General features: G+C 34.9%; 6 protein-coding genes across 6 annotated transcripts; 4 read left to right on the forward strand and 2 right to left on the reverse strand.

Annotated features, from left to right (window-relative positions):
- The first annotated feature begins 3593 nt into the window (after positions 1–3593).
- On the forward strand, positions 3594–31047 carry LOC132547732 (uncharacterized). The gene is made up of 20 exons (XM_060211534.1): positions 3594–3614; positions 7919–7974; positions 9053–9482; positions 12441–12544; positions 12996–13150; positions 13677–13845; positions 14173–14406; positions 14601–14815; positions 15015–15123; positions 15342–15554; positions 15947–15975; positions 23184–23581; positions 23814–23917; positions 24035–24189; positions 25298–25466; positions 25819–26052; positions 26746–26960; positions 27180–27288; positions 27564–27776; positions 28059–31047. Exons 3-20 carry the CDS (start codon positions 9084–9086, stop codon positions 28120–28122), a joined length of 3288 nt encoding a protein of 1095 aa, XP_060067517.1. The 5' UTR covers positions 3594–3614; positions 7919–7974; positions 9053–9083; the 3' UTR covers positions 28123–31047.
- Positions 31048–33517: 2470 nt separating this feature from the next.
- LOC132547734 (uncharacterized) lies at positions 33518–66236 on the forward strand. The gene is given in 26 exon segments (XM_060211535.1): positions 33518–33895; positions 37045–37148; positions 37419–37573; positions 37970–38138; positions 38535–38768; positions 39212–39426; positions 39684–39792; positions 39917–40129; positions 42644–42707; positions 42809–43348; positions 43552–43724; positions 45206–45311; positions 45692–46425; positions 47816–48009; positions 48459–48649; positions 53293–53399; positions 53605–53672; positions 58544–58822; positions 59382–59604; positions 59953–60146; positions 60599–60800; positions 61569–61722; positions 61957–62123; positions 62384–62465; positions 63254–63466; positions 63730–66236. Coding segments are annotated over 26 exon segments (5403 nt in total). The 3' UTR covers positions 63865–66236.
- LOC132547708 (protein LTO1 homolog) lies at positions 65505–73161 on the reverse strand. The gene is made up of 6 exons (XM_060211512.1): positions 73103–73161; positions 70950–71055; positions 70233–70303; positions 67722–67836; positions 67316–67464; positions 65505–65841 (listed from the first exon to the last, which is right to left on the reverse strand). Exons 1-5 carry the CDS (start codon positions 73159–73161, stop codon positions 67393–67395), a joined length of 423 nt encoding a protein of 140 aa, XP_060067495.1. The 3' UTR covers positions 65505–65841; positions 67316–67392.
- A 250-nt stretch (positions 73162–73411) lies between these two features.
- Positions 73412–77777, forward strand: LOC132547689 (small acidic protein-like). The gene is made up of 4 exons (XM_060211487.1): positions 73412–73511; positions 74599–74685; positions 76320–76377; positions 76993–77777. The coding sequence occupies exons 1-4, from the start codon at positions 73431–73433 to the stop codon at positions 77295–77297; spliced, it is 531 nt and encodes a 176-aa protein (XP_060067470.1). The 5' UTR covers positions 73412–73430; the 3' UTR covers positions 77298–77777.
- Positions 77778–80245: 2468 nt separating this feature from the next.
- LOC132547670 (pre-mRNA-splicing factor SYF2-like) lies at positions 80246–86592 on the reverse strand. Its single transcript, XM_060211458.1, has 7 exons — positions 86574–86592; positions 85407–85493; positions 83481–83606; positions 82726–82843; positions 82305–82395; positions 82019–82117; positions 80246–81602 (listed from the first exon to the last, which is right to left on the reverse strand). The coding sequence occupies exons 1-7, from the start codon at positions 86577–86579 to the stop codon at positions 81437–81439; spliced, it is 693 nt and encodes a 230-aa protein (XP_060067441.1). The 5' UTR covers positions 86580–86592; the 3' UTR covers positions 80246–81436.
- A 4546-nt stretch (positions 86593–91138) lies between these two features.
- On the forward strand, positions 91139–113663 carry LOC132547685 (coiled-coil domain-containing protein 81-like). The gene is made up of 14 exons (XM_060211484.1): positions 91139–91260; positions 91396–91457; positions 92216–92372; positions 95316–95572; positions 96499–96578; positions 96930–97288; positions 105761–105941; positions 108778–109063; positions 109245–109352; positions 109555–109638; positions 109848–109933; positions 110295–110373; positions 112293–112513; positions 112884–113663. Exons 1-14 carry the CDS (start codon positions 91179–91181, stop codon positions 113146–113148), a joined length of 2307 nt encoding a protein of 768 aa, XP_060067467.1. The 5' UTR covers positions 91139–91178; the 3' UTR covers positions 113149–113663.
- Positions 113664–129266: the final 15603 nt, after the last annotated feature.

The raw sequence follows: 129266 nt of genomic DNA on the forward strand, positions 1-129266 counted from the left end.
CACAGATTCCCCCGCTGGAGTTTTACATATCCCTGATAGGCGGCCTTTGTCCATTCAGGTTCTGTCTAGTGGACTAAGACTGACTGAGTTAATCAATAGATCAGAACGAATGCATACTGACAGGTACTTTATTTTCTTACAACTTAAAGGGTTAGAACTATGGTAACGACCCAGATGTCATACATTGGGTTTAGAGGTGCAAATGTCATGAGCTATATATTAATTTGTGTGAAGTACGGACATGGAAAGTTCCAACAGGAATGTGTGATTATAAATTCCCCTGTTTCAACTTGTTATTAAGTCAAGGTGATGCTGACAGTCATATGAGGCAGAATATAAAAAAATACCTTAACATTGAAATGATGAATCTGATCTGGCTTACCTCGTAAATGCAATAAGTCTGCTATCGTGTGATGTTCGTTTCCTGTGAAATTTGGGGGGGATGGACTCTCGTGTAAAATCGATACACATTACAACCCACATAAAGCAAATCTATAATTTAATTCTGAAGTAAAATTAGCGATCTGCCTGCACATTCCATGACATAAAAACCTATGTTAGAGGATCTGAAATTAAATCGGTGATGTCTGCAGAATCCACGGCAAAGATAACGAAGATGAACAAGGTTTACTGCTGCCGTTTGTTGACTGGGCTTCTCGTCCCTTAGACAGCCAGGTCATTTTGAGGCGTGGTCGCCTTACAGTAAATAGTTGCTACTTCAGTGAACGCCTGTTGCATGCCGTCCTAAGTAATTTTGGGTAAGGTGGCGTGGGTAAGGTGGCGTGCTTAAGGACGCTGCCACGTCATCATATACTTGCCCTATTGTAGCTTCTTCCTGCGGAATCTATGGTTATTAGTATGTTGTTGTTGTGGTGTAGTAGACCTAATAATGACCAAGAGGTAATCATGACAGCAGATATGGGGATATGAGAACTGTTATCTTATTGAAAAGATACATTTACAATTTTGTAAGAGAATTTTGGGGTTGAAGAAAAGTACAACCAATTTTATGGTCTACGGAGAAATCGGAAGATACCCTATTACTTTAGATATTAAATTAAGAATGGTTAAATATTGGTACTCACTAATCCTGAATGAGAATAAATTATCAAGTAGCATGTATAAATTGATGTATTCACTCAACGAAACAGGCCAAATAGAATTCAAATGGATAAACTGCATCAAAAATATTTTAAACAGTGTTGGATTAGGTCATGTATGGATGTTTCAGAAAACTTGTTTACCACATATCAATTTTTTAAAATCTGAAGTTGCTCAGAGACTGAAGGACCAGTTTGTCCAATCTTGGTTTGACGAAATGGAAAAATTGTCCAGAGGACAAGTAGATAGTATTTTCAAAAATGAATTTGGTATTGAAGACTATTTATTACGGTTGAATAAAAAAATGCAGAATTTATCTGTAAATTCAGAACAGCAAATGTTAAATTACCGGTAGAATTAGGTAGATGGAGAGGGATACAACATCTTGATCGAGTATGTCCCATGTGTAATAATGGTATAGGAGATGAGTTTCATTTTTTATTTTTGTGTAATAATGATGAAGTAAAACAGCTAAGACTGAAGTATATCCCGGGATACTACTGTAAATATCCTAACCGATACAAAATGAAAGGGATGTTCACAGTCTTTAATAAAAAGTTATTGATGAATGTAAGCATGTTTATCCAACGATTGTCATACATTTTATAATGCGACTGCGTTAATTGTTAGCATTGATTGTCCTAGATATTGAAATGTTTGAGCTGCTTACAATGTATGTTTTCGGAAAATCAACAAATATATAACATGTTTATAACTATGGCTGCCTGTCATGTACTAAAAATGTTTCAATATGTATGACCTCTTGTCACACATTGTTGTTGTCTGAGAGAAATAAAATCTTGAAAATCTTGAATCTTGAGACTTAAGTACTGAATATTGCTATGGTGTGTTGATGGGGTGATGATTTGAGTTGCTCTTGAGATATATTCAAATTTTCCATTAACTTTATCGTTTTAGACAATTTGTTTCAATATTCTGGACGATTACAAGTCTACAGAGTTTTAAACGACATTAGAGGGTGATCAACCAGTATTACTGAGGCAAAACAGATTACACTTTTTCAAAATAAAAAAAATGATACAAGCTACATAATTTGATTTTAACAATTAATTTCGTCAAAGATTTAGAAATCATTCTTTAAAAATGCTCGGATATCTGTTTGAAAGAATAATGTCCATAGTGAACCATACTGCCGTCTTCTGCTTCACTCCGAACTGACGGCAGTCATCTTTAAATATTGTCACGGAGTGCATTATGACAATTCTTATGTATACATGGCATCAACATCTAAGTTCAGAAGCAGTTCTGTATCATAATCGCAGAGTGGATGCTTTTGAATTTTCATTTTTAGTTTGTGGAAGGTAAATATTTTCTTAATTGCATATTGCATCAGACGGCAGCATATGCAGGACGGTTTCATGCAGATAACGGAATGTAAAAAACTTACCTTTTCTACTTAATATCTCCTCAATGCTACATGTCCTTTATCAAAATCTATGTTTATTTATCTTTTATTTGTTAACTATTATTTCGCTTTTCAATTTATATTCTGTAAATCTGACGCGCGTGTGATTTATTTTAAGGTTTGGAATCGAACATTTGTAGGGGTTCTCTCCCCTCTGTCAATGTAAATCTTGTTATAATAGACATATGAAACAGGCTAAATTCTGTGGTTTCATTGATTGAGTCCAACTTGAGAAAAATTGAAATATAATGTAAATTGACAATAATATAGAGAGAACACCAACATAACTTACCAACCATGGTGAAGAAGAACACACAAGTGGCACAAAACAGGACTGGAACGTTTAACGAGAGGTTATTAGCAAAAGCAAATGAGTAGAAACCAAACAATGGCGGAAAGATTGTACCAAGGAATGACCGCAACGGACAACACTATATATGCCGGTCATCTCATCGGAAGGGACTAAAATTTTGGTTCGGATGTTGTTGTTTCTCCCCAAGATGTTGGCGGTTTGAAGGCAATTCAAAGTACATGTGTGACAAGTGTCATGCTTTTATCGAAACGTTCATGCTTTTTCTGTTATCCGCTTGAAATACTTGAAGAATAGATGCATTTTCGCGCTAATTCTTCTCAGCCTCCGCATCAATCAAAGGAGTTAAACGTTGAAACGTTACAGAAACGGTTCTTTGTTCTATCTATTTAAAGTGTTACAAAATCGTCCGTTTTCCTCAGAGGTCGCTTACCACTAGCCATACAGGTGGTCGGTTTTAACATTGATCTCTAATTGCATTAATCCGCTGTAAGATCAATTTTTCGTTAAATTTGGATAACGATATTGCAATGTCAACATTGCCGTGTCAATGCCCCCTTTGTTGTTTATACACTCGACTATGCCTGACAGGTCAGATTTTTAAAGAGGACGTACCTGAATGGAATCGTTGTATAGTACGAACTAATCCTTAGCAACCGCGTGTCTTACGAGAGAGTATGTTAATTGTTAACTGACAACGATATAAATAGTCCATAGACTGCGCATGTGCACACTTGACAGACTCATACCTCCGAATACACGTGGGGACCGGCTCGAGTAAGTAAGAATATAAACTACAAAGAGTATTTATATAGAAATATATTATGACAATATGTGTGTGTGTGTGTGTGTGTATGAATAACGATTTCCTTGACCAGATTTTATGCTACAATATCCCACTTTTTGTTAGAGATATTTCGTAAGTAGATTCTTCTCTGATTGTAAACCGACATACATGCTACACAGCGTGCGATACGTGTAGTTACCACACATACATATATATATATATATATATGTATATATATATATGTTATACATTATTGTCCTATAGCTACATCTGTTCAGCACAACCTCACTGCTTCTATAACTCAGTGTTTACAGGACGTTTATAGTACATGTATGTTCTCGTAATCAAGTGTATACAAACTATGTTTTAAGATTTAAATTAATCCCACTATAACTTCTTTTGAAATCTCTATAGCTGTCAGATCCTGGATACCCAGTTAGCTGGCGGACTAGTTACAATGTTCACAAGATTGTTGCTATATCTGATCAAATCTCAGTCAGTCTTGCTCGTGCACAGAAAACCTATGTTAAGTTATGAGCTCTAAAAATTGACAAATTGTGGTCAGCTCGTTTTTTTCAAAATGGAGAGTTTATACTGACTGTATGTAATTTTACAAAAATTGGAATAGGAATAACAGACATACAAACACCGTGAATATTTACCCGTAGTACTTTCCATCAGACAAGAAGGAAATTTGAATCAGTATTTTTACATCCATGATTTACGATGTCGGGATATTTTTTTTATGTCAATATATGGTAAGAAGGAGCGAACTTGTTCCATGTACATAACCTTGGTTACGGATTAATCTGTCTCGTTATCATAAACCAGTCATTGTAATGTAGTAGTTATCAAGATGTAGTAGTTATCATGATGTAATAGTTATCAAGATGTAGTAGTTATCAAGATGTAGTAGTTATCATGATGTAATAGTTATCAAGATGTAATAGTTTTCACGATGTAATAGTTATCTATCACGATGTAGAAGTTATCACGATGTTTCAGTGATAGTTAACACGATGTAATAGTTAACACGATGTAATAGTTATCTATCACGATGTAGAAGTTATCACGATGTTTCAGTTATCACGATATATTAGTTATCTATCACGATGTAGAAGTTATCACGATGTTTCAGTTATAACAATGTAATAGTTATAACGATGTAATAGTTAACACGATGTAATAGTTATCTATCACGATGTTTCAGTTATCACGATGTTTCAGTTATGACGATGTAATAGTTGTCACAATGTAATAGTTATCATGATGTAGAAGTTCTAAAGATGTTTCAGTTATAACGATGTAATAGTTATAACGATGTAATAGCTATCATGATGTAATAGTTATCACGATGTAATAGTTATCACGATGTAATAGTTAACACGATGTAATAGTTATCACGATGTATTAGTTAACACGATGTAATAGTTTTCACAATAGAGTTACAGTGACGTAGCATAAATCATGACGTTATAGTTACCGTGCTAGCGGGATGTTCCACTTGTTTGTACATAGTGTATGACACTATAGAATATTACATAAATATTTGATTAATTATCACTGTGGCCATAATAATAACTCAAAATGCACCAAAAACTTCGTGCGCACATCGTGCATACACCGTGCGCACATAGTTCGCACATATACACATTATACAGTATCGTGCGCAATATCACTTTTGTTCTCTGCACCCCTGGAACATGTCATGGCAAAATTGAAGGTTCTATGCCAGACACTTCGTGGAAAGACGAAAAGACTAGTTCTATATCTAGATCCTTTGATGTACATAAAACGAATCTCGGGATCCATACCAGTATATTGTAATGGCTTTGAAGTTGGGTGTCGCTCCTCGCTAATTTTCAGAAGGAACGTGATTGGTCAGTTTTTTTCTCTCGGAACCAATCAAATTACTTCGCTTGTGACTTCAATTTTGACATGAAATTTTCCAGGGGTGAAGAGAGCGAAAGTGATGGTAACCCCTGGGGTATCAAAGAGGACTAGAAGTTAGAAAACCCAGAAGGTAAAACGTCAAGGTGAAATATTGTTTTTAGATACTTGAAAAATTAATCTCGCCTTACCAAGTTGCATGGTTTTTCTTTCAGCTGTGATAAAAACGAATACCTTTCCGTTTTAAATGAAACCACATGTGTGAGAAAGTAGATGTAAGCTATTTAATACCATATATTTGATTACCTTTTCCCATGACTCCGCGGTGACGGAAAATAAAAGATAAACATTGGGTATGGGACATATATCAAATGCGGATAAAAAAATTGTCGGTGTGGAATTAATCACTCCCAGATATGATAAAAATATTTCAGAAATGAATGACTGCAGTTCCATACCCAACTGCATTTCGTAACCATGGGGTATCAGAAGAAAGTATAAAGGTATAGAATGTGACAATTTACAATTTTATGTAATGATTTATTTCGTTTTTGAAACCCTAATTGACCGTTTTACAAATGCAAGTAAACTGGTAATACTTGTCGATGTCATGTATGTAAAAACCAATGTACATCGTGTTTGTATCATAGAGCAAAAACAAAAGAGTTAAGTTGTATCATAACGTCGGATTTCGTTTAGCAGAAACTTCCATTCAGAGGACAAACAGGACAAACCTGTTAACAAACCTTCTCATTTTACACGTATTGATGAGCACAGGCCGACATTATAAAAAAAGTCTTTAATCATGGTCCCTTGTGACGATGCCTGGACTTAAATAATTTTCGCCGCCACAATACGGACGTTTGAAGTCTACAGAAACACATAGCGTAAAGAGAGAACTGTGATTTGAAGGCAACATAACACAAATGTATTCTCCTTATTATTGCTTAGAAGTAACTCAAGCGTTTGTAACACGTTTCTGTAAATTGTTGAGAGTTTGCTCACGAAAATTTACTGAGTAGTACCACATCAACAATAACACATTTTCCCGATCCTTCTCTTTTCCCTTCCTAGGTCTTCTCTAACCCATTCCTTCCCTTGCCTCGCTCCTCGTCCCTCATAAACTCGCCCATCTCTGCCTCCACATATGAAAAAGCAACGACATTGTACATGTAGGAGTAAGGGATTGAATTGTCAGCACACCTACACACCTAATGAGTGGGTATTCCCGTAGATTGACCCATTTACCCGTGAATGGTGTGTATGGGAACCATTATTTACAATTGAATATAACTGAAAATTATAAGAAGTCAAATGCGGTCTTTGACCTTTCAACCTTAAAGCATAAAGTTTGGTAGTACCTATACTTTGCTGTCATGTAAACTCTCTCCGTTTGATATTCAATTATAGCATGTTGATAAGGCAAACCGTGAATTAGGATCAAGTCTTAGTTAGATATTATGTGATAAAATTATGGACTGACCGATATCAAAACAATTGACTAATCGATATCAACATGATATAAATAAAAAAGATGATTGGAAGCAAAACTTTCTGTTTGATTTACCTTAACCTTAACGATATACTTATGTTTTTTATTTCTTGAAAAATACCATAGCTAAGTTAATGAAGTCTGAAAAGGTAGGAGACAATCATTTCCCAGGGGAAGTGGCTTGTGAACTCGAGGTAGAAATTTGATAGCTCCCTATCTAAATCCGATCTCGGGGAAATCTTCAAAATTTGTACATTCTTGCCTGGAAAAAAAATCCAAAATCCTCTGTCTAACTGCTGTCATGGCAGTTTGTTTTGTATGTGCAGGTTCAACATCGTCCGTCAATTTCTTAATTTCATTCAGTCATGGTTAAAGGTTTTCAAACACTCCAAATCTTTGACAACACAGACACATTTTTATTTTTCGAACTCTATAAGGAGTTATCGTGATTGGGGAGGAGTTATTTCCCTTCCTTGAATATCATTTACAAGAGCTGAATCGTCAAATGGGCCGGTACCGCGAGATTCCGCGTTCAAATTACTTAATGCAGCAGTGGAATATGTGGCTGAAAGAAGAATAATAAACCGTTTTGACTTCTACAAATATGAAGTTTGACGGTACACTTTGAATATCGGATCATATACAGAGTTGCCCCAATAACATGTCTAAAATTGCCTTCATTTCAAAAGAGTTCACAATCGCGATAGCCTCTCAGTCCTTACCAGTAGATTACATACTTCAGTTAAACATTGTTTATAATCTCCAAGCAACACCATCATTCCTTAGTTTTACCGACGGACGCGTTGACAGAGGTGAGCTTTTACAAACACTTACCTAATTTATTCACAAAAAAAACCTTCACTATGACTCCGTGAATTGAATACGTCATCACTTTTCTCATTTTCATTTCAGCAAAATCCTACAAGAGCCCCAGAGAAGCAGTTGGCCGACCAAACACCTGATACAACGTGAGTGAATTTTAAACAAGTTTACCCTAGCTGTTCAAAGTCTGGAATATTTGTAAATCATTTTAAAGGAATTAATTCAACTGAAAATGATACAATTTGACAAATACTTTTTTCGATAATGTTATGGTTGTTTAAAGTCGTCACGTTTTAGGATCTAATGTATTTTTATTCTAATTAGTACTCAAATTTCGCAACGAATGTAAAACGAGGAGACTTGGCCTACCGCTGACGACATAATATGAGCGTCTGGAATGTCCTTACAATATATGATACGCTTCACTGACATCAACAATGGTATCAAATTAATATTTGTAGAAGTATTTCAACGTTTAATAGATTAGACTCGCTTCACTTTGTCAAGGAGGATAACTTCAGTTGTTGTTTAGTGAATAACAAAGAGCGATACACTTGCCATATTTCTATTTATCATCATTTACAACGTGATTTCAAATTCATAGCAACTGATGATTTGCTACTTAAAGAACGTTTGGTATGGATCTGACGAATGAGTGTAAGGAACGACAAGTCGTGCTTGAAATTGCCATTGAATATGTACGTTGACATAATCTAACCCAACTGCACTTTGAATATGTGAGCCATTTAGAATGAATATTCTATTTATAGCTACATGGAAATTGCAAAAAAAAAGAATATCTAATTAACCTTGTCGCAACATACTTAATCTCGCCGAATTGTACATGGTCGAGAAGTGATATCTGAAGTCTGGTATGAATTTATCTCGGTGCCCTCCGAGCACAAATCGGGACAAATTAACGACGCTTAGCATTTGGAAGATGACACACCCTTGTTTACTTTTTACTGGCAAACTAGGCTTTGCTAGATGTGCTTTCAACAACGCCGTATTTTTTCATAAAGGTCTCAGTATTATTTTATTATTTATTGAACAATACCTCGTTACGTCATAGCAAAATTCTTTGAGTGTCACATAATTTCTTTCAGAAATCGCTAATGTTTGAAATTTGTGAAAAGTGTATGACGTCACAATAGTTGTGACGAAAGTAAATTATGATGACGTCACGATATTGAGCTTACCCTGTTTTCCCTATCTTATTCCCAGTTCTGTGAAAACCAAGGCTAATACTGCAGACATGCACTTTGACGAGCTGTTACAGATCGTGAATGGCTTGGGCCCCTATCAGAAACTACGTCTCTTCTTAATATGCTTGGTTGGTATTGTGTGTGCGTTTCATGCCATGAATATGGTGTTTGTTGGTGCCAAACCTGACTACCACTGTAAAATTGGTGATATGAATCTTTCTGAAAGTGACGGTTTTGTTAACACAAGTTTAGCACAATGGAAAAAGTATTTAAGGATCAATGAAGATGGATGCGAGATATTCAACCCATCACTGGCGTACAACATGGTCGCTAACGGAACGCTTGTGATCCAAGGATCCAAAGTCACAGGCGAATCTAGTCCACCCTTACAGTCGTGTTCAGAGTGGGAGTACTCACAGGATGTTTACGGACCGACAATGGTGTCTGACGTGAGTTCACATAAGTTTGCAAACAGAACAAAATATTACATAATAAACAAAAGATATCCAGATCTGGTTAATTGATGATCATCAGACCTAAGAACCAGCTAGTTTGAATATGTACATCCAATATCACCCCAAACTTAACATTCCCATTGAAATGAACATTTACATTTCGTCGTATTTTTTACTATGTGCCTTTTTAAACACCGTGTTTCAGCGCTGCCATATTTATTGCGAACATCGAAGTTCGTGTTATGTACGTAACTTAAATTTCCAGATGACTATATTCACTACAAAACAGTATAGCCCATGGGAAATATTGTTCTTATTTTGTTAATTCGCTGCATGAAGTATTTCCCTAAGTCAAGAGTAAATGGTTTTATCGAAAAATAATGTGAAATTTATGATTTCTATGGAAACGAGGTCAACGACAAAGGAAAACTAAAAGTGAGAAAACTGTAAATCAGTCGGCCTGCTACCGTTGTTATATAGACACCATGTCGTCCCTTATCATGTGTGCATGTTTTTTGATAAAGCACGAGACATATTCAGGACTGGTAAGCGACACCTCGTGGAGATTCAGATGTAGTGTTTCAAATTCTGTCAACTGTGATTTGTAAAAATTGAAAAAAACCCGCTCGGGTTTTTAAAGAATCAAAACACAACAAATTTTCGGGATTCGTAGACAAGCGTTGTGTTGTAAATTCTTTGTATAACCAACTTTTAAGCTTGAATTAGATTTGATCATAATTTCAAATCGATGTTTAAAACCAGTAGATTGAAGTCGATATAAAAGGTTTTAGAATTCCGTTTGTGATGTGCTATTGTCTTTTTAGAGTAGATTTTTATCCATCTATTCATATAAATCCCTTTACTCCGGACTCAAAACAGAATAGGACAAAGGTCAAAATAGCATCGGACAAGAGGAAGACACTTCAACAAAATGATAAATTTCTTTTTCAAATATCTATGAATACTTTCAAGAAAGAAAACATGAAAAGTTAAAAAGTTCAGCACAAATATAGGTTTTGAAAAAAGTGAAGGCATGAAATATAGGCACCCTCCTTCTGAAGGAGCTAATTGTACGTACTCTATACGGATCTCTCTCATCCTTGATTGTTTATAAAAAAAAAGAAAGCTTTCAAAATGGGAACGTTGTTTAGAAAATAAACATTTTCAAAATGATAATGTTACTTTCCAACGATTTTGCTTAATAGTATCAAGTTAATAAAATAAAAGACAAATTTTAAACAGGTAGGCAAAAACATCGTCGGGACTGAATTCGGTTATTCTGCCTACCGTGTGAACTGCTAAGATTTAATCAGCTTAATAGAGGTTAAAAAACTATTTCACAAAATAATGAATGTTTCATTTAAAAGTTACTAAAGTACTTCTTGCTTAATAAAGGTTTTGTAAACAAGAAAGAATCACACCATTATTAAACGATAATTGACAGATAGGACAAACACTTTCATTTCAACAAGTTTCGTACAAAACCGTACGATTGTATAGCAGACTACTAAGCCTATGTGAAATAACATATGTTGAACTGAACAGTTTAAATATAGGAATTTCAAGGTAACACTGAATTTACGACGCTTTATATAACGTGGCTGATTTAGCCTTTCGTCGATTTTTAACGATCCAATAGTTAGTTTGACCTATTTTCGACCATGCTATTAATTTTCTTAAACCGATATAAAGATTTCAATCATTGCGTGTATTCGAGGGTCAATAAGGGTCCCATTTCGTCGTTACAATGGGCAATGCGCGAACTCACAGAACGCTCTGATAATATTTCAATCTCTTTTTATTTTCCTTCATTCCTTCATTCACATTCTAATCGAAACGATTGTTATATCAATAAACCAAGGAATCTAAAAACTTGTCAAATACAAAAGTAATAAAATACAAACCAATTTTACTCATTCATCTGATACTAACACTTTTAGTGTATAATTACTCGCATAATTGATTCTATAGTACTTACGATTACATTGCAAATTAAATTATCTGGACATTGATTAAAAAAAATATCTACCACAAAGTGCCAAGGCAAACATTCCGATAATATCCCTGAAATATCTCTAATGCCTCAAGAACTGGTTTGAGCCCAATCCCCTTGCTCATATACAATTGCTCATTGACAATTTTCCCGAATGCATTAAACACACAGTATACTCAGGTGGTTCAAAGATGAAAGTATGATGTAGTTTAAAAAAAGTCGTACCAAAACTATAAGAATACCTTACAAAAACAAGTGCGAAGAACTCATTATGTCAACAAAGCGTGTACACATCTTACACAGTTCAAGTATCAATATATACTTTAATGTACATACACGTCAACTCCACGAAACATATTTTTCCAGACGATAATGGAATCTATTTCCCGCGACCATCATTCACAACACTTAAACACTTCCTCATGGAAGTTTTAACTTTTGTTTCCCACTCCCTCATACATAGTTCCGTAATCACTGTGAAGGCGTAACTTCACCAAACGAATGTCAGCAGACCATTAGTGAAGCTGATGCTATCGAATTTGGTGCGTTTTTTTAAAAAGAAATGTTTCTAAAACAACCATTGAAGTATCTGTCATGCAGTTTTGTTTTACAATGTTAACTATTTTAAAACACCTGAATGTCACTCATCATTTTTATTGTTCCAACGTTACTCAAGTCCGCCGCTCCAGCGGAAATACCCGCAAAGCAGTCACAACAACACGATGCCAATTTTAATCTGACAATCACGTCACAGCATTTTTAATGTCAGTCTCATTCATCTGCTGTAAATCAAACTATGTTCTCATTTCCGATTCTTGATAGACGTATCTTTTATCGCGAAGAATGATTCAGTTATTGATCGAAACAATGTGACTGAGTTATTTGTGCCAAGAAATTACACGTTTTTCTTCATAATCCCCTCTCATTTCCAACTTAACATATGTACTGTTCTTTTGCAGTTTGACCTGGTGTGTAGTCAGGCGTGGCTCCGGAGTACCTCAAAGACATTCTACTTCCTTGGGCGTCTGTTGGGAGCTGTCATATTCGGACAACTCTCGGATATGTACGTTTTCATAACGCTACAAATTATTCATTACTGTAAAAACTAACTATGTTGTATAACTAGTATCAAAGGATTAGTTGTCTGTTTTATTGCTTGCATGGACTGATAGAGGGAAATGAAGATTGTATAATAGACATACATTTGTAAATTTCGAGTCAAATAAAAAACTAAACTGCATTATACAGCAATATCGTCCTTCCAGAACTCGACAATTATGTTCAAGGGTCTAAATTTGAAACCTACGAGGCAACTGAAGAAAATCAAACTAAACGGAAAAAAGCCCTTACAAATTAATACATGAATTCCTTTGCAGTATCTTGCTAACTGGAATAAAAACTTCGTCGGGAAATGAAGTAATTGGATCAAAGCGAACCGGGACAGTATTATGCTATGAAGGTCCATATCTTTAGTAAAAACATACTATTTATACACAGCATCACGGTAATTTCAGATTCGGGAGGAAGCCGATGTTCTTTTTCGGTCTGCTGTTCCTTCTCATAGCTGGATGTGTTGCAGCTGTAGCGCCATCTATGGCGGTCTTCATTCCATTTTATATCCTGCAGGGGGCGGCACAGACCGGCCTCTTCTTAGTGGCGTACACCATGTGTAAGTAAGATAGAATATTTAACTAGCAATGTTTAATTCATTTCGTTAATAGTGTGTGAACCGAACGTTTAAAGACCGTTTTTAAATGCAATATTGATTTAACTAAGAAAGAAAAAAAACTTATCATATTTGTATATTGCACTTTCAAAACAAGATTCACCGGCGACTGTGATAATTTCCTCTCGATTCATTTACCAAACCTGGATCATGAGAATAGCTTCGCTTCAAATAACTGTTGATATGCTTGAAAAGAGATTTGGTGTGATATTGTACTATGGCATGTAATCCAGTGTAAATTCTTTGATGGTTTCAAAATACCAATTAATGGCGGGGGTTCATAATTCAGCATTTTCACTGTAACTTTAAACAGGTACAGAACTGTTGGCACCGCAACACCAACTGATGGAGCGGTATACGATTCATAATTTTTACTATGTTTTTAAACAGGTACTGAAGTAATGGCACCACAATACCGACTGGTAGTGGGGTTTAGGATTCAGAATTTTCTCTATTGTGTTTTAAACAGGTACAGAACTAGTGGCACCACAATACCGACTGATGGCAGGGTTTATGATCCAGAGTTTTTACAGCGTGGGATACATGGCCCTATCCCTGATGGCTTACTTTATCCGACATTGGCGCTACATCGAAGTTGCTATTACCGTTCCTGTGGTCCTTTTTGCAGCTTACTGGTGGTATGAATTGTTTGTCATAAACATAGACATTTGCCGAGATTTTTATTCGAAAGCCGTAACGTACGGGTCCTTGATCTCCGAGCAACTGTTTATTGATAATGTACAGTTGTCCTGATCAAATGCTATTTTGTGTAATTGCTAACAACCTGTACTGAAACATTTTTGAGTACTGGTTTCTGTAATACGATGTCCTTGCACATGCTTGAATTGATTGAGATGTTAAAACGCTACAAACTTTACCAGGAACACCAAAACTGCTTTTGCAACTGAGTAAGAAAAGTCAGTCTGATACACAGCACCATACCTCAGTTGTGCTTACTTTTTCAGGCTTTTGCCAGAATCTGTTCGCTGGTTATTGTCGAAAAATAGGATGGAGGAGGCCAAGACGATAATGAGAAAAGTAGCCAAGACTAATAAGGTAGTTCTAACGGACGCTATGATGGAAAATCTAACCGATAAGAAAGACCAATCAGAAGTGACCGAAAGTCGGAAATACACTTTTATTGACCTACTACGACCATTACCAATGTTTGTACTCTCTATCAACGTCTGGTTTAATTGGTAAGTCTTATTTTTAGAATATTTTCAAAATATATTTTCAAATAACAACTTTAAAGTTTTGCTTTGCATAATATTTCATGTTTTCACATGTTCGATTTCCATTTCATCACATAACTATGAGAAGAAAGAAACATGCTACCTGAAAAAACACAATAATATCGAACTAAATGATTCCTCTGCCTTAACTGTGACAGGCTTATTAACGCTATGGTATATTATGGACTGTCTCTCGGCACGGATAATCTTGGGGGTGATCCCTACATCAACTTCTGCATCGCTGGGGCCGTGGAGATCCCTGCATACGCCCTTTGTATTGTCTTCCTGAACAAACTTGGGAGACGCATGCCACTGTGTGGCACCATGATCTTAGGCGGAATATCGTGTATCATATCTGGATTAATCCCTAACGGTAAGTTTACGTTTCAGACCAAAGAGTTGTCACAGAAACTTTCGATACAAGAAGAGTCACTCAATTGATTCCCGCATAAAGCACCTGTAGCTATCACTTGATTTGTGTTGATTAAAAAAAATTGAATAATCCTCCCAAATGATGTAAATTCTCTTTCTATTTGTATAGTTTTGATGTAATAATCCGATTATGTTTTCAGACATGGTAGCAGTAAAGGTTACCTTCGCAATGTTAGGAAAGTTCGGAATCACAGCATCATACGGAATAATATACTTAATGGCAGCCGAGGTGTTCCCAACAGTTGTAAGGTAGGTTTTGAACTAGTATACTATATACACAAGGGGACGGAGCTGTAAAGGGATTAATATGGTGATAACATGTGTCTATTAACCTGTATATCTGCCTATCTAACTATTATTAAATGATGTTTGACTTTAAAGTTATGTATTCACTGGTTAGGCACATACCATCATTCGTTGTATTTTGCTTATTGTGTATCATCTGTCATCGCTTTTTTTTACCTCAGAAATGCCGGTATGGGTGTATCGTCCATGTGTGCTCGTATTGGGGGCATGTTAGCTCCCCAGATGCTCGAGTTAAAACATGTCTGGGGCCCTCTTCCTCTTATTCTATTTGGCGGTCTGTCAGTTCTGGCTGGCACGCTCGCTTTACTTCTTCCTGAGACTGCAGGAAAACCCCTCCCCCAAACTATAGAGGATTGTCTAAACAACAAATCAAAGTAAGTGCTCTTCCTATACAATAGGTAGGATTTTAAAAATCGATCCAACATATAGGTCCTAAACGTTAATTTTGCTAATCTAGCTGTTCTTTAAAATCTGCTGTCGAGATTCAAAGTTGAACTGAGAACTGTTTCTATTCAAATTTTGTATTGAATGTAAAATGAAAGTTGAGTATTGATATTTAATGATAATACTCTGATGATAATAAAAGTTGAATATTGCATTTTTAGATACATTTCGAAAATAAACTAGATATATTTTCTTTATTTCATAGGAAAGTTACCAAAGACGTCGAAACTAGCGAGAAGATCAGTCTACAAGAAAACCAATAGTTTTTAAAATTATTAAAATTAATATTACTGTCACAATCTTGATTTTTTAATTTTCGAAGGTTCTTTGGAAGACGCCTTGATGTCCTTTGTAAAACATATTGATGTTTTCCAAGCACATACTAGATTTTGAAGGAGACATTTTTTTCCACGGCTTCTACCCGATTAAACATTTTTGACCTATGTTTAATGATATAACAATGTAGTAAACTCTGAGGTTCACGGATATTGTTTTAAAAACAAGATAAATAAATTCAATGATGAGAAATTAATTAAAAAAAGAAATATCACGAAATTGTAAATAACTTGTTTAAGGTTTATCAAGATTTAGACCGGGAATTCTTTTTAAAATGTTTCCGAAATTTATTTTCTTTTATCAAACGATAAATTACCAAAATTTGTGATGTATCTTGTTGTCCCTGTATGATCACACAACCTTTTTCATTCCTACCTTGTGTCTCCATTTTTTCGAAGATTTTACTTTCTACTTTATGTTATGTTTTTATAGTAGTTCATATGTATTATTCTTTCGTGAGATGAAAGCTCAATTTAGGTTTCATTTACAACTGTGTAAATTATTCAGAATCAATATTTAAAAATAATGAAAAAAACTCGCCTTTGTCAATAAAAAAGGGTGGTCGGTTGGCCCAGTGTTAACGCACTGGCCACGTGGGTTTTCCCCAGGTACTCCAGTTTCTCCAACTTAATATAAGTTGGAAAGTCTTGTCTCGTAATTGTTATTAAATAAAGTTTGCTTTAGTCAGTTTAATGTAACGTTTTGTGATTTCTAATGATAATGAACGTTTGAATATTAACTATGATAAACAACAATTTTTTAAGGAGTCGTCATTCCATACCTGCAATGAAAGAACATATAAGACATCTAAATCACGTCAAACATTTCATCGCCATTACTTCATATCTTAAATATCGCGGAAATTGACCCAAAAGTACCCGATATTATCGATTAATATCAGGGTCTCGAACGAAAACAATTTCATTTGAACAACCAACACAAACTTTAACCATATAATCAAATGAGTCTTACAGATTCAACACCCTGTGTTGTGATGATTAATTCACATTAGGGAAATCCAAATAACATCTCCTGTTAGTAAGTGTATATGATGGAAATTGATGATGAATTTCTGGTCGGTATCTACAAGGCAGTATATATATAGATAAATGAAATTAAAGGACTTAGTGACTTGTTTTAATTAGCTCTTCGATGTTAAGAGAAGGACACACTTAAAATACACATATCGCAGAAGGTATCAAACACGTTTCTAAGGTCACCAATAAGTCCTGTTAAAATGTGCGATATGTACCATGGTTTCAAGGATATTTGATGATGAAACTATTTTTAAAGAAGAATTTATACGAATATTTAATTATGTTTTTACCACTATGATCTTGTGAATACCCTACATGTGCTTTTGAAAGGAACATATCTACCTTTCAGAATATAAGTCTGTTTTGTCGGTTACATTAACCCATTTTACCGAGTCAGAAATTCAACGACATGAATATACGTATTGTTTTGCATAATAGCTATAAACATGTGCAGATGTTGTGAATTGTATTTTGTTTGTTTATGATAACTTTGACAGGGTCATTAAGTATTACGCCATATTACACAAGAGATTATCATTGTAATATCAGAGGTTTCAGTTAATATTGATTTTCAGTGTTATTATTCTGATAAGATATTCTGTTAGATTTTACGCTTTGAAGTGTGAAAACCTATTTGATAAAAGATAAGATAGCACCTGTGAAGAAAAAAAATGGGAAAATATCAGCAGGATTTGATTTAATTACTGTTTACAACTTGAAAACGTGAGGTGGAATTGCACGTGCTTTCTGAATGTAACGCGTTTTCCAATTTTCTATGATGTTCTGAAAAGGGGAAATGATAATACAGCAGAGTTAACAATTAATCAACCTTAATCTGTTAATGAAATTATTGAGAATTGCTTAGCTGATCAAGGGTATGCTATAAGGTATTCACGGAATAATCTTTTCATTATTAGATTGTTTTGAAAATATAAGCATCGTACTTAATGGGATAAGAAACGAATTAAATATCTAGTCAATAATATGATATAGATGTGATAATCTTAAGTAAATCTTACACATCTTTTATTTCAATGCCTGATATATTACAAGACTTCTACTGATTTTGTTATAAGAACTTATATTATAAAGACACCGTAAGATTTTACGATTTAGTCTTCACAGAGTACTGATGTGATGAATGTAATATGGTACATCAGGTGAACCAATCAATTCGTTATAACATATTCTCGATGAGTAGTTAATTATAGAAATTGTAAGATATTGAAATCATATTAAATGGGACCGGGCATGTGTAGAGGAGGTCATAAAACATTAGTATAACAAGCAGAGTGAATAGGATACACTCTTAGTATATCGCATCCCCAAACCGTACAAAGAGTCAAAGTAATAATACAAAAGGTGTCGTGTCATTGGTAGATGTTATTAGTATCATTATTATTCACAAACTGATCAAATTCCTTTAATATTTAAAGGCAATGGATGCTTTCCGAAGCGAATATTGAAATGCTTGTCATATACATGGAACATACCCTACATGTACAGTATGTGTTATTCCAAACTTTTATATCTTAATGCTCTGAAATATTGATATCTGTTTTCCCACATGTTAATTAATATTGAAGATTGTAATCAGAATCTGCTGTAATAAAGAGTGTAATGAAACAGATTGTTTTCTTCTCTGAAGAGGATGGCGTGTTCTCGATGATATGCAGTGCGTTATCTCCATTGTCATGATAATACACAGGGTGATAACCCTATCTTTGGTATTGAGAGAAGTATGCTTTGTGTAGGCCACTATGGCGTATTTTGTTTCATAGTCTTTGTTAACGGCATCATCTCGTGTTCCATAGAGGACACTTTAAGGACATAGTACAAACTGATAGCAAAGGACACATCAAGGAGTCAAACCATATACATCGAAAGTATTATAAGGGAAAGACCGAATCTTAGTTATAACGTTATAATCATAACGATAAAACGCATCAAAAGTATGATAAAACAACGAAAAGTACCAACATGTCAACATAATTTTCTTTCATATATTTCATAAAGAGGCAGTTGTGGATTTGCAATTAGGAAAGATATACTGTAGCCTTGCAAGAAGAATAGAGTTCAGTACATGGTCTCTTAATTATACATATACAAAATGCTACACACCCATCTTATCTTTTAAGGGACGTCTCCTTTCTATAAGTGTTTTCTTCTCACGTTTATCTCTAGCCATCTGATGTGAAATGTTGTTTGCCTCAATGACCACTAGAATACAAAATAACAGAAACGGATACAGACAGACCATTAATGCACAACAAGATACAGAAAACAAAATCAGTTCAGCCCAGTGCAGTCATATAAGACGTAGTTTGACTTTTCTCACGTATTAGGTTGCCTCAGGGCGAATAACAGGTGAACAGCATGGCACTACACATTCAGTGAAACGTCACTCCCTCTGTAAAATACATTAAAATAATAATATATATTATATATTATGATAATATTACACAACACATATTATGTACACAAATATTACACAACACATATTGTATGCACAAATATCATACAAGACATACTGTGTGCACTACTTAATTTGCACGTGAAACACTGGTTACCGTAAGTGATAGTACGGTAACACCATCCGGATTCTGACATCAGTAATCGTAACAGCTGATTGAGGATGACAATTTCCTGTAAATACTGAGAAGTCTTTATGCCCTTTAGGCGAAATCATGATTTTATACTGTAGGTTATATCGAACTGATAACTAATGTAATGCATACTTTCGCGTACGGGTAATTAGACGTGCTGTATTTGTTCTGGGTTATTTTTAAGCGTGTAATAAGATTTTACAAAAGACACACAAGTTAATAGGACCTTTTAATACAATTTAGAAATAAGAATAATGAATAAAGTAAAGACTTGTATCTGATATATCACAGTGTTATGCTGAACAATATGTAACAAGTAAATGCACGGAAGTTATTGACGTCGCTGTGGTGATACACGCAGTGTTCCTGGTCTCATGTAGTAACATGATTTTAGCTGCTTCTTTGTGTTCAGTGAACTGTCGACGTTCACCCCATAGTTTGTGCAATTATCTGCAAATGGCACGTGGGGGAAACGATAACAAGTTTTGTCTTTTCCCGATTTAGCTTGAGGAATTTTGAGTTAATTTAGATATTTTTCTTGAATTTCTTATTTAAAAATAGTAACGTAAAATAAAAACACTAAATGAGAAAAACCATCAACCATTAAACACAAATATCAAATTTCAAATGTATGTTATAGAAGAAGAACGATTTCCTAACGGAGACATGTTTATGTTCTTATCCTCCAAAATGTCAACTCTTCCATGAGTGACAACATAGGAGGTTTTTCGTTCGACACGTGCATCTTTAAGAAATCGATGTGGTTCCTATACACGCGCCGGAAGGTGATTCATAGTGAGACCAGTATACAACACGTGAGTACTGTGTTTGGAAAAGAATCAGAGGTCACGCTGTAGATATACGATTTAATGACGCCCTCTCTGGAATGTAATCGTAGACATTCTTCGGTAAGTGATTATAATACACAAATTTGTTAAATGGGAGGTGAAATAAGAGTTATCTACCTTCACAATGGGTCTGCATGGAAAAGATTAGTTTTTCCGATCGATATATTATAATTAGCTTGGATTCATTGTCAGACGTTTACAAAGCAGCGAAGGGCCTGTATCAGTTTTTAGTGAGGAATATCATATCCTTTGGTGACTCTTAATGTAATCCTTTAATGTTTCAGTGATAAATTCCCACATATATAATACATAAACAATATTTAGACACAAAGAGCTTTTTGTTTACAAAATAACATTTATAAATTGCTAAGAACATTCAGTGTTATATTCGTTTTGAAAGGGCATACAATATAACTGATGGTTTTAGGCAAACTAAATATATTTGTTTAAAATGGAAGGAAAAAAGGGAAGAAAAGAAGCATGTTATTATTGAATTACCAGGATAAATAATCACATCAAAATTTCTGTAAACTTCATCTGAAATAGAGCTTAGCACAGGACATATGGTTTGTATTTATTACCGATAGCTAATAAGTAAATACGTGGTCTGTACTCTATGACGTAATAATTGTGATAAAAAAGTGAGTACCCAGTGTTGTAGTGCACAATGATTTAACAGATAAAAACACAGTGAGCTTTTCTTACCTTTTTAATGATTTGATGACTGTGCATCTATGACATGGCGTGATATGACATTCGTTCGATATTAACGAGAGTAAGTAGTATGTAATTAATATCGTTATCATTACACCGCAGTATCACAGTGAATTATATATAATATTGGAAATTAATATAAGAAGATTTTCATGTAATATTGTCGGTAAACGCACTCGTACTAAGCCGGACCTTATCACGCCATTCCCCCTAATAAAGCGGATGTGTGTACAGGTGTGCATAGGGAGTGTTTGATCAGGAGCTGGATAATATTTGTGTAAATGTGTGAAGTTAGTATTTATTCTATTTTCTCTCATCTGGATTATATGGTATGTTACTTCACACATCTCTGCTGAATACACAGTCATTGCCATTTTATCAACTTCATAATTAAGTACTTCTTAATTATTCTGACCACGTGTATTATATGAAAGGGTTTTGGTCGCCATACTACACACAACACTGCACTGAATGACATAATGTACTGTTAACATAGTCCACTAAATATGTCCTCATACACTCTGGACTTTGTCCTTTGTTTATTTCTGCTCTTCATCCTCATTCATACACCATAAATAAAACACAGTCATGCCTATGTTATCTGCATAGAATAATGAACTACTTCTAATTGATTCTTTTCAAGTGTCTGGTAACTTTTATAATATCATTTATTTTGACTTTGCTTTAACAATCTAATTATAGAGCATTTTCTCCATTATATTACAAAGTTCTGACAATGTATTGAGACTTGATATGGATAACAAATTAGCTTGCTCTTATCCACATTTCTTAGTACATAAATGAAAAAGATAGTAATTAACGTGAATTAACTGGACACGTCAGTTTGAGATAATAACCATACGTCAAATCTATTCTGTTCAAGGATTAGATATGCACAGAACAATGACAATATAATAATAAATTACCTATCATATAGAAACAGATCAATGATTAATACGTATGTTAGCCTTTGTATTGTAATTAAATGCTGACATCTGTCTTTGCTGACATGCTGATGGTAATTTTATGTTTCATGGACCTTCACCGTTCTCATTCAATAATCACCTCTTTCAAGTCGGTTGACCCATGGTAATTAATTGTTTGCGCACTGGGTCTTTAACACGATATGGGGTGATTTTCAATGTTTATCTCCATAAAGTGCCCTAACGAGAAGACAATGTTCATTTCCTCCTTAACGGGCCCGTGTCGGACACTATTTAAATCGAGCAGTCAACTGTTTTGTTTGTTTCGGTCTTATGTTATCTGTTCGGTATTATCTACCTGACCCACCACCCGCAACACACTGGTGTTGTTGTCGCTTAGCATAAGTATGTCCTTCATGTAGCTAACGGGAGATAATAGCACTCAGACCTCTAGACCTCCGTCCGTAACGATTCAACAGCTTAATGGGAGTAGGCGTGATTTCTATGTTTATCACGCGCTTATTATTTTATAGTGATATCTTAGAAAAAACTCATTTGTGTCACCTGTATACAAACAACGTAGGTTTCAACAGGACAATAGTCATCACGTGGTGCATGATACTAATTAATCTTAAAGTACAACTTTTCTACACTTGATCACACTATCGACAGTTACCTTTCATCGTGTTGAAAAAAAAATAAAGAAAGAAAATTCTTTCGGAAGAAAAACCATCGATTTTCGGGTTTTGTATGTGTTGGCTATTAAGATATTCAAATATGACCTATCTTAATTCATGGCCATAGAAATGAATTCCACATCTTTTCTATAATTATAATTGTTATAATTGTCATGATTATCAACATCTTATACGTAATATTTTGCTATCAAATGACACACTTCTGACGTGGGTCTCAATGTTGTGATAGAGATTTATTTCTTATAATCTAACGACAAATTCAGCAAAATAAGTTTTGATATCACTAAACTGACAATGCTTTCAGCTTTAAAGAACTTTGACCGTTTTTTATTCAAGAGATAGCGTCAGTCAACGTGGCCACCAGTATTCGGATTCCGAGTGGAAACATAACCAGCAGCTATGCATTTTGATGATTTGTTGGTAATTATTGGCGGTTTCGGACGTTACCAAAAGGTGCGTTTGTTTCTGATATGTTTGGTGGGAATTTTGTGTGCATTTCATGCAATGAATATGGTGTTCGTTGGGGCGAAACCCGATTATCATTGTAAAATTGGTGAAACAAACCTTTCAAGAAAGCAGTTCGAAAATACAACACATCGAGATTGGGATATATTTCTGCGGAGTGCAGGAAAAGGATGTTCAATCTATAGTCAATCACAAGCATACGATTTAATAACGAACGGAAATATCACCATCGATGGATCAACAGTTACAGGCGATTCCGGTCTGTCCACTGAGTCATGCACGGAATGGGAGTATTCTCAGGAGGTGTATGGCCCGACAATTGTATCTGAAGTAAGTATAATATTATTATCTGACATAATGTATTAGTATTACCAATATCATTTTTCATTTCCAAAAACAAATAAAATGATTTGAAAGTTAGGATAATATAAGCAAATAAATAATAAATGAAGAATTAATGAAATATATACTAGTGATCACGTACATTGTTCATCGGTGTAAGCATTTATGTACCTTTAAAATGTAAAATTCAACCACATATGTGCATGATTTTTGCTCGTAGTTTGACCTAGTATGCAGTCAGGCCTGGTTACGGAGTACAGCGAAGACTCTCTACTTCTTTGGTCGGGTCGTCGGTTCTGTTGTATTTGGACAACTCTCAGATATGTACGTTATATTAATTAAAACGTCATCATAATCTCATTCACCGACAATCACTAATTTAAAGATAATTTTTGTGTTAATATTTTGATGTGTTCTAACAAGTACTGTTTTCTTTTGCAGATTTGGTAGGAAACCAATGTTCCTAACCGGTCTTTTGACTCTACTGATTGCAGGATGTGTAGCATCGGCAGCGCCATCTATGGCTGTTTTTATTCCATTTTATATCCTGCAGGGGGCAGCACAAACGGGATTGTATTTAGTCGCGTTTACAATGTGTATGTAAGCTTGCTAATTTATTGTATACATGTGACGTTTACTATAGAGAACTAATGCAATTGATGTTTTTTTGCCATGATATTTACTTAAATAACATTTTGATTTTAAAGTGATAGTCCGTTTAAGAACTCTACCATGTGACATTTCAAAGTATTGGTAGCATCAAAATATCTTTCCCGTGGCGAGTTCGGACAAAATAAAATGATAAAAATACCTATGGCCGTTTACACGACATTCAGTCCAAGACGCATCAACTGCAAAACAGAATTTTTTTTTCGATGGTTTAGATAGAACACATACTACATATGCATGAAAAGTCACCTGTAGATACAAATAAGCATCGAATCCACAATATTAGTTTGCAATGCATTATGCACGTGCACGTTCATAATTTAAAAAAATATTCTTTGCTAGATCTATGTAGAATGTCTGCTCTGCAAATTTGTGTCGGATTTAGCCGTACGATTTCCATTAGTAGACAAGTAGATACATAAGACTTATCAGGTAGCTGTGCTATTTACAGACTTTAGATAGGAGAAGATAGCCAAAGTCACCCACTAGATTACAATGACTTGTCAGCTTCAAAGGACGTTGTATATGTCAGACAGTATGTCTGTGTTTCATCCAATCGCCAACCAATAACATTGATCAATACAAACTTCACGCACCAGTCTGCCTACGAAACAACTGACAGATTAAACCACTCTTTGAACCAAAATACATAACACAGCAAAAACATAGAGCTTACAATGAATATCTTATGCAAAATACTGTTATACTATTTAAATTCTAAATAATGTTCTAAAATACGTATAAATATAATAGCCTAATTAGTGTGGCGTTCCATGAAGCTATATGGACTTACTCAGCATCCATATTCTAAAGGGTGATGCTGTTTGCACAAAGACATATAATGCAATCGATGCCTTTAACCGTTAATAGATTATTTTTAACAACGATAGCATGGAGAATGTGAGAATAATATCCCTTCTTACCTGTATCATTTCGATTTAATTTTCAAATTTATGTACTTCAAGTAAAAACCTGGTGACTCCATAGTTGTTGACGAGGTGTATGATTCAGAGATTTTACTGCGGTTTTAAACAGGTACAGAACTGGTGGCTCCACAATATCGGCTGATGGCAGGGTTTATGATACAGGGTTTCTATAGTATTGGGTACATGACGCTTTCCCTGCTGGCCTATTTCATCCGACACTGGCGCTACATAGAGTTGGTTATAACACTTCCGGTGGTGTTGTTCTCCGTTTACTTATGGTATACTTTGTCGAAATCTGATAATCTTATTCCTAAAATAAAGGAACGAAAAGTTTAATTCCAGATATAACTATAATAGAAAAGAAACCTTTATCTCGGTATTTTAAAATGTCTTCACTATATTGATAATTAACATTAATACATCCTTAAAGATAACAGATATAGTTTTTTTTTTTAATTTGACACAACAATTGTGTAGTTGATTAAACATAATGGAACTGAGCACTACATATTATATATATTCATATATACATATTTTGGTAGACTCTGCTTTAACAATTACCATATATACTTTACAGCCATGTATATATTTTTTCATGAACTATAAAAAATTACCGCGACACTGTTTCAGCGTTCTTCCAGAATCCGTGCGATGGTTGCTGACTAAAAACAAGCTAGAAGAAGCTAAGACCATAATAAAGAATGTTGCCAAGATGAACAATGTAGAGATCACAGACACAATGTTGGAGGATATCAATGACAGCAAGGAGCAGGCGAAAGTGACAGATGGCAGGAAGTACACTTTTATCGATCTGTTTCGACCATTAGCAATGTTGGCTATTTCTTTGAACGTTTGGTTCAATTGGTAAGTCTGATCAATTTAATGTAATTGTCTGTCAAAAAATGAACTTCATGCAGAAGTTATATGTCGTCCACATAATTAAATTTGAATATAAAATCGATTCTTGTTTCAAGGTAATCCCGAGTGGTATTGCCATGTCAGTTAAGAAGCCATTATTTCTAAGCGTTTCAAAATCACCCTATCAAATTTATCTTAGAAATTGTCGTAGAAATTGTTTTCTTTTCGACGACAAGCCGCAGTTTCTTTCATTTGTCCTTTTTAACATACAAAGTGTGCCAGGCGCCATGTAAAAGGATGCTGTTCACTTTGATTTCTTTTTTACAATAATTCTATGATATTGCATCAGATTTTATCTTAAAATTAGGCAAATCATATATCAACCTTCTCCGTGCGAATTTGGTCCACTTAATTCACTGAATGCAGTTTTATCAATCATTTCGGTGATAGTAATATCTATGTTTTCCTACACAATGTTTTCAAATAGAATTGGTTTTAATCACAATCGTGACATCTTTGAATACATGTTCTGAATATGAAAGTATAAATACTATTTTGGTTGAATAATTGATTTCAAAATATTACTCTAAGGCTGTTAAATAGTGAACAGATAATCCCAAAGTCCCAGACTGATATTTCATAATCTTTTAAATGTATCTTTTATATAGAATATCTGATAAAGGTTGAGTTTCTTTTCAGGTTTGTCAATGCTATGGTGTACTATGGTCTCTCCCTTGGTACGGGTAATCTAGGAGGGGACCCTTATATCAATTTCTGTATAGCTGGGGCTGTGGAAATCCCTGCCTACATCCTCTGTGTCCTCTTTCTAAATAAACTCGGTAGGCGTTGGCCTTTATGTGGAACCATGGTGGTTGGAGGCATAGCATGTATAATATCCGGATTATTGCCAAATGGTATGGTTAAATGATTGATGTTCGATTCTCACTCTTATGCTATTCAACAGGAGCGATGTATATACTTTGTAGTTTCCTAATGAAATGGTTGAATGAATTGGATTTAAAGCAGACATATCAAGTTTACTATTTTACAGACAAGCTAGTATTGAAAATGTTGTCTTTTCTCTTAAACTGATATTTTAAGTGACGTTACAATTGTACCTCCTTTTTCATTAGATATGCTTGCTGTCAGGATCACATTTGCAATGATTGGTAAATTTGGAATTACTGCATCTTACGCCATCATCTACCTGATGACAGCTGAAGTGTTCCCTACGGTGTTAAGGTAATGCTAGTTTATTGAGAATGTTTTATAATACTTTCTTCTTATGTAAACATGTTTATCTTGATTTTCAACTACAAGTACACTCATCAGGTAAAATCCAAACACCAAAATACGGCAATTTCATCAACAAGTCATTTACATAGTTATACATGAATTTTGAAAGTTTTATCCATATATCCAAACCACCAACCTCATAAAAAATTTAATTACTGTGTTGATGTGTTTATTTATTGAAAGACTATGGCATTATATTTCTAAATCAAATTGTTCTGCAGAAATGCTGCTATGGGTGTCTCTTCAATGACCGCCAAAGCTGGTGGAATGCTGGCACCCGTTATGCTCGAACTGCGAATGGTATGGATTCCCCTGCCCCTCATACTGTTTGGAGGGTTATCTATACTGGCTGGAGGCCTTGCACTAATTCTACCAGAAACTGCAGGAAAACCACTTCCTCAGACAGTTGAAGAGTGTTTAAGTAACAAATCAAGGTAAGAAAATTTTGAATTAATTTTCAGAAAAATAATATACTTAATCCTCATTACCATATTGAATCACTATCTGCAGTCAGTGCTATGTCCGGGACATAAATCAGTGTCGGCAAATCTATTGTTTATTTCTAAAGGTTAGTCATCAAATACATGACGAGAGAATTTTCTGTTATCCCTTGACGAAGAACACAAATGTCCCATACAACATTTTAAAAAATAACCTCTGATTATGAATAAAGGAATCTCGATCCAGAAACTCTTTGTTTTCTCTTCAATATTCAGGAAATTGGTAAAAGAGAAAGGTGATTCTAAGCCGATTGACGATGGTAAAAATGCAGTATGTTAGTTACCTGACGCACGGGATCTTCAATATAGGAACATTTTTAGGAGAATAAATCTATAAATAGTACAAATGAATGTTATTCTGGTCGATGGTGTCGTATTCAGGTCATCGGGTGTGACAGGTTTGGAATTAAAACAAACGAGAAAGTATCTGCAACCTGAACCGGTGCGAGCAGGTAAAGATGTGCTGTAGCATTTCACTCTAAACTGTTGGATATTCATTCTAGTATTTTTGTATACTACTTCAGTGTTCATCTTCCTACATTTGTATGTTTCTACTTTACACTGTGAATTCACAATAGAAGCCATTTTATGATAAAAAGAATGAAATGAACTTGTAATTGCCTGTAATTCTTTAAATAGTTAATAAACTAATATTTAATTAGCAAAAATGGTTAAATAAAACATGATTTTAATGAATGAATGATTCTTAAATTAGAATGAAACACAAAGCGGACATAGTATTGCTTTGTTCTTTCCATGAGTTGATTTACTTACACAATGGTTCTGTAACAGTTTCAGATCTTTATTATCATAATACACATTTCAACATTAAAGTGCATATCAGCTGGTTATTTGCATAATACCTCGTTTATATTCATCAAAGTCTCTTTTTACAGAAACAATATTTTCACTATATTTGAATTTGTATAAAGATTCTTTTTATAACAAACAGGATGTAAGATATAATTTCCGATACAGGGTCGTCTTATTTCATATAATTTTCGTTCGTGTATGCACAATTTCGTTAATTTACAACTACAGAAAAGGACAGTAATTCCTTAATGATTATAAAAACACTTATTTTGCTATGCATGTGCTGCATACAGTTAACTTTATGCATCATGTACAGTGCTGCAACATGGTTTATGACTTTGCCGAGATAAAACAAAGCGGGTAATTTAATTTAATGCTATTCTATATCAATGCTATATTGAAGGGATTATACATATTTGAAGTTCATGTCAACTTCAAGACGGTCAAGATTATTTTGATGGATTCACACCAAGGAAGGGAAATCCACAATGACACCATTATGTTGTTTTTGTTAAGATTCTGACTTCCATACAATAATTTTTCTACACTTGGATAACAAAATTACGAATGGATTTAGGCGAACATAGATATGTTACGTTAATCCACACGGTACAAAAGTGGTATAAACCAAACGTCAACATAATTGGCTACTGCTCATAACAAGCAATTTCATTTAAATTACCGAAACTAAGAATCAGTGTTTCCTTCCTTGCAGTAGCGTAGTCTTTAAACAATTGTGAATGATCTGATCAAATATTGTAAAAATTCGGAGTTTTACCGTCATTTGTTGTATTGATCTTGGAACAGTTAAACAATCAGCTTCTTCGACGCAAAAATATCTTGTATGGTTAGTGTTCAGTACTAAGAATATAGTTGTTGCAAATAGATTCATGCTATGAAAGAAATATTTTTAAAAAGATCTTCAGATAAGGTACTAGTACACGAAATATTAAGATATCAGTGGTTGTAGGTGTTGCTAATATAATACTAGAGGTTATTATGATTTGTATAATATTTTGTTCCGTAATTGACCACCATGTTATGTAATGAAGAAACCCAGGTAATATGCACATTACTGAAGATATAACAACCTGAGTATTTATGTTGTTTGAAATGAAAGATGTATTAATGAAATCAAATGGTATTACTAATGAGGTAATGATGTTTTAAATCTAGTCTTTGTACGAGTGAAATAGGTTGATGTTTTGCCTCAAGTATTAAACCAAACATTCCAATTCAGTTTAACCATAATGCCAAATATTTTTGTATAGTTAGTACATTTCAAGTAAAGATGATTGTATAAAAACAGGTACATTGTATATTATTAGTTGCATCCTGATAATACGCTCGTCGAGCTTATTCTTAATGGTATTGCCGTTAGAGTTTGATTTGGAAATCAATAGTTAAATTCATCCTCATCATTGTGCGTGGTGTGTTTATCATGTAAGTGGAATGATTTAATGTTTGGATTTTGATGTGAAAAAATGAGGTCTAAATGTCATGGTACAAGTAATGTGATGTTCATTTTACGTATGGAGTGGTATGTAAACGCGTTTATTTAGGTGTCATTGGATTAGAAAGTAGCTTATTGGTTGAAACTTCCTGATAAACTAAGTAGTAAACATGTGTGCTGTATGTTGTTGTTTTATGGTCGCCACAGTGATCTCATTGAGAAATATTCTATTTCTTTGTGCGACATTAAGCTTGACGCATTTGATGCTCGTTAGTTTGCCTGTTGGTTCTGTTGCCGTACATCTTGTTCTCATTTGAGAACGTGACATTGCTTACTTGGATTGACCAAGGTTTACATAGCGGGTGTCGTCGATGAAGCAGAATACGCCAACTCTTCTGAAACACCTGGTCTTATTCTCCTTATACCTTTTCAGGAGTCTTCGCGAAAACCGTTCTTTCGTTCATATTTTGCCCTAGTTTTATGGAATCTGAGTTTGAATTATGATTAGGCTGCCATGTTGGTTTTATGAACATATCGTATCAATGCTGTAGGTCAAAATTCAATTACCACAATATTTCTCCCTAGACCAGTCACATTGCCCTTATTCTACGTATTTCTACAAATCAGCGATAATTACGAAATTGTAATATTATTTTACTGAGACGATAACTTATGTCCATCGAAATTTTTTAATATGCACTAAAACGTAAGTGTGAAGCAATTATCATATTGTTGTGTATCCATGTTGTGTGTGAACTTAGAATGGCAGACGGTCAATGCTGAATGTACGTCTCAGAGTTGAGTACTTGTGTACCAGATCTATAGTGTGATTGTTTTTATCTAGATTCAATTCATATTATATTTATAATAAAGACGTTGATTTTTTCCCAATTTCAAACGGAATATTGTTTTTATGACATGGAACACGTTATCTATATTTCCAAACATGTAGTTGATGTTGACCAAATAAATAATAAAGAAATTTAATGATATTTCTGTTGTTGTGTTACACTTTTCCCTATGTCACTGCTCTTATTACAAGACACGAAAATTTAAGGAAATACATATTGTAAATTGTAAGACAACTCCATGCTTTTACGAAATTAGCAGTTGGAAGTTGTGTATCACATCACGTATGAAAATGCGAAATCATGTACTCGCGAACTGGAGCATTGTTAAAACAATTTGATAATGTACCATAAAATTAGAGTCGATGTTATTAAAGTATGACTAACCTAAAAGTGCATGCATACTGGCGCCGCTAAACACAAATCAGGTGCCGCGTAAAAATGTATAAAATTTCAAAAAGATGTATGTAGCATGACGACGATTGAATAATTAGTACGAGTCGCTTCATATCACACTGTTACTTTCTATTTTCGTTGACTTTGTGTTTAAAGTAATATATTCAAAGAGTGATGACGTCGATGTTTTAACTTTCGGCTGCCTGTTGTATGATAACCTTTAAAATGTTTTGACTTTTCTTTGGATCACGTTGGATTTTCGTCATTCAAAAGCTTCACAATGTAGGCCATTATCATAAGTGAGGAGTCCTAGAGGACATAACAGCTGTATGATGCATTCTTATTCATTTCTGGCTCTACTGTATCTAACTCTAAATTTATTAAAAAAAAAATGTTATTCACTTTTGTGTCTTTTTTACAATTTTTGAGATAGCAGGTGGTAGACACTTCCGGTGGCCTTAAAGTCTGCGAAGTTTGCCGTAACTGCATACCACATTTTAATTTATTCTAATAATGGCACAGAATATACACATGTACTTGACGTTGTTCTAAAATTATCTTATATAAGAAAACTTCGAAATTTAATAATCATATGTCTTGTGCACCTCCCAGTCTAGATTTTGACTTTTCTTTCGATGACTTCGGATTTTTTCTCAGTCGCCTCCTGGGCTTCAAAACTAAGGCCAAAGGACGAAACAGCTGTATGGTGCTGTTTAATTAATTGTTTGGCTCTACTGTATCTAAATCTAAAGAGGCTTGAAGTGTTACCGCCTGATTCGACCTCAGTGTGACCAACAGTAAAATGGAAACATTAAATTTTCAGTTTCGATAAATTTTGATAGGTAATATCAACGAGCTCTATCCAATTAGCAATTATTAGAAGAAAAGATACATTGGATATATGCAGATCGTCAAAGTTGTTACCTGAAGCAATATGCACTAAAACATGGGGGTTTCACCAGCTTCAAATGTAATTTTGACACACAGTGCACACATATACCAACTTTCAGGCAACTGAACCTAATTCAGTGCGATCATTTGTAACTTAGATTTTGTCCTCAAAAATTGGCACAGGCGTCGGCTGATACCGAATAACTGAAAAATTAAATTAATCAAAATATCGCCAACGACAAACATGTTAACATACCACTTTCCGGACGTACATGTGCAATTTTCGACAGAATGCACGTTTTTAGAGCGAACAAGACGATGAACTAAAAAAAAAGTGTTCCGTCATGGTAAAGCGTCGTACCTCTTTGTATTTAAAGGTGTTATTCAATTGTGTGTCATGACCTCTTTCCATCATCAACGACCCAGGTAGATAAAAAAAGGGCATACAGTTGAAAGATGAATATAAATTCATTGTATGTGTTATTATACTGTTGATGAAGTGAACTTACATTTGTTCAGGAAAAGGCAACGTTGTTCACTAGCTATATACTAAACTGCTGATAATCCAAAAAATAAAGGTGCTGATATATGTGACATGCAGGGATAAAGGGTTACCAATCTTGTTCAAATGATTGACATTTATCTTTCAAGGTTACGGGGTCAAATGTGTTAAAATCTTCAAACGAAATCTCAATAACCACAATGCCCTGATAACTGATAATGAGCATTTAGCATGCTGGGATGGCAGCCTACACATTGTCATGTGACCGTGCAATATTATGTCCCATGATGACGTGTGATGACGTCATAAATGACTTTGCATGAAAACACTATAATGATGTTAAATTTAAGTGTTGAGCTGTAATTAACTGCATCATTACCTGTCCTCATACTAGCTCTGGCAGACTGATAAGGAAATTATTCTGTGTTACTTAGTTATAAACAATTATACAGCAGGATATCATGGGAAAACACACTGAAAGGTGTTCAGTGGGGAATTTTGAGACATTTGTTGTAAAAGATTGTCTGAAGGCGGAAGACACTCATTTATAACTAACGTTATTTAATACAAAATGATGTATTTGCATGATATATCCGTATTTATATTTTATATATAATTTATATTCATTATGTTTAAACACGTACCTTACGATTACATTTAAAATAAATCAAACTTTCAGCCAATCAGTCTCTTAATATTTTGTATCTCATTTCGATGTTTGGTTCTTGAAATGTTGCTTTAGATTTTTTCCTGAATTCAAAAGAATTTCAAAATGGATTTTGACGAATTACTCCACATAATTGGCGGTTTTGGACGCTATCAGAAAATTCGTCTGTGCTTAATTTGTTAAATGGGGATTTTATGTGCGTTTCATTCGATGAATATGGTATTTGTCGGCGCAAAACCAGAATACCGATGTACAAAAAGTGATACACAATTGTCGCAGAAAATATATCGAAATGCATCCCTCCAAGAATCAGAAACCGAAACAGGAGAAAAGAAATGTTCGTTATTCATTTCCTATGAAACTGCCAACCCCACCGTCAATGGAAGTTTTGTACGATTGAACGCCACCATGTCTTCCGGTACTGAACCTTGTACACAATGGGAGTACTCACAGGAACTATATGGACCAACTATTGTTTCTGATGTAAGTCTATGGAACGTGTTGAAGTCATTAAAACTAAAAATAAATAATTTTATACGTAAATACCAACAGGAAATTATTAACACTTAGATTGCCAATACTACAAGTCTGCCAAAACAAAGAAAGCGAGCCATCAGCATCGTGGCGCATCGCCATTGTTGATGTTACTGACAATCATAATTCAAATGTTGTTTTATCAATTATATCATCTCGAGAAAACAACTGATAGAACCACAGGAGTATTTTATTTTATGATTTATGTCACCTGGCTTTAATTATATCATTGCATAGACTTGATGCATCTCTCGTGCCTTTACCACACAACACAATATATCAAATAAATTCTAAACATAAGTTCAATTAGCCATTAAAATTGATGCATTCGACATGATCACAGTAGTTCTACAAAAGCAGTGTTCTGGCACTGTCTATGTAGGACGCTGTAGCCCCTTTGAGCACGTGGTTTTGCTATAGCGTTTTCAGCACTGATTTGGCTCACATGTGATTAACACACAGTGCTTTTGTTCGTCGTCTAAGCTGATATCGGATGTACACTTAGAACATTTTGTTTTCATATATATTAATTAAAAAAGACATATACATTGAAGGTACGAGCGCAATAGACCGGAGCATTTGACCGTCAATACAGAGACTAATTACTGTAAAATACGATGGAAAAACGAGAAGAAAAATACAATGAAATTTTGTACATGTCCATGTGTAACGAATCTTCACTGTGTTATAAGGTATTACATTTTTTCGCCAAGAAGGCGCGTGATAGACATGCATTTTTACACGAAGAGGAAATTGTATAAAGGACAACTATAGAGAGGACAACCGCTTCATATATGGAGCATTGTTGAAACAAAAAATGTCCCGTACCGGCCCCGCAAACTATATCGCTGTAGTCATTTACAAGGATCGTGAAAACATGATAATCCACAGCGTTCACGTTTGATTCCTCTAACCAACAGACCGGGATCATTGTACATTAACTAAACGATTGATGAGCCATTAGAAAGCTTTAACCTGAATATTGTGATTAATAAGAAAGTTACGTACGTGTCTAAAATAAAATCCAGTTTCAATCTGCAACATCGCTGTAAGACCCCATAATGAAAGAGGACAAAAACATACAGCATGGCATTCTAAGACCCATACGATCGACCCCGATCTTTTGCACTTGTAAATATATAAGTACAAAATCCCTCTCAAGATAGTCCGTTATTTTACCTTCAAATGATGTACCTCACTGCTTCAAAGACGCAGAGACGGCTTTTTGGGGACTGCCTAAAAATTGGTCAGTCTTAACCTTACCATAACACCAGGGAGTCTCGGTACAGTATGTTAAACAGATATAATTGTTGTGAAGCATATTACTGATATTTACTTAGACACTGCGTTTCATTTACTTCTGTGTACTTTAACCCCTTTCCTGTACTCAAGAAACCTAAGAATTCTAATAATTGTAAGATTGTGATACAAATATGCTTATATGATGTGATAATTTTCAAGTTTTAAACACCGATATCATAAGACAAGGAAGCCATGCATGATAATATTGACATGTAAATAATTCATCTAAGATAACTGACATATAAACAGTGTGTTAGGTTCATTAAATTGACATATAAACAGTGTGTAAGGATCATTAAATTGACATATAAACAGTGTGTTAGGTTCATTAAATTGACATATAAACAGTGTGTAAGGTTCATTAAATTGACATATAAACAGTGTGTAAGGATCATTAAATTGACATATAAAGAGTGTGTAAGGTTAATTTAATTGACATATAAACAGTGTGTAAGGTTCATTAAATTGACATATAAACAGTGTGTAAGGTTCATTAAATTGACATATAAACAGTGTGTAAGGTTCATTAAATTGACATATAAACAGTGTGTAAGGTTCATTAAATTGACATATAAACAGTGTGTATGGTTCATTAAATTGATATATAAACAGTGTGTAAGGTTCATTAAATTGACATATAAACAGTGTGTAAGGATCATTAAATTGACATATAAACAGTGTGTAAGGTTCATTAAATTGACATATAAACAGTGTGTAAGGATCATTTAATTGACATATAAACAGTGTGTAAGGTTCATTTAATTGACATATAAACAGTGTGTAAGGTTCATTAAATTGACATATAAACAGTGTGTAAGGTTCATTTAATTGACATATAAACAGTGTGTAAGGTTCATTTAATTGACATATAAACAGTGTGTAAGGATAATTAAATTGACATATAAACAGTGTATAAGGTTAATTTAATTGACATATAAACAGTGTGTAAGGATCATTTAATTGACATATAAACAGTGTATAAGGATCATTAAATTGACATATAAACAGTGTGTAAGGTTAATTTAATTGACATATAAACAGTGTGTAAGGTTAATTTAATTGACATATAAACAGTGTGTAAGGTTCATTTAATTGACATATAAACAGTGTGTGTGACATATAAACAGTGTGGTTCATTTAATTGACATATAAACAGTGTGTAAGGTTAATTAAATTGACATATAAACAGTGTGTAAGGTTCATTTAATTGAAATATAAACAGTGTGTATGGTTCATTTAATTGACATATGAACAGTGTGTAAGGTTACGTTAATTGTCATATAAACAGTGTGTAAGGATCATTTAATTGACATATAAACAGTGTGTAAGGTTCATTTAATTGACATATAAACAGTGTGTAAGGTTAATTTAATTGACATATAAACAGTGTGTAAGGTTAAGTTAATTGACATATAAACAGTGTGTAAGGTTCATTTAATTGACATATAAACAGTGTGTAAGGTTACGTTAATTGACATATAAACAGTGTGTAAGGTTCATTTAATTGACATATAAACAGTGTGTAAGGTTACGTTAATTGACATATAAACAGTGTGTAAGGTTCATTAAATTGACATATAAACAGTGTGTTAGGTTAGTTCAATTGACATATAAACAGTGTGTTAGGTTAGTTCAATTGACATATAAACAGTGTGTTAGGTTAGTTCAATTGACATATAAACAGTGTGTAAGGTTAATTTAATTGACATATAAACATTGTGTAAGGTTGGTTGCTTAAGATATATTGCAGAATAGGTGTATTAAGTAAACTATAATTTGTTATTGGTTATTTCTAGTTCGACCTTGTGTGCAGTCAAGCATGGTTAAGAAGCACATCCAAAACTCTCTATTTTTTCGGACGTCTTGTCGGTGCTGTGACTTTCGGCCAGCTTTCGGATATGTACGTATGCAGTATATGTATATGATTTGTGTATATAGCTTACCTGAATAACTTTACTTAGGTCCAAATTATATGAATATAGAAATGACGTTGTTTTTAACTTGATACAAAATTTCTGTGTGCTGTGATCTTAATGTTGCAGCATATGTATATGATATGTGTATATAGCTTACCTGAATAACTTTACTTAGGTCCAAATTATATGAATATAGAAATGACGTTGTTTTTAACATGATACAAAGTTTCTTGTCATCCTAATGTCGATTGCAGATTTGGAAGGAAACCCCTTTTCTTCTGTGGACTTCTGTTATTGTTAATATCCGGATGTGTGGCAGCTGCAGCGCCATCTATGGTTGTGTTTATACCATTTTACATTCTACAGGGGGCAGCACAAACCGGTCTGTTTCTCGTAGCGTTCATTATGTGTGAGTGTTTGTCTACATAATAATGTACCAGCTAGAAAGCTGGAAACCTGGTTTGATAATTAAGAACTTGACTGTTACAGAATGAAACCTTCAATGCGAATTATGATAAATAATATAATATTAATAATATAATAATAATAATATGAGATGATTGAATTTCTTTGAATCACTGTTGACAATTTAATGGTAATGGTTGCAGTTTTGGAAGCAGAGTAAAATAATTCATGGTAAAATATAACAGTCTATCATATATTATGGTACATCAGATTATATGAGAAATAGCGATCGCTTCTGTGTTTATACTTTTGTCAGCTATTATCATGATGTGAAAGGTACTATAGTTATAGCATGTAATAAATTAATTCAGATAAATAAAGGAATATTAACTTATGAAAGGTACGGAGTTGGTGGCCCCCATGTACCGCTTGTTGGCCGGACAAACTATCCTGAGTTTCTACGCTGTAGGATACATGCTTCTCTCCTTCCTGGCCTATTTTATCCGGCACTGGCGTTATATTGAGCTGACAATCACGGTACCTGTGATTCTGTTCGCCTCATACTGGTGGTACGTGCAACTGTGATGTATATTTTATCATCGTTTAGAAATACCAGGAGTCATCCTATTGTAAAATCTGCTGGCTACATCATCTACATCGCTAATTTGTTTTCCTACATACCTTCGCAAAGAATTCAAAACTGCATGTAATCACAGACAGAAAGTGATAAGTAGTAGGTTTTATGGCTTTGATATCAGTTATTGAATCACTAAATTATTAATCGTCAATTTTATGTGTTACACAAAACAAAAACTAGGTTCATGTATTTCCGCGCCACTTTCCATAGATTATGTTTATCTTTCCCTAGTTGTCGCTCATGAATTGAACGACACGTGACATCATGGTAAAAAACATACAAATAATGGAGGAAACTTTATTGTCATCATTACTGATCAACATTTCAGCATTCTCCCAGAGTCTGTGCGGTGGCTTCTGTCGAAAAATAGAACAGACGAAGCTAAATCGATCGCCCAGCGTGTGGCAAAGATCAACAATAGGGAGCTGCCGGATGATATCCTGGAAAATTTAAGAGATCAGAAAGACGTATTGGAAGTTATCGATGACCGGAAGTACGCCTTCATTGACTTATTTCGACCACTGTCAATGCTTTTCCTGTCTCTCAATGTATGCTTTAATTGGTACGTTCGCTCCTTTGTTTTCATGACTCTGATAATTATCTCCAGTGTGCTAGTTTGGATGATAAAACACCAAATTCGTAGGGAAAACAAGATTTAAGAGCGTTCATTATCTAAAATCACGTAGCAGTATTCATTTGATACCACTCAAAGTATATGGACGGCAAGATGATCAATACTGTTGAAAACAACTGGTCATAATACTTGTAAATGTGAATGAAAATTTTCCGAAACTGTAACAAAATTGTTATGATTAAATTATATTTGAATTCGCAACGTACTGTAACGCAGTGTTACAATGTTTTTTTCTTTTTTTTTTTCCTTTTTCTTATGGATGCAAACATAATGAAACATAGAAAAGAGGTAAGTTTTTGAAAACAGAATTAGGTTTTTTTTTTAATCTTAATGAAATAGAGAAAATCCATTTTTAGAATATCATTGTACAGGTTTGTGAACTCCTTGGTGTACTACGGCTTATCTCTCAGTATCGGAAGCATCGGGGGGAGCCCTTATGTCAACTTCTGTATCGCGGGGGCTGTGGAAATCCCCGGTAATATATTGTGTGTCCTGTTCCTGAACAGACTAGGACGACGACTGCCCCTTATGGCGGCAATGACTGCAAGCGGGGTAGCATGCGTGATTTCCGGATTTGTACCGAAAGGTTAGTTTCTTTCTGTTATCATAATAATCATAAGACAAAACAAAAACAATCGCATAATTGGTAACATCACACCGTGGAACATATAGGAGGTCTTACGAAGTCATCCTAATGTTTAAACTTAACTAAATTCTACCTTGTGAAAATAAAAATGTAGGTACGATGCTTGGTGCATCATGATTCTGTAAGTCTTATTACAAAGTAGGCCAAAGTAAAATATTTTATGTCAGGATGGTGATCTCTGGTTTATCTTCCCACAGATCTGGTAGCACCAAAAGTCGTATTCGCCATAATAGGTAAATTCGGTATATCTATGTCATACGGAATCATCTATCTGATGTCTGCCGAGGTGTTTCCCACGGTTGTCAGGTAAGAAGTGCATTACGTTGTGCTATATTTATAGTTTGTAAAGAAAAAGATGCTTAAAATACATTCCAAAATCCAATATTGCTATTCAAGTAAGTGAAATGATAATGTACATTATTTCTTACAGAAATGCCAGCATGGGTGTGTCTTCCTTTTGTGCCCGTATCGGAGGCATGCTGGCCCCCCAGATTCTAGAATTACAACACGTTTGGGGCCCTTTACCTATGTTGCTATTTGGTAGCATAACTGTGTTAGCAGGAATGGTAGCTTTGTTTCTCCCAGAAACGACAGGGAGACCTTTACCACAAACTATAGAGGAAGCGCTAAATAACAGATCAAAGTAAGATATGCTGTAAAACATATTATATTGGTGGTGTATGTGTGTTCGCAGTTTTCATGATTACATTCGGTAACATTAACGCTCGTTATGCGTTTCATCTGGAATATCACCCAAATTTCAGGTTAGGAATCGACCTTGTGCCCTTACTCAACGAAATAATTTTTTCTTTCATGCACTGACTGCTATAAAGAAAGTTTTGTACTTTAAAGAATAGACAACCAATACATTTTTTCTTTTGTCGCTTGTGGCCTTTGTGTATCAGAGAATAACGTAGTCTTCAGCCAAATCTCTTTAACCCAGTCAATACTTACCAGGAGATACGAATTTCTCCGATTGTGTGGGAATGTTTGGATAACGTCCTATAGTTATAACCTATGTATTCCTAATTTAAGCTTTGTAGTTTGATTGTTGGTATGAATTGAAATTTACTTTGATTAATTGTGTTACTAATACATTGATGTTTTTTTGTATAAACAGGTCAGTGAGAAAGGATACAACCATGGAGGCTCCATGGACACCAAGTACATAGGCAAAGTCCCAGAATCACTATCTAATCAAGAAGTTTTACTATCATTATCACTCTTAATAATGATATATGATCATGCAGAATAAATGTATTACCCATTTACTCCTTACGTTTATGTACCTTCGTATGATTTCAAATGTCTAGTTTTATTATCTTACTTTCAGCTATAAACAGCGAGAATCTCAATTAAGACGCTATCATATTGTTCTGGAAATGAGATTTCTGATCTAGATATCAGTTGCCGGTTTCATTTAAATTACCTTAATGGTTATATGCGGTCAATTGTTTATAAAAATAATGTTTGGGATAATTCCAGATCCTTGTGTGAGCTAACTTCTTACAACATTGAAGAAGACATATCAATATTTGATTGTTTTATATTCATTCAATATTGTTTGTTATTTCTTCATATTTTTGTCCACTTGTCTTAGAAGCATGTTCAAAGCATATATCAACTATATTAATTCAGTAAGTTATGTATTCCATAACAAATTGGAGTTACCTCCCCTCTCCTGTTTTAACCAATTGGATCAATAAAATGTGATGCACGATATGTGTTGTGTTAAATGTACTAAATTTGGATAGTTAAACTTGCTGTCCTATCCTATGAACAAACATGTATGAAAAGTTAATAAAAATTTGTTGAAATTGAAATTCGAACGTTTCATGGTTGTTTACATGAGTTCTCTGTTTGCCATGAACAACGTTTCCTAGTTAACTGGTATTTCTGTGTTAAAATGTCTATATCTAGTAGATCTGTAATATTACAATATCTCATCACTTCACTGATGTGTCACACCACAATTACGATTAGATTATATACATTTAGTCATATAGTAGATGAAGGGCGTCATGCCATCACCCAGGTAATATTCAGCTGTCATGTAAATAATACGTCGTGTCACAAAATGGAAATCACCAGGACAATCCCTAACCGCAAAATCTTAAGTGTGGGACATATTATCTCACTAATCTATGATATAATCAACTGAGTTTCTGATCTTTGATGTATTTCACTTTATGATGTCACCGAGGTTTTGCTGTGGTGTTATATTGATTTCAATATTGATGGTTGGCGTTAATTCAGAATCAGAGATCGTATTGGCTATTATTTCACCGTCTACAGTAGTTGAATACTTATATCTCACATTACCTCATGAACAGAGTATATTAAATGTTATTTAGACGAAGAATGGGACTTTCTTCAGGTAAAGGAAAGGGACAAGGGTAGTCAGGATGATCTTTAAAACATCATGCCATTTATGTGATAAAATGCTTGGATGAGGAGATTTTCACATTCTTTGGTATGAAATATCAGTTAAACAGCCTTATGTTTTCTACCGTGTTGAGATCGTTTCCTTGTCTCACACACTACTCGGAAGCATTTTGCATCCAGGATCCAGCCTTAGGTAGGACTTATATATAAAGGAGTGAAGATGGGTCTGGAGAAGCATTGGTTATCACTTTTCTCTGCAAGTGAAGCGAACTCACAGTACTATTATGCCAGAAATTGCTGAAAAATGTATTATAAACGTTTTATTATCTATTTTCTTTATTTTTATCAACAAATGCGTAGTTTGTATAATTTGAAGTGTACTCTTTTAATAATAAAGACATACAAACATATGGGAAGTCTTGTACAGATGTTCAGGAACTATAGGGCAATTAGTTAGAAAGGCCACACAATAGGGCCTGAGTGTTGACACTGCACTTGTTTACAAATGAACCAGATTGGACAGGTACTGTGTAGGTGTCAGGTACGCGAAACATGCGCAATGATTATTTACAGGGCTAAGAGGTCTCGAAAAAGGATTTTGTAAATTAAAAATAAAATTTTGTATTAAATTCCCCCTATTGGGACCCCTGGGTGGAGAAGCGGACAGAGAGGTTAAGTGTATGTGTCGTGTGAGCCAGGGTCACTCAACACCCTGACCGCAGCCGAATAAAGATCATTAAATTTAACCTCTGCTGTTGAATCTTCACTTCAGGTCTTCCATAGACATCACTGCCAAAACAGTGTCGTCTGAGAAGATAAAGAAATTGACGACTAAGGTGAGATCGAGTATAAAATGTGGTGCAGAATCAAATTTTGGAGTACTTTTCGCATCTGCCAAGCCAAAATTCCCCCCAAAAAGATTATGCCTTCACCACAGAACAGGATGGCACTAAGGAGCGATGTGGAGACCACTTCACAATTAGAAAGTATTACTGAAGAGCCAGCAGAGGAGCAGGCTGTCGCCCAGAGCAGAGCCAGTTTGCAGACTTCACCACCATCTGCACCTCAAACACCTTTTAGGGGATACAAACTTCCAAATTTGGAGAAATTCACCAGTGGAATGTCACCTTCCCTCTGGTGGATGAAATTCATGACCTATTGCTCTTTGGTTGGGATGCCAAATTGGGAAATAGTACAATCATTCCCAATGTTTGTGTCAGAAAATGTATCAGACTGGTACTTAACTTTGGAATCTTCAAAAAAAACCTCAGTAAACAAACTTAAACAATCATTTATTGAGCGGTTTAAAACCATCACAGCTTATGACATCGGAACTATGCAGATCAAACAAACAATAGGAGAGACTGTGGATGAATACTTTGACATGGTGGCACGGGACACTGCTGACATTGAGATAGCACCCCTAGTGTTAGTTGGTATGGTTGTTGGTGGTCTGCTGCCAGAAATTGCACGAATTGTGATGCCATAAGATCCAGAATCACTTCATAAGGCAAGAAGGCTTGCTCTATCAGCAGAGCGAACCATTAAACAGACCAATCAGGAAAATGTCGCCAGAATTGCCCGCCTGGAGCATAAAGTGGAGTCCATGTCCAGCAATATTGTGGATGATATCCGGAATTTAATGGATGCCGCATCCATCTCAGCATTAAGGCATGATAGATGGCAACCTCAGCAGCAGCAGATTCCACAGCAGCAGCCACAGCAGAGATGGAATTACCATCAGTAACAACGGACAAACACTCAGTCACCACAAAGGCCACAGATACAAAGATGGACCAAGCAGCAACAACAACAACAGCAGCAGCAGCCGAGGCAGCCATTTTACAGATGTGGTGAGTACTGCAATTCTAGAAACTTATGTAAGGCAATTGACAAACAATGCTATAATTGTGGAAAAATGAATCATTTTGCTAGGGTATGTAAAGGGCCTAAAAACTTAAACAACAGTAGGTCATGAAGGTGTGGGCCTGTTCGGGGACCCCACTCCATGAATGGGCACAAAGGTAAATCAAATTCTATAAAAAATTCACAACTGAATTTGGCATCACCTATGGACAAAAACAGAACAAGGGTTTCAGTAAAAGGTATAAAACATGCCTTAATAGACACTGGTGCTGATATTTCATGTATGTCTGCAGATTTTTTGAATAAAGTTGGGTTTACAAGGAAAGTGCTTAAATCTACCAAACCTCATTTTGTAAAAGGTGTCACCCAAAGCAAACTGAAGGTGCTAGGAACTGTAAAAATTCCCATTTCATTTCAAGGTGCTGTCATAGAGTATACTATTCATGTTGTTGAAAATTTGCTTATCTTGGGTTATGATTTTATGAAAGCTAACACTGCTTCAATTAACCTGTCAACTAACCAGTTACACTTACATGAGGAGGCAGTTACAGTGGGTATGCTATAGGTAAATCAAGGTGCGATTGTCATCAAGGCAAATCACCAAATGGATATTCCTGTAAAGATATCCAGGAGGAAGCATGATGATAAAGTGCTGTTAGAACCGTGTGAAGTTAATCATAACAAAGATATAGCTGCAGCTAGGTGTCTGGTAAAGGTCAATAAGGGTACAGCAACCTTAAGGGTTTTAAATCCTACAAACAAAGACGTAAATATTCCCAATAACAGACTTTTGGCAGTAGTTACTGATGTAGAACAGCAATCAATAGATGTGCTTACAGATGAAACACCAACTATCAGTGCTTTACAAACAAGTAAATAACAACAAAATAAGATCTCCAAGCCAAACAGTCATGACATAGCATTTGACTTTAGCAATTCAGATCTTTTTGAATCACAAAAGCAACTTCTCACATCATTTCTACATAGCAACAGAGATATATTTGCTGCCAGTCTTAGGGAGTTGGGTACCACAGACAAATATTATCATCGCATAGACACTGTTGACAATGCTAGCCCAGTTCATATGCCTTTTTATAGACAGTCACCACACATCTTGAAGGAGATAAACAGGCAGGTTGATGAAATGTTAGAAAATGGCATTATAACTCCATCAAATTCAGAGTGGCATAGTCCAGTAGTACTGGTGAAAAAGTGTAATGGCGAGTATAGGTTTGCGGTAGACTACAGAAAATTAAATAAAATCACAAAGCCCATGTCCTTTCCCCTTCCTCGATTTGAGACCATATTAGAGATCATTAAACACAAAGCAGCTTTCATAACTCAATCTGGTGTTTGGGAATGGTAGAACAAATGCACCGATTTCTTTTCAAATGGTCATGACACAAGTGTTAAGAGACCTAAATTGGAAATGTGTACTTTGCTATGTAGATGATATTCTTGTATTTAGTACTTCCTTCCAGTCTCATCTTAACCACCTGTCACCGGTTTTTCAGAAACTGAGAGATGCAAAACTCACTCTCAAACCTTCAAAGTGCTTTTTCGCAGTCAAACAGGTAAAATACTTAGGACACATCATTTCTAAAGATGGTGTATCAGTAGATCCTGAAAAAGCATCAGCAGTTAGTACATTTCCAATACCTAAAACACAGCATGATATTCGCAGTCGGTTTGTGAAAGGATACTCAGAGATATCTGCCCCACTGAGATCCTTACTTCACAAAGACAAACCATTTTTCTGGACTGACAAGTGTCAAGAGTCTTTTGACTCCTTAAAAAAACATCTTCTGTCAGCACCAATTCTGGCTTATCCAGACATAAACAAAGATTTTATTCTCACATGCGATGCAAATGATGAGTCTATTGGATACATTCTTAGTCAGTTAGATGAGGAAAACAGGGAACATGTCATAGCTTATGGGGTCGCTCATTACAGGGCTCTCAACGAAGATGGGCAACCTATGATAAGGAGTGCTATGCTATACTTAAGGGTATGGAAGCATATAACACATATTTATCTCACAAACCATTTACAGTGTACACTGACCATAAAGCCCTTGTCTGGTTAAAAGAAAAAAAGCAACTTGGAGCAAGACTCCAGCGCTGGGTGACAGACATTCAACAATTTGATTTTGTTGTAAAACATATCAAAGGCAAAAACAACACGTCTACAGATGCCCTAAGTAGACGGCCTTATCCTCCCAAACCATTCTCTGAGGACAATCATGAAGAAGGTGTTGAACCTCCTACTATATTTCTTTGTCAAACAGAAGATGGCTTACAGTTCCAAAACAACTGCTTTCCAGATTTAGGTGGTAACAGTTCAGACGGTAGTAACCATTTTACTATTTTTGAACAACACAATCACAAAGATGACAGGCAACAAAGAAGGGCACACCGTTTACCAGACAATGAAAAATACATCCAACAAATGGTCTTGCCAAAAGCACTTAGACATGATGCTTTGTTGTCATATCATGACAACCGCGCAGGGGGAGCTCACCTGGGTACCAAACAGGTATATGAGGCACTAAAACAGAGATTTTATTGGGCAGGAACGCATCAGGATGTAGAAGATTACATTGCTGCATGTGATAGGTGTCAGAGAATCAAGGTCAAAAGACAGGCAAAACCACCACCGCTTACGCATTTACCAGTGCCAGGTGACACGTTTGAACACACAAAAGCAACAAAAGACACCCAACACCCAAAATCAAAATGCACGTGCCCAGCATAGCAAACAAAGCAAGCACAATCATCCAAAACATCAAAATGCATCAGGACCTTCTAAAAGCTTGCAGGTTAGGAACTCAAATGATAGGCAACAGCCGGGGCATGTTAAACAAAACCCTGATGCTGGTCAGCAAAACAGACCTATGTCAGTCTCACAGGATCATGAAGGTCCTGATAATGATCAAATAAGACATATCCAATAAAGAAAATCTTAAGAAAGAAACTCATAGGGGGGAGGGGGGGGGGCTCATTATCTGGTTCAATGGGAAGGCTATAGTAAACGTACTTGGCAACCAGAGAAAGACTTCACTCAAGAACTGCTTGAGGAGTTCAATTGCAAACATACCCCACAAGGGAAAAGAAGAAAGAGACCTGTAACTTACTTTAAACATCTGTAAGATTTCAATTGAGTAACGTGCTTAGGTACACCAATTCAGTAGAACATATGTCAATAAAGGCGAACATTATTGTAGTGAAACTGTGAATAGAGATGTTCTGTCAGCTGACGATTATTTTTTTTACATATTAGACCTTTTAGTTGCAAATTTTACACAAAGAAATTGTAGTTCTGAAATTCTTGTGGTTCAGTTACTCTTGCAATTAATTCTGTAGTATAATAGTGCTAAAGTGTCTGATCAACACTACAAATTACTGACCACAATTTTTTTTAATTTCTATTATTCGTTGTAGGGAACATTTGGACAAATCTAATCACTGCTTTCATACAAGGATATGTGGTTTTTACAGTGATGGTGACCCTTGTAGTTGGACAACCCCAAATGCCAAATACCAATGCCAGCACATTGTCAAGGTTGAACTACGGAGTACTCTTTCACAAAGAAAATTCCATGCATATTGCAAGAGAGTATTGGCTTCATACATATGCTATTGACATTCCAAGACCAGTTATGTCTGTACCAATGCCAAGATGCCAGCATAGTCATGTGTCTTGTCATGTTTTTAATAGTGTTATTATTCAAATCAATGCATTAAAACATAGAACATTAGCTAATGTAGAGGAAATCATTGCAGCCATATTAAATTTAATCCCTCAATCAAAAATGTTTAATGAAAGGTCACAGAGGTCATTTTTACCATTCATAGGTCAAATATCTAGAGGTTTGTTTGGTACAGCTACAGTTGAGGATGTTACTACTGTAGCTAAGCATGTAAATGCACTTATTAGTAACCAAGTAACCAAGGCAATTCAACAGCATGGATCTCACTTATCATCATACATGGAAGTTGTAGATCAAAGAATATCTAACTTAAAGTCAGGTGTTGATCAAAACTTTTAGTCTATCAACAAACTATTACACACTTTTAGGTTTACATATGATCATTTAGAACTCACACTCACTAATATCACAGGCATGCTAACAGAACAAGTTCAAAAAGCTAATCAGCTGGAAATAAGTTTTCTTGCCCTACAGTCCTCTGTCCAGTCTTTAGCAGAAAGAAAACTTGCACCATTTTTGTTGTCTAAACAGGTGATTGGTCAAACAATGGGTGAAATCCAGAGTATACTATCTAGAAAGTATTCAGGTTTTCATATGATTCTGTCCAGTCCTTCAGAGGTGTACAAACATGCGAAATTCTTTTACACAAGAAATGGTTCAACCATTTACCTTACGGTTAGATTCCCTATAGCATCTCGTACAAACTCTTTAAATTTGTATCGCATTCGCTCTCTTCCTGTACCTGTAAATGACAGTACCCAGCATGCAACACAGCTTCTAGATCTACCAGATTACTTAGCTGTTACTTATCACAAGCAATTTTATACTACAATAACTGAACGCCAGCTTATGAGTTGTGGACACAGTGATTCTTACTTATGTGATTTTAACATTTCACTGACTCCTGTTACAGTTTCTTCATGCATTTGGGCATTGTTTGTTAACGATAAAACTGAAGTTTACCAGCATTGTAATTTTCGGATTATGTAAAGTTTCTTTATACACAACCAGGAATCAAATCGGCAATCACTGACCATGCCATGCAGGAAAACCATGTGATTGACTGGGAAAACTCAGAGGTGCTCGATAGGGAGAACCATCTTCTGAAGCGACAGATCAAAGAAGCCATCTGGATACGCCGCAGCGGGGCAGTTCTGAACCGAGATGAGGGGGCTCATAGACTCTCGCACATCTATGACCAAGTAATAAAATAAACGTAGCCGAATGGTTTTACTATTCGCTAACAGTCATTTCGGCACTTGTCAGCATGTCCGAAATCGACGCTATTCCACGACAACTCGTACACATATCACACCTTTGTGTACATGCTTTACTGGTCATTTGTCTGAGGAAGGTGACAGCGTACGGATCGTACTGGTCACCGAAACGTCACATATTAAAATTCCTGGTTGTGTATAAAGAATCTTTACATAATCCTTACTTTCCAACCTGACGAAAATGTTCAGTATTGTAATTTTCGCTTTCGCAAATCTCTACTACAACCTACTGTTCTGGAAATATCACCTTCTTCTGCTCTTATATACAACACACTCAAAGTTTCAGTAAATTGTCCTTATAACCAATACACTATACCTGGATGTTCCTTTTGCATTCATACTGTACCTTGTATGTGTACATTGTCTTCTCTGACTAGGTATTATGCTCCTAGGTTAATCCATTGTAAAAAACAGCACCATAGAGCAGATAACTCCACTTTATCCAGTTAATTTGGCATTGTTACAAGAATTTTTTAATACATCCCAAATGACTTATATCACAGGTGACAGTGCATTTACCATACCTACATCTATCAATATTCCAGACTTTAAATTATACAATCATTCTTTTTCAAAAATGTTAGCAGCAGATGAAAAATCTCACCTGAGTTTAAGAAAAATGGCAGATGCTACTAAAAAGGATCAACTTATCTTTGAAACCTTAGCAGAACCTTTGTTGGATGGGGAAATAGATATCAATCAGTCATGGATAGATGAAAGTACCATTCTTACCTTTATTGCTATGGCGATAGCATCATTATCTCTTCTCACTGTGGTATTCATGATGTTTAAGCTTAGGAAGTTGTCTACAGCACTATTAGTATTACAGCAAGATGTTAAATCTATGACACCACCCACCTTTAATTATGAAGACCCAACTACATCATTACCAGAGTCTGATTCCATCTCCTTTGAAATTTTTCAACAGTTTTCATGGATTCATGCATCAGTGTTCTTAAATGTTATAATACTCATTATTGTTTTCGCAATTCTGGTACTCTTGTGTAAAAGAAAAAGAAAGGGAACATTTTTGTATTTAGAAATCACAAATAGTTCAGACTCTCAGATAATTCCATTTATGCACCAGCCTTTGTGTCCATCATATTGGGATATTCAACATCCACATGATATTACTGACCTGAATTTAGAGTCTTTTCCATCATGCATACTCAGAGTAGATTGGCCAGGGTTTAAAGTAACAAATCAGTTAACAAAACAGAGTATCTTTGTAAACAGCACAGTAAAAATTAACTTTTGGCAGTATTTTGCTGTAAAGAAATTGTTACAGCAACCATTTGGTGTTCATATTTTAATATGACATCAAGGAATTTACCAACCTTTATCACAAAATGTAAATGACACTGCAGAGAATTCTCATGCTCCTGTCAAATCTTTCAAAGTGACCAATGATTTGTACCCCAATATAAGTTAAATACCTAGGGTATGAACTTTCAAAAGTATGTTGCCTTACATGAGAAGTATAGATTGTGGTACTTAATCTTACAGCATGTATCATTGATACAGTGGACATCAAGAACTTTGCATACATGTGTATGCCTGTTCAAATTTGTATATATAATTGTATATTACCTACCTATTTTGTGTTTTTTTCATCATATCCATGTATTAAGTGTTGTTTCATGAATATCATTTAACTGAGTGTTGGTGATTGAATTTATCTCCTGTCCCATAATCAACTAAACTTGTAATTTTGGACCAAAGCTTTTGTAGCTAGGGGAGAGTTATTATGCCAGAAATGGCTGAAAAATGTATTACAAATGTTTTATTATCAATTTTCTTTATTTTTATCAACAAATGCGTAGTTTGTATAATTTGAAGTGTACTCTTTTAATAATAAAGACATACAAACATATGGGAAGTCTTGTACAGAAGTTCAGGAACAATAGTGCAATTAGTTAGAAAGGCCACACAATAGGGCCTGAGTGTTGACACTGCACTTGTTTACAAACGAACCAGATTGGACAGGTACTGTGTAGGTGTCAGGTACGCGAAACATGTGCAATGATTATTTACAGGGCTAAGGGGCCTCGAAAAGGGATTTTGTAAATAAAAAAATAAAATTTTGTATTAAATTTCCCCTATTGGGACCCCTGGGTGGAGAAGCGGTAAGAGAGGTTAAGTGTATGTGTCATGTGCGCCAGGGTCACTCAACACCCTGACCGCAGCCGAATAAAGATCATTAAATTTAACCTCTGCTGTTGAATCTTCACTTCAGGTCTTCCATAGACATCACTGCCAAAACAGTGTCGTCTGAGAAGATAAAGAAATTGACGACTAAGGCGAGATCGAGTATAAAAGTACCTTGGAATAATTCTCTCAATATTGAGACCACAAACGTGACAGGAAAATAGCACCAACTTAAGTGAATAGTAGTTGATCTTGTATGGATAGTTTACAGAGACGTTTGGAACTGAATTTTGGTTCTTAGATCCTGCACAAGTAAACAAGGACCAAGATCAAATGTAATTTCTCTGTGTCTTTCTCTCTATATCTTTTAATAGTAATGTTCACAAAAAGCTGCAAAGGCTGTGGTTAAGACGACAAGTATTCGTGTCTGTTTAAGGGAACGGATGTTACGTATCTGTGCAAGGGAGGGGAGGGTATATATCTGTATAAGGGAAGGGAGGGTATATAATTGTAAAAGGGAGAGAAGGGTACATATCTGTGCAAGGGAGAGAAGGGAACATATCTGTGTAAGCGAGGAGGAGGGTACATATCTCTGTAAGAGAGGAGGAGGGTACATATCTGTGTAAGAGAGGAGGAGGGTACATATCTGTGTAAGGGAGGAGGAGGGTACATATCTCTGTAAGAGAGGAGGAGGGTACATATCTGTACAAGAAATGGTAGGGTATATTCTGAAAGGGAGGGGAGGGTACATATCTGTGTAAGAGAGGAGGAGAGTACATATCTATGCAAGGGAGGGGAGGGTACATATCTGTACAAGTTAGAGAAAGGTTCATATCTATACAAGGAAGGGAAGAGTATATACTTGTACAAGGGAGAGAAGGGTAGTTATCTGTACAAGGTAAGGGAGGGTATATATCTGTGTTAGAGAGGGGAATAAATATATCAGCGCAAGTGCAGGAATGGTATATATCTGTGTAAGGGAGGGGAGGGTATATATCTGTGTAAGGGAGGGGAGGGTACATATCAGCGCAAGTGCAGGAATGGTATATATCTATGTAAGGGAGGGGAGGGTATATATCTGTGTAAGGGAGGGGAGGGTATATATCTGTGTAAGGGAGGGGAGGGTACATATCTGTGTAAGGGAGGGGAGGGTACATATCTGTTAGGGAGGGGAGGGTACATATCTGTGTAAGGGAGGGGAGGGTATATATCTGTGTAAGGGAGGGGAGGGTATATATCTGTGTAAGGGAGGGGATGGTATATATCTGTGTAAGGGAGGGGAAGGTATATATCTGTGTAAGGGAGGGGATGGTATATATCTGTGTAAGGGAGGGGAGGGTATATATCTATGTAAGGGAGGGGAGGGTATATATCTGTGTAAGGGAGGAGTATTATTTTAGATATTGTTTCGATTTTTACATTGATTCACAATGATATTGATATATGTTTATCGTCATATTGATTTACAGTAATATTGATTAAGATCATGATTATACAAAGCATTAGGTAAGTTCTTGACGATCAATTCATTTAATTTACATTAATGTCAATTTTCATTATGGAATGGTCATCACAATAGGTCTACATCATTTATCTTTAGATTTAATGCACAGCGGTAGTTTACTATCATTACTATTTATAGCTTTGTTTGTTTGGATGTTTTCGTTCCTTTGCGTGTACTCATGACACTATTTTTCTACACGTATGACGTACATTTAGTTACATAACCCATTTGCAGTGGTCCATATGGATTCACAGTGTTGATCTACACTTTGGATTTACAAGTTTTGTCATGCATTATTGATTTTCCGTCATGACTTACAACTTTATCTATTTTTAGAAATATTGCCATGTTTACATTTTTGATGACATACGTAAACGGTTCTATATATAATGAAGTGTGCGCATGTAATGTTTATATATGAGGTAGTCGACACGGTTTTTTTTTACCTCTGTTTGCTGTCCTGGTTGTTTCGGCGACAGAGAAACACACATTACATTGTCCCCATTGTAACCCTAGAGTCTACTGTGAGAACGAGAAAAACGACATGAGTGTGGATATCCTTAATACATATTGTCAGCTTACAATGCAACTCCATCCAAATGAAAATCTTGACGAATTCTAAGTTTCTCTCTGAAGCAAGCTGACCGTACTTTTTACATGTGCGTGGTAGTTACATGTTTGTCTCCCACATACATCACATACGCGAAATGATCACGTGTTTGTGATAGTAAAGCTTACATAAACGATATTTACTGCCTGCAATACTAACATATAACACAGAGAATCAACGTCAGAGGTTTTATTCACGAACAGGTATCAAATAAGGCACAATGACGTTAGAATGCCATATAAGGCGGCGTAAAACGAGAAGTAGGTCATCTGCACTCCATTTAATTATTTGTTGTCTTGCTGTCAGTCCAGGATTGCCATTACGAAACAGTTGCATGGCCCGACAATAATCGGTGCCAATGTAAGTGGTCTTGACACATTTCCTCACTCAGGACATAACATCGATAATTCAAGGTATGTACTTTAAAGTTTATATAAATTATATACTAAGATATACTAGTTATATTCAAACGTTCTTTTTCTTATCGACATAGAATGCAGGCAGTTGTATCCCCGTTTTTTGAAAGTTTCTCATAAGTCCTGTTTAAATATGGTCTTTTTGTTATTTATGTATTCAGTAACTTTTTCCACTTTTCTTTATGTAATATTATCTCTCCAGCTCTAAAAGTACATATAATTTTAGTGTGGATAATTGTGATATATCAGGAGGACATTATCGTACTATTGGTAATAACACAAAATGTGGATAGTTAGTGTCATGTAGTATACAGAGATCACATACATTCGAGTTCTATTGTTAACGCTGCGGCGCTTTACACAGGTAAAAGGACTTGAAATATTAAGTACTTTCAATTTATAAAAATGAATGGATAGTGGATTTCCATTGTGTGATAATCTGTCACGTGATTTTGAAAAATGAAGTTTACTTTCGAATTGCAAAAACTCATCTCTAAGCAAACCATCTGTAATGAAAGATATTGACCTATAATACATCTCTCGAAACGACACAATCGAGGAACCGTAAGGAAGTAAAGAAATCTGCTTAATCTGCTTATTTCAAGGCAGTCTTGTAGTAGACGAGGAAAAAATTGTGTTCTTAAAAAAAAACCCATAGCGTTATTGAAGTTAAAAGTGGCGATATTAGAGAATACTAACACCTGTTACAAGTTCCTAAAACGTTTGTATGATCCGATTTTGTACCTCTTGGTATCTCTTTTAAAAGACATCGTTACTAACAAAATGATAATTCTCTTACTTATTTGATAAACAATTGAACATCAAAACAAAAATTCCTTTTGGAAGAATAGTGAATGTATGTATCAGCATGTTAATTAAACCACTGATTATGATCATGTAACCATACCTCTATGTCTCTATCGTCTCCCTTTAAAAAAAGAAAGGATATTAATTACGGTTACGAAGAAACGACAGAACGAGAAATGACCTTAAAGATATGATCTGTACTTTACAACGTGAACCTTAAGGAAGTTGTTTACGATTCAGGACGTTGCGAAACACTACATGCACCACCTGATCAAAATCTTAGTTTTTTTGTCCTTCACATTAAGTACTAACATGTTATTCCCATATTTCTACGTGTGTAATACCGGTCAGTACAGGACAATACACCCAGGTTCACTGTTCTTGTATTACACACTAATCGATGCAATACAGGCACGCGCGCGAAAAAATGTGACATGTCCCTTACCGATTGACGTCATCACCCGATACAATATATGCACACAGGGCAAACTTTGTTTGCCAGATCTAGGTATAGAGACCTCATTTTCTATGTAATTTTCTCGGTTAATTGCGTAATCAAGATAGGGTTATCGTGTAATATGACGTCCTTTGTAGTACATTGTCGATGTGTGAAGCAATTTTTTTCAGTATTTTAGAATGAGAAATGAGATAAAAAATACTCATTCATATGTCAAGGTGAAGCATGGGATATTTCAACCTCGGTAAAGCATCGGGATTTAGGATATTATTTGACACCTCGGTTGGAATAAACTTATCATACCCCCCCGACATTTCAACGAGCCTTATAATAATTAATTAATACATTTTGCTTCGTCAGGAAAATATATTAATAAATGAATAACGTTTCTAACAATACAAATGATGGTGTACGTTGCGTAATACTAGTGACACGTCACTAAGAACTAGGGAGGACAAATACAGCAAACGGTTAACAGTTTTTGATTTTTCGAGGTTAAACTTTGAAACTTTTTAACTTTTGAAAGTATCAAGATAGACTTTGTGTGTCATTGGGTTTGCAACTGATAATGTCTATGAATATGTAATCAATGTTATTCCGCATCAGGGCCATGGATGCCGTCATTTTTCTTCTCCGTCTGAATAACATGCTAATTTTTTTTTAATTTTACCCTACAAGTCACGACTTATTTCATATGATTTTTTATGGGGTTAGCCAAGCTAATTAAAATAGCTTTCTTTTCAAAGAAAGGTGAACGGCGATACAAGAATATGGCTGTGAACCTTATTGAAGCGTATTTTGTGAACATACGTAGGATGAAACCATAAAAATGATGAGTTCCTGGTCGACAACATCTTCGTCAATGTTTTCATGCCAGAATGAAGAGCTTATCAAAACAGGTCAAAAACATTTTCAAAGTCATTTAATTTCACTTTCAGATATATTGATGACGTCTTGTCTTTAAATAGCAAGAAATTTACTGCCCACCTACCAGAATTGGAAATCAATGACACAGCAGGCGCGTCTTCATCAGCCGCTTATCTCGGTCTTTTCCTACGCCACTAACATGGACAAAAATAAGGAAGAATATTTTCAGAATGGTCTGCTCGGGGGCTTCTGAATAAGATGATTGTAGTATTTTTAGCAAATAACTTACCTAAGACCTAAGCTGACATGGAATAAAAGTTTAATCGGAGTAAAATATTTAGAGATATTAATAACAATATCTTATATGTAGTTGTTGTCTTGAAAACAATTAATGTAAGTTTTAATTATTTCCTATAGATAATTAGATGTCATTCGATTAATTATCTTATACATGAGGATCAGACTCGTATAGTCATCAGAGAACCATCTTTGTTCCATTGTACAATCTAGAATGTGAGATACTTTTCCTCATTCCAGTAATAATGTTCATAGCCTCTATCTGCATCTTTTTCAATTTCATAAGATGTATTTAGAGAACAGGTATAAAAGATTTATAGATAAACTCAAATGTATTTTTTAAACTTTAACATTCTGAGTAACTTCAATCTAGCATAAGCTTTATCACATATTTCTCTAACACGGATATCCCACTTAACAGATATATCTAATCATTGATGACGAAAATATTGAACACTGGAGGATGATCAATGATAGACAATGACACCTAGCGATTTCTGCCCTATACTGGTCCAATCATTTAATGAGACAAGGTCTTAATGTTCACTCGCTAGCTGAAATTAGATAATTATCTGATATGTCATTATAGAGAAATATCATTAGCAAACAGTTTGATGTAAGGAGAAACTTCGATAGTTATCATTCATGAATAAAAGAAAAATAGGACTCTAGCCTTCAATTTCAAATTTGTGAGACCAATTAGTAAATATTTGCAAAACAGTTAAATTTTTTATGATAAATTTCATGTTTGCTAAACGTTTACAACTTATCTCTGTATTAGAATCTTATGTCTAAAATTACAGACCTGATACAGTTGCCTAGACTTTTTATTCTGATGTCTATATAGAAAGAAGCTGATTAAATGCAGCGCTGAAAGCCAGGTCAATACTTACGTATATCATGATGTCTGACAATAAAATGAAAAACACATCTAAATACATTTTAAAAAATAATTTTAGAAAACAGAAGTTTTGGCTATATGTCTGTAATTACTTTGATCAGGAGCCCTTGCCTTTGTATTAACCTTAAACCTTTGAATTTTTCTAAACATAAGGAATAAACCAGTGATAGGTTCATGAAACAAGTACAGATTTAACAAAAGGATTTGATTGGCTTAGGAGCAATACTGTCTCGAGCTGCAGGTTTATTTCTTTAGATCAATCGAATTTGGTCTATAAAAACAGAAATGGGCCTAAGAACATGAACAAAAAAAAAACGGTTTCTTTGAACGATGTATTTTTTTAGGAAAACACGTATGAATGACTTATACTTCACATTAAAAAAAATGTTTTAGTTTCGTTGTCAGAATGGGCGAAAATGCACTAAAAAGAAGCAATATTACATTTTTTGGAGGAACAAGACACATTCACCCCCTTACTGGGGTCGGTCACTCGCCGAGGGCAATCAGTTTACAAAGTAAAGATGAATAATAAATTATGCATCCACATTCTTACGTGTCTGACTATTCCTCTATATATACAAGGAAGCAATTCGACATGCATCAAAGATGAACTGTAAGAAACATAAATCATGTAAAAAGTTCTTCCTTACATACATTAATCTTCCCAGAAAAGATAAACGTAACATGTCATTCATCCGTTATATGCACACAGTCTCCAAACAAGACAGATACGTCGGAAAAATATATTAATGGTGTTCCCTTAGCGTATAAGCAGTAACTAAAATTGTACTGTTTTATCTCTACAAAGTTTTTTACGTGTTTGTGCATGACCTTAACCTTCCACATGTATATAAGGATTCCTTTTAACATAATTGATGACTACAATGCATCCTAAATTAAATAACCTGCTGAATAGGACAAATTTCTTGATATAACTTACTGCTCATTTACACAAATTATCTTCTCGATAAATTAACATAGCTAGGGAGAGAGGTCGACCCATGGAACTTCGATATGTAAATGCTAGGAGTCATCGCTTGAATCCGTCCAGAATATATATATATGCGAATAACTTCTAGCATTAATATATCGAAGTTCAATAGGTCGACCTCTATCTCTAGCTATGTTAATTTCTATCTAGACGATCCTATGTATTGGTTTCACTTGCCTGAAAACTTTAGCGAACAATCGTGTTTTTTTATCTTTTCAAGCCGATATAAGTAGCGCTATGATTGACACGTGGATTCTCTAATCCTCGAGTCATTAGGAACAGTTAGATTCGATTGACGTGTTTAACTATTACGAGGCGTGTACTCCTTTCAGAAAATATGAATGTCTGGAGCGCGTAAATCTTGGGGGTTAAAAAAAAGAACTGTCAAGTATGTTCATTTGTGCCGTTTCGGTGCTAATGCACGATGGTCAATATAAGAAATTGTCACATTTTTCAAAACGCACGTTGCGTAAATACATAAAATGAGTATTAAACATTTCCCGAGACATTTTCTAAATCTTCTTATTGCGATAGTTAGGGAGATATGTTTAATGATGCTCTAGCTTTTGTCCTGATGTTCTGTGAATACCATATATCCGTATAACATTTCCAACAGCTGTTTCATTACATAATAGGAGATAACACAAAAAGACCAGCATTTTCCCTACTTTTTAAAACAGTAACATGCAAGCTTTTACGTTTAAGAATGAATATCGTTGCATTCTTAAACAGTATGTATAGAAGTAATAATAATTGATCGGTCATGTCAACACTTGTGTCTTTGTATATGAATTACAAGTAACTCTGAATGAATTTTACAGCTGAGATGGCTCGACAACTTCCTTTCGGCTCCGTCTTGTTATCTCGTATGTGCTCGTCAGTGACACCAAAACCCAGCATCCCATTCACCCATAACCTGGAATCGCCGGAAGCTTGTGGTCATGCTTGTCCCAAGTCCGAGACGGAAAGGGATGGTTCAAAAACCATTCTAAAGAAATCCATCCCAGTGAAAAATATGAAATCCATCAACCAGATCCCAGGACCTAAGGGTCTTCAAGGATTGCCGATTTTAGGAACAATATTAGCATTACACCCATTCAGTAAGCACCCGAGATGTTTTTATAAAACTATCATAATTTACTACATTATTGAAGTCAGTCAATAGAACAATTGCGTCTCTTCATTTTTTGTTTAAATCCAGTTTCAGGTTTAAGTTTCATTCGGTACATGATAGATTCTGTTCACATGTATCGACAAAAAAATGCATATTCAAGCAGCATAGGTGAAAGTATCCAATATCCATGTAGGTTTAAAACATAATTTCCACAGTTGCGTCATATATCAATGTTCATTCATCCTTTATATTTTTTCAACTGTCGGTCCCAGATAGAAAATTTGCCCTATATTCCTTCAATCATGAGATGATCACTTTTCGACTATATATTATGGAATTAAAATATATTGTCACCGTTAAATAATCAACAATTGTTTCGCCAGAAAAATGACGTTCTTTTGTTGAGGTCTCCATCAAGGTAGCCTATAGATCAATTCGGTGTGTCATCATACCTTGCCCACAATGTATCGATTAGACTCGATGTGTAAAAATGATAACCGATAACGTTACACATTATTTATAATATATGTCGTTTATAATTTCAGCCAATCATACCACATCAAAATTTCATCTTTTGTTCCGTGAGCTTCATGCTAAATATGGAAAGATTGTCCTGTTCCCCATGGGAAAGAAGAAGAGTGTCCTACTGTTTGACCCAGATTTGATAGATGCAGCCATGCGTGACGAAGGCCGTTACCCACACCGTATGGCCCTTCCCATTTTGGAGTCCTATGCATCTCGGCGGGGAGCGGATTTAATAAGCTTAAGGTGTTTATTACTTCAAATGAAATGAAACCCATATGTAATGCCGAAATGTTTAAAATTGCAACATGATCAGTAAGAAAAAGGATGAGAAATACGTTTTCCCCGTTTTTAATGTGCTTCTCGCCAGGAGTCCAACTAGTAGACAATACCCATTAATAAGCAATTATAGGTTTCATCTTTCCCATGCCGTTTATTGTTTTTGAGTTTACAGATTGAAATACAATCACTGCATTAAGATATATATTAGCGTTAAATACTGCACATCTGTATCATTGTATATGCATACCATGTATACAACAAACTCGCAAAAAAAATATCATTTAGAAAACACTATAACAATTTTGTGATCAGACAGGGCGAGAGTTGGTACCAGGTACGAAGACCACTGCAGCAGGGTTTGTCCTCGCGGACGATAGGGAGCGCCCTCGTGGACCACGTCTATTGCGGGGACGACCTGGTGATGGAACTTGGACGATTGACCAACACTGACGGACAGCTGAATGCACTTTTCTTGAAACGTTTGTTGATGCAGTATGTGCTTGAAGGTGATATGTTACTCTTTAAATAAATACCGTGTCATGTGGTCATATAAACATAACATTAAGATATCACTTAACCCTCAACAGAGCATTTTTGGTATTGTCTTAACCTCACATTGTGAAAAATGGTAAACATCTATATAAAACATCCCTTTTTGGAAATATGTTAATCTTTAAATAAAGCTTTGTGTAGAGCGATCTTTTAATCAATTAATAAAATACTGTGTGAGGTGATAAGTTAATCTCTAAACATTCTAAACAAAACAGTTTGGAAGATGTTAAATTATGAATAAAATATTGCTTGAGGTAATTAGTCAATTTCTAAACAAAACACTGCGTTGGGTGATCTTTCTTTTTAAATATCACAATGGATTTCAATTATTAGAGTTGATAACATTAGTCATTTTGATAATACGTTATCGTTAAGGTGCTTCTTAATTCATACATCACCATTTCAGCCACAGCTGTAATAACCTTCAATACCAGACTAGGTATACTAAGTGACAATGCTGGCTCCCACAAGGAAAATGAAGAGTTTTTCCAGAACGTGGACGAGGTGTTTCTTCTGATATCGAAGTCGCTTTACACCTTACCACTTATGAAGTGGTACAGGACGCCCGCGTACAAGCGGTTTGAATCCGCCATGGATAACATAAGAAGGTATTGATAATATAATTTGAGATTGGTAATAAACAGGTTTGTTTGATAAATGGGACTTTGAAAATTGCGATTAAATGGACATATAATCTTTCTATCCTTGTTATGAAAATATACAGTATTTTGGCGACAAATGAAATATTTATATACAGACCTTTGAAAACAGAAGACTTGGTGTTCCGCGAGGAACCTGTGATGAAAAGTCATGTCAATTCTAACACATTTAACTTCATATTGCACGAAAAAGTAATTTTTCCAGTTGGATTATAGTATTTCTGGAAAGTTAGGAACAAACTTGTGGAAGCACATCACAGGTTGACGAAGCAGCTCAAATATTTAGTAACAAAACAATATGATAACATGATGGATATATGATGAAGAATAAATATATCATGTTACTTTGATACCGGCAAGCGGTCAAAGAGCTGAACGTCCTGATACAGTGCTGACATCAGTTACTCAACGCCTATGAAAACTACCCCATAAAACAAAGACATTGTCCTTACAATAAACATTATCATCTACAACTACAGAAAATACATCACATAGTGCAAATATGATCTGTAGTGAATAAGATAACATGTTGATATCCATTTGCTTTAGAACTGATTGTGTGGGGATCCCTAAATATCATGGCTGAAACGCCCTCTGGAAAGAAAAAATAAAATGAAGCAAGAATTTGATCAAAGTACACGTATAAAACTCCACAAACGGGGAAATTTCTTGCTGTCTTCAGTTATCAACATTTAGAACCTCGTTATATCATTTCAGCTTCTGTAAAAAGAAAATTTTACTGGCGAGGGAAGATTTAAAAGATCATCAGATGTGTGATAATTTACTTCGGCATCTATCACACGATCACAACATGAGTGACGAGCAAGTCACCACCGTGATGAGCAGCATTTTGTTTGGTGGAATAGAGATGGTAAGTCCTATGCATCTCTATTGCTCATTCATCTGGCGATATGTAGTCATAGCAATACCTGAGTTCGTGCAGAATTCATTTCCTTTTAGCGGTGAAGCCCCTTTTTCTGACGTCATTATTATCGTGGGTTTTCCAATATATTTCTTAAGTATGCTTTAATTTTTCTAATAGTCAATATTGCATTGCTTATTTTTTATTTTTTAATCTTAAATTTCAAATATTTCGTTTAAACAGACGTCGCAAGCGTTGACGTGGGTGCTGTGGTCACTAGGTACTCATGAGGACAAGCAGGAGAAGTTGATCCAAGAAATCCAGAGTATCTATAACAAACACAACAATATATCAGTAGAAGAGCTGCAGCATATGCCATACTTAAAAGCTTGTGTTAAGGAATCATTCAGGTACCACTAATAAGCATACTGGATTAACGTCCAAACAAATTTCAACCTTTACAGTGTTTAATAGAAACTGGGTTGAAATTCAGAATATTACCTATTTTATTCATAAACATATGAATACATATATATATATATGTGTGTGTGTGTGTATGTGTGTGTGTGTGTGTGTGTGTGTGTGTGTGTGTGTTTAGAAATGACATCATTTATATGTAAATAATATTTAAATACGACAAATTGAGTTTTCGGTGCTGTTTTCTCCGCAGATTCGTCTTTCCTTCAGTCAACGGATCCATGAGAATTATTCCCAGCGACGTCATTCTGAGTGATTACCTCGTACCAAAAGGCGTGAGCGTGCTACTTTTAATAGGTTTTCCTTAGAAAGGTAGAAAAGAGGGATGAATGTATTAAAGAAGTCGAAGTATTTAAAAGTACCTCGAGTGGTTTTTATGCCCGTCAAGTCATCGAAATGGTCAGTATTCCAGATATGGTTGACGTAGCTGTCCGAATGTGGAAGGTTTTTTCCACCTAGTTACAAATTGAACGCCGGGATCTTATGAGATTAATGCAGTTTTCATTTGATATTGAACCATTAACAAAAAAGGCGGATAAAGTTTAATTGATCCTTCAATAAATAGTTGCATTGAGAATCTTGTGTCATTAATAGAACAGAACTTCTTGTGTTTCATTTACCCTCCTTACCCTGAAAATACTTCTTCCAGGACACTACTCCTATTGAAATCAAATATATTCGCTTCCTCAAGAATATTCCATTGACGTGTGATATATTTTTCAAATTAATTTATAAATAAATGAAATCGGTGTGGATTGTATCGTTCGTGAACTACCGAGTATCCCCGATTTACGATGTTATGGGTGTCAGCACACTACTGCCATGATAGAACATTTTTCCATTATATACCGGTGGTATTGTGTTGGGTGTCGTCTCAGTTCCAGTCGTTGCTTTATATCCGTTCAAGATTGACCGGGTGATATATTTTTCTCTGTTTAACTATATAAAAATAAATTTCTAGAACAGATAATCCATGGTATTGTTTCTTAGTTAGGGATTGAGATTATTGTACATGACATTCATGAAACATTGTTGCAACTGAATTCCCTCTCTACATTGCCAGACATGGATACTTTTTGGACACAACGCCCTCTGCCGTAGTCCCGCATACTTTGACCGCCCTGAGGAGTACGTGCCTGAACGTTGGTTGGACCCCAATCAAACCCCCGACAGAAGACGCAAGATGGCACTATGTGCCCTTCCATTTGGAATGGGCAAACGTAACTGCGTGGGCCGAAGGTTGGCAGAACAACAGATTTACGTAGCTGTAGTCAAGGTATCAACCACTTATGTTGTAGTAAAGTATAATACATAACGATTTTTGGTAAATAATTAAATTAAAATTATTCTTCATCACCATTGATAAGATATCAGTATGTCGGTTCTGAAAAAAAACGACGATGTTTGATAATATAAGAGCGGTTGCTCACTAAATTATTTCAAAATAATTTTTGGTAACTATTCATTTCAACTACATCTTGAGTAATATTACTGTGATATATACCAATTCCGTTTTTTTTCTTTCTTTTTAAATTCCAGATTCTACAAAAATTTAAAGTTACTGTACCAGAGACTTCTAAGAAAATGGAAATATCATACAATGTGACTGCGTTACCAGACAAAGATCTAGATATCCGGTTCACAGAGAGAAATGTTGCAGGGTCAATACGTTAACCTGCGGCACATAAAAGAAACTTTCATAACAGTGAAACCAGGATACTCTCCCAAAGTTAAATATTCAGAATGGAAACGAATTTGATATCAAATGCTTTCAAAAGCAAGATATCCCGTCCAGGAAGGGACAAAAAAGTCCTGTTGAGCAGGCCGAGATCATGTTGTTAGATGATATTATTTTGGTTCCTACTCAGGGATACAATGGTGACTATTATTTTTGCAAGCGGATTTGAAACATTAATAGTCATTTTCCCAAACATACCAACATTGTAATCCTGATTTCAATGATTATTAATAATTCAGTGGAATAAACATTACATGATGGACCAAACATGGAAACTTCGACGTAATCCTCCTAGAAGCTCAACATCATAAAGTAACTAGAAGATCCCACACAGACTTTTTGCTCTTTATTCGTCTTTAACAGGTTTCCCCTTCTTTTCAATTGTTTCTGCTGTTCTTGATCTTAATCATATGAAATTTATAAATTTCTATTGAGAAATAATGATAATAGTCATAAATTGCCAAATCCAAGATGATCACCTGTCGGGTATTTTGATTTTTGATCAGTCAACAAATAAAAAGAGCACAAGTGAGGTCTATTGGAATCTACATAAGGAATTTAAGAACTTCTGAAAAAATAAACTAACTGTCAAGTCCAAGATGGTCGCCCATCATCCATTTTCGTTTTCCAATCAATCCAAAAATCAACAGGGTACTACTATGGACCAAGCAAAAATTTTGAAAGATCCATCCAGTACTTCTCAAGAAAAAAGCGATAAAATTTCGTCAAAATTCAAGATGGCCATCTGTCAGTCATTTTGTTTTCTTGTTCATTCCCAAAATCCAAAGGGCACAAAAGGAGCAAGAGGACCCTACATATAAAGTTTGAGAAAGAGCGATAACAAGAATTGTTTATGGACTGACGACAACATCTGATGATAAAATCATTTCAGCACTGAGTCTAAGTCAACTAATATGACATTGATATAACATTGTTTCATCAGTAAAGAAACTGTCATTGTATGGATAAAGGTTCGTGGAGACATATGAACTACTGGTTTCTTCCATTTCAAAGCAGCCCTCTGAAGGTGGATGCAAATTGTCACCATTCCCACATTCATACATTCTAATGTAGAAGGGTATTGATAATACTTATCTTTACTCATTGTCCAGAAAGACAGCATATTCTTTGAATCCAAATGTTGTTATATAATGTGTAACCAGTTGCAATTTGGTAATTTAATTTTTTTCACAAGAATTGGAACCTTCCAGTATCTTATTCTGTAATACTGACACCACAAATTTAGAATTCAACATATGACCAAAACACAAAATTATACAGAAATTAATTTTGAACCCTTTAAATACAGTTTTAAATCAAAGCATATAACTTCAATTCATTAGACTCATTCTAAAGACATCTTTTGGCTGAGTACTAATATTCCCTGATTAGTTCCTACTAGTGAATTGTAATATGAAGTACAGTGCTACCTCGAGGTGGACACGAGGAAATCAACTAAGTAGATCTTATATAATATTTATGCAAATTTACCAGTGATTACAGGCTTGAAAATGTTTGTTAAAGTACTTCTTCCCTCTTTTATCTAATAAATAGGACAGAGAAATCACATGAGGTAAAAAAAATAACATTTTAATATTGAATTATGTAAAATCAAGGCTTCCATATGGACCGATAAGCATTCAATTCCCCACTTATGTGGTGAGGCTATAAATTATCACATGAAGATATTTTGGTATTATGTCAATTTTGTTGCATTCCATTACATGTCAAATATTTCCACACACTATAAGGAATTTCTCTCATCTCAGTCTGGTTGTTCTCTTCTGGTCACATCCAGTTGTGACACCAGTCAAGCTGCAATGTGTCTAGGTAATATTTGTTCCTCATCATGTTTTCCAATTTCAACTTCCAAAACTGAACTTCCATTCATCAACCATTCATTTTAATGTAGTCTGAAAGCAAAGAATATTGATGTTAACATCGAAGACTTTGATGTTAATTTTTCTACTTCAAAGGTAATCAGAACTCATAGAACTCGTATGAATCTTTGAACTGAAAAAATTGAGATGCCACCTTCTCAAATGAGAAAAGTTTACACTGGCCTATTTAAATTGAATTTACACAGTGCAATAAAATACATCTCATTATGTAAAGCATGTTAAATGATTGTCATACCATTACAACAATGCCTGATATGCCTGAACATGTCAATTTTCCATCAATTCCATATGACTGCTATATTTATCATTATTATTATTTTCAATGGGTTTAACATCTTATTTGTCTGTTAGGGTTGATTATGCTCTTAGATTACCTGAAGCAAAATAAACAAAATGTTTTTAAAATACTGAAATTGGTTGTGTATATCTGTGGAGATCAGAATCATGCCTAAGCCTGGTAGGTTGTAGGGGTCAAACATCTACATTTTTATTATGTTCACCTGACTGTTTAACACATGTGAAGTATTTCTATCTATACACACCTTTTATAGTCTTAACTCGATGGCTTTACTCATTGTGTAAACTTCTTAGTCTAAATACACTTCAATCTTTACATTCTACATAAATTCGCTAGTCTTAAATACATTCTTTATATGTTCTTCAGCCTTTATAACATTTCTCGTACATTCTTCAGCCTTTATAATGTTTCTCGTACATTCTTCAGCCTTTATAACGTTTCTCGTACATTCTTCAGCCTTTATAACGTTTCTCGTACATTCTTCAGCCTTTATAACGTACATTCTTCAGCCTTTATAACGTTTCTCGTACATTCTTCAGCCTTTATAACGTTTCTCGTACATTCTTCAGCCTTTATAACGTTTCTCGTACATTCTTCAGCCTTTATAACGTTTCTCGTACATTCTTCAGCCTTTATAACGTTTCTCGTACATTCTTCAGCCTTTATAACGTTTCTCGTACATTCTTCAGCCTTTATAACGTTTCTCGTACATTCTTCAGCCTTTATAACATTTCTTGTACATTCTTCAGCCTTTATAACATTTCTCGTACATTCTGCAGCTCTTGCTCTAAATTCCAATTTTCAGACTTCCCGTTCTATATCCAATGTATAGTATTCTTCAGTATCAGTTTTTAATCTTCTTGCATATTCTTCAAAATTAAAACTTCTTGAACAATCTTCAGTCTTAATACTTCTACGCTCTTCAATTTTAATAATCTGCAAGATTTACATTACTTGTATAGTCTTCAGTCATTACACATCTAGTATACATATCTAATATATTCTTCAAGCTTTACAATCCTTGTACATTCTTCAGTCCATACAAACCTAGTATATTCTCCAGTCTTTACACACCTTGTTTGCCCTTCAGTTTAAGTTTATATTCTATTTTAGTTTTTACTCACCTAATAATCATTAAGTCTTTACACAACTTGTGCCTTCAATTTACATATGTACATATCAATTTACCTTTACAGCTGAGACCCAAGTTCTGTGCTTCTGGTAGTGTTCCCCTGTGCAGCAGAAAATGCAGAGCTTTCCCTTCATCAAAATGATACACCTTTACTCTCTGATACACTCCAGTTATAGCTGGCATTGATACCCAGCACAGATGTTAGCTGTGAATACATACCAGATGCACATAAAAATACCACACAAGTATTTTCCAAAACATATATTTATTTCGAAATCTTTAAGCACTAATTGTCATAAATTTTATATTTAAGTTCACAACTAAACAATAACATCTTGAATGATACAGGCGAGACTGATGATATTATTAAAATGATTAAAAGTTTGAGCACAAACTGCACACATCAATATAAAACCACCACAGAAAACGTACCACTATTAATTGTCATGTGTTTGTATTTACCTGTTTAAATTTTGATCTTATTTGTTGTATCATTTCAAATAGCTGAGGTTGTGTTGGGTTTGTCAGTGGAAATTCATCAACCAACTTCAGCAAAGACTGGGCAGTCTTGATGGCTCTTTGAACAAAGGAGATACTTCATAGTTAAAATCCTCAAAAATAATTACAAAATCCAAAAACTGGTACTTATATCCTCAACTTAGGAAAGGATAGAGGGGTAATCAATTTGTCTGCATATGTGTGTGTTTTTACATGTGTCCTTGATAACCTTGTATACAAATTATTTCATGAACCTACAGTTTACTTCATTTTCACGATATAGAATCACTTCACCAAGGTCTAGACCCCATGCTGACACTGATGCCGTGATGATTAATTAGTCCCCCTATTCTTTGAACAGGTGAACGCACAAAAAACTTGTGTACAAGATATTTCCTGAAACCCTCATGACTAACTTCATATTTACAACACCATATTATTTATAAAGTTCTATACCAGATTATATATGGTTGTCATCTTTCCGGATTAATGGTCAAGTGTCACTGTTGACCACTTTTGACATTAACATGAGGCCCAAGAGCCTTAACAGTCACCTCAGTCACGATGCTTCTGGTAACATGTAATAGAAATGATTTTGTCAAAAAAAGTAATATCGGGGTATAACTTAACTATGTTGTACATATAATGCAAATGTAAATTGTATATACACTAACTGTTGTCTAATACTAAACCAAGTTTGAATTAAAAAAAAATTACACTCAAGATTTGAATTTTCCTATATGAAATATTCCATCCAGGAACAGTAGAACAATTTGACCCATCAAACTGTCAGCTTCTACTAATGAAGAAAATATTCTAACCAAGTTTCAACTATGTCTGAAAGAAAATAAACAAGAGGCCAAGAGGGCCTGTATCGCTCACCTGGATCTTTATGACCAACATTACTATATCTGTGCATAAGTTCCACGTTTAACACATTTGACCCCTGTGACCTTGAATATGGGTCAAGGTCATTTCTTTTACTTTCTTGGACTTCATAAAAGGAACATGCTGGCCAAATATAATGATTCTAGGCTTTTCGATATTTCAGAAGAAATTGTTTAAACGTTTTAAAACATTTGATTCCTGTGACCTTGAAGATTGGTCAAGGTCATTTCTTTTAGCAAACTTTGTAGGACACCAGAAGACGAATAAAGTAGCCTAATATAATGATTCTAGGCCTTCTGGTATTTTGAATTTTTAAACACATTTGACCTCTGTGACCTTGAATATGGGTCAAGGTTATTTTTTTCGCAAACTTTGTTGGGCTTCATCAAAGGAACTATCCAGCCAAATATAATGATTGTAGGCCTTCTGGTATTTTGGAAGAAGTTGTTGAAATGTTTTAACACATTTGACCTCAGTGACCTTGAATATGGGTCAAGGTCTTTTCTTTTTGCAAACTTTGTTGGGCTTTATCAAAGGAACCTTCCAGCCATACATAATGATTCTAGGCCTTCCACTATTTTGGAAGAAGGCGTTTAAATGTTTTAACACATTTGACCTCTGTGACCATGAATATGAGTCAAGGTTATGTTTTTTTTTTTTTTGCAAACTTTGTTGGGCTTCAGCAAAGGAACTATCCAGCCAAATATAATGATTGTAGGCCTTCCAGTGTTTTGGAAGAAGTTGTTGAAATGTTTTAGCACATTTGACCTCAGTGACATTGAATATGGGTCAAAGTCATTTCTTTTTGCAAACTATGTTGGGCTTCATCAAAGGAACCTTCCAGCCAAATATAATGATTCTAGGCCTTCTGGTATTTTGGAAGAAGTTGTTTAAAGGTTTTAACACATTTGACCTCAGTGACGTTGAATATGGGTCAAGGTCATTTCTTTTTGCAAACTTTATTTGGTTTCATCAAAGGAACCTTACAGACAAATATGATAACTCTACGCCTTTCGGTATTTCAGAAGAAGTTGTTAAATGAAAAGTTGAGGGATGCCAGACAGGCCAGGTGAGCTAAAAATGTAATTTTCCTGTATAAAATATAATAAAATTTAACCAGTCCCTAAGGGAATGTGTGAGACCCTGTGGTCATGAAATTTACAATTTGTATCAATGAAGAGTGTTTGATTCTTCATTATATGAGCAATGAGAAGAAAAGTTTTGAAATTTTAATGAATTTGATCCATGTTTGGCCCCACCCCTCGGGCCCATGGGGGTTCAGAACCATACAATTTACAATTTCGGTGCACCTTTACAATGGAATGTTTTTGTAAAATTACACTGAAATTGGTTCAAAGGTTTACCAGAAGAAGTTAGAAATATTAAAAGTTTACAACACAATGAAACATGTCAGACAAAAGGGGGTCTCAATAGGTCATCCTGAGACTTTGTCTCCGGTGACCTAGAAAGCTTGTGTAAAGATACCTCATGAACCTCTCAATAGATTAAGATCAGATTAAAAAGATGAATCCCTGCTTGCTTTTACTTCTTTCTATTTATTAACAGTATAAATATACTAGTAGTTACCTTTGTTTGCCTTCCTGGGAATCTTCCATTTTCTGTAAGATTTTTTGGCAGAACCCAACATAAAATCCAAGCTGAAACAAATGAAACAGTTTTTAACCAATGATATTCTCTATGTACCTGTCAACACTCATGATCTCATTGACGGTCTCAAGACATCTGGCCACTGTTTCATAGTGCTCATTTTCTCACCATCACGGCTATACTAGTCTCATAATTTCTTAAAGCTTCATATTTTGTAATACTATGTGTGTCTACAGTCCTAGTTTATAAAATGCAACGTTTTTAAGGTCTTTAATTAGATAATTCAGGAATAATTTGATCATGTCAATAATGAACACAAGGTGGACTATCTGTCATAAGTAACAAGGGCTCTGCTGGTTGTCATAACAATTCAATCTGATTCATAATAAATATCATAAAGGTTTTTCACCAAATGCAGATTTTGCCATTTTGTGCCAGAAAAATAAGAAAAATTTCACTGTAGTTGTGTAATATTTTTGCCATCAAGAAAACAGGAAGTGAAATTATATCATATAATCCTTTCTTAATTAAATTTAAATTTCAAATTTATCAGTTCAATAATGGCAAAGCTACATTGTGGCAAAAATAAGACACTGGTGAGAAAAATCTGTTATACAGTATTGTAAACATTTGAATACATGTAAGGGATATTTGACAGCTACATTTGTTTTACTGTTGTCTTAAGTACCAGCTTACCTCTGATCCAACACCTGATCCTTTCTCCCAGCCTAGCCTATACCCATCTTCCATACCAGTCTTCTGTCCAATCTTCTGTCCAGCCGTGAAGCCTTGGCTCTGTGACCTGAATAGTTATCATTTTTTTACAATATGAAATTGAAGTATACTTAATATCAACTGAGAGATCTATACACTAGGCTATGTATATCAAGTGATCTTTCTATCAGGACCAAAAAATACAATGGGAGGGTCAAATTATCTGTATTGCCCACTTGTATATACAGCAATGAGAGCTAGATCTTCTATAAGCTAGATATGTAAGAGAGACAGGAATGCATTTTCTGTCAACCAAGGGGATAAGTAGACTGGAACAATGTATATTATAAACAAGAGATCCTACAGTCTTGGTAAACTTTTTTTCAGTCAGAATGACAGCCAAGGAAAACACCATATGCCCCAAACCAAGAAATGGTGAATACATACAAAATCATATGGCTGGGTCTCCCCAAGCTTCATTTCTGTAGGTTTCTACAGCAGGATGTCAACTTCCAGAGTGGAAAAGTACTGACAGGAAGTAGTTTGTATCAAGAGCAGTTAACGAGGCTGATAGCAGGTAGCTGCACAAAGACATTGTCATAACAGTGACAGGTGGAAGGCAAGGCTTAGAAACATCCAAAAGTAGTTACTGGAAGAAAACTGATGTAGCAGAAAGATGAAGTATGATCCAAAAAGCAATAAGAAGCAAGAAGGAGGAGTGCAGGCAAGCCTTAACAGTGGAATAAGAAATTCAGGAAATATGTATTGGCCAGAACAGAAATCTGGAGGTAACCAAAATTCCAAGCACAGTTTTTCCTTTGGTCTATGTGTGACAATCACTAGCAAATCTCCAAATATATGGCCTGGTAGAAACACTGGACTACACCCTTTGTGAACAGAGAATCACCTTACTGTACATACCGGTACTAATCACTTTTCAAGTGAAGATACACAAGTTCTAAAGGAGCTGGCGGAAGAATAAGACAAGGTCAAAACAAACAAAGATCTGTTGTGAAAGAGGATGATACAGCAACATCCAGTAACAAAGAAAAACCTTCCAGAATCTTGAACCAGGCAAGAGACTTAATGCTGGTTGTGGATCTCTGACCAGAAATTGACCTTTCAAGATATAATTCCAACCAATCTAGGATATAGTGCTTTGGTCATAAAGATGATAAAACCATGAGAGGAAAAATGCAGTGAAGCCAGTGAGAGAATGAAAAACTGATTATAGGTTTGATGTTAAGGTTTTTGATATCAAATTATTATTTATATCATTCTGGAGTCCATGTGATGACAAATGTTATAACTACACAGAGATTATTAATAATTTCAATTATAAAGAGTAAATGAGAATCAGAATACTTCTGAAGTGTATATTTATAACGTCCAATTATTTTCTTTCAGTTTTTGTCAATGCTTGAAGTCAAGTTTTGATATCATGTTTATGATGCAGATCTGTTAAATTTTGGTGAATGTATCATAGTGAGGTTTGAATTAAGCAGACATTCATATAATTTACAAAAACACCATCAATCAAATTGGATCAGAGTTGCCTTGGATGACCAAGTGGAGCTCTTCAAAGATAACACATGTGTGTCTATAAGTTCATGTACATGTCACTGGAAACAGTACATGCAGAGACAGAACAGTTTGCTATGTAAAGAAATATATGTAACTCTATAAAATGAAAAGTTTTCAATTACACTGTGCAATTTTAAGCAGGGATTAAATATAAAAATCAAATAAGATGCTTTAAAGATTTTCTCGAGCAATATGTCCATTAGATAGTTTTAAAAGTTATACTCCCCAAATCAAGCTAAAGAGTTCTCAGAGATGCATTGTACAATGTAGTAGATTACATATATTTTGATTTCGATTATTTAATATCAGGTATAGTTTATGTGGGGTGATTGATTTAACAGGAATATATTTTTTCCTTGTATTTAAATCTAATGGTCCGAGTTATCTACACAGGCCCTCTAGTCCTATTATCACCAACTTCTTTTCTGTGCAAAGGGACTCCATATCATACCACATTGTTTACTCAATTAGACGACAACTTTGCTGATTGTTTGTTGACGAAAATTGTCCTTATGAATCATACAGTTACGGAACTTGATATATGTTCAAACCTTTCTTCTGACATAATAATGTCATGAAATATATCGTCATTTTCTGATCCATCTGCCATGTCGCAACACCCAGGTAGTGCATCCGTTACAAGCGTGGAAGAGACAGAGAAAATAGCTCCATGTGTTAGTGCTGTGTACAGCTTATGAAATAAGAAATTATGAGTTTTTACTAACACTTCGATAAATGAAAATATGTTGCAACATAAATATAATTTAATCTGGTTATATCAATAAATAAATGGAAAAAAATCAAGCATCTTTTAAACACAGATTACATTTTGAATGATTTAAGCGACAAGAATCGCGAAATCTGAAATCAGCAACAACCATGAGCGAAGCAGCGAGCACTGATCAACAGGACACACCGGCGCCTTCCAAAGAGTCAAAAGAATCTCTTGATGTCAACAAGGTTATAATTTTCAATAGTTTGCGTTCAAATTGCCACGTTTTAACTACTCACTATGTAGGTATAGGCGAAGACAAAAGGTGGGGGGATGCAAAAACTGCAGGTTTGATTCAGATGTGTAAAATTATCAATGGAACATGCAATTTTGTGTTGATATTGTTTTTGGATGAATTATTTGTAACTTTTCCCATTTTGGGGTGGAGGAGTCTCTTCAATAAATTTATTGGGCTATTACAGACAGGCTGGGCACACAACCTAGTCCGACTACAGACCGATATAAAAAAAGGTCGTTAGAACTTCGGATTAATTCAGGCTAGGCACAACACCGCGTGTGTGTAATAGTCCTGCATTTGAGGGAAAGTTCATGTTAATGTGTATGAAAGATGACGCCCTTATTCGTTGCAAATGTTTAAAATAACACATTGTGTTTTTACTACTTCCAGTAATCCTGCATTGAAATATATTGGATCAATCAATGCAGTAACTATCCCTCAAATGCAGGACTGTTACCCATACGAGGGGTTGTGCACAACCTGATGGATGTTGCAGTTACTTGGTTTCTAATCACTGAGTCACAATTGTTACATGTGATAACCGCATTGCTGAAGAACTAAGATAAATAAGAAAATGAATAACATAATTGTTATTTCTTTAAAGAAATTATGGCATTCGTTGTATTTCAACATCATTGGGTACTACAGTATATAAGAATGTTTAAGACATGTGCTTTTTTCTGAAGTTTTCTTTTTATTTGGTGCAGAAGCATCTGTATCTTGTGGCCATACCGTGTTTTCATGCAATCAACAACATGTCATCACTATTAGATATTGTTAAACGTGATTAGTATTAAACTTTTCATGCAAAATTTACTAAAATAAATTTTCTACGGTTTTTGTTGATATTTCAATACAATCCTAAATTTTTAGTAAAGATAATATTCAGCAGTATAAATGAAATTCAACCAATGAAATAAATTGGAAATATTTTCACAATGTAAAACAATCATCCCTCAGGAATAAGTAATTTCTTATAATTGTCAACAAATACTAATAATAACATTGAAAAAAATTCTGATTTGTATGGTTGGCAGGTACACTCAGCAAATAGTTGGGAAAAGGTGGAACTAGGAGATGATGATCGTAAGAAGAAATTCCTGAGACTAATGGGAGCAGCTAAGGTATTTGACTTGCATATTCTTTACATTCTGCAATTTGTAAATGTGCATGTAAATTTTTTAAAAATCTTTTTAATCATATGTGTAAACAAAGATAATGTCATATTACACTATTAGTATTTTACTTATTTTGGTTGATTTGCAAAGAAGACTCCTCTAGCTATGTGCTTACTGTGATCATCACTGGATACACATTATTGTTTACTGATATCTATTTAATGTAGGTGGCAGTCTACATCATAATGCATAGAAATTTTGATGTATAATTTTTTTCACTTGAACCGTGTTTACATGTGCGCAAATCAACTAGAAGAAAATGTTACAAAACAGCTGAATTTTACAAAAATGTAACTGATTTTTAGCTCACAAAGTGAACTATAGGGATACTGCAGCATCTGTCATCTGTCAATTTCTTCTACAAAAAGGAATAATTGGATTTTGTCCAAAGGTTAAAAAAATCTTTACAAGAAGAGAAATCAATTTTGTATGAATGGTGGATCTCAGCCCAAATGGGCAGGAGAGGCAGGGCCAAATAGGGAAAATAGAGAAAATTCTTTGAAATCCTACTCCTCCTGTAGGATTGATTGGATTTCATCCAAATTTTGTCTGAATCATGTTTTTGTGAATCAATTTTTTATAAACAATTAGTCTCACCCTGTGGGGTAGGAGGGGCAGAGCCCCATAGGGGAAATAGAGCAAGTTCTTGAAAATCCTACTCCTCCTAAAGGTATGATTGGATTTTGCTCAAATTTGGTACAAATCAATTTTTGGTGAAGGGATTCAATTAGTATAAATGATGGATCTTGGCCTGCAAGGGCAGGAAAAGAGGGGCTCAATAGTGGAAATATGTTTGAAAACAGTTTAGATCCCAATCACATAACCATGTATGGCATTGCTGGGCACATAGAGAGATAATCAATCGTGATGTAAGAGTTGGCTCTGGGGTCTGGTCCCACCCTCAGGGGCATAGTTTCCTTGTTATATCTTTGAAACAACAATAACCGGCATCAAGAGGTAAACACAATTAGAATTAACCCTTGGGACTGGCCCCATCCCCAGGGACTTAGTTTCTTTATTATATCTTTAAAGCTGTTTAGATCCCCACCCCATAACCATATGGTATCCCAATGTTGAGGATCAAGAGATAAACACACTCACCATGTGAGAACTGGCCCTTGGATATGGCCCCACTCCTCTGGACTTCATTTGTGGGTGATGTCTTTGAAAAAGTTGAAATCCCTACCCCATAACTATATATATAGAATTGCTTTGCATCAAGAGACAAAACACATTTATTATGTAAGAAGTGGTCCTTGGGTGTGGCATACCTCAAGGGACATTATTTCTGGGTCATATCTTTTATATAGTTTAGATACCAACCCAGTAACCATATAAACTCTTACTGGGAATCAGTAGAGAAAGACAGTAATGATATAAGAATTTATTCATTGGTCTTGCCCCATCATAGATGTTAGGTTACTGAGCTTTAATTTGGAAATATTTGAAATACCCAAACATTGCTGGGCTTTAAGATCCAGATGATTGATACAGGCTCTATGGGCCTCTTGTGCATATATGAGAAGCCATGATGGAACAAAGTTTGTACTTATTGCACTTAAATCTGTTTTATTTTACAGACACAACACCAGGGCAGATTTGTTATTGGAGATCAAGATAAATCTCATGGAAGATCATGTAAGTATCAAGGGTAAAGCATTGCTATGGAAGCATCTCAGCAAGTTGTAAGGAAAACATACTATATATATACATAAAGGTAGCATGCCACCTTTTTAGACACAATGAACATCATTGACAGATGTTAACAGATCAAAACATGAGTCCAGTCTTGATATTTCTATCATGTCTTCTATCAGTAACATATCAGTAAACATGTACATATTAAGGTAATACAGATGTGTCTTTCTATATAGGTATCAACAGTTGAATGAGCTCTAGACATACAGTTATAATCTATACATACCTTTATATGATATCAGTGTTTATGAATTAAAGAGAAACTAAAAATAGTGTTAAAGGAAGAAGTTTCACAGTTCTGTCGAAATTCCAGCATTAAGAGATCTTGAATGTAATTAAAGCTCATGCATGGCCAGGCAATAAACCAAGTACCAGGTGTATTTTTATATGTCTAACTAAAACTTTCTTACCACTGCATTGTGTCTTCGTAATTTCATGATGTGGAACTTATCATATCTCATCCTTAGATTAAAGTGGAAAAGCATGAAGTGATGATTTGTCAAAAGCACATTTGAATGATTTTGTATCAAAATGATATTTATTAATAATTCACAGTAACTGATACAGAGACCATGACAAGTAATCTAGAGAAGCAGTTCACAGGTGGTTTGGAACATAAGTTTGCAGCAGGACCAAGAGGGCATGTAGGACTTGGATTTCATGGTGGTGATTCCAAGGTGAAAGATTCTACAGAAAAGTCAGAAGACAAAGTTGAAACAAAGGATTCTTCTGAGGAAAAAGGAAGACCAGATGTGAAAAATGACATTGCTCCAAAACACAAACTGGATGAAAGCTCCAAAAATGCTGATAATGATAAACCACCAGTTAAAATGATGAAATTTGTCAAATCTAGTTCCTGAAAGTACCAGATTTGAAAATTTTGAAAATTAAATTTGTAGCAGCATTTAAAACTTACAATAATGACTTGTTCAGTGGAAAAGGTTATATGACATTATAGGATCAAGATCATGACTAAATTGATTTTTCCTCTCAACATTTTATTACATACCCAATTTCATCTGCCTTGACAAACGACAGCCATCACTGTTTTTCTGAAGTGATTTGATTATCAACCAGGAATGCAATCATTGTGATCTCATGCTTTAAGACCAGTACAGTACAAGATTAAGAATGTATGTGTAAATATTGATACCCAAATACTACGAGATAAAGTTTTCACTGTTTAATCAAATTCAGAGAATTTTACACCTATCATTTCATTCAGAAATAGCATAACTTTATGATCATCATTGTCATTATCCTATTGGTGTTCATATTTTATAAGATGTGAATTGTATTCATTTGTTTTGTTAGTATTAATAAAATACTGTTTGTGTCTGTAGATGATGTAACAATTGACATCAAATCTCTGACATTTTATTTCTTTAATTTATGGTTGTAATGAAATGCTCTATATTCACATTTCCATTACATGGGTTGGTCTACACAATTCATAGGCTTGTTATCTAAAGATAGCAGTGATGGCCAGTACAGTGAAAGTTTTATAGTCAAAAGCTCATTACAATTCTGAAGAAATCGTGGTCTAATCATTTGTGATGTCACTGTCAAAATTTGACACTAATTCATTAATTTCTAATTCATGTTTTTAAACTGACACTGTGCTCAGTCATCACATGCATGATATACTCCTTAGCAGCACAGCAATATCCCTGAACTCACTACATGATACAATAATTGTGATGTACATGAAACAAATATCCAGGTCACATGATGCTATGTTGTCTTGGCTTTGAAGTCAGGTGTCAATCCTTGTAATCCATTTTTCTCTTGAAATCCCTCTAGACCAATCAAATTGCTTTGCTCGTGTTTCTGTTTTGAAGATAATGAAGACCTCGATATAAAATTTAACAGCAGTATTAGTCTGATAAACAGTTGTTTAAATGATTAAAACAGTTAAAAATTCAGAATATTTTAGCAATAAAGGCCAACAAGTGTTGACACCGAAGACTTTATTGTGTATAAAGTCTATTTCTGTAAACTTTAAAGTTTATTTCTTAAGCATGGTACTACACAAATACCAGGATCCTTTGCTTTTTGAAAGAAGAAATTCTTAAATCTCAGCATATTTGACCAATGTGACTTTGAAAGTGGGATAATTGGATAAAGATCAATGATTTTACTAAAGTTGGTTGTCCTTTATCCAATTATGTTACAGAATCAGTAGCCAGGGCCTTTTGGTTATGAAGAACAAAATGCTAAGATGTAAACACTTCTGATCCCTGTGACCTTGAAAATGAGTCATGGTCATTCATTTGAACAGATTTTAGCTTTTTTATACGAGCATGCTACATGCCTCATATCAGGGTTTTTTGGTTACTGAGAAGAAGTCGCTTGAATGGAAAGTTTACGCATGGCGGACGGAGCACAATGAAAGACGAAACACAACAACTATAGGTCACTCTGACCCTTTTAAGTCAGATACCTTAATAATGGCAGTAAAACTCTGTAAAACGTCACGCTTGGCAAAACAGCATGAAATGTTCATTACACTTGATTATACCGTAAAAAATGGCAGTATCACACTGTAAAGCTATGAAATGTCCATTAGAAAATGACCCTTACATTCAGAAAAGGAGTATATTCTTGGCAAAACAGTATAAAATGAACACATTGTAAGACACTATAAAATTATGTTTCATTTGGTAAAAGTGTAACATAAAAATAGTCATAACACTTTTTATATAACTGCGAAATGATAGTTCCACTAGTCAAAACTACATAAATAGACGTTGCTCTTTATAAACACTTTAAAATGGATTTTAACATTTAATGGTAACATATAGATATTGGAAGTAACAAATTGATTATGAATAAATAATAACTTGATAGTTAGAAAACACTGTATACATTTGAAATACATAAAAAACGTTTTTCATTGGTCACAAAGTATTAAAGATGATGTAATATTCCAGCCTCTCTCAGGTGCTCAAAAAGGGCACTAAAAATATCAAGAGAAACAAGCAAGTCTTAGGATCACGAAATCCAAAAATTAAGCCAAAATGGGATATAAAGTGCATCCTTTTTATCTATCATAGTAATATAATTTGTTTGTTCTCTTCTACAGTTAAGACAAATGCAACTTATGTAAGTTTTACACTAATTAAATAGTTTTGTCTTGGTGTATTTACTAATCATACACTTATCGGTTTATAGTCTATATCAAGGTTCCTTATAATACTGTCAGGTAGTAATCCTGAATGAAACACAACCTTTAAAGTCAAAATATCCTTGGTTTGTTTCATTTTTCTTCTTTTTTTTTCCTAGAGTGAACAGAAACTTAACAAGAATTCCCAGATGAGAGATCGTTGCTGTCAGCCATTTTATTTTTCTGACAGCTTCAGACACACTGTGGGGAGCTTTTATCATTAAAATCCAAGATGGCCACTAGTCGGCGATTCTGTTTTCCTAATCAAGCTCAAAATTGAATTGGAACAGATGGGAACTACGCAGAACCTACATTTAACATTGGAAACATCAAAGATGGTCTTTCCAAGAGATGCATAACATAGTGAAAATCAAAGATGGCTGCCATTTCGTTTTGGATCAAGCTCAAAATTAAATGGGTACAACTAGGGATCAAAGGGTACCTACATTTGAAGTTGAAGACAGATCCTTCGACTACTTCTCAAAAAAGAAACGGTAATTAATAATAATGGCTGCCTATAAACCATTTTGTTTTTGGATCAGACTCAAAATTGCTTGGGTATAAGTAGGGACCAAGGGAAACACAAAGTCCGAGACTGATCCACTAAGTACATCAGAATAATGATATTACGAAACAAAGAAGTGGCCATTAAATTCGTGTTTTATTCAGAAATTTTAAATCATCGAAGTAGTATAATGATGAACAAACAAACCTCGCTTTACATGATGATAAGATCTCCATTTCAGTTTTATTTTTAACAATTAAAGATATGCAGTGTTACTTTTCATAATTAGGAGAAATATTCTTGTGTTCAGCATTTAAAAAAAACTGGTAAAACAATACTGCATATACTCAATAATTAAAGTCATTCACCAAAAAACTCAGTCGTACACAAAAGTATCATACACAATTGTAATATTCCTACACACACCATTTTCTGACACAATCCCCAATCTCTCTCTATTCTCTTTTCATTCCATCTACCCCCCCTTTTCTATCCATTTCCATCACAGCTTAAACATATTCCTGATTTAAGATATTCTTTAAATGTACAAAACCACTTTGAAATCAGTAGAAGATACACTGGCATTACTAATATCCCATGTTTTGCTTTCAAATTCATATAACTAGATTTTTAATAAATATATTCAAGGTTCTCTTATATGTGTACAAATTAACAGTACTTTTAAACCAGTGTTAATGAAACCAGATATAGTGACAATCAAGGCTCCCCTACACACATTACTTACACAGGGTGTTAATGGAACTGGAGAGACAATCAAGGCTCCCCTACACACATTACTTACACAGGGTGTTAATGGAACCGGAGAGACAATCAAGGCTCCCCTACACACAATACTTACACAGGGTGTTAATGGAACCGGAGAGACAATCAAGGCTCCCCTACACACAATACTTACACAGGGTGTTAATGGAACCGGAGAGACAATCAAGGCTCCCCTACACACAATACTTACACAGGGTGTTAATGGAACCGGAGAGACAATCAAGGTTCTCTTACACTCATTACTTAAACTGGTGTTAATGGAACCAGATATAGAGATAATCAAGGCTCCCCTACACACATTACTTAAACAGGTGTTCATGGAACCAGATATAGAAATAACTAAGAATAAACATTTTAACTACCCAGTATGACATAATCTGGATTAATAAACAAAAAAATTATTTGTTTTTCTTTCGTTTGCATCGTTTTGGGATAGATTTGGTCAGACTTTTGCTAGAATGTCTGATTTGTTGTTTGGTACTATAAATAAAGTTCTAACTGTTGTTTACACTGTGATGTTTTGATATTAGAAATGATAGATAAATTTAGACTGCTGTTCCCCGCTCAAGGTTCTGTTTAATTTCAGCCGTGTAGGTTCCATAGAATCTCTCGAGCTTCTTGTTAAACTTCATGTTACGCTCATTGATGTAATCAATATCAGCATCTTCATCAAATGTCCGCCGGCGACTATACTTCTCACGCTTTTTAATTCTGCAAAAAATAAAATTGTAATTCAATCTGTAAACTTCTATTTTGTGATGTAAATGCAAAATAGTAATACATTGTATTGAATTCTGTTTGAAGATGCATGCAGTGCTATTTAAGAATCACAAGATTTGTAGAATCAACTTATAATCAAAAGTTTGTTAAATAGCTTTTTAACATTCAAAAGGAAAAGATTAATTAAGATCACAAGATGAATATAATGATCATGTAATACAATGGTCAACATTACTAGTAGTGTCCTAATGAGCAAATAGTATTTAAAAAACACAAAATTAAGATAAATACAAGAAAGAAAGAGATTTTCTAATCAGTTAAACAGTCGATAACAAAAACATCATGGCTTCAGGTTTCATGGAGCTTCACAGTCTAGGGCACCTGTATCATGTACAAGAATTACTCACTGTTTCTCCAGATCATTCACCATTCTATCTACTGCCTCCTCAGAATCTTTACGCTGACTTAACCCAAGTGTGTTCCCAGTAGCATAGAAATCTTCTTCACTGAAAAACGATATATTTTTTTATTATGATTTGCTGAATTTCCATTTTGTTACTTTTGATAAAGAATTTCCTTTATTATAAAGTGCGAAAATGAAACCAAAATTTTCAAATCTTAATGATAAGGTTTCCACAATACACTGATTTCATATCACCTAAGGTCAAAAATTAGTACATCAATAGTACATACAGCTTATCCTTCTGTCTGTTATAGTTGTCCATGTCTGGTTTGAGACTTTTAGTGAGTCTGTCGTACTGACGTCGAGTTGCTGCTTCATATCCTGCAATAAATATTCCAGTGATTATTATGTCTAGTGTTTGGTACAGACTCTAAAACACTACATTTTCAGGTACTTTAGAACTTATGTTGAGATGTCTTCTCTGGCTATAAAACCGATTGAATTTGAAGTCATCCCAAACTTTATTGGGTCATCTAAAGTAAATTTATTTTCTCCATTTAACTAAAGTATATCTTTAAAGTAGGTCTCTGGGTAAAGAGCAATTGACAATGTTTAACAGAAGTTATCAACCTCTAAGCTTGTAGAACTAGAAATCATGTTTTATTGCTAACTAAAGCAATGCTACATTCAGTAGATTACTAATAAACAAACCAGAAAATCCTGGGTCTGGATTCTTCTTTTTCTTTTTTCGTTCCCATTTTTCTGCCTCATCAGCTCCAATTTCCAATAATTTTACTCTGTCATATTCTTCTCCTTTTGCTTCTGCCTCCTACAAAATATTTCATGAAGAAAATACCATATATGGCTTTGAACAACTAAAATCCCTCTGTATGACCTGAATGGTCCCATTCCTATGTTACATTTGTCTCTTTAACCTTGATTGATTACCACCTTAATATGCCAAGATGTAGAACCTTATATTATGATACTATGGGAGTGAATATGAACCAAATCTGATGATAAGTTCTAAAGGTATGACACTGATTCAGGAGAGGAGAAGCCATAAGAGACTAACATTGGTATCACCACTAAAATAGCAGGGGCATAAAAACCACACCACAGAGATAATATGACAAGTAATGTTGGTTTGTAATCTACATGTTGGTTATGCTGCTATAACGATAACCTATGCTAGTGAATAAAATACCAGAAACATTACTGATCATTCAATACAGAGAAAAATGCAGAAAAATATTTTGTCACCATGTTTTCTTGATTTTGATAGTCTGTCCTACCCAGCAAAATGTTGGATGCAAGAAGACAAATACTAAAGAAATTAGAATGATGCCACAAAATTTCAAATATGTTGTGAATTTATATATATATATGCCATATGTTACACCAGAAGTTACACATTTGTGCGTTAGTCATCATTGCCTCAAACATCATTAGGTTAAGCTTATCACCTTTCTCTTATTTTCTTCCTCTTCTTCCCACTCTATTCTTTTCCTCTTTTGCTCAAAATTTGCTGGAAGTTTCTTTCTTCTGTCTTCTTCAACTACTTCTTTATGATTCAGTTTTCTGGCTTCATTCTGCAAATGAACTTACAAGATCAGTTTAGAAAGCTCACCACCCCACTGCCATTTTACCACTTATCACTGGTAAATGATCTTTCTGATATTGAAATACCAGGTATTTCCAATGATAAATTATGTTTCTATGGTTGTGTACAGAATTTGTTTTGGACACCTAGAATCCTAGAATATACTGTAAGAAAATGATGATAATTTCATTATTTCATAATACATTCAAATTTTCTAATTGGTTAAGGTTCTTGAAAAAGAAATTGTGACATTGACGATAGTAACCAGTATCCATTTATGCATACCATCTGAACAGTTATCCTATACTACCATATTTTCCAGGCTATAACTGCACCTGATTATAAGCCCTAGGGCTAGTTTTAAGCAATTTTTTCTGTTTGATCCACAAATAGGATGCACTGGAATATAAGCCGCACCCTTTCTTACGATGTGGTAACCGTAATGTTGACCAATGTTTGTTGATATAACAGCCAATGAAAAGCAGTTTATCAAGATCATCAGTGAAACATTTAGTATAAGTTTGCAATTGAATTATACACAGATAGTCCTTTATTTTATTGATGTTTGAAAAATGTAAAATAGTAATTATCAAAATACATAATGATACTGCCATACCTTGGTGTTGAAAAAAGATTTTTGAAATCTAAGTCAATTAGACACCTTTTGGGCCAGCCTATCAGCCCCTGGGGTGGGGGTCAGTCAAGATCAGTATGCATATCATCTAGTTGTCATCCCTCGCTCATAATTTTAACCAACTTTGAAATATTTCAAGTTGAAATTAAACAAATTATGCTCAATAACTCATTTTTTCTATTTAAACTTTAGTAATTTTTACCCCTACCCACAGTGAGATGTGAGACCCTTGGGTCATGAAATTCACGATTTTGGCAAAGCATGCTTTTCATTCATGGAGAGCATTTGATTCTACCATATCTGGGTGTTGAGAAGAATTTTTTTTTAAATTTGAGTCACAATTTGACAATTTTGGCCCCACTCCTCAGGTGTCTGTATGATGGGAACTGTATAATTCTCTAATTTAGTTCATCTTAGACCAGAAGAGGTTTCTGCAAAATTTCATTGAAATCGGCTCAGGAGTTTTTAAGAAGAAGTAGAAATTATTTATGGATGCACAATGCCAGACAAAGGTGATTGCAACAAAATATAAAAAATTGAAAGCACACATCAATATACTCTATTCACCACACCCCTTTTTTTTATTTATTTATTTGTTTTAAGTAGGGTTCAATGACAAGGAATATGGAAAAGAAATTATGTTCTTTAGTGATTGGTAACACTGATGATACATATGGAGGTTCTAGATTCAATTCTTTATTTGATAAAGATTCGAGAGGTAATAATTGATTGTGCCATGTCAAGAGCGACTCTGAAATCTACATGTACACCTCTTGTGAACACTTGAAGTGGATAGATAGTCCATATACAATGAGGATACTGAAATTCACAGGTTTATTTAAGCACTGCATGCTCAGTTTTAGTTCTTAAATACACAGCTAAACTGACAAGTCCTACACATAATAAATATGTAGAAGTGGTGAGTACAGGTCATCTTACTGGCTATAGCTAGAGATGATGGTTTTCATCACTCCATAACTCATTCCTTTTGCAAATGTGTATATGCATCAAAACATGAGAATATAAACATTTTTCGTGTTTAAATCCAAATTCATGTTAATTACGCCTTCAATTTACAGAAGTAGATGTGTGGGTTTTTTTCATATGATGACTACAGATGCATACAACATCTAAAAAGAAATAGAGCACACTCACCATGCGTAACTCCAAATTTTTTAGACGATCCAATTTACTTGTCTTAGATGAAGCTCCTTTGCTACTTGATGGTTCTGTTTGTAATGACTGAAAAATCAACAAAAAAACATATCAAAAATGTGAAATTAGTCAATTTTTCAACATCAAACTAATTGCAATAGAATTTCTTTGTGTTTCTCACGTTGATTGGTTCATACCTGTTGGCAGAAAGAAAGTATGATTTAACCTTGGGATCAATAAAATGGCAATAAGTTAAAGGGCTGTATTTTTTTAATTCCTCCTTCATAAATAATGACTGGATCAAATTAACCACTGATATCAAGATCATGAAAACATATATGTAAGAGTTAAAGCAACTGCCACAAATCAGTATATTATGTTAAAGTAACAAAGTAATTTTATAAAAGCAATCTGAATTCTGTCAAAGGAATGCCAAATAAAAAGTCAATGTGCATGCATGTGGCAAATTTAGTATGTTAACATTCCCTAAGAATTTTACACAAAGCTTCAGAATGTTCAGTTATTTAAAATTTTACATAGAATATTATACTATCACCAAATTAATGCAACGTAAATAGAGTAAATGGAACAGGATGGGGTAAAGTTTACAATGGGGAATGTTGCCATTTGGTATTGTCTAGGCTTGTTTGTTTTCATAAGCAGAAACATGTAGATTGACCTTTGATATTATCAAAACTTTTTACAGTAGACTGAAATGACCTGACCTTTTCAAATTGGGAAATATCAGTTGATGTTATTCTGAAGTACGTTTGTCCAATTCCTTTCATTTGTAAGTAAAGCCATCGGATTCTTTTGTTGCGTTTATTTATTTATTGGAGGTTATACTGTATATAACATTATATTATCATGTCATGTAAAGTAGATATGACAAAAAAGATCTTAATAACTGTTAAAAAGAAATTATTCTATTACTAGTATGGTCAGCAGTGTTCTACAGCTGTAAATATATTCTACGTTACATGTCGAATGAGTGGTGAAATACGACAATTCGAAAACAACTTTCTTAAGCAGTATGTACAAATCAGGTTATTTCCTATTCAAAGTATCATTCTATTCTTCATTCTGAGTATTATTGAGGCATCTGAGTTAGATCTAGACTCTTTAAGTGCCATTCCTAGATCCTAGATCCTACTACGTTCTACTTACAGCCATTGTTGATATCTGTATCACGAAGACGCTTCACGTTTTACTTGTAAATGATAAATTAGAGCCAATCTCGAACGAATTTTACGGAAAGGGAACAGGTAAACATTGCTGTCAACAATCGGACCAGCAAGTTATTATTCAACTTAATCTGAAACCATTATATAGAAAGCTAGATGTAAAATTATAACCAAGTGAGTTGTCAGAGATTTCAATAAGAAAGTGAAGGTTTATCATGATAGGGAAAGAATCGGGTGTTATTTATGTGAAATAAAGCTATCGTTCTACTTAAATTACAAGTACCACATAAAAGAAAAGACTACGATTCTAACTTTAGTGGTATGTGAGTTATATTCGCATACGGAACGTCCCTGGTCACCATTAGATATAGCCTGTATGAACAACCGTAGAAAGTTAATCTAAAATAATAATTGAAAAAAAAAAATAAGAGAAAATCCAAGCACATTGGCTAGGTGAACCGCGGACTTCAAATATTTTAAGTCGTGCTGAAATGAAGCTAAAACTTATACAGAGGCCAATTGTACTAAGAGCAGTTTAATTTTTGTTCTGTCTTGTTTCGTCTTATTAAGAGTCACTGCACTAGACCATTTTTTTAAAGTTAAGAAGCGATGTTACGATTTGAAAAAACATTATAGAATGGTTTATGAAATGGTTTCATGTTACAAAATTATTTTTCAACATGTATTTATCTTGCTCGAAAGGAAGTGGGTTTTTTTGTTTTTTTTTTTTTTGTTGTTGTTGTTGTTGTTGTTGTTGTTGTTGTTGTTGTTGTTGTTGTTGTTGTTGTTTTAATACTGCGTGTGTATAGACATTTTAATTGAGCGACAAGGTCTCCGTTCCCGGTGTGAAATTTATTACATATTTATTGAGATAATATCATCAGACCAAGTGGTATATACGTTTTGGTACCAGTGTATAGGAACGAAAATACAGCATTATTTCACAGTCAAAGGGACATAACTCTTACAATATCAAACCAATATTCATATCGATACAAACAATTTTGTTTTCAAATTCATCTCTCTTCAGGGTAAATAATTCATACCAAGCGAACCATTTCAAAGCAAGTCAAACTCTGTCTTCATTTTTCGATGTCATTAGCCAAGATCAACTAAGCCTAATTTGTCTGTGGTATTAACAGAACGTAGTATTTAGCTAAAATATGATCCTGAATGCATTGAAGAAATGATGATAATGTTCCAAGTCAAAGAGCTTGCTCTCGTATTATTAAAACGGGACTTTCAACACAAATCTTCATGTTTATATTGTAAATTACAAGGAAACAGAGCGTTCATTGACTATGCGTTTAAAATACACACTTTGTTATTCTATGCTGCTTGTATTCAATTTCATTGAAAAACGCTGAATGATTCTACTTTTATTTTAAACTTTCATTTTGAAAACTCGGCATCTCGGCATATTTCATATATATATATGAAATTCAAACCTCAGATAAGAAAACTGCTTTTAAGTTAGTTTATTTGTCCGCTTAAAATATTACTCTTTGTACCAGTATAGCAGTTTCAAAAGTTACAGGTTAAAATTTACAATATATTACGTAAGGTCAGGTAAGGAGAGCCAGTATCGTGGAGTCACTTCAAATATCAAAGATGATATGTCATTCACAAAAAGAACAATCAAGAGGTGCAAGATCTTGAAATTCTATGAGTTCAAATCCATTTTTATACTCCAAATCGATTCTAGCTTTAAATGTGTATAGAATCTGTTGTTATATGGATGAACAAGTATGGAATTATACGAGTTAAAAGTCATATTGAAAATACTGAACTAATACTTTTGATTGTGATATCCATACATTCCTGGACCAAATGTTAATTTTTTTATCAAAATGGTTAGGAACCTACACGTGTGTCTGAAATAAACAGACTGAGTGGCCATATATATGTTTCAGAACCAGAACACACAAGAACTGTTAAGGTGGAAGTATGAGGACTCGGTGACTATAATCCAGGGTATATGGTGAGAAAACACTCATTTGGAACAAAGTTTTCACACCATAGCATTAATTACAGATCTTTTAAAACCTTTGAAGTATGGCGTTTTTGGACGATCTTTCTCATGTCCCCTGGTCAGTGATTGAAACATGATCGAATGTAAACGATGCGTTGGACGCATGGATAATATTATTTTTCAGTGTAGTAGATAAACATGTGCCTATGCTTCAAAGGCGAGTAAAACAGTCAAAACAACCAGAATGGTTGAATGACGATACTAGTAGTTTAGAAAACATGTAGTTGAGAGACAAACTGAAACGTGACGGTCAACCTGACGTATACAGAATACAGCGGAACCATGTTGCTATATTGATTAGCGAGGCAAAAGTTACGTACTGTAAAAATGTTATTGAAAACAATTTGGATAGACCTAGTAAGCTCTCGAAATGTATTCGTGATCTTGCACCTAAAATTATCTGCCACGCCTATAATGATTCCAGTTGAAAATATCTATGATAACAATGAAATAGTAAATCGATTCAACAGTTATTTTACTGCGGTTTCAGATAAACTAACATCATGTTTAAGAAATACAAATTCTAAATTTTGAAAAATTGAAGAACTTTGTAAATACTAAACAAGTTATGGGTTGTATTTTTTCCATTCCAACTATCTCTGTTGATTTCATTGACAAATCATTGCGATCTTAAGATACAAAGAAAGCTAAAGGTTTGGATGGTATCAGTTCAATGCTAATAAAAAAAATCATATATACATATAGTACCTTCGGTATCATATATAATGAATGTTAGTATTCAAAACGGTTTTTTTTTCTCTAAGATGGAAAACTGCAAAGATAGTGAATTTGTACATATCTGGAAGTACCTCTGAAGTTTGCTATTACATACCTCTTTCTGAATTACCTATTTTATCCAAAATATTAGAGCGACATGCCCATGGTTCTTTCTTCCAATATCTAAATAGATATGTCCTCCTTGTATCTTTACAATCAGGTTTTCTTGGAGAAAGCCTTTGATTAAGTAATCCATGCTGTGTTACTTGATAATCTGAAATTATACAAGTGTTACAATGCTTGTGCTCTTTTCTACATTTTCATGTGTACTGTAATACAGTCTGGTCTGGAAGTACTGAAGCTTCTCTACACAAACTGTCAAAAGCTCAAAAATGTGCTGCCAGATTGATTTCAGAGAAACCATATTTCTTCAGCAGAAATGCTTCAGGGGTGAAATTGATGCCAATTCAAAAATATTTTTAATTACATACATAAATGTATATTCTTATGGTAAGGTACCACAATATCTTTCATGTGATTTTATTTTGGCTGGAAATGTTCATCAGCGGTCTACAGGGTATGTACCTAGTAAAATTGTCTTCCAAAACATAGCACAACAAACGAAACATTTGTATGTATCTGGCTGTCAGGAATGGAACAAACTTCTAAATGATATGTTATTAATTCTTTATTTTCAGAGGGTAACGTGATTAGTACAAGTATACGGGTCCTCCACAGGGCCCTCCCTAATGATTAACCATAAACAAATACAATCAATCAGATACCCGTATATACACGCTCAGTGACTACAGTGCACAACGTACGGAATTTATATCAAACACTTTTGATATTTGAATCACCTTTTTCATACAACATACCCACTATAAAGGGCCTACGGCGTCTAAGGGCCGAGGGATTATCGAGACACCTAAATTTACAGCATCACTAATAATTTAAATTATTAGCGGCAAAATAAATGTGAATATTTACTTCAAATATTGTCTTTTACTGTGAGAATCCTGTGTGGCATGATATTGTGAAGCGTAGGGATATAAACCGGGGTCAAAATACCGTTATGGTGACCCCCACCCTTCCCCCATTTCCCCCTAGTGAAGCCAATTTCAGTTTTTATATTTTCAATTGATGTTTCTGTTTTGTCACTTAATTTTTATCGCTTTACTGAGTTATGCTCCTCTATACATAATAATTATAATTAATAATATTAACCATTACGGTGAAATGAACCGCGGTTCACTTCACCATTGGCTCCACTTTATCATACTACAACGGAAAGTTTCGGTCCACGCCGCCCACGTTACGGGAATTTGGCCCGCCAATAGCTGTTCCATTATATTTCATTAACTATTCTATTAGATGAAGGTAACTAAAAACGATTACAAATTTATATTGTCATTCTATAAAAGAAAATTCTAAGCGGTTCGAACAGTAATGCCGATGTGCAGGAGAGAAGTATTTTTTGTCCGGCTTTTGTCCGGTTTTAATATTATTAGTGTTGGATTTCAAAATATCATTATCATATACTTTTGTTTTGAAAATCTGTCCCCTGTTGATAATCTTAACCGACAAAAGTTGACATATTTGTTGTATTCTTCCAGTAAAATGTTATATATGATCACAACATATCGAAAAATATAAAAACAAGAAAAATACGAAACTGCGGGGTTAATAGTTGTCAACCCGCGAGTGACCTCTTCCTTGGCAACGTTTATACTAGGGTACACTGTCGCGCCGATATGGAGTCAACCACTTAGTGTCAACTATGTTTGTAGCAATGAATTATGTATTGTAACGCCAGGAGTATATATTAACTTCGCCAAAATGACAGAGGTGATGCACGGGATATTGGCCGAGGCCAAGAAAAATAGATATTCACAGATAAAGGACACATTATCTGACGACGGTAAGGATTGACAGGCGACGGAAGCCATTTTCTTTTGCCATAATATATTTTATAATATCGATTTTATATGAAGTTAATTGAGCCTCTGCAAAAGTGTTTTTAATATCCAGTTTCATCATCTTGTTTATATTCCAGATGTTGCGGCAGTTTGGGAAAACGTGTCTTCGTTTATTGAGAAGACAATGTCTCAACAAAAGGTATATAAAAATTTGTAAGCAAAACAAATCAAGTCATATGTGCCACCTTCACATTCCCTTTTAAAGTAATTAGATTTAATGAGCAGCTAAAGTCTAAAGCGTAAATAAAGTTCAGTTATGTTATGTGGTGTTATATAACTTATACCTACTGCCATAAAACTGATAAACTATTAGACATTTATGTTGGGTATAATTCAAGATAAACACAACTTTAAGATGTTTTTTCTGTTAATTTTCGGTAGTACGTCGTATTTCACTCTACATGATAACTTAAACCCCTGTAACTGGTTTCTAAAAGGTAGACACATTCAGATTATTGGACTTTGTTAAAAAATATGTGCATCCATTATTTGCAAATGTTTAAAAGAACTTAGTGTTTCTATTTCAAATAAACTCGCCTTTGATTAATGAGTCTATTACTCCAAGCAATAACTGTCACTCAAATGCATGACCATTATATATATGAGTGTGCCCAACCTGTTGTGTACATTAAAAATGCCTGTAGAGACTCCCTCTCTTTCAGGCATATATAAGTTAAAAATTAAGTGAATTGGCCATTATGTCCTATCATTTATTTGTTTGATTACTAGTCCAAAGGGTTCTGACTATCCATCAGACATTTTAGTTTTGTCCTGGTCACAGACAGGGTACTGTAAATGGTGATAGAATCCTCTTCTTCATTTAAAATGGATCTTCAACAACATGTGAATGGTACATGTAAAATAATGTTGTAAAGTGCACTTCTCTTTTTATTTTAGGGAGTCATTGTACAAGGTTTTGGAACATTTACATTTACACAAAAGAAATTGGATATTGGAAACAACAAATTCATTATGATGCAAAGACCTGTTTTCATACTCTCTGAAAAGTTTGCACAAACTCATGGTCTCCAGCACCCAAAATATCATGTTCCTGGTAAGTTGATCTCATACATAACAAGTTCAGCTAACAAACATTGATGAATGCATACCTCAGGGAAAGCTGTGTAATCATTTACAGAGATTACAAACAGTGATAACAGTATAATGTTTGTAAAGTTGGAAATTACAATCTTCCACTGAACCACCATATTGCACTTTCCTAGTGTCTTTTATATTTAATATGGACACAATTTTTTTTTCTGGTATAGTTTGATATTAATGTAACACTTGTACTTGCACTTAAAGATGTGGTTTTGAAAGATAACTTTTGAATAGCAACAGTAATTCATGGGTAGAAAGTTGTCCTGATGAAGCCTGGACAGAAGGGGCAAACCTAGTCAACATTGAAGTCAAGTATCGAACTTACCAGTAACACTTGAACTTGCTGTAATTGATTCTACTAATTTGTATATTTTTAAGAACAAAATACATTTGAAAAATTACTTGACGTTTGCTATTTTTGATGAATGTGCAAAAATGGAAGCTTAAGAATGAATGTTTGCTGAAATGAATTATTCAATATGTAGCTACTGGAATGAAGTACTTATTACAGTCATTAATTTTTTTGATTTGAAAAAAATTAACTAGTTGATTGTTTTGGCATATTTTGATTATTTGTATAACATATATTTAATGCAGTTTACATAGTTCTGCTACTTATTACAGTGTTTTGGTTTTATATACAGATAATACATTTCTGCCAGACATAACACTAGTCAGAAATAAGTTGTTCTGTTCTTGCTATTTATTTGTTGTTTGGCTTAGTCTCCACCGGACACGATAGGATTATTTTCAATCAGATTGCATGCACATGATAAAATTGTAGAGCAGTACGAGACCCAGGCAAGACATTGTATTCAGCACTGCTTTTACATTATTTAGCTGTTCTCCAGAAATTTTCTCTATACACCTCAAAGCGAAAGGACTGGTAAATGTTGAATTCAATGACAATTTAACTCTTGAAATCAATGTCTTTTGTATGAGTTTTTACACAATGTCTGTGACATCAATATGACTGATTGTATGACAATAGAAAGTCATGTCAACAGCTGCTATTGCAATGGCATTATGCAATATAGATCTATTTTCATAGAAGTATATACAGATTGTACAGGCAAAATGTACTTTTAAAAAGGGTTATTTCAGGTTAATTTTGTCATTATTTTTTTTTCATTATTAAACATTAATTAATTTGTATTTAATAAGAATGGTATACAACTGTTAAAGTTAGGTGAAAATCAGACAAATGTATTTAACAGAGAATCTGAGGAAAAAACTATGATTTGTCCATTGGTCCTGTTATCAAACCTAGCATGAAAACCTATAGAAAACTAACCTGTAGTTTAGCTTTTTCTTAGGGGCTCAGTTGTGTTAATGTGAAAGTATTGATTAGTTGACTGTATTTAATCGTGACCACCTTAGGTAGTTTAATAAAATTGAATGTCACAAGTCTATTCACCTTAGGCAGAAAGGTGTATTGATGTATAAAATACCAAGAGAATGGTGAAGCAGGAAATGGCCAGGCAGTTTAAATGCTTGCTACAATATAAACTGATAATATACTAGTGTTGGAATACCAGTGATAAGAATGGCCCCGATATTAGCTACCGGTCAATTAATCACTAGGGATGTTTATTGAGTTCTGGACCTGTGGAACATTTGTTATCCTTGTTATCTCAGTATTGATTGAAATCTCAGATATTATACTGAGCCACTTTATCTTAACCTATTAAAACTGGTAGATTGTATTAATTAAGTCATTCCATAAACTAGTTTTCAAAATGAGTATATTTGTTGTTTAGTGATAAAACTCTATCTATCAACTTTGATGTTGGTTGTCTTGATCAATGGTATTATTCTTCATACAGTGATTCTGCTGAATAAGTCTTACTGTAATACAGTAGTTATTGTTTAATATGTCTTAACACAGTGACATTTTAGAAAGGTCTTAAAATATTGACTCTTGTTAGATAGATCTTAATACAGTGACTCATTTTAAAGAAGTATTAATACCCCGACTCTTGTTAAATAGATCTTAATACTACAGCTTTTGTTGAAAAAGTCATATGTTTGTAAAAGGCTTTTGTTGAAAAAGTCATATGTTTGTAAAAGGCTTTTGTTGAAAAAGTCATATGTTTGTAAAAGGCGTTTGTTGAAAAAGTCATATGTTTGTAAAAGGCTTTTGTTGAAAAAGTCATATGTTTGTAAAAGGCTTTTGTTGAAAAAGTCATATGTTTGTAAAAGGCTTTTGTTGAAAAAGTCATATGTTTGTAAAAGGCTTTTGTTGAAAAAGTCATATGTTTGTAAAAGGCTTTTGTTGAAAAAGTCATATGTTTGTAAAAGGCTTTTGTTGAAAAAGTCATATGTTTGTAAAAGGCTTTTGTTGAAAAAGTCATATGTTTGTAAAAGGCTTTTGTTGAAAAAGTCATATGTTTGTAAAAGGCTTTTGTTGAAAAAGTCATATGTTTGTAAAAGGCTTTTGTTGAAAAAGTCATATGTTTGTAAAAGGCTTTTGTTGAAAAAGTCATATGTTTGTAAAAGGCTTTTGTTGAAAAAGTCATATGTTTGTAAAAGGCTTTTGTTGAAAAAGTCATATGTTTGTAAAAGGCTTTTGTTGAAAAAGTCATATGTTTGTAAAAGGCTTTTGTTGAAAAAGTCATATGTTTGTAAAAGGCTTTTGTTGAAAAAGTCATATGTTTGTAAAAGGCTTTTGTTGAAAAAGTCATATGTTTGTAAAAGGCTTTTGTTGAAAAAGTCATATGTTTGTAAAAGGCTTTTGTTGAAGAGTTCTTAATAAGTTTTTAATGATGATCCTGATTGAAGAAGTTTTTCTTGGAATGATACTTTGTGGTTGTTTCATAATCTAATAATAAAACAAATTTGATAAATTTAATTTGACCTTTTCTTTAGAGCCTGTATAATTTTTGCTTGCTTCCAGGCCAAATCCCAGTGGTGCAGCTTAATTTTGCTGCCATGTCATTTGAGAGTCCATTTGACAGAGACACAGTGGAAAATTGTGTAAAGGAAATCCTGGGAGCAGTGTCTCGTGCAGTAGGAGCTAGAAAAAATGTTGAACTCACATTTACTGGAATTGGGCGTCTGTCCATCAGGGATTCCAAAGCCAAAATGAGGTTCTATAAAGAATTCATTAACCAGATGGATGGCACAGGCAAACTCATGTCATCTATGCAAAATGTGAGTTTCTGTTTTGAAAAATGTCGAAAAGTGTTGTATATATTTTGTTTAAAATTATAGAAGGAACCAAGAAAAAATAAGTCGTAACCATTTCTGATTATGAAACTCATTGAGGACACCAGCAAGTCAGACGTCAGCTTGATAGTTTCCTGAAATTTTATGTTAAGTGAAGTATGCATAACAAAAGAAACAAATTCTAAAGATTTGTCTATATAAAATGGCTGACCTGTCTCAATATGTCCCATAAATCTGTATAGACCTATGAAACTTGAGGATATTCTCTGAACATAATTTGGATATGATAAACTCGCTGTTAATAACATTATTGCTGACATACAAGGCAACTACAGTATGGAAATATGGTATCAAAACAAAGATATTGAGGAAAATGTTAGCATAGAGATTTATATGACATAGTCACTATTATAAATTAATAAGTCACTAGGAGGTGACAAAGTCACCATTGTTAATCAAGAGGTCACCAGGAGGTCTATGTGACTCAAAATGATTATTTGACCAGGAGGTCTATGTGACATGGTCACTATTATAAATCAATAAGTGACCAGGAGGTCATTGTGACATGGTCACTATTATAAATCAATAAGTGACCAGGAGGTCTATGTGACATGGTCACTATTATAAATCAATAAGTGACCAGGAGGTCATTGTGACATGGTCACTATTATAAATCAATATGTGACCAGTAGGTCATTGTGACATGGTCACTATTATAAATCAATAAGTGACCAGGAGGTCATTGTGACATAGTCACTATTATGAATGATAAAGTTACCAGAAGGTCCATTTATCAAAGCAAATAATCAACATATATTTGAAACACCTTATAGTCGTGATCAGTAAGAAGTATAAAACACTAATACTAGTATTGGTATATGATTATTATCAACATTGTATTGACCTTACAGAGACCAGGAACAGTGGATTCTGTAATGTCTGATCGTCCAGTCTCCAGACCAGGAACAAGCTGCACAGTCATCTTACCAAAGTAGGTTTCTAAATCTTACATTGAATGTATCTGTCAGTTGTAGATGGTTTGTTTCATGTGTTTGTGTTGTTATGCATATGACAACTGTGGAAAAAAGTTACATCCATCTACTGAGGAAAGGTTTGGAATCAGATTGAAAATTAGTCAGGATGATGTTTCCATTTAATGAATTCAGTGAAATCTGTCTTAAAAATGAAGAAAGGAAATTGCTTCAGTTAAACACACACACATTTTTATAAGCTTTAACAGGTAAATGTTTGTCTATAATGCATAAATACACATACTATTTAGGATTTCAATTTTTTTGTGATTATCTGAATACATTATGAACTTATATTTCTCTGCCTCTAGAATTTCCAGTACCAATCTGGCAGCTGGAGGTCTAGCCCCTGTAGCAGAAGAAACCAACGAGGTCAATCCTGTCGACCCTGCCCTGGTAGGCGATGCCCTTAATGAACCCCCTCCAATACATCCATTAGATGCCCAGGCGCTGGAACCAAGCTATGAGGATCCAGAAGTGACCACGCCTGTACAGCAGGAGACACTTGCCACTCTGAACCAGAAACAAGAGGTGTTTGAGGGAAAAGAAGTAGGGGATGAGCAGACGGCAACAGCCATCAGGAACATTGAGTTTAATGGAGAGGGCATGGACGACCCAAAAAGCTTTGAACCAGTACACATTCCTATGTCAGATGAACTGGAAGAGAAAGGTAAGAAATTCAGCTGAAAATTTAATGTTGGAACTTGAATAGTGACCCTTAATTGATTATACATGTACCATGACAGGGTTGTTTTTGTAATGGTCTAGAATGTTCATTTACATCATCATTACATACATCTTACAAATCAGGTCTCAAACGGAACAAAATATGATTGTTCAAAAAAAGAAAAACACATGGAAAAGAATATGTTTATAATGCTCGGCTGTCTCTGTTACCCACCAGACCTGTAGTGTTTCTCATGTAATGCTTCCTTATAGAATACTTTAAACATGTCTTAATTTATCCCATTTATGTGTCTACTTACTACTTTTGAAATAGAATAAAATATTCTAAACTTTTTGAGATCCCTCTGGATAAGCTTTTTACCTGGTATGTAAATAGTCTCATTCAGTAGATGAAGATTACTATTGTCCTGCTATTATATGCCTTTACATAAACATTTACAGGATCATTAAAACATAAATTAATCAAAGAAACATTGCTGTATATAGTCAGTGTGGTTTTAGAAATAGTGATGCAAAAAAGCTATATATAATAAATCGTTTCCTAATTTTATCAATTTTGATACAGTAATTTTTTCATTTTTCTTCCACACTGTAATGCCTTTCACTTCTCCCTAAGATGAAGCTTCATCACTGCTTTGTGGCTAATTTTCTGTCATCATACCTTTACCAACTACAACACTTGATAGGCTCCTTTCATTTTTGCACATTAATATTAAAGACATTCTTAAATCTGATATAATGTCATAAATTCCTAATTGAGCATCACAAGTCATGTACCCAAGTGTTTATTCAGAGCTTGATTCAGTTTGTGAATAAAGAAAAAGAGAAAGAGAGCGAGAAGAATGCAGAATAATAATTAATAATTTCCGGAGTCTGCAAAATTTAATAGACATGGCTGGCATCTCATAGCATGTTTTGCTTAATCTTTTCAAAGTTACATAATTTGCATTCAGTATAATAAGCATTACACAATATAGTAGATGGTCTGATGGCATTTTCCAAACAGTTAAGGTAATTGAGTTTTTGAAATTATCATCAGTGTTTTATTGATAAAATCAAAAGAATCAACAGGCAGTTGAAATTTCTTATTTGGAATGATATAACAAGCAGCAGTTTGGAGATAAAGACAGATGTTGTAATGTCAGAGGGCCTGTAGCACTAACCGTGTTTAATGTTAACTGTTCACTGTTGTACCCCTCCAGTGGAACCAGGGCGAATGTTCCCCGATATTGAGGAGCGTAAGTACAGGAGGGAATGCATGTTCTGCATGAATTATCACCTCCCTAACTGTTGGCTCATTAATCCCATCTCACCTGCCGTTTTGTTTTACTTTGATGTTTGTTTTAATCTCCATTTACTGTGTTATTTTTTCTACTTCACATACTTCAAACATAGCCCTGTGCAATGTAATGGAAGGTTTACAAAATTTGTGGTAGTAATGATACAAATTAAATAAAAACACAGACTTTGGCTAGTAATAGTACATATTTTTTTTTCACTGTTTTCAATGTTATTCATGTGTTTTTATCATATGATTATCAGGGGGAGGGAGGGGGGATTTACTTGTCAGTTATCTCTTTATTTTTTTTCTTTATTTCTTAATTCACTAGTCAGTTAGTTGTCTAGGACCATCTCATATATATACAGTATGTATTCTATTGTATTCTTGACTAGGTTCATCATTCTGATAAATCATTATGTTAATTTAGCAACTTTTAACTGTAGTGGAAGAGTATATGAATGGTAACTATGTTAATCATGTTACATAGTGAGGTATTAATAACATAAGAAAAAGTATCTTTGTCCTTTGTATTTTTATGGGAAATTCTCTTTTTTACTTTTATCTATATAGACTTATGTATCAACAAAATGTCATTATTGTTTATAATGTAAAAAATCTGCTTCATTTACCAGAAAGAGCAGCTGGAAGTATATATTGTTTTTTATTTCCTGTTTAAGGATACAGTCCATTAAGGAACTCTTTCTGTCAATTTTTTATACAACTTGAAATATTTCATGTTTTTGAGATATGCAGTCAAAGATTGAAATTGTTCTAAGGAAGAACTATGTGTTGTGATTAACCAACCTAATATCTACTTATCCTTATACTTCTGGTTCTGTCTGTTGTTGTAATGACAGTCAATCTTTGTTGTAATAGCTCACTTAGTCGTCTAATATTGCCAGGTCAGTCTGTATTGTTGTATGATAACTAAATCAAACCATGAAGAATTGCAGTTTAAGAGTCTTTTGTTGTGTTACATTTACTTCAGCTGCACAGTTTAAGTTTTCTAAAGTCAGTTTTTCATTTTACTGTGATTTCCTCATTGTTTATGTACTAAAGTTGGTAACAGATGTTACCAAGAAAGGAGTCGATACTTTATTGTTTACTGTACAACACAAAATTTATTCACTTTATCAGGATATGTTATCTATACCTTAAAATGTCCATCAGTGTATCAGTTAAAATTCTAATTGGCTCTTATCAATATCAATCAAAATAATTACTGGGTCACTTGTAACTGTGGTAAGAAACAAATAACCAACCAATCACCACAACAAACAAAAGACGTACAGTATGGTCTGTAAGACGGCAACAAATGCCAGCCATATAGTAATATATAAATCATGACATAGTTCACCTTAGGTTAGGTCAAATTGGCCGTAACACAATGAATCAATGGTATCTTGTTGTGCCATCAGATAAAGATCTACTTTACAATGGGAAGAGTAATTAAATCAATTAGTGAGATGGTTATTGTCCCCAGGGACGCTACTAATCATGAATAATCGGACAGGAGAATTTCATTATAGAAAGTTGCTACCTGATATAGAGTGATCTGTGAAAGTCTTCAAAGGTAAATGTGTTCAGATACTGTAAATGAGGGATCTGTGATAGGGCTAGAAAGTACATGTGAACAGATACCTGTAATTGTGGGATCTATGATAGGATTCAGAGGTACATGTGTACAGATACCTGTAACAGAGGGATCTATAATAGGCTTCAGAGGTACATATGTACAGATACCTGTAATAGAAAGACCTAGGGTACAAGGTACATGTACACAGATACCTGTAACAGAGAGAACTATGATAGGATTCAGAGGTACATGTGTACAGATACCTGTAATAGAAAGACCTAGGGTACAAGGTACATGTACACAGATACCTGTAACAGAGAGAACTATGATAGGATTCAGAGGTACATGTGTACAGATACCTGTAACAGAAAGGCCTACGGTACACGGTACATGTACACAGATACCTTTAATAGAAAGGTCGAGGGTACAAGGTACATGTGTACAGATACCTGTAATAGAAAGGCCTAGGGTACAAGGTACATGTGTACAGATACCTGTAATAGAAAGACCTTGGGTACAAGGTACATGTACACAGATACCTGTAATAGAAAGGCCTAGGGTACTAGGTACATGTACACAGATACCTGTAATAGAAAGGCCTAGGGTACTAGGTACATGTACACAGATACCTGTAGTAGACAGACCTAGGGTACAAGGTACATGCACACAGATACCTGTAGTAGACAGACCTAGGGTACAAGGTACATGTACACAGATACCTTTAATAGAAAGGCCTAGGGTACAAGGTACATGTACACAGATACCTGTAATAGAAAGGCCTAGGGTACAAGGTACATGTACACAGATACCTGTAGTAGACAGACCTAGGGTACAAGGTACATGTACACAGATACCTTTAATAGAAAGGCCTAGGGTACAAGGTACATGTACACAGATACCTGTAATAGAAAGGCCTAGGGTACAAGGTACATGTACACAGATACCTGTAGTAGACAGACCTAGGGTACAAGGTACATGTACACAGATACCTGTAATAGAAAGGCCTAGGGTACTAGGTACATGTACACAGATACCTGTAGTAGACAGACCTAGGGTACAAGGTACATGTACTAAGATACCTGTAATAGAAAGGCCTAGGGTACTAGGTACATGTACACAGATACCTGTAATAGAAAGGCCTAGGGTACTAGGTACATGTACAGATACCTTTAATAGAAAGGCCTCTAATACAAGGTACATGTACACAGATACCTGTAATAGAAAGGCCTAGGGTACAAGGTACATGTACACAGATACCTGTAATAGAAAGGCCTAGGGTACAAGGTACATGTACACAGATACCTGTAATAGAAAGGCCTAGGGTACAAGGTACATGTACACAGATACCTGTAATAGAAAGGCCTAGGGTACTAGGTACATGTACACAGATACCTTTAATAGAAAGGCCTAGGGTACAAGGTACATATGTATAGATACCTGTAATAGAAAGGCCTAGGGTACAAGGTACATGTACATAGATACCTGTAGTAGACAGACCTAGGGTACAAGGTACATGTACACAGATACCTGTAATAAAAGGCCTAGGGTACAAGGTACATGTACACAGATACCTTTAATAGAAAGGCCTAGGGTACATGTGTACATGTACACAGATACCTATAATAAAAGGCCTAGGGTACAAGGTACATGTACTAAGATACCTGTAGTAGACAGACCTAGGGTACAAGGTACATGTACACAGATACCTGTAATAAAAGGCCTAGGGTACAAGGTACATGTACACAGATACCTTTAATAGAAAGGCCTAGGGTACATGTGTACATGTACACAGATACCTATAATAAAAGGCCTAGGGTACAAGGTACATGTACTAAGATACCTGTAGTAGACAGACCTAGGGTACAAGGTACATGTACACAGATACCTTTAATAGAAAGGCCTAGGGTACATGTGTACATGTACACAGATACCTATAATAAAAGGCCTAGGGTACAAGGTACATGTACTAAGATACCTGTAGTAGACAGACCTAGGGTACAAGGTACATGTACACAGATACCTTTAATAGAAAGGCCTAGGGTACATGTGTACATGTACACAGATACCTATAATAAAAGGCCTAGGGTACAAGGTACATGTACTAAGATACCTGTAGTAGACAGACCTAGGGTACAAGGTACATATGCACAGATACCTGTAAGTACCTACAGAGATGTCTTGTTTTTGAGTAAATAAACCATTATACATGATTGGTCTGTCTGTTTACAGTTAATTAACAATAAAATGCCCAAATCAATACTCACAGTGAAAGATAACGGAAACACTACCATCCATCTTACACCCAATAAACTATATTGGATCCTATCAATAATGCAGCATTCTTGTTTGTTCAGCAAATGGTATAATTTATCTGTTATACACAGTCCCTATTAGAATAGCAAGGGGTCTTATAAAGGTCTTTAATCCCTTATAGTTAGGAATATTCATTGTCTCTTAAAATAGAGAAAAATCAGAAACAAGAAATGTCCTAAAAGAGCCTCTAAAGGATGTTATAGGATCAGCTTATGTAGGGTAGTATTTGGTCAGCCTAAGTGTGGTAGTGTAGGATCAGCCTTATTGAGGTTGCACAGGATCAGTAGGGCAGTATAGCATCAGCCTCAGTAGAGCAGTGTAGGATCAGTCTCAGTAGGGTAGTGTAGGATCAGCCTCAGTAGAGCAGTGTAGGATCAGTCTCAGTAGGGCAGTGTAGGATCAGTCTCAGTAGAGTAGTGTAGGATCAGTCTCAGTAGGGTAGTGTAGGATCAGCCTCAGTAGAGCAGTGTAGGATCAGTCTTAGTAGGGTAGTGTAGGATCAGTCTCAGTAGGGCAGTGTAGGATCAGTCTCAGTAGGGCAGTGTAGGATCAGTCTCAGTAGGGTAGTGTAGGATCAGCCTCAGTAGAGCAGTGTAGGATCAGTCTCAGTAGGGTAGTGTAGGATCAGTCTCAGTAGGGCAGTGTAGGATCAGTCTCAGTAGGGCAGTGTAGGATCAGTCTCAGTAGGGCAGTGTAGGATCAGCTTCAGTAGGGCAGTGTTGGGTCAAACTCAGTAGGGCAGTGTAGGATTAGCCTCAGTAGGGCAGTGTAGGATCAGTCTCAGTTGGGTAGTGTAGGGTCAGTCTCAGTAGGGTAGTGCATGATTAGCATTAGTAGGGCAGTGTAGGATCAGCCTTAGTAGGGCAGTGTAGGATCAGCCTTAGTAGGGCAGTGTAGGATCAGCCTCAGTAGGGTAGTGCATGATTAGCCTTAGTAGGGCAGTGTAGGATCAGCCTTAGTAGGGAAGTGTAGGATCAGGCTCAGTAGGGTAGTGCAGGATTAGCATTAGTAGGGCAGTGTAGGATCAGCCTTAGTAGGGCAGTGTAGGTCAGCCTCAGTAGGATGGCACAGCATTAATCTCAATAGGATTCAGTAGAGTGGTGTTAGGATCAGCCTTCAGTAAGATGTACAATGTGATCACCCTCATTATGATGGTTTTAAGAATCAGCCTCAGTAGGATGGTTTTAAGGATCAGCCTCAGTAGGATGGTTTTAAGGATCAGCCTCAGTAGGGTGATTTTAAGGATCAGCCTCAGTAGGATGGTTTTAAGGACCAGCCTCAGTAGGATGGTTTTAAGGATCAGCCTCAGTAGGATGGTTTTAAGGATCAGCCTCAGTAGGGTGATTTTAAGGACCAGCCTCTGTAGGATGGTTTTAAGAATCAGCCTCAGTAGGATGGTTTTAAGGATCAGCCTCAGTAGGATGGTTATAAGGATCAGCCTCTGTAGGATGGTTTTAAGAATCAGTCTCAGTAGGATGGTTTTAAGGATCAGCCTCAGTAGGATGGTTTTAAGGATCAGCCTCCGTAGGAAGGTTATAAGGATCAGCCTCTGTAGGATGGTTTTAAGGATCAGCCTCAGTAGGATGGTTTTAAGGATCAGCCTCCGTAGGAAGGTTTTAAGGATAGTAGGATTAGGCTATGTAAGGTTTACTTAGGTATCAGACACTACCTTTCTCCATGTATCTAACATGCTGTCTAAAAAAGCAACTACTTAAAAGTTATTTACAACATGATATTTATGGTAAACATTGTTGACAACAATGGTATCATTTCCACAGAACTAGAAACTTGACTTCTTATGGTTCGTCCTTGAACATAGGAAATAAGGATTAAATTGATAGAACTCCTTTTTCACATGAATGTGCACCACACATGCAGTGTAAGTACTGGTGTATTGATAAAGGACTTGTACACATACCCACAGTTGGAGCAGAAACTGCTACTTCACATTCCATCCCTGAAAAGTTGCATGCCAGTCTACATTAAACAGAATTAGCTTTGTGAAACTCATTGATTTAGTGGTGCAGTGCCTAATCACAAAAAAAAAAAAAAAATCCAAATGAATTTTACAAAAGCACAGAATTTGGAAAAGGTGTCTTGAAATTAGAATTTTTCTGTTCTTAATTAGTTTGATAAAACACCAAACAGAAGTTTTACCTAGCAACGTATCCCAGTGCTCTGTATATAAGGTGATGTGTATAGGATTTTGCCAACACTCTAAGCCCAGCACCTGTATCCATCTGGTGGAGAAGCCGGCTTTACAACATTAATTAGTCATGATAACTCAGTGGTTAAGGGGACGCGTCATCATTTTGTTGTCATAGATATTCTTTATGAATTAGTGATGACTTCTAAACAAACGATGGCTGTGTGTTATTCTTGGTAATGTTGGATTGGGATAATACCTATTAAGTTGTCTAATTCTGTTGACACTGAGATTATAAACTTAAGTCAGCAGGGATTCTGTTTTTTTCATTCACAATGTTTTCTGGAGGGATTTTTAAATCAGGAGATACATTTTCTGATTACTGTAAGTAAAATTTTATAATGCTTTACAAGGGAAAAACTGTGATGTCTCCTAATATGGTGACTTTGTTCAGAAGTCTTAACAGATAATCATTATTTTAAAGTATTTTTAATCTTTTGAATTATCAGTACATCTTTAATGACCCAATGAGAAAACAGAATCTATCCCTTTTTGTGCACATGATTTGAGTAATTAGTTCTACTCTGTCTACCAAACTACTTTTTAAAAACAATTGTTAATAATTTTGATTTTTTGCAAATTTGAACTTAGAAATATATAACCGTATAAACTAAAATATATGTATTGTAGTGAAGCGGTTTGATCTGAAAAAAACTTGAAGAAAATGATAGAAAAACTGCCATCTTTTGTTGTCTTACTGTACAAAAAGTTTGTTGTGTCCATTTTAAAGTAGGATGTGTGTTTTAGGATACTTAGTTATGTTGTTTGTAGTTCCCACACCCTCACACACATACCACCCCACTACACACACCAGTCTCACGCAAATACATAGGTTTGGGGTTTGGTGTTAGGAATAGCATATTTACATAAATTGCCATCCAGATTATGAGATCTGATTCCTGACATTTGAAAGCTCTGTTGAGGTTACATTGATTTTTTTATCATTGTTTTGATAACGAAGATTTCTTGGAAAGTCTCTAGATTTCTGCTTCAGTAAGAATCCATTATTTGACCAGTGTAAACCATCATGACTGCCATTAGAAAATAACACTTGAACTGTTCTTTGTAATGTTTACAGATCAGAAGAAGGCACCAATGGCACCAAGTCGTACAGGGTCAAGGATGGCCATGCCTCTGGCAAAAGCCACAGGGGTCAGTCTCCTGGATGACCTCATACCCTCTTCTTATACCCCAAAATCGGCACCCAGCCCCCTGGGACCCATCCACAAGCCTGTCCCATCACCTCCTCTGGCAGATGGGTAAGTTTATTTGATGTTGTAATACAAATATGTTGTTGAAATATATGGGTACCAAAACTGGATGTTTCTCATCAGAATGTATTATTTTGTACAGGTTCCAGTCTTCTTTTTTGTATTTCAGATATATCCTTCATAAATAATCAAGTATTTTGGACAATCAAGTTGAATTTTCATCCTATTTTTGACTATAATAATTGAATGACTCTGAAGTATGTGCTGTAATGTACTTCAATCATCTGCATACTTTAAGAAATATTTACAAACGTTCTATATTCAAGTCTCTTTTATGACTGTATAGAAGATACACAAGTAAATAATAGCTTTCAATACATATTCAGAAATACATACAATAGAGCCGAAAAATTTAATTGCACCATACAGCTATTTCATTCTTTTAAGACACACCAGTGATGCCAAATGTCTTAATTGATGAAATCTATGAAGCAACTAAGGGAAATTGAACTTGGTCATAATGTTTTTGCAAAGTTGTGACTGGAAAATACAAATACACAGTTATTGTAAATTAAGATAGGTGTAGAGAATATGCCTTTCCCTGAGGTAGGGCTGAAAAGTTAGTTGTAAAATTACTTAACACAGTAGAGCCAGGAATAGATAAAACTGCATCGTACAACCGTTTCATTCTTCTAGGGCTTAATTTTGAAGCCTAGTAGGCGACTGCAAAAAATTCAAAGTGATCAAATGAAGTGTTGAAATCTTTCATTGGGAGTTGCTCTTTAAGTCCCAATATCCAATAAATTTTGTTGTTTTCCAATGTCTGATGTAAGAATCTCAAGTAAATGTGTGTATTCTGAGTCATTCCAATACTGCAATGAATGAAAACTAAGCATGCAAGGTATAGCAAATTTTGGGGACCAAAAGTCCATGAGAAGTGTCTCTATACTGCACATATTATATAGTTCTCACTATAACTAGACAGTTCACTTAGTGAAATATATTACATAGACACAAAGTTAATCATATAGTAAATTATATCTCATAGATACTAAAAGACACTATGTAAAATATATAACACAGACACTAAATAGACTATATTACACAGTCACTAAATAGACTATATTACACAGACACTAAATAGACAATATTACACAGACACTAAATATTCTATATAACACAGACACTAAATAGTCTATATTACATAGACACTAAATAGATTATATTACACAGACACTAAATAGACTATATTACACAGACACTAAATAGACTATATAACACAGACACTAAATAGACAATATAACACAGACACTAAATAGTCTATATTACACAGACACTAAATAGACTATATTACACAGACACTAAATAGACTATATTACACAGACACTAAATAGACTATATTACACAGACACTAAATAAACTATATTACACAGACACTAAATAGACTATATTACACAGACACTAAATAAACTATATTACACAGACACTAAATAGACTATATTACACAGACACTATATTAAATAAACTATATTACACAGACACTAAATAGACTATATTACACAGACACTAAATAGACTATATTACACAGACACTAAATAAACTATATTACATTGACACTTAGTAAAATATTTTAAATATGCTCTTTCTTCACTATGTTAAATAGACAATTAGTGAATTATATTAGATGGACACCAATACATTATATTACATAAGGACTACACTAAGTAAACTATATTACAGAGATACATGGTAAACTATTGTGGTAATGCACTTAGCAAACTTTAAAATGTCACTTTGTTATGCATCATCAGTTTTTCAGTATAGTGTGTTATAATGCATGTATATGTAATAAGGTTGACGTGGGTGTAATGTACTGTAGGGTCTGTTGAGTAGCTATCAGTAAATTAGTTATTGATTTCACATTAAACTTCCCTACAACTTCAGTGACTGTACTGTAGTGTCTATCTTATATATCAATGTCTACCTTGTATGTGAACAGATAAGCTCACATTTGTTTAAAATTTCCCTGAATAGCATGATGATCAAGTGAAATGAAGCTTCATAACGTTTGAAACAGAGTCATGATCACTTATTTTGATGCTATCAAACAAAGTGAGCCAATTAATTAAATGGAAACAAAGTTCAGTCTTGCATATTTTTCAATATCTGCTTTGATGGTGTCATTAACTTCAAGTTTACTTTTCAGTAAAAAAGATCAAAATGAAATATTAAATATCAGTAGATAGTACCTGGATGATGTTCATAGTTGGTTAGTCATGTACACAGATTTTTGTCTTTTATCACCAGGCTACAACTATAATCAATATTGACTTATTGTAACTGTGGACATCATTAATATTAAATTGTAATCATGCCAATAATTATCTGTATAGGACAGCACATTTAGAATCACTTGTATAGTATATTTATCACTATCCATTATACTACTAGTCAATAGCAAATCATCAACAACCAACATGTTCTCCCTAACAACATCAATAAATTCTCTGAAATTAAATTTTATTCACTTACAACTTGTGAAACAAATCATTCCAGCTGATAATCACTAGGACATCAGTTGAGAGCCTCAGACTACATGTCTGGTATTGATACACAGTTGTTTTTGTTTGATGAATGCCATATTACCCTGGTGCTAAATGAGAGACTATATGGCTATAAAAAAGAAGAATAGAATGTTACTAGAAACACTTTCCTGTTCATCTGCTTTGCAAATTCATGTAATTTTAAAGAAACCAGTATTTGATGAAATGATCACCTACCTTTCAGCCATAAAAATTGGGATGGATTTTCTGTTACATATCAAATATGCCTTTGAATGTTCTTCACAGCTAACCTTGTTTTAATCATATGTTGTTGCCTGTAGACAAATGCCGACAATGAAGCCTCCATCCCCAAAATTGTCTCCCCTGCCTAGAGCACAGAGTGTGGATCAAATCCGTGCAGGCCAGCGAAATGTCCCCAATCCTCCAATGTCGGCCTGTGGTCACCCAAATGCTGGACAGGAGTTGTGCTATCTGTGTCACCAACGCTCCCGCAGAAACATTCCCGTTTCCTTTGCTGAGGAGAGGAAACGACGTGAAGAGGAGGAAGACAGACTTCTCCAACAGTTTCAGTACATGAAGGATGCTGAGGATACTCTCGGAGAACAGGTAATGCAATTTCAGAACTGTTTTAGAAGGGCCAACATATGAGGCACCAGTCTGAGATACTCTTTACCTGTTTCTTCTTATTTCCATTGAAACAACACAAAATATTCTTCTCATTTCGTCACTTTGAACAATATAAACAAAATTACTACATTTAGTATTTGGTCTGCCATTTCTTTTACAGGAAACTCTGTTAGCCAAACGACATGACCTTCAAAAGATGGCTGCCTTCAATTTAGGAGTGTCTGAAGCTGTATTATCTAAAAAGAAAGCCAGAGATTTAGAGTTCCATGTAAGACTTACCTCAGTAAAGTTTTCAAAAGAACCATTGTTATATGAATCTGTAAGATAGTACAGTGTATAAGTTCAGTCCTATGATTTTGATTAATTGTATCTAATGTGATAAATGAGTGAAAATCAATGTTTATTAACGAGAGAAAATTCATTCAACTTTTTGTTCTTTCTGTCTAATAATTGTGCTTCTCTCTTAACAGAAGTCCTATATATTCCAAAAAAGACCATTAACTCCACCCAAAATATACAAACAAGAAGAGTACTCCAAGGAGTTAGCAGCACAGGTAAGATAAAAAAAAAGGGAAGTTTATGATGGTATGAAAAATATTATTTCAAATTAATATTTAACTTCACAGATTTTCCTAGCAGCTTATGGTCAGACCTTAGCATTATACATGAAGCTGTATTGTAAATAATAGATCTATTGCCATATCACAAATACTAAACTACAGTCAGTATGCTAGTTGTAATACTTTAAGTCTTACCTCTCTAGGTGGATTCTAAATCGTCCACTCAGAAGAAGCACCAATCAGACGAGGAGTTTCTGGAGAGACTGGAACAGGTTCAGTTGGCTGAGGAGTAAGTATGAAAATCTGACCTTACATAATGACCAGATACAAGTTTTAGCTTTCATGAAAATAAGCAAAAATTATTGAAGCATACCTTACATAATGACCAGATACAAGTTTTAGCTTTCATGAAAATAAGCAAAAATTATTGAAGCATGTAATTTTGAATTGGTTATTCATATTTTAGATATATTTCTAGAATTCCTGGATAAAAATGTAATAAACTTGATCTTGGTAATAAGATTTTGAACACTAAATAAGGAAACCACGAACAATAAAATCTGAATTCTAATTTATTAAAATAAACACAGTTGGTGTTCACCCTAGTCTCATTAAAGCCCCATTGGTCAGTCATATGATCTGTTTTACAGTTTGGCTGCTCAACGTGAACAGTTCCTCAAGGATAAGAATGAACAACAGGATATGTATAAGAAAGCATTGGAGGTTCAGGTAGGTGTCATTTTGTTACTCATTAACATGCATGTAGTGTTAGTAGAGCTAAACTCACACAGAGCAAATTCACACCTCAACTTTTACACCAATTTGGAAATATGTGACGTTAATATTAAGACTTAATAGATATAATTTTGCAATACATAAGAATATACATAAATATTTGTCATAATCTTTTAAATAGATTTCTAAAAAGGTATACTGCAGCCAAACCAAATGCATTTGTATCTCTACATTAATGTAATGACCAGTATCCGTCAGTGTTGGTTGAAATTGCTCATATAGTATCACCATCTATGTCACCTTCTTTGTAACCACGTTCATAGCTTTTGTGTTGTGCTCAAATTGTAGCTTAGTAGTCACAGCTTTTGTATTGTGCTCAAATTGTAGCTTAGTAGTCACAGCTTTTGTATTGTGCTCAAATTGTAGCTTAGTAGTCACAGCTTTTGTATTGTGCTCAAATTGTAGCTTAGTAGTCACAGCTTTTGAGGTCTACTCACCTTGTAACTTAACTCTTTTAGTCACTGTATCTACATACATATTCATCAGTTTTAGGAATGCCAGGTATTATATTGCTGAACCTGGTATCTATTAGGCAGTACTTAATTAATTTTCTACGTTTCTAAACTTTTATTAAAAAATTACAAAAAAGAAATCAGCAATGATGATTCAGTGCTTTATAGCCTAATTACAGGTGACTTTGAAATGTTCAAGAATTTACATAGATACAGATGTTGATAATAAGGTTAATGTAATTATGTTATTTCTACAGAAAACACACGAAAACTGTTGTACTGGTTATATTCAGATGCTGTTATTGGGGTTTATATGTTACTGACTGTATGTAGATACTATTGTTTAGGTAGATGTTGTGTAGTCTAGAATCATTGTTTTCTTGCCTTGAACCCATCACTGTTTAATCAGTAATGGTCATGTTTGTACTAAAACATTTAATTGTAGTGGAACAAAGATTTTCAGTAACCTTCACATATGTTCACTTTCCTTCTTTATACTGCTTCAGTTTTAACCTGTACTATTCTGCTTTGCTTCTGTCATTGCTTTTTCTGCATTCTCTGCACTAACCCTTTTATTCAGATTAAGATCCGCAGTCGTTTTCGGAAGCCTGATGGTCTACTTCGAACCCCTGAACGTCACAATGCATTGTTGCCAAGGCGTCAGACAACCTCTGAGACAAGGCTGTCCCTTATATTTCCTCCCCCTAACCACACTTTAAGCACCTCTGCTCTTCCCATGATTCCAAAGGTCCTGTCCCCCTTCTCCAATTCCTCCAAAGACCGCCTCAACGAGGAACTCCCACGGGTAGATAGATTCACAACAATCTCACTCAACTTTTTCGAAGCCTATAAATATCTAACATCCCATTTACATGTGTGACCAAGATTAACCACAAGCACCATTTTCACCTAAGATATTTAACTTTTAACATCCAAAAATCAATAGTATTTTAAAGGTCCATTGTCCTTAATGTCAGGCTTACTTCACCAAGCTATTGAAAAAGTTAATTGAGGTTATAATGCTGCTGGGTTTTTTTCATTCTAACTAATGCTTGAAATGAAATTAACATTTTGTATTATTCTTTGCATGCTTTCTGTGAATGTGCTATCTTGAAGCTCTTTGCTTGTGTCCCATGTAGATGTATCAAAGTGTTAATATTGATGAAATGTTGTTTCCTTTGATTTAAATTAATGATATGTGTTATCAATATATGTAATAGTATTTTAACTGGTTCCCAGAATCTGTATTTATTTCCTTGTTTCCACTTTGTGTTGGTCCCTCTATGGAACTCTCAGATACTGCCATCTTACAGTATAAAGTTACAATTAATAAGTATTTATCTGAGTTTCAATAGCTTGATCTTGATAAGCAGCTGATTTATATACACCTCTACCTTTTAGCTGCGGTTTAAACCTCTGCAAGTACCACCTAGAGAACCAGACAACGAAGTATTTGGTAAGAATGATATGACCAACGAAAAAATGGCTGCAAGGAGATCACGTGCTTACCAATTGTTCCGTGAACAACAAGATCTGGTCGCCCAAAGGAAGAGGGAAGCCATCCTCAAACGTCTGAGTGACCAGAAAGAGGAAGAGGACGTGCTGGACAGGACAAAGAAAGAGTAAGTTTTCTAAGATACATACACATTAAAGGTATTGAATGGAAAATACATACACTATATACTTGTGCGAAAATATGATCCCAACATGTTTTGTAATAATTGGTAAGTTATAATGGCATATAATATGTAACAGATAAAGTGTCTGATTTTGACAGTTTGTTTTCATCAAATAGATTAAAGCAATTTATTCAGATTGTTAGGCAGTGAAAGGGTTAGAATTGTGTTTATAAATTGTTCGAATACATGTTCATCGAAAGATCAATAAGAAACGACGACCATTAATTGTTCAATTATTGTCCAATTTGTCTGCTCTATCTCCACATTTAAAACCACATGTATCTTAATGTTTCAAATTTGTGTTAATTCACAGACTAATGGAAGACCGGGGCACCAGATTTACTAATAGATACAGTTTGCGCAAGCGCTTGGAGACCGACTGGCAGAAGGCAGCCACACTGAAGAAGAACAATGAGTTGGAAGATCGTTTACATGCACTTAGTCCTAGTCTTCTTGTACATGAACAGTGTGATAAGTACAAACGGTGTGGACAGTGTAAGAGGAAAATGGTCAACTGTGGCGAGTCTAACATCTGGAGTGAATCTCGTTACATTCCGGGGTCACGACTCATGGTGTAGGATTTATACTATTATCGTAATGGGCATGCCTGTTACCTTTTCTAATTGAAATTTATCATAATCTCTTCTCTAAAAGAACTAGGAACATAAAAATGTGATACGAATGATAACTATTAGTTTATCAGTATTAGTCGTTTAGACCACAACCTATTACTCCCTACGGCATTCGTGGTCTGGTGTGTACAAACATCATTTCATGTTACAGGATATGTGCTATTTTGTCTGTAGATTTGTGTTCTGGCAACTGTTACTGCACCCTGTTATGTTCACTTTTCACTACAGATATGGTTCTAGTTATGTAGGAAGAAACCAAAGGTTTAGCGCTACACACCATTCTTCAGGGTCTCCTACTACACAAAGCTGTCAAATGTTATGTTCTTTTTTTCTTTTTTAAACTATTGAGTTTATTCTTTAATATTCTATTTTGAATATTGGAGCATGTAAATCATTTTTTTTCGTAATCAGTAAAACATGATGTCATTAAATATGAATATACATGCTCGTTTTATTTTTTGTCATGCTTGGAACTTGAATAGTTCTAGAAATTCAAAGATTGAAACATCAAAATTAAACAAGATTGATAAAGTTTACGATTATATTACCGGATGAGAAGTGGGGTTGTTTGTTAAATCTTTTACTGCTGACTTTTATCAATATATGTTTGCTCATCACTATGATTTGTATTGAAGTTTTAATCTATTTTTTACATGTCTTTCACTTTTATACATCTAACTCTTCCCATTCTCACTTTCCATTGTTTAAAAGTTATGCCAGATCGACTACCTATAGATCTATCGAATATGCTGTTTCCTACCTTTTACCCACTTCATTTACAAACTGATGTGGAGTTTTTAGAAAACCTATTGACTGTGATATATATATATATAAAGAAAGCGTTAGTTTTCACTAATTTAAGATGTCTGATGAAATGTATGTATATATTGTCTGTTGTAACACTTCAGTAGAAGCAAAGATATAACTTTTGTACAAACAATAATCTGTTACCACAAGGTGTATTATCCTTTATACTGGTTTACGCCAGTCATGGTATGTCCTGAATGCTTCTAAACCTGTGATTATCCCATTTTGAATAAACTGTTCCTGCTGTACTTTTGGTTCTTTGTATTATTTGTTAACCACTTGTAGTTTTCATATCAGCACGCCAGAAATGGGAAATTTAAATATGTGGGGAGTTGAGAACATGCTAGGAATCCCACTGAATTTTGAAGTAAAACAGCATTGTACAATAAATTACAACATTTTCAAGGTTAATTTAGAGTCATGTTTTGTTATACCTAGACATCAAATAACATATCTATAACAAGCAAAACATACCAATGTACATGGATCTTCTAAGGAACTGCGGTGGATATGCTATATGGTTTTGAGCTATACTGAAAAATACTTCTAAATCAAAGAAGAAATATACACGAGAAGAAATGGTAAACTCTTTACTTTTGTCATACCATTGGGTCAGATTGTGACTCTTTTGAGCCGACTTGTTTTTGTTAGCGTACGAGGCTGAATTGATGGCAGGCCTTATCTAAGAAAGTCACCGATTTCGATTCCAAATATACCGACGATGTCTATGAGTGACCAGAAATTTAATGACCATGTTCATTCTATATACGTTTCGGAATTTTAAATCAAAGACTAGACAGATTCGTTCACACTAGTCGCTAGACAGACTCTAGACAGATTCGTTCACACTAGTCGCTAGACAGACTCTAGACAGACTCGTTCACACTAGTCGCTTACCTAGATCTTTTCCAACATTCATGCATACCGAATTTATGCTGTAAAACTTGCATGTCGCAGATGATTCGATCTTCATGGGTTGCTGACAAACATCACAGGGCTTCGAAAAATGCAGATTAAAGCGACACGTCTTAATGATTTCATTTGGAAATATTCTCTTTCCTTGTGTAATATGAAGTTGTCTGTGTTAGTTTACATTGTTTTCATTTCGGAAAGTGACCTTACTTACTCGGATAAACCAAGACTTACATGACTTGGTGTCATCGTCGATGAATCACAGGCGCTTTTCCTTCCGGGATACGTGGTATCATAGTATTTTTTTCTGTTGTTCAATTTTTTTCCTAGTTTCACGACTTTGATGGGGAGGTGTACTTGCCCCAAAATTCATAAATTTACTTTTTATTTCTAAATGAGTTTTAAAGAACTACATGTGTAACATTTTAACCCATTTGTAATCATATATAAGTGCTAGAAAGGATCTGGTAAAGAATATATATGCACTTTGTACTTCAAAGGGGAAATCGCTGTGAATCAAAATACATTACGTAATGATAAACGTGGATAAAAGAAAGGATAACAGGGGATGTAAATCTGCAATCCTTTTATAGGATTTACACAACGACATCGACGCATGATAAATACCGTTACCACATGGTTACCGTCCTAACCGTTCAGTAAATGATGAGGGTGATATAATGAAATTTTAGTTTCATAACTGAAGGTACTTCACGTTCTCCAAGGAACAAAAAGCGCATCTTTCTCTTGGTGAGTTAGTGATGTGAATTTGTCATGTAGCTTCTCAGAACGGAAACAAGTCTCTTGCCAAGGTGTTTGGTTACTCTCTGGTATCGATAATGTATAAACCATGTCGATCTATATACCCTATTGACTGACTTTTACTACCAATAGATTGTAAGGTAAACTTGTTTACTTGATAAAAATCTCACAAAAATCTGTGACTTTCCTCGCCATGGATATTGTGTAATTTGAATATTTTAGCGATTTAGAGAGAGTATATTTAACGGTTTCCCAGTAATTTTATTCTCACTTGTTCTTCCTGATTGAATAACAATTATGTATTGTACGGAAGGTGAATGCGAACGGATTAATCAACGTTGTTGGTCCTTAACATCAGTGACGAGTCCAAGAGGGACGTAACATCTATTTAATTCATTCTTTGACTATTATGTATGTAATCTATCCCCCCCCCTCTCTCTCTCTCTCTCTTGTACAATCAATTAAGTACAACTGGCCCACAACGACTCAGTTCTTTTGACTCTGATAGCTGACGTCAAAACATTTTCCGTTGAAGTTGTCGTCTCTGTTTTTATATGATCGAAATTCTGACAGAAAAGCTGTAGTAGACCGAACCCTTAGAATTGCACATCACGTGATCTGTTATACATATGACGGATCCAAACTTTTGCCCATGTTTAAATACATGTATAACGTTAGTTAACGTGATTTAGGTAAATGATAATCTACCTGTAACTCAATACGTGTATTGGATTTATATAACACTTAGACTGGTATTGTGTAGTGTAGACAAGGGCAGTATATAACAGTAGATATACCTACATGTCTGTAGGTAAAGAAGGAGCTAACGCCATTCTAACAAAAGAAGTTTAGATATTTGTGTCATGCTTAGCTGATTACAACTGAATTACATACATTGTCCTTTTTAGTGTATAATCCTGTGACGGATTATTTACTTATATTGACCGAGGCTCTGTAATTGTAAAGAGAGTTCTATACGGCTAGATTGATTGGCTTGTGTACTGTTTTACATGTGTGACAAACCACAGGTATACAGACTGAGCTAGCAACAGAGGACCTACCCCATATCAGAGACTGACACACACGTCCCAGTTATCAACACTCTTAACTAGCAGTTCACTGGATTTGTGTGGTGTTCAGATGGACTTCGCTGCTCAGAAGAAGAGAAATGCCATCCTGAAACGTCTCTCAGAGCAGAAGGAGGAGGAACTCATGCTGGAGAGGACTAAGAGGGAGTAAGTATTTGTTTAATGAAAGCTTATTATAAACGATTATAATTTGTGCCATTATCTGCATAATGGATATAATTTTATCGATAGAAAGAGTACTATGTAAATAAATTATATATTCGTCCATGAAGATTGTACAAATGACATACAAGTGAATAGCACCTTTTAATAATTTAGAGTTAGATACAGTAGCACCAAGCAATGAAGTAAACTGCACCGTACAGCTGTTTCGTCCTTCTAGGACTCTAGAAGCCTAGGAGGCGACTAAGGAAAATCCAAAGTGATCGAAAGAAAAGTCAAAATATAGAGGAGAGTTGCAGCTGTCCCGTAATTTGATTAACTTAATTGACGTTAGTGGGGAAAAATTGAGAAAAACGGCAAAAGAGATTACCATCCTTACAATATTAAAATGTAATGATAAGCCCTCCTGTAATTAACATACAGACATATATAAGTAAAACATACTACAGACCTGATATAGATTTGTATATACGACAACTAGATATACATACATATGTATACTGAAAGTGGTAATAGTTCACATGTGATGTACATTTCCTCAAACGACTGAATTTACATTCCAAAGATGAACTACAAACTCCGGTCCAAAGTAAAGTTGTAAACAGTGATTATTCAGAAACAAATAAGATGATCAATATGTCTCTATTGTCGATGATAATGTATTTCGGAGCTTTTCGAGTTGAACTTGTCCGTGCTTTTAAAGAGCCAAGGCAAACATACTATTCACATCGATTTACATATCTATCTATTAAGGCAATGAACGAGTCCAATTTCCTGAACAAATTAAGATAGAAATTAAAGGGAAATCAAACCTTCGAGTACTCCCCAAAAACAGGACAATTTGTGCGGAAAGGTTTCAATGAATATTTCTTGATTATTTGACTGCATTAGGCCTACGTGTGGCCGAGCTTTTTGTGGTATTGACTCAACCTTTCGGAAGACACCATATATCTATGAGATGTCCCAGTAACGTTCTGACAAGTTTATTACCTAAGTGTTACATAGTTTATAACAGAGAGATGATAATAAACTAAAAAGGCGTTGAAGTGACTGCCAATAATATATTATCAATTTTGTCAGTCATGCCAGGCCTGAAAATTTGAACAATAACTATTATCGATAATTTTAATGACAATCGATTCACACATTGCAGGTTATTGGACGACTACAGCAACAGATATCGTCGGAACTATGAAATACGCAAAGACCTTGAAAGGCATTGGCGAGCAGCCTCCGCAGCCAAGAGGAACCGCGAGATTTTGTAGGCGATTGATATGTAGAAATAATCGGCTAGAGGAACAACACACCGTACACATTTAGTGATATTGTGTGACATGACTGTCAAATCCTTCAGCTCATGATGTCAGAACCTGTGTTTAGTAAAGCATCTGGTGAAGGTCATCACTGCCATATACCGGTGGATCTATGTGCAGCTGACAGCTTTATCATCGCTTCCGATAGGGACGAATCGGTTTGGTGTTCCCGGGTTACGTTATAAGTGTTCGCATTTATTCAATAGTGACTTACAGAATCCACACCTTCCTTTCAAACTATTTCTGCTTTGTCAAGTGCCCACGTGTTTCATCTTTATTGTACATATGTCTTTACACAAGTGTAAAATCCATGTCCTTAATTAAATAAAATTTCAAAATGTTTATATTTGTTTAACCATTTATTGCAGTTAACACGTCTATAATTATATTTAAGAAATTCCATGAATAATTTATAACAATAAAAACATACCACAAACAGAGAACAGGGGCCTCTACCATAGATTTACTGCTATAGAATCTAGGTATTTATTCACGTAGTGTTTCTGTTCATCAAATGGTATGTCTCTCGCTCTTCGTGGCCCTATCTTACTTTCATTGTTTAGGCATATCTGTAATTGCCGTCATTTCCAACAAAACAAAATCTATATAGCGTGCGGCAAACCATAGAACAAAATCCACAGCCTTACTACAAATGTTAGAACAGATTGCTTCACACCATTTTGGGACAGAATACGCGCATTCCTACAGAAGAATTTTTAAAAATTTGCTCTATTTCCCCTATTGGGCCTGGCCCCTACCGCTCCAAGGGGCCGTGACCCATCTTTTATACAAAACTGTTTTCTTCACCCTAAGATGCTTTAGATCAAATTCTGACAGAATCCATGCAATTCTGTAGCAAAAGGATTATAAAGAACTTGCTCTATTGCCACTATTGGGTCTCTCCCCAACCGCTCTAGGGGGTCCGAAACCCACCTTGATACAAAAACTGTTTACGCTTTACCCAACGATGCTTCAGATTAATTTTGACCAAAAGTCAAATTCTGCTCGAGGAGAAGGATGTCAAAATTTCACCCAGGGGCCGAGAACCACTATTTTGTTCCATTTCCTAAAGGATTCTTTTGACGAAATGTGGTCAAAATCCGCACAGTTGTTTATGACTAGTAGTGATTTTAAGAGAAAAAACGTTGACGTACGCCGTAGTAAGGCATATGATCGCTGGTCCGTCGGACCGGTTGAGCTAACATCTACAGCGTTACGACAGACAAAATCTAAAGCGGTATGGCAAGCCTTGGGGAAAAACAATAATCCACAGACTTCTGGCAAATCTCGAGAACAACAAACTCCACAAACATAGGTTACTACAAAAATAAATAAAATAAAAAACAAAAAAACAATGACACATAAGTTGACACAAGACACACTGTTATAGTATACATTATAAACATAGTGTACTTCTAGACCTTTCTTATGCTCTGTTAAAGGAAACTTAATGAATCACAATAGAGCTGAAAGATTTAAATACCCTATAATGCAATCAACATCATTGGATAACAACATTAACAGATTCGGATATAAAACCAATTTAAAGCAACATAAACTGTGTATTATACTCTGAACCAGCGTTAATGTTGCAAAGAATTTTTACTTAGCGTGTAGCAGTTATAATAGAAATAGGACACAAAAGCAATCTTTTCACTTCTTTCATATTTATTGTAAAGGCTTTTTACAATTGAGGCGCACATAAACAGCGTATTTTGAACACGAATATAGTAGGATTGTCATATCCTGGACATAATAGCACAGGAGAAGGTAAGACAGGAGAAGGTCCATCCTGGACATAATAGCATCCTGGACATAATAGAGGAGAGGGTAACACTCATCAGCACAGGAGAAGGTAAGATCCTGGACATAATAGCACAGGAGAGGGTAAGACTCCATCCTGGACATAACAGCACAGGAGAAGGTAAGACTCCATCCTGGACATAATAGCAGAGGAGAAGGTAAGACTCCATCCTGGACATAATAACACAGGAGAAGGTAAGACTCCATCCTGGACATAACAACAGTACAGGAGAAGGTAAGACTCCATCCTGGACATAATAGCACCTAAGACTCCATCCTGGACAGAGGAAGGGTAAGACTCCATCCTGGGCACAGGTAAGACTCCATCCTGGACATAATAGCACAGGAGAAGGTAAGACTCCATCCTGGACATAATAGCAGAGGAGAGGGTAAGACTCCATCCTGGACATAACAGCACAGGAGAAGGTAAGACTCCATCCTGGACATAACAGCACAGGAGAAGGTAAGACTCCATCCTGGACATAATAGCACAGGAGAAGGTAAGACTCCATCCTGGACATAACAGCACAGGAGAAGGTAAGACTCCATCCTGGACATAATAGCACAGGAGAAGGTAAGACTCCATCCTGGACATAATAGCACAGGAGAAGGTAAGACTCCATCCTGGACATAACAGCACAGGAGAAGGTAAGACTCCATCCTGGAAATAACAGCACAGGAGAAGGTAAGACTCCATCCTGGACATAATAGCACAGGAGAAGGTAAGACTCCATCCCTGGATCCTGGACATAATAGCACAGGAGAAGGTAAGACTCCATCCTGGACATAATAGCACAGGAGAAGGTAAGACTCCATCCTGGACATAATAGCAGAGGAGAAGGTAAGACTCCATCCTGGACATAATAGCACAGGAGAAGGTAAGACTCCATCCTGGACATAATAGCACAGGAGAAGGTAAGGCTCCATCCTGGACATAATAGCACAGGAGAAGGTAAGACTCCATCCTGGACATAATAGCACAGGAGGAGGTAAGACTCCAGCCTGGACATAACAGCACAGGAGAAGGTAAGACTCCATCCTGGACATAATAGCACAGGAGAAGGTAAGACTCCATCCAGGATATAACAACACAGGAGAAGGTAAGACTCCATCCTGGAAATAACAGCACAGGAGAAGGTAAGACTCCATCCTGGACATAATAGCACAGGAGAAGGTAAGACTCCATCCTGGACATAATAGCACAGGAGAAGGTAAGACTCCATCCTGGACATAATAGCAGAGGAGAAGGTAAGACTCCATCCTGGACATAATAGCAGAGGAGAGGGTAAGACTCCATCCTGGAAATACCAGCACAGGAGAAGGTAAGACTCTATCAAGGATATAACAACACAGGAGAAGGTAAGACTCCATCCTGGAAATAACAACACAGGAGAAGGTAAGACTCCATCCTGGACATAATAGCACAGGAGAAGGTAAGACTCCATCCTGGACATAATAGCACAGGAGAGGGTAAGACTCCATCCTGGACATAATAGCAGAGGAGAGGGTAAGACTCCATCCAGGAAATACCAGCACAGGAGAATGTAAGGCTCCATCCTGGACATAATAGCACAGGAGAAGGTAAGACTCCATCCTGGACATAATAGCACAGGAGAAGGTAAGACTCCATCCTGGACATAATAGCACAGGAGAAGGTAAGACTCCATCCTGGACATAATAGCACAGGAGAAGGTAAGACTCCATCCTGGACATAATAGCACAGGAGAAGGTAAGACTGCATCCTGGAAAATGCACAGGAGCAGTAATATACATCCAATTAGCACATAATATATACCTAATCCAACATAATATGAGATCTGCTCAAGTTAGATATGAATCTCTGACAACCGTAAAAGATTAAAGTACTTACAAATGGGTGGCTGGGAGATCTAGAATGAGATTAACGGCCTTGCAGGCTCATTTGTCGTCGTCTTTGGTGGAGTTCAAAATCACCATTCTGATGAGGACCATGAAAAGTTCCTGAGCGACGTGATCAAGAATGCTGGAATTCACACTGGAACTTGGAGAAGATCTTCCGCAATACAAAGGAACCCGAAGTGCAGTCGAACAGTTAGACATTGTCAAAGCAAACCGTAGGGTTTGTGGACATCACGTTTCCAGAATTATGGTTGTACAGACTAATGGAAGAAAAACGTAATGTCGAAAGGTAATGGTCTTCAATGGGAGGAAGGAATGAAATAAAGGCACAACATCCGCGCCACTGCCTTGTGGGCGACTTTGAATGCTATTATGGTTATTATGACCATTATTTGTGGTAAATCCCACTTTTCGATTCCATATGCCGTGATTTTCAAACGAGTTTGAGATGTCATTTAGGGCGACCACATTGAGTGATGCAGGGGTCCGACTTGCTGTAAGGATCACCCATGGATCTAACGTAACCTAATCGCTTTGATTATGACAGAGCTGAAATGTTCAGCCAGGACATTTACGTACCGAACATGCCTCAAATCAGGTAGTTCTGTCACCTAATATTACGACTTTCTGTACTATAGAAGTATCCGTAAATTCAATGAAGGCATTTAACTGGACTGTCTGGTACTCGAATATGGTCGCAACTTCAATACCACAGGGGCCAAGTTTCGATGAAGACCATCTATGTTGCAAAACGACTTGCATTCAGAATTTACAATATCGAGGTTTATCATATGGTCAAAATTTCAGCTCGAAATGTGTCATGTGGATGAAACATGCCTGGGCCTACTTAAACTCCAAGGTGGTAAGGCAGTAAGCATAAACAGTGGACCAACACTTCTTAAGAAAATTCATGTTGCATCATGTTCTGAAGAAGTAACAATAACACATCTTTTCCAAATGCAACAATTGTCCGAATTATCATTAATGATAATTAGAGGTCAGCTTCACGCTCCGATGAGTATATCTTTAGATTCCCTATCACTGCCAGACAGAGTGAAGTTGGAAGAAATTAAAAAGATGCATTCTGGATGAGCACAAGTTGCCAAACTGTACCAAGTCCAGGTGTGGGGAGTAGATGAAGAACAATTATCACATTATACTACTTACCAAATGAGGTCGTAAAAAAGAATTCACACAATGATCTTCTTTTGATGTTTTATTGAATTATCACACACAATAATGACAACATATATGGCATGTATCTGTGCATGAGACTTTGTTCTTGCATCTGTGTTATAAGTGTATCCCTGTCAATGCAAGTTTTACAATGTTACTGTTGGTATACAATCATATCTATGTAGTGTTTTGTATGTCCCAACCCTTACTCAGGTGTGAACACTCTGATATATACTATACATTGGATTCAACAAGCATCCCCTAATAACCTAAGTCTAAATAGAAAATTAAATCCTTAGGTCAGGATCTTTACATAATAGTTAATATTGAAGGCTCAGAAATTACTAATTTTTTTACCCAGTACCAAATTAAAGTAGCACCATCAATTGAAAATATTACAAGTATGAAGTGGAACTTTGGCTCCACAATGATGCCATATATGAATATGGCACCCTTGTCAGAAACAAACATATCATAAAGTATTCATTGTTTGAAAAATTCAAAATGTCAGGAACAATTTCACTGACTAAAAGTTTAAAAGTTTAGAAAAATAGGATTTATGTTGGATTAAAGAAACATCAAAGCCATTTGCTGTATTTTGCAGAAATGAGTCAATATGATTTCTTTGAAGAAATACCAACAGAGATTTCCTGGAATTTAATAAACTTTAAAACTGCAAAATATTTATCATCTAGATAGGATCATGATCTTAAAAGTTTCAATAGGCGTTTATGAAGAGAAATGGATTTCTGGAAAAATTAAAATGTTTACCTTCGTATTTCGATTACCTTTTTGCCAGGTTTTTATTTGTACAACATTGTTATAAATCATTTAAATACAAACAAATTTTACATAAAAATGTTATACTTCAGTTGAAAGACATGAGATCAGTTATACAATAAAACATTTTACTGTTGCTGTTATTATTTCAACAATATCAACAGGTAATTGTGAGTAGAATGCTAAACTCAATTGCATTTGGTATATGTACATGAAACAGAATCAATAATACACTTCACCTTAGTTTAATTAAGAATCTAGCCCTGAAATCAAAAGTTATTTCTTTATACTCCATTGTTATCAATCACTTTAGATCAATAAGCAAGCAGAGTGTTCAAAAGGGTATCAAAAAACTTGCAACATTATCTAACCCTTCCCTGTTTTACTTCTATGAGAATGTGTATAAAAATAGTCATGTAATAAAAAGTTGTGAGTGGACAACCAGGCTGGTTATGATAAACTGTACTGATGTAAAGCATTGAAAAGTATGTGTATCACAGTACCATCCCTCAGTGGACAGGAGCAGTCGTAACCATGTACGGGTAGGTACCTGTACATTATCTGTGAGTCATGCTCCACAGCAGACAAGAGTAGTCATAACCTTGTACAGTAAGGTACCTGTACATTATCTGTGAGTCATGCTCCACAGCAGACAAGAGTAGTCATAACCATGTACAGGTAGGTACCTGTACATTATCTGTGAGTCATGCTCCACAGCAGACAAGAGTAGTCATAACCATGTACAGTAAGGTACCTGTACATTATTTGTGAGTCATGCTCCACAGCAAACAAGAGTTGTCATAACCATGTACAGTAAGGTACCAGTACATTATCTGAGTCATGCCCCACAGCAAACAAGAGTAGTCATAACCCTGTACAGGTAGGTACCTGTACATTATTTGTGAGTCATGCTCCACAGCAGACAAGAGTATTCATAACCATGTACAGTAAGGTACCTGTACATTATCTGTGAGTCATGCTCCACAGCAAACAAGAGTTGTCATAACCATGTACAGTAAGGTACCTGTACATTATTTGTGAGTCATGCTCCACAGCAGACAAGAGTTGTCATAACCATGTACAGTTAGGTACCAGTACATTATCTGTGAGTCATGCTCCACAGCAAACAAGAGTTGTCATAACCATGTACAGTTAGGTACCAGTACATTATCTGTGAGTCATGCTCCACAGCAGACAAGAGTTGTCATAACCATGTACAGTTAGGTACCAGTACATTATCTGTGAGTCATGCTCCACAGCAAACAAGAGTTGTCATAACCCTGTACAGTTAGGTACCAGTACATTATCTGTGAGTCATGCTCCACAGCAAACAAGAGTTGTCATAACCATGTACAGTTAGGTACCAGTACATTATCTGTGAGTCATGCTCCACAGCAAACAAGAGTAGTCATAACCCTGTACAGTTAGGTACCAGTACATTATCTGTGAGTCATGCTCCACAGCAGACAAGAGTAGTCGTAACCATGTACAGTAAGGTACCTGTACATTATCTGTGAGTCATGCTCCACAGCAAACAAGAGTTGCCATAACCATGTACAGTTAGGTACCTGTACATTATCTGTGAGTCATGCTCCACAGCAAACAAGAGTTGCCATAACCCTGTACAGTTAGGTACCTGTACATTATCTGTGAGTCATGCTCCACAGCAAACAAGAGTAGTCATAACCATGTACAGTTAGGTACCAGTACATTATCTGTGAGTCATGCTCCACAGCAAACAAGAGTTGCCATAACCATGTACAGGTATATACTGGTACATTATCTATGAGTAATGCCCCGCATCAGACAGTGGCAGCCCTATCCTATATACATTTAATAAATTTCTAGATTATTTCATCACAATTGTTTCACATTTTCAATGATAATGAAATAATCACATTGAAAATAATACCAGGATTACAATATTACAGATATTGTAGATAAGAGTTTAACATTTCTTTCTGAGCAATTTTAAAGGTAATTTAACAGTTTATATTTATTTACATGCAATAAGATAATTGTGAGGAATGATACCGTGCCTTGATAATCATTGTAGAACATGTGAAACAGTAAATCTAGTACAATGTTTTAAATTAAGGCAGAATATATTCAATGCATAAATATCTACCATTAATTCTGAGGTTTCTGAGGTTTAAAATTTAACAAGAGCCACACTCAAGTATATGCAGCTCTGTTCACATACTTAATAACGTATATATACAATTTGGTTTTATTGTTTGGTGTATTATACATTATGTGCATGTCTGCATTTGGACAAGTATTGTAGATTGGCAAGAATTCACTGGACAGATCATTTGCAGAAGAAATTAACATAAACTGTCTGAAGGATCAGAAACGTATTGAAATTATTTCTATAATTAAATCCACATTTCAATTAAAAATAATTATTTCAATGAATTTCAAAAATAAGTCATTTACTTGAAATAGTGTAAAATCATAGCCTTTCAAAAAGAAACAAAAAGATTGGTGACCAAATTTCACATGGATTTCAAGTTCAGTATAAAATTACCAACAAAGTTTCAATAGTTGCACTAATGTCAACAGTACATTTCACATAAATATAATCTGAGAATTATGTATGGAATGTGAATCAGTTACATGTAGGATACATATCAATGAACTGTAGGTAAAAGTTGTAAGGTATAATCCTTGTGCTGCCTAATCCATCATCCTGTGTAAGTCTGGGGCCTGATGCTTAACTTATATATTAACATTTTGTATTTACTTATGATGCTAACACACAAACAAAAGTTTCATTATCAAGAAAAGAAAAGGGTACAAATTTAAATCTAAAAACAAAAAACAAAAAAATGGCCAATTTTTCCTACTGATGTATATATCTGATAGCTATTTTGCAGATCGCTGTAATAAATGAGTTTCATGAGAAATAAAAACAGTACCAAATCAAAAGAAGCAATCTTTTAGACATTAAAAAAATAAAAATTTGCAGACTAAATTAATAACAAAGAATACGAAACACACAATATCAAAAATGGTTGTGTCATATTACACTACAGTTTGTCCAATATAATGAGTTTTCCTGGTTTCAAAGTATTCCACCCAATTGCACAATTCATAACATTTAGTCCAACATCCTATAAGAACAAAGCAAATTCCAGATTCACAATATCTCCCTCTTCATAATGCTTGGAGCCGTAATAAATATGTCGACAGTATAACATATGGAGTTAAGCAATATTTGAAATAAGCTGTCTTTCCAGGATGATTTGTGAAAATCAATTGGATATATTGTTCCTTTCAAACCTTCAGAAACCCATTATATTGTAATACACTGTGTAAAGACAAACTGCATCAAACTGTTTTTGTTTGGTGTTACAGGATTCTTTTTTCATTGGTTAAGGATATGTACTGAAATATTTTGTAAATTCTTACAAAACACCTTTGTAGAAATGTAGTAACAGATTATTTTGACAATATTTATGTTCTGTTTTATGTCTAGGGCTACTTGTATAACTCCTGTAACTAAATGTCTTGGATAAAAGCCCAGCCTGATTACTGTATATAGTTTATCGCTGTTTTGCATGTTTCATGCAGTATTTTGAGTTGTATACATGCCTTTTGCCAATTACAGTAACTAAAACATTCATCCCAGTGTTTTTCCCATCAACCTCTGTCTGCCATTATATGTCAAATGCTGAAGGAATAACATTAAACCTCTTTATAGGAAGCTTGTTTTGTTAATGGGACAGACTCTAAACTGGACCATCATATTTATCTCAATTATTGGTTATCATATCTAAATCATTGTATTGTGAAAACAATCGATGTAGGTCTCTTCCTCGGTCAACCTCTACTTACAACAGCAGATTTAAGATCTGCCCACATATTTTCTCTCCATAAATCTTTCATCTTTTTTCATAAAGATCAGTTTATCTGTAAATGGTCCAGCTTGTGTAATATTTGACTAATCTTATTTGTGTACTGTGTATCCCTTTGTAGGGAGTTAGTATGTATACACTGCCATACTGCACATGACCACCTACCAATAAACAAGAATGACAACTATCTGAATAATTACTTCATAAACAGACCTACATTGTATATATACATACATATATATAAAGGATTAGGTAGGGAACACCTTAGCCCTCATGATTACAAAATGATTCATGAATTGTATTATTATTGTGATAATAATACTTCAATTAGGCAACATTTTGTTAATTTGAAATGATTTTTTAACATTTGAAGTACCAGAAAATAAATTCCCATAAACAATTTAAACACTACATTTCCAATTTTACTTCAATTTAAAAATGGTTTATGAGCCTTAGATATAAACACAAAACTTCATTTTACTCTCCATATGTATAATATAAAGAATTTCAACCCACCATTATTAGTAATTAACAAAAGGAAGAGCGTGCTATGATTATTTACAGCCAACATGTTCAAACAGGTTCCAACTGATGTAAGAGAATTCAGGAGCAAGAAAGCTTTTTGATTTTATCATTCAATTCTAAGGTTATTACTCCCAAGGGAGGGCAGCTTTCAAAAATATGCCTTGAACAAAAGCTTACCATTTGAAGTATTGATCAAAAGTTAAAAAAACCCTGAATATGACCCACATTTTATTGAATATATTATAAGGAGAACCAAGTACCAATAGTCGATGAAAAAGATATTATTCTGCAACTTCCTGACTTTTTAGGTCTGTAACTGTGGTCAAATCTGAATTAGAAATATTTTATTCAAGAACTTTTGAGTCTGTATGTACCTTGTGGTACATAGTTGACAAGATTTGTAAACTTACTATGGAACATAGTGCTGGTTTATATTCTCGAGATTTTCTTTCAAAAGCTATGTGAATTTTTTACAATAAATGTAAGGATAAAACGATATAATGATCTACCTTCACTGATAACTTGGAAGTGTTTACTCTGACCAAACCAAAGTGAAAACTACAGTGTTGGAGATCACAAAAATTAAAACAGATGTACATCCGGAAGGAATTTACATGAGGTATAAATGTGGTTTTTTCATCTGATATCTATGTTAGGTGTCAATAAGGCATATTTTATAAGATTTCAAATGTAAATTTAGCATAAAAAGATAATAGAAACAGGTCATGACACCATTTAAATGTCAGCCTTGTGAGCTTGAGAAATATTAGAACCCGATGAAAAGCGAAAAGCACATTTTTCTTGTAAGTGATACGTGGCAAACTGCATTAACAGGATCATGAAATTTCACAGGAATATTATCCTGGATAATCATGCATTATTTAAGTAAGTCAAAATTATAGAGAAAGAAAAAATTCCAGTAATCCAGTGAAAGATTATTTCAAAAGTATACTCAAGCACATATATGTAGCAGTAAAGTAAAACATCAGTTTAAAAAA

Source organism: Ylistrum balloti, unplaced genomic scaffold (assembly GCF_031769215.1).
Source record: "Ylistrum balloti isolate Yb309-2 unplaced genomic scaffold, AGI_CSIRO_Ybal_v1 Utg369972, whole genome shotgun sequence".
Classification (NCBI taxonomy): Eukaryota; Metazoa; Mollusca; class Bivalvia; order Pectinida; family Pectinidae; genus Ylistrum; species Ylistrum balloti.

What these genes read in the sequence shown, in the direction of transcription:
- LOC132547708 (XM_060211512.1), bottom strand. Translation starts at nt 73,161, where the DNA reads ATGGCAGATGGATCAGAAAATGACGATATATTTCATGACATTATTATG. An exon ending in ATTATTATGTCAGAAGAAAG is followed by an intron (nt 71,056 to 73,102) that starts GTTTGAACATAT and finishes ATAACTATTCAG; the next exon opens with GTCACAGAGCCAAGGCTTCA. An exon ending in GATCAGGTGTTGGATCAGAG is followed by an intron (nt 70,304 to 70,949) that starts GTAAGCTGGTAC and finishes CATTTGTTTCAG; the next exon opens with CTTGGATTTTATGTTGGGTT.
- LOC132547689 (XM_060211487.1), top strand. Translation starts at nt 73,431, where the DNA reads ATGAGCGAAGCAGCGAGCACTGATCAACAGGACACACCGGCGCCTTCC. An exon ending in AATCTCTTGATGTCAACAAG is followed by an intron (nt 73,512 to 74,598) that starts GTTATAATTTTC and finishes TATGGTTGGCAG; the next exon opens with GTACACTCAGCAAATAGTTG. An exon ending in GACTAATGGGAGCAGCTAAG is followed by an intron (nt 74,686 to 76,319) that starts GTATTTGACTTG and finishes TTTATTTTACAG; the next exon opens with ACACAACACCAGGGCAGATT.
- LOC132547685 (XM_060211484.1), top strand. Translation starts at nt 91,179, where the DNA reads ATGACAGAGGTGATGCACGGGATATTGGCCGAGGCCAAGAAAAATAGA. An exon ending in AGACAATGTCTCAACAAAAG is followed by an intron (nt 91,458 to 92,215) that starts GTATATAAAAAT and finishes TTTTTATTTTAG; the next exon opens with GGAGTCATTGTACAAGGTTT. An exon ending in CTGGACAGGACAAAGAAAGA is followed by an intron (nt 112,514 to 112,883) that starts GTAAGTTTTCTA and finishes GTTAATTCACAG; the next exon opens with ACTAATGGAAGACCGGGGCA.
- LOC132547670 (XM_060211458.1), bottom strand. An exon ending in AACAGACAGAAGGATAAGCT is followed by an intron (nt 82,118 to 82,304) that starts GTATGTACTATT and finishes ATCGTTTTTCAG; the next exon opens with TGAAGAAGATTTCTATGCTA. An exon ending in GTGAATGATCTGGAGAAACA is followed by an intron (nt 81,603 to 82,018) that starts GTGAGTAATTCT and finishes TATTTTTTGCAG; the next exon opens with AATTAAAAAGCGTGAGAAGT.
- LOC132547732 (XM_060211534.1), top strand. Translation starts at nt 9,084, where the DNA reads ATGCACTTTGACGAGCTGTTACAGATCGTGAATGGCTTGGGCCCCTAT. An exon ending in GTGTTCCCAACAGTTGTAAG is followed by an intron (nt 15,124 to 15,341) that starts GTAGGTTTTGAA and finishes TTTTTACCTCAG; the next exon opens with AAATGCCGGTATGGGTGTAT. An exon ending in TGTCTAAACAACAAATCAAA is followed by an intron (nt 15,555 to 15,946) that starts GTAAGTGCTCTT and finishes TAATTTTCGAAG; the next exon opens with GTTCTTTGGAAGACGCCTTG.